Source organism: Alligator mississippiensis, chromosome 3, assembly GCF_030867095.1.
Source record: "Alligator mississippiensis isolate rAllMis1 chromosome 3, rAllMis1, whole genome shotgun sequence".
NCBI classification, from domain to species: domain Eukaryota; kingdom Metazoa; phylum Chordata; order Crocodylia; family Alligatoridae; genus Alligator; species Alligator mississippiensis.
This window is the reverse complement of record NC_081826.1, coordinates 189300680-189444794: the sequence shown is the minus strand read 5'-3', so window position 1 is coordinate 189444794 and position 144115 is coordinate 189300680. Positions and strand designations below refer to the sequence as shown.

General features: G+C 43.6%; 1 protein-coding gene across 3 annotated transcripts; it reads left to right on the top strand.

The window, feature by feature from the left end:
• The first annotated feature begins 45379 nt into the window (after nucleotides 1-45379).
• RIC1 (RIC1 homolog, RAB6A GEF complex partner 1) lies at nucleotides 45380-138638 on the top strand. Of its 3 annotated transcripts, none has more exons than XM_019478084.2 (26): nucleotides 45380-45933; nucleotides 66866-66973; nucleotides 75332-75408; nucleotides 87421-87528; nucleotides 88838-88980; nucleotides 89459-89592; nucleotides 91017-91108; nucleotides 94507-94595; nucleotides 96101-96245; nucleotides 97157-97205; nucleotides 104544-104696; nucleotides 105033-105236; nucleotides 107960-107998; nucleotides 108282-108392; nucleotides 109216-109305; nucleotides 109945-110105; nucleotides 112930-113068; nucleotides 120630-120746; nucleotides 123424-124152; nucleotides 124509-124667; nucleotides 124797-124933; nucleotides 130042-130328; nucleotides 131831-132025; nucleotides 134985-135162; nucleotides 135295-135483; nucleotides 136168-138638. In XM_019478084.2, the coding sequence occupies exons 1-26, from the start codon at nucleotides 45793-45795 to the stop codon at nucleotides 136451-136453; spliced, it is 4260 nt and encodes a 1419-aa protein (XP_019333629.1). In that variant the 5' UTR covers nucleotides 45380-45792; the 3' UTR covers nucleotides 136454-138638. The 3 variants fall into 3 exon arrangements, with proteins under 3 accessions (XP_019333629.1, XP_019333630.1, XP_006268957.1); XM_019478085.2 differs by having other exon boundaries at nucleotides 89456-89592; nucleotides 91020-91108; XM_006268895.4 differs by having other exon boundaries at nucleotides 89456-89592.
• The last annotated feature ends 5477 nt before the right edge of the window (nucleotides 138639-144115 follow it).

Sequence of the window (144115 nt, the reverse complement as noted above, 5' to 3'; positions counted from 1 at the left end):
AGTTAACTTCTGGGTGCTCACCTGAGATAAAACCACCAACTTGCAGTCCTCCAGTATCCCAGGAGGCATTGCTCCTAGGTGAACTATCTATCATTCAGGACTCTACAGCCCTGGACTGACATTTGGGAACAGCTGGGTAACAGGTATGTGGGGATAGGGTGAGCGGGAAGGGAGGGAAAAGTGGTGTAGAGGTAAGATTGAAGAGGGGAGTGGGTAGGTGGATGGGGAGTTTCTAGATTGCTGCCCCCCTTGCCCTCTCCACCTTCAGACCACTCTCCTGCCAGCTCAATTGCCCCCTCTGCCACCCACCCCCAGATCACTGCCCTGCCACTCTGATCAGCCCAAGAGTGGCAGCAGTGTTGGTGGCAGGTTTTCACCTTCCTGTCTGTTCCTGGGGCCCCTGCAGACCATGCTGCCTCTGCACACCCAGATCCAGAACCCATCAGGCCCTGAAACTGAAGGGGAGGGAAGCAGGAGGAAGGGCAAGGAGCTGCTGGGAAACTTTCAGGCCCAGGGAGGGCTGAATCCAGGTGTGTGGGGGTGGCACAGGCTGCAAGGAGCCTGGGTGCAGGCAGGGAGGGGAACCCCCCCACTACTGTCACTGCTACAGCTCTTGGTCTGATTGGGGGTGGCAGAGCAGTGATTCAGGGGTGGAGGTGCAAATCGCAGGATGGAGGGGGGCTCTGGGGGCCGATGGGGGGCAGTGAGGTAATTTGGGTGGCAAAGGGGACAATTTAAGGTAGCAGGGGCCCCTTCACTCACCTCCTCCCTATCCTGGCCTATACTGTAGCTAGAGAGCCATCAAGCAGAGTAGGCATGGAGCAGACTTGCATTCCCTAGCCATGCCCCTGCTCACCAGCCTTCTATCAGCAGGTCTGAGCAACACACACTACAGAAATTATTAACTCTGAACATGTGACTGATCACTAGCACTAGTTTCATAGATGTTTCACAGAGGTTTATGGGTGAAGGGACCTTGTGAGATCATCAGGTCCAGCACCCCTGTTCTGGGCAGGAAAGACTGCTGGGGTCAAATAACCCCAGCAAGGTGTGCGTCATCTCCTTTTGAAGATCTCCAGGGTAGTTACCTGCACCACCCCTGCTGGGAGTCTATAAATCCCCACTGGGAGTCTATAACCTTCACACAACCTAACATTCCTTAGAATTAGCACCTGCTAATTCAGGTGGAGGGCCGCTTACTGAGTTTTGGCAAGCTATTGAGGGCTGCATGACAGGCAGCCCAGGGCAGATAAATATTAATTTTGTACATTTTTTAGGGGCCCCACGGGCCAGATAGAATGGTCTGGTGGGCCACATCCAGCCTCTGGGCCGCATTTTTCCCACCCCTGCTCTAACATGTAATCTCACCCACCCACACTGTAGGTGCTAAAGAACAATTGGCATAACACCAGTCCCTACACCCACAAAGGGCCCTCTCAAATCAAGAGTACATTGTGCTTCCACAGAGACTTTACTTTTGTTTTTTCTTGTTCTTAAAATGATTTGTGTTGGAAGTTTGTGTGGGCTCTTTGTGTCAGGAAAGATCAAGCATACTGGCACTGAAATGTGATTTTGCTTATGATCTCTCCTTTTTCAAATAAAGAGAGAGATTCTGTTTAGCATTACTTTTCACTGAATCATCAGTGTTGACTTGTCCTGTACACAAATGTGGAGTCTGGCCCTGTGGAGAGCACAGGCAGCAGGCTCCACCATTATATTGTAAGAAGCATTATTTTGCAGGCCCCCCCCATACTTTGTGAATCAAGCTGATGGCAGCTGCCCTGCATAGGCATAACATTTTGGATGGTACCTACAGCTCTGCAACCCACTTCATATAATCAAAGGTACAAAACCACCAATTCCCTCAGTGCGTATCTATGAAAAACCATACTCTGGTTTGCATTTTTGCACTTTAGCCCACATTAAACAGAGCCTATCTGTGCTACAGTAAAGAGAAGAGAAACTGAAACAAATTTCAGCTTTCATCAAGTGAAAGTCAGCTGCTTAGCCAATCTGTATTTTCCTATGCACTCAAGCATGAGCTGGCTTTTACTGTAATCCCTTGACCATCTGATATGTGTGTGATGAGTCTTTACTTTCTGCTTCATCTACCGTTCTCACAGTTGTCTTCCTGGAACAGCTGAAGCAGGAGTTTTCTGGCTTAGGTAGAGAGGTTAAGTCCAAAGAACTGTTTATCAGTTTCCAAAGCATAATGAATTTAGAGCTGTTCTCATACTAGAATTCAGAGTCTAAAAAGATTTTAAATACCATACAGGCTGCCGTTTGCAAAGTATGCACAAACCTACAGGATATTACCCCAGATTGGGATTATAGCTTGTTACATTTGATACCTCTCACTGGAGCCCTATTAGTCTGTTATGAACTCATTCTGCATCCCCTCCTTCCCTTCCTCCTCCCTCCCCTTCCAAAGAGCCCATTATTCATGAAATGCTAAGAGCCTGGTTATTTTTCACAATTCAATATATAAAAACAAAACCAACCCCCTTCTCCCCAACATATTCCTCCTGACTAGCTGGGAGAACTCTTTGTTTTTGGTGCTTGTCAACAAGCAAAGCAGCCTTCCATTTGAAGCTGCAGAGACTGATGGGGTAGGTGGTTGATTGCTTTACTAAATCTTCCACCTGTATTTTCTACAGCTTTCACGTGCTGGCTCTAATGTAAAGCCTATCTACTGTTTTTGATGGGGTTGTCTGCCACAGAAGCATTGTGGGTGTGCTGCATTTTGCTTAGTGATATGGAACAAGGGAGAGAAACACCAGGTGGTGATTGGTGTCTTTATATAAGCAAACTAGCCCTAAATCCTATCCCATGCTGTTATAAATCTAGAATAGTCCCACTCCTGGGAGGTGATCTGGATTTGCACTGATGGCATTGGGGAGCAACTGCTGTTAATGACTTTAGAGGAAGTCATCTCTCATGCTGGGCACATCTACACAAGCAATTAATTTGCAGCAATAATTACTCCCAAGTGTGCCATTTGAACGTGCGCCTGAGACTGCAGCATGCTGAGCTAGGTTGGAGCAGCCCCAGCTGGCAGGGGCTGTTCCAACCCGGTTCAACATGCTGCAAAGGGGCAGAATGTGCTAGCCAGCAGGCAGTCCCTGCATAGAAGTGCCTTCATGCCTTAGCCAGCTTCGTCAGCACCTACACACACAGTGCGGCACACTAAAAAACTCCACTGCAAGATAGTACTTGTATTTACAAATATTACTCTGCTGTGGAGTTAATTAGTATCCTGTGGCCTAATAGGGCTGCATGTGTAGACATGAGACATTTACTGCAGAGCTAATTAGTCTACTCCACCATAAATGTCTTCTGTAGATGCACCCACTGAGAACAATACACTTTAATTGTTGGTGAGAAGAAAAGAAAGGTAGCTCAGAATGACAAGTAGCTAATGGACTGAAGGTAGGAGAGGGATTTCAAACAGCCACTCTGACCTAGAGAATCTTCACAATAAGGGAGAACAAGCTGTAACTATAAACTAAAAACTGGAATATCTAGTGTGAGAATGCTGGGTCCCAAATACAGAGCTCACCAGGCCGCTGTGTTTGGAGTACTACCACACTGGACCTGTATCCTTAGCACATGGACCATAGGAGCATTCTTAAACTGGAATTGATGATTATACACTAGCACCATGACCAAAAGAGACTTGGAGGTCTTAACTGACCACAAGATAAACATGAGCCACCAATGCGATGCCATGGCTGGCAAAGCTAACCAAACTCTGGCATGCATCCATTGATGCATCTCTAGCAAAACCAGGGACGTCATCCTTCCATTTTACTCGGCCTTGGTCAGGCTGCAACAGGAGTACTGTGTCCAGTTTTGGGTCTCCCAGTTCAGGAGGGATGTGGATAAGCTCGAAAGAGTCCAGAAGAGAGCCACCCATATGATCAAAGGTCAAGAGAGCAAACCTTATGAGGAGAGGCTGAGAGACATGGGACTCTTCAGCCTGGGGAAGAGAAGGCTCAGGGGAGACTTGATGGCAGCCTATAAGCAGAGGCAACACATAGAGGGTGTACGGGGGGTGCATGGGGAGTGCACACCCCCTGAGAGTTCTGGTGCCCCCCCCCCCCCCAAGAGCGAGTGCTCTTGGCTTAGGCAACAGGCGGGGGGGGGGGTGGCCAGGCGGAGCACTAGTGCCCCCCCGAGAAGTACCTCTGGGGGGGCCCGCCCTCGCCACCAATGCCCATGTCACTACCTGAGGGCGGTTGCTGTACTCCCCCCAGCCTCAAGAGGCACACATTGCCTATGCCTTTAAGTACATAAGGGAAGTGCATCAGGATCTGGGAGAACACTTGTTCACCAGAGCTTCCCAAGGAACAAAAAGGTCCAGCAACCACAAGCTCCTAGAAGGCTGATTTAGATTGAACATGAGGAAAAACTTCATCACAGTCCGAGTGTCCAAGGTCTGGAACAGACTCTTCCCAGAGGTGGTACAAGCACCTACTCTGGACTCATTTAAAAGGTGCTTGGATGTTTAACTTGCTGGGGTCATTTTATCCCCACAGACTTCCTGCCTATGGCAGGGGGCCTGGACTCAATGATCTCACGAGGTCCCTTCCAGCCCTTAATGTCTATGAAGTCTACATAGAAACATTCCATTTAGTATAATATACCCTAAAAACTAAATCTCCTTAGATCACCAAGGCATCAAACTCTAGTGAATTCTTGCACAATCATGCCAAATAAAGTCAATTGCTTTAAAAAGTGAAACTGTTCAACATAAAGAAAGAACCTTTATGGGCTATATCCTGCTCTCTATGAAACCAACAGTAAAACTCCCATTGACTTCAAAGGGGCTGTAATCTGGTCCAGAAGCTTGAAGTTTAGCATCCATGGAAACTAGCCTGACTGCTTCTCACCCTTCTGGAGATGATAAGCATGTGGACATAGCTTGAAGAGGTTTCCCTTGCTGGAAAACTCATGGCTCGATGTCTAGTTGGCAGCTGGTGTCAAGTGGAGTGCCCCAGGGGTCAGTCCTGGTGCAGTTTTGTTCAATGTCTTCATCAGTGACCTGGAAGATGGCATAGAGTGCTCCCTCAGGAAGTTTGCAGATGACTCCAAGCTGTGGGGAGTAGTAGATACAGTGGAAGGTAGGGCTAGGATTCAGAGTGACCTAGACAAACTGGAGGGTTGGGCCAAAAGTAATCTCATGAGGTTCAACAAGGACAAGTGCAAAGTCCTGCACTTAGGACAGAACAATCCCACACACCAGTACAGGCCGGGGGCTGACTCCAGAAAAGCAGCTCTGCAGAAAAGGACCCGGGGGTTACGGTGGACAATAAGCTGAATATGAGCCAGCAGTGTGCCCTTGTTGCCAAGGTGGCTAACGGCATACTGAGCTGCATTGGTAGGCGTGTTGCCAGTAGGTCCAGGGAACTGATTATTTCCCTCCATTCAGCACTGCTGAGGCTGCATCTGGAGCCCTATGTTCAGTTTTGAGCCCCCCACTCCAGAAAGGATGTGGACAAATTGGAGAGTGTACAGTGACAGGCAACAGAAATGGTGATGGGGCTGGGGAACATGACTTATGAGGAAAGACTGAGGGACCTGGGCTTATTAAGTCTAGAAAAGAGGGGACTTAATAGCAGCCTTCAACTACCTGAAGGGAACTTCAAAAGAGGACAGAGCTAGACTGTTTTCAGTGGTGGCAGATGACAGAAGAAGGAGCTACAGTCTGAAGTTGCAACAAAAGAATTTTAGGTTAGAATTAGGAAGAATTTTCTCACTAGGAATGTAGTAAAACACTGGAACGGGTTACCCAGAGTGATGGTGGAAGCTCTATCCTTGGAGGTTTTCAAAACCTGGCTAGATAAAGCTTTGGCTGGGATGATTTAGTTGAGGATGGTTCTGATTTGAGCAGGAAGTTGGACTAGAGGACCTCCTGAGGTCCCTTCCAACCCTAACTTTCTATGAGTCTATGAAAACAACAAAAGTAAAAGTCCTTTAGTTCCCGAGACCTTGTGCAAGTATTTAAGCTCCTTCCCCTCATACATTTCTTCCTTTCCAAGAAAAGACGATTAGTTTTTGGAATAGCAAAGCTTAACAAGCCATATTCCTAAGGTAAATAATTAAACTGACCTTTGATAAAGTTCATAAAGTAATACCATGTATTTGGAATTTGTTGTCCCTTTATACCTTGACAAAATAACTTTGTGTCAATAATATGTTTGGGGTTGATTTTGCTTTTGCTTTATGTGTTTACTGCTCTCTTCCTGGAATCTTAGGTTTTTTTTACTCAGAATCCACTATCCATATTGGGTTTTCCAGCTGAGAAGTGAAATACCTTTCATGTAAACAATGTCTTTGCACCATATTTTGGCTTATGTTTTTACCCTGTAATAACATAAGCCAAAATATGTTGCAAAATCTATTAAGTGAAGAGTTTTTGATTAAATGCATTTTTGAAAAACATTCGTGTTACTCCTGCAGAGAGGCAAGAAAATACTTTGAGTGTCAGCATGTGAAGGCAGGGCTTACTGTGGTGTACTGAGGAATCTATTTACAGTTTATGTATCCTGGTTGAAATTATGAAGTTGTTAGTATGAAAACTGCTGCATCACTGAATGCCTGATGTATATGTGAAATAAATACAGATAACATACAATATGGCAAGGAAGGAACCTTAAGGTTTACTCTGACAGGATGATACCTATTCTAAGGAAGTTGAGTGGAGCGAAAAGAAGCTATTTCTTCCACCTTCTTGGATGGGTGAATTGGAAGTTGGAAAAATTCCAACAGCAGAATGAAGAAACCAGATGCACTATAAAGGGACATATAAACTTGAGAGAGTCATTGGGAGAGGAAGGGGAAGATTTGGGAAGGAAAGAGACAGGGATAGACAGGGTTTTCTAGCAGAAAGGGCATGTGTGTTGTAGTTGCAAGGCCAAAGAAAATGACATGGGCTGGAAGGACTTCAGAGTTTAGAATATAAGCCACCAGCTGCTGCAGAAGAATCCTAGAATGGGCACTTACACACATGTGGGGAGCCTGCTCTGACATGCTGCAAATCTGATTAATAGAGTCTTCTGGAGCACGTAAATTGACGTGCTCTGGCAGTCGTGTGTGTATCAGCAGTGCAGCACGCCTCTGCACTGAGAAAATGGCAGCGGTGTACTTTGAACTAAAACACATTCAATATGCTTTAGTTCAAAGTGCACTGCTGCCACTTTCTCACTGTGGAGGTGCACTGAGCCACTGATACATGTGACACATGGGTGCTTTTAATTAGTGTGGCTCGCTAATTAAAAGTGCTTGGCGCTGTATTAGAAACATGTGTAAAAATGCTCAGTGTGACCACCCATCCCTAACTGGGCAGGACAATCCTGGAATGGGAACATCAAGTCCCAGTCCTGGGCTGCATGACTCCCGGACAGCATTTGTCCTGGATTTGCAGTATTGTGCAGGGATCCAAGTTTTCTGTTCATTGCAGAAAACCATGGGAAATGATGTGTTTCCCCTTGCAGGATGGCAGTATTCCAGCCTGGAAGGGGCTGCTTGGGGCTGCCGGGAGCAGGACACAGAAGGCACCACATGCATGTGCACATACTTGCACGTGGCTAGGAATACAGCCAGGTAGCATGGAGAGCAGCTCCTTGCAGGTAAGTCTATGGGGGGGAAGAGAGGATAGGGGGTGCAGATTGAGTCCCCCATGGTGAGGGAAGGAGTGGGGCAGGAGCTTGGGATGCTGCCCAGCCGGGGCAGTGCACAAGGCCAGAGCCCAAGGCATGGAGCAGGATGGAGCCAAGGGTGGCTCATCTAGGGGGCAACTCCTGCTCTGTGCATACCCCCCTGGGGAAGGAATGGTGGTGGGCATGTGCCCTCCCAGATTTCTGCATGGGGTAGGGGCAGATGTGGGCTGCCTGCTGTGGGCTTGGGGCTCCCTACCCTGCTTCCTCCCAGCCTTCCTCCCTGACATGGCAAGGCACCCCCTGCCCACCCGGCAGCAGCGGGGATTGTGGCAGTGTGGAGTTGTGCCCCCCACTGCTGCCAGGCAGGCAGGGGGCACATGGCCAGTGCAGGGCTCCTGAGTGAAAGGCAGCTGTGCCACTGGTGGGGGAGAGGCGGGCATGTGTCCTGCTTTTCCGTTTTGAAAAGGTGGCCTCACTACCTAGAACCACAGGCCAAAGAATACTTTTGAGTGATGATGAAACTGAAGCAGGGAAGTGCACAGTAGATTTATTACTTTATGTTTAGATCTGTATATTTCTTATGCAGTAAAGAACACCAGTGATTTAGAACCATGCACAAAGTCAGTGTGTTATATGTCAGACCTATCATATGTCCCTGGAGCATTGAAACCTCCTCTTTAGTCCAAGAGCCTAGTTTAGGGCTGTCTACTTGGCGGTGTGTAGGCTGCATCTGGCCTGCAGCAGGTTAAATGCAGCCCATGGGCTCCAGCCCAGTCACCACTCCCCCCACTGCAGCAGCAGTTGGCCTGGTAAGCTCATTGCCTTCAGGGGCAAGGGGGTGGCTCAGACTAGGGACTTGAGCAGGGAGTTCATGCTGGGAGTTGGACTCTCTTGCATTGTGTGGGGGATGGGGAGTGGGCTTGTCCTGTTCATGTGGCGGGAGGGAAGATCACCTGCCCACGGCAGCAGGGGAGCATTTACTTGGCATGAGGTGGGGGCTTATGCTGTTCCAGCAGGGAATGGTGCTGGCACTGCCCTGGCTGCCAGTGCAGGAGGGGTCTGTACATGGGGAGGGGGCAGCACATGGCCACTGCACATGGCCACTGCAATGCGTAGCACAGGCCCCGTGACCAGCGTGGCGTGGGGCCCTGGGAGTTGGACAGCCCTGGCCTAGTGTTTGGGCACTTATCTACAGAGCAGGAGGTCTGGATTACAAGGCCCCCTCATGCTGTAAATATAGCCTGCAGTCTCTTTTCTTCATTTAGGGCATCTAGGAGCAAAAGCAGGGAAAGGGAGGCATCCCACAGGAAAGTCCTCAAAAGAAATCGACAAAACAAAGCCCCTGTTACCCTCCCATACAGGATTACTGCACTGACATTCTGAAGATGCCAAGCAGATGGACTCAGCCCGTGAGAATTAAGATAGTTTACATGCAAAAGTGTTCCCCCTTTGGTTCTACTCAGCTGGTTCTCACATGTTTGGGGATTTCCCAAGAAGACATACACAAATAAAATGCTTGCTGGTGTAGTTGACACTGAAAACATACTCTTGAAAAACATTCTCTAATTGCAATGTCATATCAGTAAATGTTGCAGGAAATAGTTCTGTTGATGGTGCAGAAGAATCAGAAATCTCACCATAACAGGGAAGAGCATGTGAAAGTGTTGTCTGGCACTTGCATTTCCCAAGGTGGGGTGGGTATCTCAGCCCTGGTCTACACTAACCTTTTTCCCTCTATAATTTTCTGTCAGTGAGAGCACTGGTGTTGATAAGATGGTTATGGTTATTGTAACTATAACTCTTGCCCAGACTCCACAAACATTTATACTTTGGTTTATCTGAATTCAACAAGACTATTTACCAGCATACATTTGCAGAATTTGACCTTATGCTAGGTGTGAAAGAATCCCCTTCCAGCCTCCTCTTTCTCTTTGGAGGTTGTCTGTTTCCCTTCTCTCTCTCTCATGTGTCTATCAATCTGGTTGCTAGGCAGCCAACTTGCTGTCTACATGATGGATCTCAAGTAAGAGGGTGTGAATCTTGCCCCTCCTTTGTTTTGAGCTCTGATCTCATGACATGGGGGCAGGGACTTAAACCCATGTCACCGCATTAAGTAACTATGTTTTCCAAATTGATTGTCTGGCACCAAATAACACCTGTCCCTGACTGGGTCCAGGTGGTGGGGTCAGGAGGGCTATTTAAGAGGGTCCCTTCAGGAAGAAGGAGGGAAAACATTTTTAAAATACACACACAGAAGCATGGACCTCTGCAGCATTCTCTCATTCTCTGGATGTGGAAGTGAGTAATTTACCAGAAATCTAACTAGGAACTTAGCTGGCTAATCTAGTCACATAGCAAAATGCTGACAAACCACTCAGATTTGCTCAAAGTTTTCTTTCTATATTTTGCTGTTGGTATTCCCCTCCCCCCCATCCCTCTTTGATCAATAAATGTATCTGTTTTAGTACACCTCACTATGTGTGCTTAAGAGGGAAGGGACCCGCTAAGGTGGACTCGGTGACTTTACTTTCCTCCCGCACAGGAGGCTCCTGGTGGATGCTTCAGGCTAATACAAGCACCCCAAGGTGCAACAGGGCCTGTGTATCCCAGGCAGCACAGGGCCCAGACAAAGACTTGAGTCCGGGTGGTGGCAGTGGTACCCCAGGCTTGTGGGTGTGTTCTAGGAAGGGAGTCGGACAGATGCAGGCACCCCAAGGGAGGCACTCAAAGTTTGGTTTTTGGTTGAGCTCAGGAGCGCCCCCTACTGGCCTGCCATGTAGACCTACTCTACAAAGGGGTAGCTAAAAAGGAGGTTTAAACACCAGCAGCCAGTCTGAGACAATAATGGGGAAAAAACTAGTCCAGACAAATTTAATTTTCCCTTGAGCATGTGGTTATGCAGTAGCAAGTGCACTTCCACGAAATTCATTGGACAGGGCTCTAGAAAAGTGACTCAGAAAGTCCTAAAATCTATTCCTGGTTCTGATATCCATCTATTGTGTGACTCTAAGTACTGATCTTGCCCCACTCTGAGGCCATTTATCTTCCTCCCCACCATCCCCTCATTGTACAAGTTTTTCATAGCAAGGCTTGTTTCTCACCAGGCTCAGCGCCCAGCACAATTGGTACCTGAAGGTACTAGTAAAATGTAAAAAACCTAGCTTCATGCCTGGAATACCAGGAGTAATAACAGTGCAGGTCACAGCTGCTCTCAGGAGAGGCTAGAAAAGCAGCAGTTCTAGGAGCAAGATGTGAATGATTTGTTGCAAAAACATTTTCTTATCTAGGATCTATAGTCAGCTAAGAAGGTTGAGCTGGGGAGTAGCTTTGTGTCATATGTCCAGCTAAGTTTTTCTGTGACTGCAAGATAAAGGCCTCCCTATGAAAAGAGATCTGACAGATGGCTCTTGTGTTTCTTGTAAGCTGATGAATTGCCATCCCGATACCTTTCATCTAAGGCTCTCCAAATGCTTTTCAAAGGTGTCTAAATGTTATAATATCCAATTGAGCATGGGAGAGATGACATGCAAGCAATCATGCTTTAGTCAAGGTGACACCATGGGCTATGAAGCCAGGTGCTTAAGTTCTAGTCCTCTGCATAAATCACTAGCCATTCTAGCTCGCCTCAACCCTACTGGGGTTTGTAGGTACCTGTAGGAACTATGTGAAATCTACACTTAAGAATGTGTGCTTTTAAAAATCACAACTATATTTTAACATGAGCAGAAGCATACCTGTGACACCCATTTGTTGGCACCTGTCCCTGTGATATCTGAACCCTGTTTTGAAGTACCTGACTTATTTGGCTTCAGGCCAACCCATTGCTACTCTTAAATATTTTGGGCTTTTTTCTAAATGAAGAGCATGCTTGAGGATTGAAACTCTGGGGGTTTGTGTTCAGATATGATTGATATTAAAAATAAACATTCTTCCAGTGTCAGTGAACTATGGATCTGTTGATCTGCAGGACAGTTTTGGATGCTTCTACCATGTCAATTATAGCAATGGACACTGACTTGGGAAGGAATAATTTCAAGAAGATAGCATCTGTTGCTCTGTGTGAAGTTTCGTGGGGACTTTTAAAATGTTCATTTTGAGGTGGAAAGAGCAAATGGGAGACTAAGTTGCTACTCATAGGTGATGCGTAGGGAGGACCTTGGCGGGGGGCATGTGCCCCTCCCCCTGAGAGCGCTGGTGCCCTCCCTGACAGCGAGTGCTCTAGTTGGTACAGGGGCATGAGAGTGCTTGTGCCCCCCCTGAATTTGCCTCCTCTAGTGTCACAGGTACCCACCTTTCCTGGTCACCGGCTGACTACTGGAGAACCCTCCCCAAAGACTCGGGAGGCACCAGTCGCCCATGTTGCTACTTTTTCCTCTTGGAACATGGAGTTGCCAAAAGGTGCAGTCTTCCTACAGAGAAGGCCCACTTGTGGATTAGAAATTGGTTAAAGGATAGAAAACACAGTATAGTCAGTTTTGGGGATAGAAAGAAGTAAATTGCAGGATCCCCCAGAGATACATGTTGGGACCAGTACTGTTTAACATATTCATAAATGATCTGGCAAAGGGAGTGAGTAGCGAGGTGTCCAAATTTGCAGATGACACAAAATTATTCAGTGGTAAAGACCAAGGCGGACTACGACGACATACAGAAGGATCTTGCACTATTGAGCAAATGGGCAACTAAATGGCAGATGAAATTCAGTGTAGATAAGTGTAAAGTGATGCACCTGGGCAAAAATAACCCAAACTGTACCTACACAATCATGGGCTCTACATTGGCTGTTACCACACAGGAGAGAAATCTGGGAGTCGTTGTTGACAGTTCACTAAAAGCATCAGGTCAGTGCTCAGCAGCCATCAAAAAGGCAAACAATATGTTAGGAATTATTAAGATGGGAATTGTAAGCAAAACAGGATGCATCTACACATGCAAATAATTTGGAACAATTAACTCCGAGGCATATCTCATCGGAGTTTATTGCTCCTGGGCGCTGGGTCTTCATGTGTGCTTGGAACTGCAGCATGTCGAGCCAGGCTGAAACAGCCCTGGGGAGTCAGCCTGCCATCCTGGGGCTGCTCCAACCCAGCTCAATGTATTGCAGAGGAGCTGGCTGGGGCATAAGTGTGCTCTAGTGTGAGACTAGCTGTCAGGCAGCCTGTACATGGAAGCACCCTTGTGCCTCATCCAGCCCCATCAATGGCTGAATGTGCATTACTGCACACCAAAAAACTTTGCTGCAGGATAGTACTTGTATTTACAAGTACTATGCTGTGGTGGAGTTTATTAGTTTACTGTGGCCTAATAGGGCCGCACATGTAGATGCTGAAATGTTTACTGCAGAGCTAATTAGGCAGCCCTGCAATAGATGTCTCATGTAGATGTGCCCACAGAGATCATCATTATTACCCTTTATAAATCCATGGTGTGTCCACACCTTGAATACTTTGTCCAGTTTTGGTCCCCACACCTCAGAAAGGATATAGAAGAACTAGAGAGGGTACAGAGAAGGGTTACAAGAATAATTAGTGGTATGGAGTGGCTTCCTTATGAGGAGAGACTGAAGAGGCTAGGCCTATTCAGTTTAGAAAAGAGATGCTTGAAGGGGGACATGATAAAGGATTTGCAAAACACTAAATGGAGAAGAGAACGTAAATAGGGATTTATTATTTACAGTCTCACAATACACTGGGGGTCATAAAATTAAACTAATAGGTAGTATGCTTAGAACTAACAAAAGGGAGTTCTTTTTCATATGGCTCATAGTTAAAATGTGTAACTCATTGGCACAAAGTGTTGTGGAAGCTGACAGTTTAGCCAGCTTCAAAAAGGGACAAATTCTTGGAGGAAAGGGGCATCAGTAGGTATTAAGCATGGGAGTCAGGGGGACAGCCTCTGAATTAGAACTTCCTAGAACTTAAATGTTGGAGGTTGCAAGTGGGAGATGAACAGAGGGGAAACACCCCGTTCATACCCTGTACACTCTTCTTTTCAGCATCCACTCTTTGCCACTGTGTGACACAGGATACTGGGTAAAATAGACCTAAGCTGACCCAATAAATCAGTTTTTATGTTCCCTACAGTAATATCAGTGTGAAACCATGGGTTGTAGACACACTTTAGTTACCCTGATATCCCAACCTTATGCAGATTGGTTACATATTGTGGTGACCTTCACTATCTAGTTCTCTCTTTCTCAAAGAGAACCTCTAAAGCCTCTTTTCCCCTTTGCATCTTCTTGTGGCTGTATGGCATGATTTTGCAACCCCTGGTGATTCAGCAGAGAAATCAATCCCTTAATCAGATACATAATCACAATACACAATGCAGTTGCTTTCAGCACTAGTTCTCCCCCAACTAGGCAACCAAGATCCACACTTTGCATGAGTGGTAGGCATGGAAGTGTTACTTTAGCAGCTGAATTTCAGACAAGAAAGAGAATATAAACATGACCCTAGCAGTGAAGGATTAGGCCTAATGACCTCAGAAATTACAGAAAAAAATACAGCAGCTATCAGATAATGAATGAAGCAATATAAAAAAGACAAAATCTTGCAAATGAATGTCATTTTCCCTGCAAGAAAAGGACCTGAGTGAAGTACTATCCAATGCCGGGATGGAGGTCACTTTCTGCAGAAGGAACCATATATGACTTTCCCATACAGGCAAGGAGGCTGAGGAGCAGTGGGCTATTTTTGCCCTTAGGTCCCTCCTAGGACTCAAGTCTAATTCTTTTCTTTATGGCTGTCATGGAGGAGAGGATACTACTTCCTCTTCTCCTGACACATTTTCCAGAGTAGGAGGACACGAGGAGGGAATTCTGAGTGCCCAGGAGACAGTGCTCAGTGCAAACCTTGCATGCATCTGTTTTTACCTTCCTGCTTATGTGGCTCATGCCCAGAAGAGTGGAAAGCTGCAGAGTGGTTACATATGGGCACTCCTGCTAGGAATTACAGATGCCCATTTTGAAACTTGCTGATGCAGTTCCATCCTTGGACTGTCCTCTGCTGGGGACAGTCCTGGGCACATCTCTTATACTGTGTTATATGATACAGGATTGGGAAACAGAGCAAGTGTATACAGAGCCCTATTTCTCTGTGACTTAGGATCACAGGGCACCACAAGACATTGTTAAAAGCAACAGTCCTGAGCCTGTAACAGTGGATTTGTTTCACTGGGAAAATACATTGTTCTGTTATTCACTTCTGTAGCCTTTCCTTCTGCAGTAAACAGAACCCTGTGAAACAGGATCTCTCATGCATTAAGGGTGATGTTATTGAAAATTCCTTGAAAAAATATATTGTTAGGTCTGTCATGACCCAAAGGTCTGATTTTTTTTGTGTGTGCTTTGGCGCTAAGAATTATCCCCGTGGGTATACTGCTTCATTGCACGGAGGAGTTCTGCTGCGCAGAGAACCCGCGTGCAAGGGAGTGTTCCCGCCACTTTGCAGCGATCTTTGCAGGGTGCATTTCCTTTGCAACACAGAAATGCACGGTGCAAAGAGTTCCCGCTCGTCGTATGCAAATTTGTGCCCCGCAATTGGCTAGTTCTAAATTATTCACACGTGGCGGCTAGCAATTGGCCTGCTAGCCGTATAAGAGGCTTGAGCAGTTTCCGCCCAAGCCGAAGAGGACTCCGCATCCATCTCGTGGGGACTCTGGGTGTGCGCGGCAGGGTAATAGAAACCCTGTGTGTCACTCAGAGGGGTTTGGTGGCCTGATCCACCGCCCACCTCTTTCCGTCTTCGAACGGAGTCTACTATAAGATGTAACGACGAGTTTTATGCACGCTTGTCCTGGACATCCGGAGTTTGTCTGCGTGGAGCCTAGCAAGCTCCACGTGATTGTTCGTGTTCTGTCTGCGTGGAGCCTTGCAACCTCCACGTGTGTTCGTGTTTTCTGTTGTAACTGTAACTCAAGCAAGTTCTCAGCCTACACCGCGACCATCTCTGTGTAAGTAAAATAATCTTAAAATCAACCGTTACGTGTCTGTGCCTAATTCTAGCTCGGCGACCTCCCTCTCCGACCCGGCCTGCCCGGGCTGCCGGCCACAGCCCGCGTGCAGAGCGACGAAAGCGACCCGGGGTCAGACCCGGTGTGCACAAGGTCAGCACCACAAGTTTCTTCTCGGCTTCATTTACAATTCACTCTCAGTCTCTGTTCACTTCCCATTCCAGGACTGTGTTTCTCTTGACCACAGTCTGTCAGCTGTCCTAGAAGAAAATAGTATTATAAGACATTTTACAGTCTCCTCTTACTTTACCAACATTAACTAGATCTTATTACCAAGTGAGGTTGGCATGTCTGTTATCCTCACCTCCCAGATGAGTAAGCTTGAGGACATTAAACAATTTGTCTAAAGCTCACTGCTGTGAGGCTGTGTCAGAGTTGGAATTAGATTACGCAGTGCATGATTCTGGAATATGAGGCATTATATTGGAATATGTACTGAAAGGGGCCTTCCATCACATGATGGTTTGTGGACTTCTGCAGATCTCTCAGTGGAACAACTCAAGTTGCTTTCCTTGGGATGCATTATAGAAAATGCACAACCAAGTAAGAACTCTGTTTTTCTTCCTTTTGTGGTGTTTTATTACTTATTAAGGATTCACTGCATGCACAGTGCCAAACAGGAAGAAAGACATCAGCTGTAATCCCAAAGTCTTTACCAAACGGACCCAGATAACTATGCATAAAGTGAGATCCTTACTTTATCAGAATCAATCAGTTTTACTGGGCACGTCTACGCATCGCCATGCTTTAGTACTTCCTTTGTTTGGAAGCACAGTGCAGTATGGGCAGTTAGCATAGTGCACAGTTAGTTTGCTGCTATAACACCGTAGCAGTGCACTATACCAAGGGAGTGTACTGCTACAGAGATGTAGCTGGCGATCATGTATAGACCTGCACGATTGCTATGTCACCGTAGTGCGCCATACATCAAGTGTAGATGTGCCTACTATTGACTCTAAAAGGACCAGGATTTCATCCGTGACACATGGATTGAAATACCATATTTCTGGTTGTTCCAGTCAGGGTTTCTTTTGTAATTTTATCAGTTTTATATTCTTTGAGCCCAGTCCAGAATTCTTTGTGCCCTCCCGGTTATGAAGGCCAAATTTTCAAGAGAACATAGCTCATATTCAGAAATCATTTAACTGTTTCAGAATTTTCTGCCACATCTGACACTTATGGCCAAGTATTCCGGAAAACACAGTATTCCCTGTGCAAGTGTTTTTCAAAGAATTGGGCACTTAATTTGACTCCCACGAGGCACTAAAATGTCAGACTTCTTTAGAAAATCAGCCTTTACTGGGAATTTGGACAAAGGCAAAGATGTTGGGTCAGGAACATGGGCATTGACATCAGAAATGAGTTTCAAGGGAATCTGAACCAGGAGAAAGCAGTCTGGACTACACCGGAACCACCAAGCCTCCTGACCCCACTCTTTTTCAATTTGCAGCTGTTTCATGAAACACTTATTTTTCCCGTATGCCCAGAGAGGCAGTGAGTACCTGCAACTCTCAACTGTGAGGCAGAAACTGTAGGTCCTAGACCCATTCACCTAGTGGTTTTTTTTATTGGCCTTAACTAATTTTCCTAGACCTACAAGCCTGGAGCATTTTCCTATTAAGTTTACTAGCTGGGTCTTTTACTCGCCTACACCAGTTAAGAGACTGTGGCCAGGTACCATGAACAGTGAGTGCCCCTGGTGGCTGGAGGGGGCATGGTGGTAGCAGGAGCGTGGTGGTGGTGGTGGGAGTGTGGCAGTGGTAAGCTGGGGAGCTCCTGCAGATGCCGCCGGCACTGTCAAGTGGGGGGGGGGGAGGTGGCGAGCACCAACCAAGGGTCAGCGACCACCTGCAGCCATTGCCAGCAGCGGTGGCCAGCGGGAATCGCAGACTGCCTGCAGATGCCACCAGTGGTGTTGGTGGTGGGGTCGCGAGTGGTGACTGTCCACAGGCACACTGCGATATGCAGCTTTGGCCACAGCTGCACCCCACTGGGCATCCTGAGCACCTCCGCCTGCTGCTGTACCATGGAGGGAGTGCAGGGGATCCCCACACCAATAGGCAGATTAACAGGTGGGCCCAGGCCCAGGGGCCACTACCAATTTGGGGCCCCTGGGGTTCTCATCAGCAGGAAAGTGAAAGCCACTGTTTTAAGCTTGGCACCGTTTTTGTCTCCCAGCAGGGAGACAAAAATCGCGCCAAGTTTAAAACTGCAGCTTTTGCATTTGCTTTCCTGTGAGCTGGGAGTGGGGCCTGTCCACCAGTGGGGCTGGAGGGGGCACGGCTGGGGCCCTGCTGGGGCCCGGCCGGGAGCACCACACCACGTGTAGTGGTGGTAGTGGTGGAGGGGGTGGCCGGGGCCAGGCTGGGCTGAGCCAGGAGCCTGTGCCTCTGCAGGTGGGCAGGTGGGTGGTGGCACTGGAGGGCCCTTGGTGGGGCTATGGCCACCCCAAAATTCATCTTAGCCCCCCCATAGCCACCCTTTACAGCACTGCCACCCACCAGCAGAGGGACAGTGTAGTGTTTCCGGCCCGACCTGGCCTGGCCCTGTGCATCCGCATGACTGCATGGGACACAGCCGGGCAGCAGCTCCCTGCAGGTAAATCTAATAGGGGCCAGGGTGGGGAGCTGGACGGAGCCACAGGCAGCTCATAGGGGGGTGGGAAGGGCTGCCTCAGTGATTGACAGTGGGGGAGGGGGAAGATCCTGTGAGGGGAAAGCATCTGTCTGTGTGTGCATGTGTGTGTGTCTGTGTGTGTGGGTGGGCACCTCTCTCTGCCATGAACACAGACAGACAGAGTGTGTTTGTGTCTGTGTCCACATGCAGAGTGAGGGAGAGTAGGGTGCGTGCCTGTGTGTCTGTATGTTCACCTGTAGCGGGGGTGGGGGACAAGGAGAAGAAGCAAGCATATGCACCGCTAGCCCGGTGGGGTGCACCCAGCCTCTCTCCGCCAGTGGAGAAGGGGCCCCTCTCCCTCCCCTGCAGCCCAGCTCCCATGGGGGGAGGAGTCCTCCAATTTTGTATTTTCCCAGGATCCCACTATACCTTAATCTGCCTCTGCCCATACCCTGCCACCCTCCCTCACACCCCACAAACCCCAACACACCTACATCCTGCCCCCACAATCCCCCACATATACACAAACCCAATGCCCCCCACAACACACAGCCACACCCCCTCACAAACCACCCCCCATACACCCTACCATACACTGCCCCCCCCCGGGGGGTGCTTAAGATTGTATCATTTTAAATTGGTGTGCACAATCTGTCAGAGTTTGGAAACTGCTGATCTAATCCAACCTCACATACAACTCATCCGCAAAACTTCCAGGAGTGCCAGGAAATTTGTTAGGTTAAACTTTACTTAACGGATGATTTGATAGATACAGGGAAAAGAAAGCTGCAATGCTACCTATTACAATATAAATTTGTAATTCAGTGAGTCATTTAGGTTCCCTTAGGTTCCCTTTTCTTTTTCTAAGGAAATTAATTTTTGTTCTGCCTGTAAATGGGGCAGAGTAGAGTCTGCTGGGCCAAAAACATTTTTTTAAATCTCCTTTGAATTTTAGAATGTAAGCAAAGAACTGGAAGAGAATCACCGTATTGTGTTGTGTCAGTTAATATCAGGGTCTATTTATGTAGCATGCACCATGCATAACAAATGGAGGAGTTTCTGAAATTACTGTGCCTTTTACCCTGGAGGTTTCTACTTGTTTTGCAGTCTCCTCTTTGCCTCTTAGAGGAACCTTAGACACCGTTTACTCACCTTGATGCTGTGAGTGAAATAAGCTCCTCCAGAACAAGTGCCTGTATCATACACATCATCACCATGTTTGGCACTAACTGGCAGCTTGCTGGCCATCTCAGCAAAGAAGCCACAGTGTGAATGGGCATGAAAATTGAAATGCTCTCTGGCCTACATGAACTCTTGAGGTACATTAATGTGGATTAGTGAGCCAGTCTGATTAAAGCTTACAGGAATATTTCAAAGACTCTGACTTTTCTATGGATAAGTAGAGGGCTTAAATAGACTGTCAGGACAAAATACTACTTTGCTAATAAGACATTTGGATGACATTGATGAAGCTTTTGGGTGTCTAAGGCACAAAATGAGATTCAACTTTGCCCCTCTTGATGACTTGAATCCTATGAAGGCATTGAATTCTTTACAGGACTCCATTTCCATCCCATGCCTTGTGCTTAACCTTGTCTCACTCTGCATGCTTGGATACAATTGGGTATGTCCCCTGAGGCATCTGACTCCACTTATGCTCAGTTACAATTTAGGTTGGCCATCAAGGGACATAAATGATCCCTGAAATTAAAGTTAGTGAAAAATCACACCTAGTAGTTGTATGACCTTGTAGTGGAAGTGATGCCATCCACCTTTACCTGTTAAAATTGTTCCTGGTTTAACTTTTCTTTCTTAGTTTAAGACTGCTAAATAAGTAACATGGATGTGATTTACCATGTAAGGGCTTATTATGCTATGACTAGTAAAAAGCACTAGAGGGTGTGTCAGAACAATTTTACCTTCATGCCCTTTCAGTCCTACCTTACTGCCAGCCAGCACTTTAGGACAAGAAATACCTAGCCGCAGCACTTCTGCTTCTCTCTTCTTGGGTGCAAGTTGCATGGGGTGCTTGAGGGCCTGATGCATGAAATTTTTCCATGCAAAGCTAACCCCAAGATTACACAAGCATGGGGCGCTCGGGCACCATTTTTTGGTGCCAAACCTTTCTGTACAAAGGCCCGCAGGGCTCCCCAAGTGTACACAAGCATCTTCCAAGGCTGGGTGAAGGCAAGGGGGCACCCTTTAGGCAGCATGTTGTTTCCATGGGGCACTCAGTGCAGGGTACCCTTCAGGCTACCTCCAAGTGTGCTCAAAGCATTGCCTCTCCTCTGGCTCTGCTGTCCCAAATAGCATCACCCCCTGCCCTAGCGATGCCTCTTGCTTTCCTTGGTTGCAAGTTGCATGGGGTGCTCAGGCACTTTTTTTGGTGCCAAACCTTTCCATGCAAAGCCCTGCATGTTTTGGTGCAAAATTTTTGCATGCTTACCAGGTCGGGACTAGACTGTTTGGGCATTTTTTTTTACACCAGAAAGAGTCAGGTGTGGGGGTGAGGGGGTGGTGTCTGGCCCCTTGAGTGCCTATAAATTGGTGGAGCAGTGACTGACTGGGGTGCATACACTGTAGACTTTTGAGGTGGATGAGAGATGGAAACACACTAGAGGCACAAGGACTCTGCCCTGTGGGACATTTGCTCCTGGGTGACATAACACCTTTTCCATAAAAGTGCAGCCTGCTGCTTGCTGCTCATGTTGGGTGCAGTATTGCCTTCAGTGCAGGATAAGGCAGCTTTTTGTGACACTGGAAAAAGGACACCCTGACCTGTTCCACAATCAAATGGGACACTTACGCATAGGTAAGTGAGAGCAAACACTTGGCTGTGCCCTGAGAGAGGGTGGCTTGCACTGTTTACTTTATCTTTCATGTAAATGGGGTTTAATTGCCATGAAGGAAGTTGCTAGGTATCCAACAGCATCCTGTAGTAGCAGGACAAGTTTTGAAGTGGAGGGGGGGAAGCCTCCTCACTACCCTTCTTTGCCCCTCAATTGACTTTCTCCACCTCCCCCTGCTCCCCCACTTGCATACAAGAGGGCTACCCCCATTTCAGGGCTGGAATGACTGCATGGTGGTTTTACAATACAAATTCTTATGCTCTTAACTTCTCCCTCCCTCCTATTTCTAGTTCCCAAATGCTATGCTTTATATTACATACAAAAAAACTACAACTCTTGGTTCCAAAATGATACCTTTTATTAGACCAACTGGAAAATGGCAAGAAAATTGTCCTTTTCTGCAAGCTTTTGGGATCAAAGTCCCTTCGTCAGGCTCTGGGAAAAGTGTAGATGGTACAAGATGGTAAAAAGTCCCCGTAGGTAGGAAATAAACTTCATTTTTGGACAGAGGGAGCTGAAGATGGAAGTCTGTCCCTCTGGGTCTATGAGTGTCTTTGTGAGCTGTGTTGAGTAGCTCTTTGATGTGTTGATAAGGTAGAATTCCTTCCCTGGAGGTGTCAGATGGTAGACAGGGAGGCAAAAAAAACTTCCTTGTTCTACAATGATGCTTTATATTATGCTACTACCATCGGGCACAGCAGACGGAAGAGAAGAACACAAGCCTGGGAATGTTGCCTGATGCCACTTCCGTCTCCAGAAAAAATGATGGCTATGTCACTGCCAGGTGCCTATTCAGTACTCTTAATATCTTTTTAGACCCCAAAAAAAAGCCTATGGGAATTCACCATTAGCCTCTCTCTGCCTTGCTGTAGACAAATCCTCGTATTGTGTAAATACCTGAGCAACTAAGCTTGTATTTTAAATAATCCCTTCATAATTTAAAAAATAATATTTGTTTCATATCTGAATATGCCAGTATTTACCAATGAATATTGTTTTTGTTCTTTTTTTGCCCTGCTTCTAGCCTTTCCTCCTTCCTCCTGCTGATGCTACATGCCCTGGTCTGCAGTGTAGTGTGCAAAATGTAAAAATGCTAAAAACTTACAAATGGTCAAGCTATTCCAAGCAGCTACTTACTGAAATATACTTCATTAGCTCATTTCAAGGATCATGTATGTAATGTTCCTTTTTTCTCTGCTTGTCTTTTCATGTAGCCCAGGTAATTATCCCAAGTAATTATGCTTTCCTGATGGCTGGTGGCTCCCTCTCAGCATCGCTGGTTGGTGCTGGCCTGCATGTCTCTCCTCACTCTTGCTATAATGCAGCTTCTTTAAGAATACTCATTCTAGCCTGTTCCCCCAGGTGCTTTCCCCATGGCTGGGGGCTCTCTCTTAGCATTCCTGATTGGTGCTGACTGCTGTGCCCTTTCTTCCCGCTACTGCTACAGTGCAGTTTTTCCAACAACATGAAACACAACTTGCACAGTCCCTCCAAACCTCCTAACCACTTAACTACCAGGTATTTATTTATTCTAACACATACATACATACATGCTATTATCATTGTTTTAAAAAGGTCCCCTGCCCAGATTGTCACTCTAGGCCCATGCCTGAGTTGGCTCTATTCCACCAGGAAGGTCAACTTGTGGGCTACATGTGCTCCCTCCCTCCCTCTTGCCTGTGCTTTACCACTTGTAGACCCATGGTGTCTCAGCTTGTGCACACTTCTCTCTGTCTCCCCCCAATAGCAACAGTGCTGAACTGAAATGTCTAGCCTGTTCCCCCGGGTGCTTTCCCCATGGTAGAGGGTTCCCACTCAACACTCCTGGTTGGTGTTGTCCTATGTGCCCTCTCCTCTCACTACTGCTACAGTGCAGTTTTTCTAACAATTCCCTCCCTCTTGTCTATGCTTTACCACTTAGACCAATGGCATCCCAGCTTGCGTGTGTATGCGCGCATGCACGCACGCACAGCACCCTGCTTCATGTGGATCTCAGATTAGCCTCTTGAGTCATCTACAGACTCAGCCATGACTTCCTAATTTACTGGATGACTGTCATCATATCAAAGGACTGCTGCCATTGCCACCCACTTAAGGCCCAGTTAAGTCAATGAAACTTACAAAGGCACTTCAATTTAGAGTATACATCATTCTGATTTGGGGACTATATGAATGGAACCTTTGCAGCACATACATTAAACACCTAAATCTGGTATCACACTGAATCTTTTAATCTACTTATTTTTCTACACTCTAACTACTCTCTAATTACAGTATGAGATAACATGAGCAATACAGAGGAGTGATTTTAAAAGAGATGATTTTAATATTGTAAGCACGTTTTATTGTCCCTTTGCTGTATTTTCCAGAATCACATGAGGACAGCTGCATGTGTCTGCTGGAAAAGATCAGCAGTGGGAAGCACTTTTGTTGAATAAATTCTAATCTTATGTCTATCAATCCCTGATTTAGAAAATCCAGATCTTTTCCCAAAAACAGAATTCTGGGGACAGTGCTAGATTTGAAATGGGTTTCTTTCTTTTATTAAGATCATGTTCCAGAAAGCAAATCATTTTGATTGCATGCAGGAGAATATTTGTTCTACTCTGTCAAGGAACTGTCAAAAAATGGTGTGTTTTAATGATTTATAAAAAAATGTGTCTATTGAAGCATAGCATGCATCTAAAAACAGGAATTTAAGTAGCTCTTCCCCTTTTTGTGTTACAGCCTAGGCAACTTTTACTTTATTTTATCTCCATTAAGTCCAGATCTATGGCTCCCTCCAGTGTTTAGTTCTGACCTTCAAAGCTCTTTCCAAATAGACAAACCGGGCACATCCCCATGAGCCAACGCATGCAGTTTGTGATGCCTCAGAGCAGTCACAGGTGCTGCAAACTGCACACAGCACATGTGCAAGCATTTGCCATGCTGATCATTTGCAGTGCAGTGGGGTTTTTTTGACACCGGGATCTCAGTTGCAACCCCCCACCCCCGCCACTGCTAAAAAAATGCAGCACAGCTCACATAGCAGCAGCATGCACTGCCATAAACCAGAGCCTGGCTGGCTGAATCGCCACCACTGGTGCCCCAAGAGACCCCGAGGTCCCCAGGTAAGGCTGCTGGGGTCAGCACAAGTGCTGTCCCCAGCCTCCTCTACCTCACCCGGGACAATTTGCTACACACCAACCTGATGTGCAGGGGTGTACACAGCACCAAAAAGCAGTGGCACAAATTTGTACTGCTGCTATTTCTGCCACAGCAACCACAAGCCCCCGCATGTGGGGATGTGCCCACCAATGTTATATCTGATCTCTTTTTTGGGTACTTTGCACAGTCTAGATTTGCCCATTTCTCTTCTGTGTGTATTATACTGGAATTTTAATAGGTTAATTTCTCCTCTGATGAGCAAATAGAGACATCAACATTATAATTGGACTTAAGAACATGACTGATAGTATTTAACATTTTGCATAGATAGGACTCTTCAGTTTTTAACAGAAATTGGACTTGATTTTCTATCTGCAATCAAACTCAAAATTTTAGTTGAAGTAAACTGAAGTTTTGGCCTAGCAAAGGGTGTGTAAGGTCAGGCTTATAAACTAATTAATCTGCATAGCCCCTCAGGAAAGCGTTATTATTTTACCTAAGGAAATTTAGGTAACAAGTTAAGTGACAAAGGCCAGAGAGATCTCCTTATACCATTTAGAATCAAAACATAGGAGTTACTAGCCCCTAACCCTGTGCCCATGGGTAAATCCAGGCATTTGAAAAGCATGGTGCAGGAGATGCCACCAATTCCCCCTTCCTGTCCTTCCCTACCTGGGCAGAGCAGGCCATGGTAGCACCTGCCAGGGACTTTTTCGAGTCCCTGAAGCAGGTATGCTTCTCTCCTCAAAACCCAGAACTCATTCCTCTCCACTGCAGATACCTGCTCCTCTCCTATACCTTCCAGCAGGGGTTGCCCCTGGGTGGAGGAAGGGAGGCCTTGCCCCCTGCCCCACTGTCTGTGGATGACCCAGGGCAGGGGGACCCAAGGGCTGTTCCTGCCCTGCTTCAGGCATGGGCATGGAGAATAGTAGCTTGGGGTACCCATCATGGCTGGGGACAGTGGCAGTAGCAGGCACATCCACCTTCCAGTGCCTGCTCCCAGGCTTCAGGGATCTGTTTTGTGTCCATGTTGGTCTGAGACAGAGGAATACAAAACTCTAAAACTCTTGGTTCAGAGGTGATATCTTTTATTAGACCAACTAGAAAATAGCAAAAATAAAATCTCTCTCAGTAAGCTTTTGGGCACACACTCCCTTCTTCAGGCTGAGGGAAAATCAAAGATTGTAAAAGTCCCCTTAGGTAGAAAATAAACTTAATTTTGCACAAAGAAAGCTAACAGTGGATGTATGTTCCTCTGGGTTCATGAGAGTCCTTTTGTGTGAGTTGCTGTTTGATGTGCAGATAGGGCAGTTTCTCTTCCCAGGTGGTGTCAGATGTCAGAAAGGGAGGTGCAGAAATCTTCCTTTCTTGTTTGGCAATGAAGTTTATAATTCCAAAACCAGCTAAAATACGGTATCTTCCATGTTTCAGGGATCTGTTTTGTAGCTGTGTTGGTCTGAGACAAAGAGGAATACAAAACTCTAAAATTCTTGGTTCAGAGGTGATGCTCAGATGCTCCCAGGCTGTGAGAGACGCCCCACAGGGTAGGCAGGGAACAGGAGCACTTGAAAGGCTGCTATCACTGCTGTCTCCAACTAACCCAGGGCAAGGGGAAGCCCCCACTGCTTGTGCCATGGTCCAGCTGGGGGCTGCAGAAGCAGCTGCACAGGAGGCAGAGTGAAGGCACCTGGATGAGAGGCTGAGAAGTGAGCACCGGAAACTGGTGAGGGGTATGATTCTGCCCACATTTTTTTTGCTTATTGAAGATGGACTTTTAGGGATCCCAAGCAAAAAGACAAAGATTTATTCCTTAAGAAGGCACTCTGACCTGAGCCAACAGATTGAGTACATTTTGAAGTGCTCTTAGCCTGAACTGGGGCCCCAGTGACTGACTTAAAGACTCAAAGGTTTGTGGAGGGAGTGTATGGGCAGAGAAGCTCCCAAGAGTCCCCACTGGCCTCGCTCAGGACAATGTCTGTCTGCAGGGGAGACAGAGCCACCCTTTTGGCACACGAATGAATGATTGACTTGATGTTGTAAAGACAGTGTTGTCGTGCTAGAATGGTAGACATCATCACGCATGTTAAAGTGGACAAGGTTAGCCGGAACTACCAACCCAGCAGGACGGGAGGGCCCCCATTGAAAGAATTCTACTTTTTAACATCAAGTCATGGTGGACAAGTCTGGAGGGGGCCACACCTTCCTGCCTAAGGTCATTAACAGCCGAAAACCTGCTGGGTGCAGATGTGGCCTGTTACACTGATCACTAACAAATGGAAAACGTTGGCTTGGTAATGCATTAATTTTATTTTATAGTGAAGTTAGTCCTGGAAGGAGATGATGGCTTGACAGCCTTGTAGAATAATTGTCCTCTGTTATTCCCAGAACAACCAAAGCTTTCATACTTACCAGGCCACCAGCCCTCAATCTTTGGCCTGTATAGATGCCTTTTGGGTCAATGAGACAGTTCACCGCTTCAATGCCTTGCTTATGCTTGCCACAAAGTACCTGTAAAGTAATAGTTAACGTCTTTTTGCAAAGTGCCACCCTAACCCAGAAAACCTGAAAAGTGACAATCCACCTATTCCAAACATATATCAAGTCTCATTATTTTTGGTCATGGCCAGGGAACTAGGTTTTCCATTTGCTGTGGAAAAACACAGCTTTTCTCCTTTAAAAGAGAAAAATGCTGGAAACGGCAGGTTTCCTTTTGCAGGCTGGCTGAATTCCAGCCTGCAAGGGGCTTCTTGGGGCTGGGGGAGCAGGAGGAGGGTGATTAGGCAGGGGGGTGCCACATGCATGTACATGCATGCACATGCATGTGGCAGCCAGGCAGAGGTGGAAAGTAGCTCTTGCAGCTGCCTCCAGGTAAGTCTATCAGGGCAGGAGGGGGAAGGGACACAGGCCAAACATTGTGGGGGGCCGAGGGGCACAGGCAGGAGGCAGATGGGGGCATGTGCCCCCCGAGATCTGCTTCCAAAGTGGGGTGCAGGGCTGCAGCTGGGCCAGACTAGCTCTGGGCCATTGCAGCCAAGGTGAGGCACCCTCTGCAGCTGCTGCCACTTCTACATCTCACCGTGGCAGTGCAGCACTCTCTATAGCACCGGGTCACGCCCACTGGGCTGCAGAGGTAGCTGGTCCAGCCCAGCTACAGACACAGTGGGGGGTCCAGCTCAAATTTTGAGTTTGATTTGGTCAGCCCAGCTACACCCCACTGTGGGAGCAGAAAACTCAGGGGACATGTGCCCCACCCCCCCTTCCTACTACATTGCCTGTACCACCCCCTACCTTCCCCACAGACCCACTCCCTTCCACACACACTGCGGGGCAGGGGGCAGTGAGCCAGGATTGAGGGGCACCAAAGGGCCAGGGAGCTGCAGGTCAGGAGTGAGGGGCATCGGCAGGGCCAGGGGGCTGCAGGTCGGGAGCAAGGGGCAATGGCAAGGGCAGGGCTGCTCATGCCCCCAAAGCAGTGGGGGGTGGGGGACAGCCACAGCTGGACCCACATTCTGGTGAGTAAATGGGGCAGGAGAGCTCTTATTTTCCATGATGATAAACCCAAAATCAAACACCAAATATATAGGTATTTAGAATTTATTTTATTATAGTGTTTGAGGAAATGGTAGGCTTCCAAATTGCTTTAAAATTGTAAATATATCAATAAAACATTGTGTTCAACTGATACCTAGCTATATAATGGTGTTTCATTTTAATCACAGGAAAGCTGAGATTTTAGGTTTTTTTAATCAGAGAATTTGCGACTTTTAAACAGAAAAACCCAAGATCCCTGGTCATGACTAATCTGGATGGAACACTTGAGGTGAAATTCCAGCCCTGATGTAACCAATGGATATTTTACAATTGACTAAAAAAGGCCAAAGTTATGCCCCAGAGGTCAAAGACTCCAATTCTCTCTCTCGTCTAGTCCTTTGATGCTGTCTGTCTTAGTAGTTACTTCATTGCATTTCCTCTTATATGTTTAATGCCATTATAAGCCACCCTAAGTCACATTATGTTTCTAAACTTCATCTTAAAACACAGATTTTTTCCCCCTTTACTTTAGGCTATTTCTTTATACGTTTCATGTGACGGATTCTGTAAAGATGTACTCTATTTTCTTAGCGCTCTTTCTCTTGCTGGGTAAGAAGTGTTTTCTTTGAGCCTTTGAATAGTCAGACTTGAACTATATAAGCAGCTGAGAATTGTATATAATTGTTTGCAGTATCTGTCATTTTATATTTTTTTAATTTGTTTGTGTGGCTATTTGTAATAAGGTATATGTGCACATTCTGAGTGATGTCCCAGGGCAGCCTTGGAAACGAAATCTTGAAGCTCAGTTGAAGTTCCCTGATAAAATACTTGGAAAGAAATAATTGCAACAGAATAAACAGTTAATCAGAGAACAAATGGGTTGATGTAGCAGACTTGCTGATGAGAATGTGGGCTAGCAGAGGGCACTGTGAACATCACAGCTGTGTTACTGGCCTGAATGTATCAATGAGCTAGTCCATCTGCTGCTAATGAACCACTTCACGCTTTCCAGATGGAACAAAACATAGCATCAGGCCTTAATTGAAAATTCTCAGCAGATATTAAAGCTAAAAACTGCTATTCATATACGAATCATCCTCTTTCTTTTCGCTTCTGTTTTTCACTCTTTCTCTGACTTAGCTATGCTAGCAGTACCATACAAGGTGCAAATACTGCAAATGCACAGCATACTTCACCCCTTAAGGCAGGGGTGGCCAAAATAGGGCCTACAGGCTGGATACGGCCTGTGGCAGGTCTTTGTCCAGCCCGTGGTCAGTCCCTTGGTTCCCTGGCTCAGGCACAGTCCAGTCATGGCATGGGGGAGCAGTCACAGCGCAGAGCAGATGCAGGGCAGCCCCACACAGGCTCCAGGTGGCTGCAGCAGGGAACTGCCAGCAGCAGGAAGGGAGGGGCTGCTATCACCACACAGAGAAACAGTTTTTGTCCCAAGCTGTTGCCACTGAGCCTGGAAGAGCGAGCCCAGAGCAGGTGGGGAGCATACAGTGTTGGGACTGTGCACAGGTCCCCAGAAGTACTGCAAGGCTGAGGCTAGGTCTGGTGGCAGCAGCAGCTGGAAGGAGCCACTGCCACCTGGGCTGCCTAGAAAGGCAGTCCAACTGCAGAGCTGCACACTTTTGGCAGTTGCGGGGAGGTGCCATAGGGCATGTGGGCTCCAAGCTGTTGGAGAACAGGGGTAGGTGCTGACCAGCTTGGGGGCTATGCGCAGGGTGCACACCCCACCATACCCACAAACCCTCCCCTGCAAACCTCACAACCACACCCTCCCCCACACACAATCACACACCCCACAAACACCGCACCCACCAACACCCTCCCCCACACCCGCCATAAACCTCATACCCCACATGTACCCACCTGTGCACCTCTGGGGGGTGTCCCACTCACAGCTATATGCACTCATCCCACCACACATGCACCCAACCCCCCATGCACACCTGACTCTCAGCTCCCCACACACAGCCACCCTCCCCCTCCTCACACCCCACAATCCCCATACCCACCCACACATCTCCACAGACTCCCCATACCTGCCCACCCACCTCCACACACATTCCCACACCCTCCCCCACACCTCACATACACACACATAAACAGTCCCCACAAACCCCACACCCACCTCTCCATACCCTCCCCACCCTCCATACTCCCCTACAATATACAGGAGTAAGACCACATTTGAGCTATTATGCAGTCACCTCTATATATACCACACAGACAGACACAAATCAGGGGGAAAATATTTTTAAAAATAAAATTAAAATATGTTATGGTTAATGTTTGATTTTTAGTATATGATTTTTTCCCCAGTTCTAAGATGGTAAACCCCCTTCCCAAAGGGAGTACTTCTGGGGGAGGGACTTCCGGTGACACAGGTCAGGGATTAGAGGGCAGGACTTTCGGTCCCAAGACGGGGAGTGGGGCACCTGTCAAGCAGTGGGGTGGGGCTACCCTTGTGGCCCTTGACAGCTTGCCAAAACTTGTTAAGTGGCCCTCCACCCAAAACAATTGCCTGCCCCTGCCTTAAGGCCAATGCTCAGTTTCCTTTTCATTCTACTTTGTGGTAGGAGGGGATGCTTGCACTTCAGGATCTGCTGTGCTGAAAAGATATGTTGGACATCTATGTCACTTTAAATCAGGGGTGTCAACCTCTCCCTATGCCCTCTGGCTGGACTCAGGCTGCAGGGCTCCTCCTGGGCCAGACCCAGACCGTGTGGCAACAGGACAAGCAGCAGAGGTGTGGCAGTAGGGCCAGTGACAGAGGCAGTGGGGCAAGCAACGTTCAAGTGACACTGGCAGGGAGGTAGGTGGCAATGGGCCAAATGGGGCTGTTTCAGCCTGGATTCTGCAGCAGGCCCCATCCCCCACTATCCCTGCCCCCAAATTCCCTGACCCACCAGAAGCGCTGCAGGCCGAAGGGAATGGCTCCACAGGCCAGATCTGGCCAGTGGGACAGATGTTTGACACTCTTGCTTCTGGCCTCACAAGCCAAATGAGGGGCTTGGAGCCTGTCCACATGCTGGACTGGACTCCACATGCCAGGATCAGGCCTCGGGATTCTGCGCTGACTCCACCTAGTCCCACGTGCCAGGATCAGGTTCCAGGGCCCTACTGCCACCTCTGTCCAATCCTGCTTTTGGGATTGGGTGCTGAGGGACCCACACCACCTCCAACCAGTCTTACTGTCTAGGATCAGTCTCTGGGGGCTCTGTGTTGCTCCCACGTACTGGGATCAGGCCTTGAACCACCCTGCATACCTGACCTAGCACACAGGGACACAGCCCACAGGGCTCCACACAGACCCATGGGAAGCCCTGCAGGCCAGATAACAAGGTCCTGAAGCCTGAATCTGGCCCACAGGCTTTAAAGCACCCCTGCTTTAAATCATCAAACAAAAATTGTCTCAGCTGCCTGGGACATAAAACCAAGAGCATCTGTTGCCTTAAGCTACGCAAGTGCCCCCTATGGTTTCTTTGGTTTTTTGGGTGTTTTTTTGTTGTTGTTTTTTGTTTGGATACTGCAGCCTCTAGTTCACCCAGTAGCTCCCAGGATAAAGACTAGGGATACAGTACAGTGCCAGCCACCTGCCTCCTCCCTCCTGTTTCATAGACATTAGGGCTGGAAGGGACCTTGCAAGATCATCAGGTCCGGCCCCCTGCCCAAGGGGCAGGAAGTCAGCTGGGGTCAAATGATCCTAGTGAGATAATCATCCAAGTGTTTCTTAAAAGTGTCCAGAGTAGGTACTTGCATCACCTCTGCAGGGGAGTCTATTCCAGGCTCTGGGGACCCAGACAGTAAAAAAGTTTTTTCTTATGTCTAGCCTAAAACAATCTTCCAGGAGTTTGTGACCATTAGACCTGGTCTCCCTTGGGGTGCCCTGGTGAACAGATGTTATCCCAGTTCCTGCTGCACACCCCTTATATACTTACAGGCTGCCACCAAGTCCCCCCTGAGCCTTGGTTTCTCCAGGCCGAAGAGTCCCATGCCTCTCAGCCTCTTCTCACAAGGCCTGCCCTCTTGTCCTCAAATCATACGCGTGGCTCTTCTCTGGACTCTCTCAAGCTTCTCCTTTCTAAAGTGCAGAGCCCAGAACTGGATGCAGTATTCCAGCTGCAGCCTCACCAAGGCTGGACAGTACCAGAGCCATGCCAGTAATTGTGTGACTCTTGCAAGAGGTAATGCGGCTCCATGTTCACTTCTGTACTAATGCAAAGGCTAGTACATGTGCATAATGTGCATTCATTACTATTGCCCAACAACTCTATAACAGAAAGGAGGCAGCAAATGCAACAGCTACAACAAGAAGCAGATTAACTACATATAACAAGATACATACAATTATCCTTCTCATACATTTCATTCCATCTTACATACTCCAGCTGCTCTCTAAACATATGTGGCTGTGGTCTGCTTCATGTGTTATTAGTGTAGTTCTTTGTATATGTACTGGTGCTTATGTTGCTGCTGTGTGCATTATTTCTTTAAAAAGTGATGTAATAGTAAGAATAAGCACAGGCATAATTTTGTGGCAAAGGCTTGAGCAGGTTTATTACCTAAAAAGTGTCTACTCACTAACACATGTAGCCAACAGCATGCAAGGTGTTAACCCTGAATTCTGCTAGCAAAATTTTAGCATAACGTGCATATGACATCCCCTAAGCCAATACAAATTTTAAAGATTTCTTAGTTTTCCGTCACACATTAATTAAAACAAATTTAATTTACATAATATACCACCTATACCTTGTAGTTAACAAAATATTCTACAAAGTCATCCTACATCCTGTATAAATTATACTCCTTGTAAATTTCAGTATTTTGTGTGCTTTAAAATATTCAGTACTGGCCTTAGCAACTGACCTTGTGATAAATTTGCATAACCTAATTGTATATGCATATTCCCTCATAAGCTAGTGTAAGCAGTTTGTGTATTAGCTGTGGCTCTAGTAAGTCTGAAGTTATTAATTCAAAGCCTTCATGTGAGCAGTATATGTATTAATAACCACTCCAGTATGCTCTACTGTGGCCACACACTCTATTTCACAAGTGCTCTTGATATCATAGTTGATGGATCTAAACAGTACAACAAATGCACTCTATGGTGCCTGACATAACACAGAACAAGGCATAACTCATTATCCCACACACAGTGGGATATCACAGTGGCATCCACATTTATTGAAAACACTCTCAGCATCCAGTGGTGCTTCTGAGAAACTCCCCTACTGCAACATACCCAACCATGCCACATGCTACAAAATAACAATACAAGACAACACTTGGCAATAACACAAGGCAACAACACTTACATTTGCATCAGCTATACTCATACACAGTAGAAAGCAGGTAGAACTGATGTGTACATACTATTTATAACAGGATATTAATCTGAAAAGTCAAGCATAGGAAATTACTAAGATTTAGGGCCAGGTGACACTTGACCTGAAAGTATGTGTGTAAAGATGGGTGTTAATCTCATATCTGCCCCATTGCCTGTAGCTACTGACAACTTGTAAACTACACCCAGCAATGATGTGTCCTTTGAGATCGTGGAATCCCTCCCTGGGGAGGAGTCATTTAACTCTGATTCAGTACTGGATTTACCGTACATATGTGCATAAGGACAAAAAGAAAGCAGCTTCTTCCCTTTATTCACACCACTGCAATGCTTATATCTTCAGCACAATTTAGTGTTTGTACAATACACAGTACTAATCTAGTGTCTATGTGAGCACCTACATAGATCTACATCATCAGCATTAGTACTGTGTCATACATGCAACACCACACCCAGCATAAGTAGTTTCTGAGGAAAGCTTTGTCATTGCTACATAATTTCTTCAGTGAATGCAAGAATGTTTTCCAGACTATCCACTTTAGCCTCAAGTAGAGTTGTCTTCAGAAGGCCATACTGTGCAGAAAGTGAACTTCAGTGAGCTGATGTGCCTTTGTATGCTGTAACCACCAAAATGTATAGATGCCAAAATCTAATCAATAACAGATTATTGTTGCACAATCACAGAATCATAGAAAATTAGAGTTTGCAAGGGACCTCAGGAAGTCATCTAGTCCAACCCCCTGCCCAAAGCAGGACCATCCCCAACTAGATCATCCCAGCCAAGGCTTTGTCTTAAAAACCTCCAAGGATGGAGATTCCACAACCTTTCTGAGTGACCCATTCCAGTGTTTTACTACCCTACTAGTGAGAAAATTCTTCCTAATATCTAAACCTAATGAGACCATTGTTTCTTGTTCTGTCATCTGCTACTACTGAATAAAGTTTAGCTCCATCCTCTTTCAAATCCCCCTTCAGATAGTTGAAGGCTGCTAGTAAATCCCCTCTGTCTTCTCTTCTCTAGACTAAATAAACCCAGTTCCTTCAGCCTCTCCTCGTAAGTCATGTTCCCCAGTCTCCCTAACCATTTTTGTTGCTCTCCACTGGACTGTCTCCAATTTGTCCACATCCTTTCTGTAGTGGGGGGCCCAAAACTGAATTCAGTACTCCAGATGTGAGTAAGTAGCAGGCACATTGTATGTTTGTTTCCCTAGAGTCTACATATTGGCATAAAGGTATCACATGGTGATGGACAAAGAACACACCGACTGTCATCATCAACTATCTTTAGATAGGGCTTTCTAGTAATGAAAATTACATGGCAGATACACCAAGCATGCTTTTGTTGTCATTATATAACACAATATAGCTTCTGATATTTTGAGGAACTGGACAACATCTTAGATGTATAACCTACAGCAGTCCCAGCCAGTCATATTTATCTGTTTCACTTCCACGTACAACAGCTGACATCTTTGCAAGTATACACTCCATGGTTCCACAGCCACATGATACATTGCTATTGTAAGTCCACAATCACTATGTTGTCACAATGCAGGCAGCATTTTCCCTGGAAAATTTGCCCATTGGGTGTTACTCTGCTCAGAACACCAGTCGTGTCACCCCACATTTAATTTTGGGTGTCCACACACTGGTCACATACAGGCATTCAGTTTTTCCTGGGAGATTCACTGTTTCCCCAGGAGAAAAAGTAATAGACCACACTTATGCTTATTATTGTATCTTGTAAAAAAAATGTGGGTTTTTTTCCCCCTAGTATGTTCTGCTGAATTATCTACTAGGAATTATATACCTAGCTCATTCCACTCCTTTTCCAAACATTTTCCTTTTCTTTAAATGCCCTGAAAAGAGTTCACACCTATTATTTTCAGCAAGAGAAAATAGCCAGGAATTGAATTAAGATAACTTAAAACTCAGCAAGTTGCTACTTGTCTGGTAGGGACTCTCTTGTGCTTTGCAATATACATGAGTAAAATCATGTTCTTTAATCATGGCTTAATCTTCACACTTCAAGTACATTCCTTATTCATTGGGATCAGGATAATAAAATATGAAGGAAACAATCATTTTATTTCTGGGGATGTGTTCGCTGACCTTGTGGAGGGATTGAAAGCCAAAGGGAAGGGTTCAAGCTGTTTCTGTGTTTAGTCTATTCCAAAAGACCTACATCTTATGTAAATGTTATGATAGCCAACAATATTAAACTGTACCCACATCCTGTAGTTTTAAGATTTACTGATGAACACTTAGCTGTACTGGAGCTATTATTGTATCATATGATACATTTATTTAAAATCTTCTTCCCTCAATGTTTTTGTTCCTATATCATTTCTCAGTTAATGTATAGGTAATAGCTCAGCTTGAATTTTCCTTCCATTTTATTCAGAGCTGAACAAACAATGGAAAATATTTTCAGACAATATTTGTTTAAATCCTAAAGGGAATTTAGACAAAACCATGCTCACAACCTTCTTCCACTTTCCACAAATATTCATGCTCCCAAGACTAATTTGAAAATTCAAAAAAGCAAATGTCACGCTCTCTTGAATGTTTAGTGAAAATTAATTTTGAAATCATCAGGGGTTTGTTCCTTCTATGTTTGCTTGTAATATGTTTTCTGAGGCTTTCCTAGACCCTGTGGTGAAAGGTTCCTCACAAATTATGACAACCACATAATAATCTTAATTCACCCTTCTATGTTATACCACTGACCTGTGTGTAGCATGGAGAGCTGAGAGCACACTTGGCATTATTTGTCTTCTCTGAACAGATGTATTGTTTATGAGAACTACTACTTTTGGTTTACAAGTTGACTAATACAAGAGACTGTACCAAGATGATCAAGGCATTAAGCAGCAGAGATTACAAAGTGCATGGCTTCTGTTTCTGCAGGAAGAAGGGGGGCCATTCCCAAGCTAGGTCTTAGGAGGACCACATGGTTCACTATCCTGATGCATAGGGACAATGTATGTTCACACACTGATACATGCCTTCTGACATAGTATCATAGGAAAGTAGGGCTGGAAGGGACCTCATGATTTCCCTGATAAAGGCAGGATCATCCTTGATTAAACCATTCCAGCTAAGAGTCTGTCCAACCTGCTCTTGAAACTTTTGAAGGATGGAATGTACATAGATTCTTTAGGTAGCCTGTTCCAATGCTTGGCCACCCTCATAGTTGAAAGTTTCTTAAAAATCTCTAACTTAAATTTCCTCTGCTGTGGCTTGAGGCCATTGCTCCCAGTTTTGCTCCCAGTGGCCACAGGGGAAAACCTATCTCCATCCTCTGTGTAATGGGTCTTCAGGTATCAAATCCCCCCTCACTTTTCTCTTCTCCAGACTAAATAACCGTAGCTCTTCCAGCCTTTCCTGGTAAATCTGCCCTCTCAAGTCCCTAATCATTTGCTCGCTGCTAGACTTCTTAATCTGTCCCCATCTTGACATGTGGGGCCCAAAACTGCACACACTACTTCAGGGAAAGGCTTCTGAATAGAGTGGAAGAGTGATTTCCCTTGATTTGCAAGTGATACTCCTGTTGATACAACCCCGTATGCTGTTGGCTCTTTTTGCAACAAGAGCACACTGTTTGTTTATATTCAGCTTATGGTCTAGTGCAGGCTTGTCCAACATACGGCCGCGGGCTGCCATGCAGCCCGCCAAGGCATTTTCTGTGGCCCGCGGTGCTGCAATGGGAAACGAAAAAAGTAAACATGGTTTACTTTCGTTCCCACCCCTTGTCCCTCCCCCAGCCCCTCAGCAGCTTCCTAATGGCTGCTAAAGGGCTGGGAAAGGGACAAGGTTCCCACACGCACCATGTCAGTGCAGTCTGGCCCGGCTGGGTCCCTCGCAGGGCTGGACCCCTCCCCGGCCAGGGGCGGTGCTGGCTGTGGCTGCTGAACGGCCCTGCCCGCCCGCCTACCCCGAGGAGCTGGTGCCCGCCTGGGCGCCCACAGCCGGTGCCGCGGGCTCAGGGCAGGCACAGGACAGAGCCTTCATGGGAGAATTTTGCTGCCGGGTGACAGAGGAGTGGCTTTGCTCGCGGGCCCGGGACACGCCTGTCACTGGTGGGGAGGATGCGCGTCCAGGAGCACCCATGCTCCTGCCCCGCCTCCCCGCCCCGACACAAGCCTGTGCCCATGCCCTGCGCTGCCGGAGCGGCCCTGCGTGGGAGGCCAAGCAGCGGTTGCTGGTACCGCCGGCCTGCGCCTGCCTCCTCACCTGCCCGCTTCAAGCCAGCCCCGCGGCCCTGCCCTGCCCCACATCAAGGTGGAGCCTACTCCCCTGCCAGTCTCCCCCCATCCCCAGCAAGCCGGCTTAAGTTGCTTGCTGCTTTTCCTGGCCGGTGCCGACCCGGTTCTGCCCAGGTGGGTCCTGCAGAACCATGTCAACCCGAGCATGGCACTGGCAGGCCGGGCAGGCCCCAGGTCAACCCCGGCCTGGCCCTGCGGCTTCTCCAGCACCAGGTCAACCCCGGCCTGGCCCTGCGGCTCCTGCAGCACCATGTCAACCTGGGCATGGCACCAGGCCAGACGGGCACCAGGTCTGTAAAAATACTGTCCAGTGTTTGGATTGTGTTTGCTTCTGTTTCTCTTTGTGCTGGATTGGGAGTTCAACTTGTTACTACTTGTTAAAGATGTGTTACTAACAAGTTATTCATTCAATAAAAGTAAATCTTCTTGAAGATTATTCTCAAAAATGCCCATATTTTGTTGCTTTGATTAGTTTCCACTCTGGCTGATATCTTTTCCACATTTGATCTGTCAACTTGCATTATGCTTCTTTCATTCATTGAGAAGTCAGTAGAACTGAAAGTATTTATTTTTGTCAAGTGTTTGGTATTATTTCATTCTTGCTCTTATATTGTTTTTATTTTGGATTTTAAACCATATTTCCAGACCCATTTAATTGTCACTTCCTGCAACTTCATTGGTGTCAAAGGTCACATGCCATCACTTCCTGATGTGATACCACTTCCTGTGAGGTCTTTGAATATGGCTCGCGGGCCCACTGGGTGATAAAAAATTCATGATTCGGCCCCACATTCAAAAAGATTGGACACCCCTGATCTAGTGTAACCCTCAAGTCCTTTTCTGCAGTACTGCAATTTATCCAGCCATTTCCCAGTCTATATTTGTAAATACAGCTATTCTGTCCCAAGTGCAGGACTTTGAACTTGTCCTTGCTGAATTTCACCTAGTTGACTGTAGACCATTTCTCCAGTCTGTCCAGGTCATTCTGGGTCCTAACCCTGCCTTCCAGAGTGTCTGCAACTCCGCCCAACTTCATGTCATCTGCAAATTAGCTAAGTATGTACTTAATTCAATCATCCAAACCATTAATGAAGATAGTAAACAGGCCAGAACCCTGTGGAACCCTTCTTGATACTTCCTCCTAAATGGGCATGATATAGGTCTTACATCTTAGAACAGACTAATGTCTCATGGTATGACCTGTGCTGCTGCTTCAATAAGCAGTGTCCCATTGTTGTTTTTATAAATTCGTCTGGCTCTTCCCTGTGTTGCTCCTAGTAATAATCTTAAATTCATATCCTAGGACATGCCCCAGTTAATTTCACAGGCGGATACAGAGTAACAATAGTGTCAGATCTAACCTCAGATGAGAGCCAGCTACATCATTCAAGTGGCAGTTTGTAGCACTAGTTGTCAACTTGTTGTGCAGATAGATATTGCAGACTGTAACGTGTTAGATTCTAAATAATACTGGCTGCTGTTCACAATACTTACCCTGTCTTAGAGACTTTACCCTGGATGCATTGCTTTTGCAGCCACCACTTCGTTCTTCCTCCCCTTCACCAACTGTTTAGTTGGTAAACTTGGATTTAGAATATATGAGGCCCGGGATGTGTAAAAACTATCATTGTATGTTATCCAGGCAATACATGCATGGAACTGTGGTGTGCTGTTGCCATCATAACCTAGGTCATAAATACCTTAACTACCATCTCTCACCTTCCATTCCAGTCCGACTCTATGAGTGGCCAGAGAAGGGCAACTATCTGTCTCTGCCTTGGTGGTACAGACCAGTAGAGAACTGCTTCATGACTGCATTATTTTGCACTATAACACTGATATAGTTTGATACATGCATGTACTATAGATAATAAATATACTAACACATCAATACAAATGCCTTTGTCTACAGGTACTATTGTGAACATTACACGTGTACATGAGGTAGCATGGATATCTATGTCTCTGTTGGCTAAGGTGATCATAGATTCATAGATTCATAGATGTTAGGATCAGAAGGGACCTCAATAGATCATCGAGTCCGACCCCCTGCATAAGCAGGAAAGAGTGCTGGGTCTAGATGACCCCAGCCAGATACTCATCCAACCTCCTCTTGAAGACCCCCAGGGTAGGGGAGAGCACCATCTCCCTTGGGAGCCCATTCCAGACCCTGGCCACTCTAACTGTGAAGAAGTTCTTCCTAATGTCCAATCTAAATCTGCTCTCTGCTAGCTTGTGGCCATTATTTCTTGTAACCCCCAGGGGCGCCTTGGTGAATAAATACTCACCAATTCCCTTCTGTGCCCCCGTGATGAACTTAAAGATAGCCACAAGGTCGCCTCTCAACCTTCTCTTGCAGAGGCTGAAAAGGTCCAGTTTCTCTAGTCTCTCCTCGTAGGGCTTGGTCTGTAGGCCCTTAACCATACGAGTGGCCCTTCTCTGGACCCTCTCCAGGTTATCCGCATCCCTCTTGAAGTGCGGTGCCCAGAATTGCACTCAGTACTCCAATTGCGGTCTGACCAGCGCCCGATAGAGGGGAAGTATCACCTTCTTGGACCTATTCATCATGCATCTGCTGACGCACGATAAAGTGCCATTGGCTTTTTTGATGGCTTCGTCACACTGCTGACTCATGTTCATCTTGGAGCCCATTAGGACTCCAAGATCCCTTTCCACTTCCGTGCCACCCAGCAGGTTATTTCCTAGGCTGTAGGTGTGCTGGACATTTTTCCTCCCTAGGTGCAGCACTTTGCATTTCTCCTTGTTGAACTGCATTCTGTTGTTTTCTGCCCACTTGTCCAACCTGTCCAGGTCTGCTTGCAGCTGTTCCCTGCCCTCCGGCGTGTCCACATCTCCCCATAGCTTTGTGTCATCTGCAAACTTGGACAGAGTACATTTCACTCCCTCGTCCAAGTCACTGATGAAGACATTAAAGAGTATCGGTCCAAGGACCGAGCCCTGCGGGACCCCATTGCCCACACCCTTCCAGGTCGAAACCAACCCATCTACCATGACTCTCTGGGTGCCACCCTCTAGCCAACTCGCCACCCACCGGACTGTGTAGTCATCCAAGTCACAGCCTCTTAACTAGTTCACCAGTATGGGGTGGGATACCGTATCGAAGGCCTTTCTGAAGTCTAAGTATACGACATCCACCCCTCCTCCTTGTCACAACCCAAAGTTGTGAGTTTTTGTTTGTGTGTGCTTTGGCAACGCTAAATTATGTTCCCGCTAAAATTACAGCTTCCTTGCACGGCGGAGTTCTCTGCTGCGGGAGAGAACTCCGGTGCAACGGGGAATTTCCCGCCAAATTTGCAGCTTCTTTGCATGGTGCATTTCTTTTGCATCTCAGAGATGCACGTTGTAAAGGAGTTCCCGCCATTTGTATGGGAGTTCGTGCCACATTATTGGCCAATTCTGAATAAAGGCACACGTGGCGGCTAGCTATCGGCTTGCTAGACGTACAAAAGGCTTGGGTGGTTTCCACCCAAGCCGGAGAGAGAGGAAACCTGGAGAGAGAGAAAACTCACCAGGAGGAGGAGGAGACTTTGCGCTGTGTGAAGATCTCTAAGCGATGTGGACCCTTACAGACCCAACACGCCTCTCTTAAGCAGGCAACAGAGGTCTAAATAGCCTTTGGCCTCTCCCCGTCACCGAGCGCAATCCTAGACGTATCCCTATTCTATAAACCCAAGCCGGATCCTCGGAGCCTTAACAACTCCGTGGTAAAGGGAACCGAACCAAGCCCGCGGAGCTTTAATAACTCCGGGAAAGATTAGTGCTGTACGAACCCACAGAGATTCAGCCACTCCGGAGGGAACCGAGCCCACGGAGCCTTAACAACTCTGGGGGAACTGAATCCATGGAGCCTCGACAACTCTGGGGAAAAGAGTTGACTTGTTGTAATCCTCCAACGGGGATTCAAGCGGAGCTGTGCCTGGAAAGCTGTCCAGCCTACACCACTACCAGCTTTTGGTGTAAGTAAACAATCTTTTAATCAACCACTACGTGTCCGTAATCAATTCTAGCTCGCCGCGGTCTTCTCCGGCCCTGCGTGCCCAGGCTGCTGGCCACAGCCTGCGTGCGCAAAGACGGGCCCCGGCTCGCCCCCGGTCGGCCCGCACACTCCTGTGTCCAGGCATTTCGTAACCTGGTCATAAAAAGAGACTAGATTGGTCAGGCACGATCTGCCTGCCACGAACCCGTGCTGGTTTCCCCTCAGCATAATTTGTCCTGCCGGGCTCTCACAAATGTGAGCCTTGATAATTTTTTCAAAGACTTTGCCAAGGATGGAGGTGAGACTGACTGGCCTATAGTTGCCTGGGTCCTCCTTCCTCCCCTTTTTGAAAATGGGGACCACGTTGGCCCTTTTCCAGTCCTCCGGGACTTGGCCCATGTGCCACGAGCTTTCAAATATTCCTGCCAGTGGCTCTGCAATGACCTCAGCCAGTGCCTTCAGCACCCTCGGATGGAGCTCATCTGGGCCTGCTGACTTAAAGGCATCCAGTTCTTCCAAGTGACTCTGCACCATCTCAGGGTCCATGCATGGAAGTCTGGCGCCTTGCTGCTGCCTCTCTACAACCCCAGTGAGAGACTTGTCGTGCCCTTCGCTTAGGAACATTGAGGCAAAGAACTCGTTGAGGAGTTTAGCCTTGTCCCCTCTGTCCGTCACCAATTGTTTCTGCCCATTTAGCAGGGGTCCTATTCCTCCCTGGGCCTTCCTTTTACTCCCTATATATCTAAAAAACAATTTCTTGTTGTCTTTTACTTGGGTTGCCGTCCTCAGCTCCATGGTAGCTTTGGCCCGTCTAACTGCCTCCCTACAAGCACGAGCAGAGGAGGTATATTCGTCTTTGGTGATCTCTCCCTGTTTCCACTTTTTATGTGCTCCCCTTTTGTCCCTTAGGCTGTCCTGGATTTCTCTGGTCAGCCAGGGAAGCCTCCTGGCCCCTTTCCCTCTTTTGCCTCGCTCGGGGATCGTCTTGCTTTGTGCCCGAAGGATCGTTTCCTTAAGGCACAGCCACCCTTCTTGGGCTCCCATCACTTCAAAACTCCTACTCTGCAGTGCGTCCTTGACTAATCGCCTGAGTTCATTGAGATCAGCTTTCCTAAAGTCTAGCACTTTCACCCTACTAGTTACCTTACCCACTCAACGTCTTATGGTGAATTCTATTATTAGGTGATCACTGTCCCCTAGATGGCTACCGATCTGGAGGTCCCCTACCATGTCATCCCCTGTTGCCAATACCAGATCCAGTATGGTGCAAGCGGAGCATGTCACAAGCATGTGAGTTTTCAATATAGAATTATCCCCAAAATATACCCTTCCAAAACAGTATAACAGTAATCTCCATGAAAACTCACCTTGCCATCAGCTGAGTATGAGCCCAACTGGACTTCCGTTTGGTACATAAAGGACTCACAGAATCACAGCCAGGTACATAATTATAGTCTCTGTATCATTGTCCTTATGCCTCAACAGACACTACTAGATGTGTTAGGGGAAGCACTGTTTGCTAGTGTAGCACAGCATAGTGTGTTTACTACCTCTGGGCTCCCATGCACACTAGGTTACAATTGAGTACAGCCTTTTACCCAAACCCTGGCATATGCTTTGTTGCTTCCAGACTCTGCTGTGAAATATAGGTCATAAGTCAAAGGGATGCATCATAAATACCAACTTTTATGTCAGTGTTAAATTATCATTCCAAGCATCTAAATGTGTCTTTGAGAGGTAAGAATTCTTGTAGGTGATATCTTTTATTGGATAAATAGCACAGTTGGGATAGACATAGCTTTTGGGTATGACTGCACCCTTCTCAGGCCTCACGGGACACATTTTGGACCCATTCATGTTACTGACATTTAGGTTTTTTCACATTCACATTTTTTATGTACATTGCACTGCAAAACCACTGTAGCTAGTTAGTTATTCTAACAGGTTTATAATTTTTTTATGAATCATATGCTGGTGTAGGGCAAGCACAGATGTCAGGAAAGCACAAACACTTTAGTCTTTCTACTTCTATTCGGTGTGCAATAACAACAGTTGCCTACAACAAAGCTTCTATAACATCAGTACCATTTATTTTTAATCCTGTTCTCAGCACAGAACCTCTGTGTTCCTGTATGGTTGCTCAGCATAGACTGTCTGCTCTGGCAGCACACTTTCCCCTTGCATAGCATGTAAGTGTGTGCTGGGAATGGGAGCGGGGGATATCAGAGCAGCCAGGAAAGAATCAGAAGCCTGGAAATGTCTGGTTCCTTACTAGGATTTTTACAGGCTTTCTTTGTTAACTTGAGGAAATGTATCTATGCTTTGCTTTCCTCATCTGTAAAAGGAAGATGATAAAGCTCACTTACACCAGAGGTGGGAGGGCAGTCTGAAATTCATTTCTATTTTGTGAAGATGGGCCATCTGGGCACCATCACTTGCTAGATTTCTCAAGCAAGCACCTTTCTCACCAGCTGTCCCTCACAATTGGGGAGACTTCACTGTAAATTTGTGTTCACGGGGTGGATGGGGGGTGGGAGGGGGGGGAAGGGAGGGTGCACTGGTACAGTTGCCCCTCCCCCCCCTACCTTTGGTTCCTGCTCCACCCAAATTTTAAAACCAACTGCCTGGCATTGGCAGCAGCATTTCTAGTCAGGCAACAGTGAGGGAGTCAACTGACTTCATTGCTCATTATAAGCTACCTGATTCTTACTAAACTCTTCATTCCACAGGTGTTAACCACCCTCTCTCCTTTTTAATGGTCACGATGTTCTACTAATCAAGCTAGCCTTTGCTCTGCAATTCTGCTGCCTGTGCTCTGCCCCTGATAATGTAGCTCCTATTTCACAGTCTTTCAGACTGTTTTTAACTCATTCCAATAAAGTTACATTTATTTTTGCATGAATCTTAAACTGAATAACATAGCCCTAAGCCCTTGGCAAAATTAGTAAAGCTTCTAGTTTCTGGAGAAAGAAAGATATGTGTTGTGTACCTGGAGAAAGAAAGATTCATTGCAGGTTAGTCACTTTGCACGTGACCCCTCTTACTTTGCATGTGTGGCCAGCCTACCTTAACTGTGCAATTCACCATTCAACTGTGTGCATGTAACATGTTGCAGGGGCCTCAGAGAGCTGCCCTGAGCAGCCAACTGTGACTGCGGACAGCTCATGCACCCCTGCTTCAGTCAGTTTACAAGGTGCACTTCTGCTTTCACCTTCCACAATGTGGGGAGTCTTGCACAAAGCCCCCTACCAGCATTGCCAGATCTTAAATATGAAATTATTGTATTGGAGGCTCAAAATTATCATGCTTGCTGAATTATTATACACCAAAAGATACGCAAAGAAGTCTTATATACTTTATATAGCTCTCTTTAAGTCACCAATGAGTGAGTGAGAACTGGGTCATCAAAGTTGAAGCATTTCTTTATTTTGAAGCCAGCAGTCATAAGAAAGCGCTCATAGCAAACCCAAAAAACAGTTAAGACCCCCAAAAGACAGCTGAGAGTGACTTTGGTTTTGCTTATGCTGCATCAATTAGCTGAATCAAAAACTAGTGTACATTTTGAACAATTTTACTGTTATTAATAGTACGTTGTACAAGGGTTGAAGTTATACAAATATCCAGACAAGGTTCTTTGGTTATTTCTGTTATATTTTATTAGCCCAACTAAACCTATGATAATTATCATGAAAATATGAGAATTATCGTACACCTGGAATACCCCCGCTCCTCAGGTGCTTCACACCTCAGCGCACCAGACCTGGAGGGGTGGGGCTAAACTTGGACCAATAACGCGGCGCCTTCCCTCCCCTCGCTCCGCCCCTCCGCGCTCTGTTGGGACAGCCTCCTGCGCCTGCGCACATACCACCCCGGCGCCCCCCCATTACTGCCCCATCTCTCTCCACTGCCCAGAGAAGATCCTCTAGCGCGCATGCGCCCCAGCCTCGCGCATTCTCAGCACTTCCCTTCCCCCCAAGCTCACGCTTCGGGGATCGTTGACTTGCCGATCGGGGGGGAGAGACATCACTTCCGGATTGTTCTACCAGCGGAACCAATCAGCGCCTCCCCCCGGCACCCCCGGCGGAGGGAGGGAGGGAGGCGGGCGATGGCGGCGGCCTGCGCCAGGGCAGCCGCAGCGCGAGGCACCGGCGGCCGCGAGCAGCCGTTGGCGCGGCACTGAGCGGGCCCCTCCCCCCGCGCTTCCCGCGCCGCGCCGCAGCCCCCGCGCCGGGCCGTGCTGTGCCCTGTGGCGGCCGGCGGGATTATGCCCGCTCCTGCCGCCGCCGCGCGGAGCCGGCCCCGCTGAGGGGCGCCGAGGGGCCGAGGAAGGGCCGTGACTGGGGCCGCCGCGGCCATGTACTTCCTGAGCGGCTGGCCCAAGCGGCTGCGCTGCCCGCTCCCCGCCCCGCAGCCACCGCACCACGTCCGGGCCGACCCGCAGCGCGCCCTCTTCGCCCTGTTGGCGCCCGCGCAGCTCAGCCTCTGGTACTGCCGGGTGAGTGCCCGGCGCCCCTCGGCCGCGGACCTGCGAGGGGAGGGCGGGGGAGGGCCCGCAGGCGCCCGGGTTTCGTGGTTCCTGGGAGCTACTGTCATCTCGTTCCGTCCCGTCACGTTCCCCCCCCCCCCCCGGAGTGTTTGTGTCCAAAAGCTTTCAGAGAACAACTTCCCCCAACTTTTTAGTTGGTCTAATAAAGGATATTGCATCTACCCAAAGAGCTCTGTCTGCCTATGCCCCCCACCCTTAATGATTTGGTCCAACCCGCTTCAGGTCCTCCCTGGACTCCTCTGTGCCCCCTGGATGGGAGACTTCTTCACAGAGGTAGCAGAGAAGCAAGGCTGGAAGGGACCCCCGCAGTCATCTAGTGCAGCGGTTCTCAAGCTCTTCTGTACCATGACCCATTTGTAAGCATTGATGGTCATCCTTAATGCGGTGCCCCTTGCTTCTGACCTGCTGCTCCCAGGCCCCAACCCCCCAGTGTGTGGGGCGGGGGGTGGGTGCATGTGGGGCAGGGGGTCCCCAAGCAGCCCCTCGAAGGCTGCAGCTCTGCTAGCCTCCAAGGGAAAAGCCATGGTTTCAAGTTTATCTGTGACCCTTTCATATATTCTTGCAACCTACTTTTGGGTTGCAAGGTTGAGAAACACTGCTCTAGTCTAGCCCCCTGCCTGAGGCAGGATTATTCCACTGAACTGTCCTATACAACCATCATCTAAACTCTAAGTAAGACTCGGTCAGCCCTGAATATGCAGACCCAACCTCCTCACCTGCCGCAGGTAAGGCAGGGGAGCTGTGGCAGCTCTATCTGTGGCAGGTGAGGTGTTAAGTATATGTTGTGTTGGGGTTGAGGGTGGTCTTATGCAGAGTGTAAATGATGGTTGTATGGGATGGTTTGGATAGGGACAGTCCTGCCTCAGCTGGGAGCTGGACTAGATGCTCTCTGGGGGTCCTTTCCAGCCCTGCTTCTCTGCGACTCAAAACTCCTGAATCCCTGTGACCCTCTACTCAGGATCTCTTGAGTATGTATTGAAACATTACACAGAAGCAGGGCATTGGCTGCCGTGGTTTCCCTGCGTCACCTGTCGCAGGTGAGGATGTTAGGTCTGTGTCGTAGCAGGGTTGATTGCAGTCTTACGTAGAGTTTAGAGCAGGGGTAGGCAACCCCTGGCACAGGTGCCGGAGTGTTGCACGTGAAGGTGTTTTGCTTGGCATTCATGCCGTGGGATGGATGGTGGGGAAGGTCTCAGGGCTGCACTGTTAGAACAAGGATTGGGCCCCTCGCAGTTCTCCCACTGCCCACCCCTGGCACGCCAACAAGTTACTAGTCAAAGTTGGGGGTGTTTCTGGCACTCTGCCCAAAATAGTTGCCAACCCCTGGTTTGGATGATGGATTGTATGGAATGGTTTGCACAGGGATGATCCTGCCTCAGGCAGGGGGTTAGACTAGAGCAGCATTTCTTAACCTGTGGGTAGCGACCCAGAAGTGGGTCACAAGAATAAAGGAAAGGGGCGCAGACGAACTTTTTAAAAATGGATTCTCCTTTACAATAAAAAAACTTGGGAACCCAGGGCTTTTCCCTTGCAGGCTGTCAGAGTTCCAGCCTGCCAGGCGCTGCCTGGTGCCCCCCTGTCCCCTCCTGCCCCACAAACTGAGAGGCTGTGGATTGGGGGGGGGGCGCAGGGGGCTGGGCAGTGGGTCTGGAGCAAGGGGTGCTGGGGGGGGGACTGGCCATCAATATTTATAAGTGGGTCATGGTATAAAAAAGTTTGAGAACCACTGGGCTAGGGACCTCTGGAGGTCCCTTCCAACCCTGCTTCTCTCTGATTCTGGTATTCTGTAATAGCTTGTAGGGTGTTTTCATGAAGAGTCCTTGTTTCTGTGACGTGTCAAACCCCAAATGTATTAGTTTACGGGTGTCGGGAAAACTTGCTAACTTTACTGCAGACACTTTTGCAAGGGAGGTGGATGGGAGGTGGCAAATGATGAAGCTCCTGTAGGTGTATGACCTGACATGCATTTATTTTACATAGGTAATTCTGAACTTGCTTTGAAATATTAAGATGTTTTATAATTGCTGAGAGCCAGGTATCCAGTTGTTTTATGGCCTCAGAAACTGAAAGTTTAGCAGTTTCGGTGATGAGACAGTGAAGACTGTTAACTGTTTTTTGTTTAGACTTGTTTGACTCCAATGTTTAAATGATTTTGACAGAAGTAATTAGCAGCTATGTTACTCAAGTCAGGCAGAAGGCGCACAGCAGGGTGTCACCTTAGAGCAGGGGTTGGTAACTTGTGGCTTGTGGACTTCATCTGGCCTGCAGAGCTCTGACTTGGGTGGCCAGGATGTTATGAGCAGTGGGGGGCTTTGGTTGGGGAGGGGAGGGGGGAGTTTTGCCTGTGCTGAGTGGTGGGGAGAAGTGGCTGCGGTGACTGGATCTTAGTGCTAGCCTGCCTTAGACCTGAGATGGATCATTTGGGCCCATCACTGAAAAATGTTGCTGACCTCTGCCTTAGACACTGCCTTATGCAGAAATGCATAAGCTTTTGTAAGCGGCAGCCTACTTGTTCATATGCTATGATAATTTTATTAGGGTTGTTTGTTGTTGTCCCGAAGTCAAAAGTAGAGAGCTTGAAATACAACCTTTTAACAAAACTCTGATAGACAAGACCTTATGGACAAAACTACTAGAAATATTTCTGCGATCCCCTTTCAAGGAGTCTTCAGGCAGAAGGTGGCAAACAACATAATTTTGTCATCTTTGCAAGTGACATTTAAATCAACATCATATATTTGGTTCCTGTGGAGGAAATGACATCTTTTCTCTTGCCAGCAATACCTTTCTTAGAATAATGTGAAGTTTTAGTCATGTCAAACTCATTTTGTTATTTGGAGCTAAAATATTTTGGAGTCTAACAGGGTTTGGTGAAAGACTTGTGAATAGTTCACTGTGTATAGTAAGAGTGTAGTGTAATGATACAAGAGTATGGTAAGTGATGAATCTGTATAAGCTTTGGCCTGAATTACACTGTTTATTTCTAAGACACAAGCATCTTAAAATGACTGGTTTAGATTTCTAAATATGTGCTCAGTTGAGATTGTTTTTCAAATGAAGTGATATTGGTTTGTTATTACGTGTTTTTAAAGCTTTAAGGAAAATGAAGTTATTGTTAAAGTTGTGACCTTTATGCTTGGGACCAGTGTTCATATTTCTTCTCCTTTAAAAATGAGGAAATGAAATAATTGTATAACTGAAGCTCCCTGATGAGTTTTATAATGAGGCCGAAGTATTTGAATATTGGCAAATTCTATTTTGTTTGTTTTGGGGAGAAACTGTATTGGGGTAGGAGAGTTGGTAGTGTTCCTTCCTTAGTGCTGTGAAGATATGCAAAAACTGTTTAGGATGGCTAAATCAGGAAAATACTTTGTTTTCCTTTTGAGACTTGAGGGCACCGGGCTCTGTACATTCTACCTAATATGGTCCAACAATAATGCCTATCAGCTCTGGAAAACATTTCTTGTTGCTTTTCAGTGGTACAGATCTGGTCTGAAGTAGGAACTTGTTCTCCAACATTTCTGTCATTGAATTTACAAGGAAATCTATAGAAATGCACATGGGGGGCAACTGGATGGTTACCATCTCATCCCTGCCCCTTCCCACTTACCAGGTGAGCTTTCCAACAACTGAACTTATGTCTCGACTAGTCTGCACTTAATTTAGAAGCTTGGATGCTACTGAAAAACAGCTGACTATTGCTTTCCCATGGGAATTAGAAACATTACCAGAGTCTGTTTCATAGTATGGGGCCTGTGGATACCTATCTTTGTTTCAGATGTTGACCACAAATCTACTTCTGTGCAAGACTATTACTGAAAGAAACCTGTATGACAAATACTTGTTGATTCCACAAATTTAGTCATTATTAACACCAAGCCCTCTTTAATGTGTTTGTATTCACCTCACAAGATTAGATTTACTTGAGGAAAATGTATTTTAGCTTTTATTGGGGTTTTCTTGCACTCAGGGATGGACTTAACCATACTTTTACTCTCATCCAGTTTTTTCCCTCCCACCCTTTTGAAGCTAAAATTGGATGTAATAAGCCTGGATATTGTGTGGGTTTGTACTAACTTAAGGCAGAAACTCATAAACAACCTCAATATTTCTTACCAAGTCTGGAATATATCTTTCTCAGTGCATTGTGCAAGGAGGTTGGACAATAGCTTTGCACTTTCCTAATTCCAGACTTTTAGTTCTGTGGAGGTATTGTAGAAAGGGTTTCTTATCAGCATTCACTGCTGTCAGTCAGCAGACTATGTCCTGCTGGATGGATCTGACCTGGGAAGATCTGATTCGGGATAGGGAATTCAAATGCTCCCCTCCACTGTAGAGCCTGGAGTAAGAAGTTCATGAATCAGCGGTGTTAACAACAACCACTTATTTTAATCTGCTTCAGACCTGCTCACTTCCGAAGCCACAACTCCTGTAGTAGGATTTAATTCCTAACTTTTGAAAGTGCTCAAGTTAATCCTCTTTGTCTGTCTTCCTTTGCTTGCAGAACTGTGTCCTGTTATACCCATGACAGGTTGGGGAGCCGGAACTTGGACACCTTTCTTATAGCACCCCTTGTATACGTGCTTGCCCATCTCATGAAGGTGGCATTAGACAAGGCTGAATTAAGATAGTTTAATTTTCATTCTTGTTGTCCCAGACAAGACTTCTCTATCTAAATGGTGAAAACATCTTGCTACTAAGAACTTAAAATTGGTTTAAAGCAGCATTTAATAATCACAATTATAACTGAAATGTTTGCCTAGGCGCCTTACAATAACATACAAGTGTATCAAACAAAGGAATCTTCTTCTAGGCCCGCATTTAAGCACTTTATAAATAGGCAGTCTTAGTGTTTCCCTGATTGTCAGTTTCCTTGTTTGAAAGATCCACACAGACAGGGGAGAAACATCTAAAAATAGAAGGGAACTGGAGACCAGACAAATTGGTGCAGGAGCTTTGAAGCTATAGCAGCTCATATTGCATTTAAATTAGGTTTTGAAATCTAGATTTCAAGCTGATGATCTCTTAACTTGGCTTTACTCTAAGTCCCTGGAACAATGGCTTTAAATACTATAAAGAAATATTTGGAGTCATCTGTTCAAGATGTGCTGTTAATGGCTGGGTAGGGATATGCACTAGACTAAGCAAAGTAGATTTATGTAGAGAGAGAGGAAGCTCACGAAAGGCTCACTTCATCAGATGCTGTGATGAAGTGCGCTCATACACTGTGGAAAGCAGTGTATAAGGAGGGGGAAATTAGAATACAAAAGACAAAGGTTGTGGTGGGAGGGAGGGACAGGAGGAGGGTAGTGCTGGGAGAGACAAGAAAACAAACATGGATCTCAAACTTTTAATGGCTGCCATAATGTCAGAGGGAAAGACTGTGGTGCCTATGAGGACCAAATGTGAAATATGGAAGTTGATTTGCAAGAAAAGATTAAAATGAAGTTTTTCTTTGTGTTGCATGTAGACCTTTAAAGATGCTTTCAGCCTTTTATAACAAAAAAAAATCACAACTTGCCTACCTGAGAAGATAATTACAGCTAATTAACTTGACAGTCAGAAGATGAGCAACAGAACTTTTTGAATTTCATATTTTATTTTATTTGTAGGTTTGAGAGTTTAGATATATTAGGTTCTTAAATCCAGTCCATGATCAATACTTCCTTTGAAAAAGTTGGAAGGAAAATGACAACCTCTTGAAAAGCTTTTGTTACTAGGTCTAGTGGGAAGCTCTGAAAGTTACCAAAACAGAAGCCTAGAGAGGAAAGACTGGATGAAGTCCTTGGTAATTGGAGGAATAACTACAGCTTCTCTGGGAAATCCCTTCCTTGGATGTTGAAGTGTAAGTGGAGTTTAGGGCGAGAGTTTATAAAGTAGACAAGAGGTCCTGTTACATGGTGTGGGTAAAGCTAGTTCATCTTGTTTTTAAACTTTAATATAGAATTAATTAGGGACCTTTCTCATTCTAACTTTGGCAATTGTGAGTACTCCACTCCAAATGGGAGACAAGCCCATTGTGTGAATGTGACTTGAGCATATCTGGTGATTCAAGATGCTTGTTACTTCTGTGTTTATGCTAAACCAGGGGTGGCTAATTATTTTGGGTGGAGGGCCTCTTACTGAATTTTGGCAAGCCATCGAGGGTTTCATGACCGGCAGCTGGGGCCAGATGAATATTAATTTTCTACATTTTTTAGGGGCCTGGTAGGCTGCATTTTGCCCACCCCCATGCTAAGAGGTTCAATACCTTGCTAAAGCTGAATGCTCTGTGAATATGTGCATCTGCTATACAGAGCTCATGTTCTGAGGGTCAAAGAATTTCCATATAAAAATTTTTGCTTGTTGTATAACAATTGGTCGCCTTGACTGGCACCTGTTTCTAGATTTGTTTCGTCTGCTGTGCAGACTTACACAACTGGCCTTTCCAAGTATTGGAGCTGATGAAATTAGACTAGCTCACTTCCCTCTTTGGCCAGTTCTGCTGTAGTTGCTCATGCTATCTGCAACACTTTAACTTTTCGGAAGTCTCCTAGAAGTTTGGTAAGAGCTCATCATGGCAGCTTGCAGACGTTAAAAAAAAAAAAAAATCCCAAACCAAACAAAAAAACCCCCCCACGCTTTACTGGAAGCAGCAGCAATTTGCTTTGACCCAGCTCTGCAGCATCTGTATAGATCAGGAGCTTCATTGGGACTGTTTTGGGTCTTTTGGCCAAAAATGATTCAATCAGCTGTTAGATAAAAGTCCCCAAAAAGCCTCACTAAAGTGGTGAGACCTCTGGTGTGCCAGGTCCAACTGAAGTGCTGTTTCTTCTGGACACGTGCTTGGCTCAGCACAGGAGTGCGCCGAGTTTAAAGTGAAATAAAACTCGGTGGGTATTTTGTTTCTTTTAACATCTGCAAGCTGCCCATGCGACTAGGTTTTTATTTCCCCCTGACAAGTTTAATTTGCTGCATAATAGTAATAATTAAAAAAAAAAAAAAGTGGCAGCAGTCACCATACCTAACAAATCTGTCTAAAGACCTGTCTATGCTTTAGAAACATTGATAATTAAAATAATGAACCATTGTGCCTGTCAAACACAAGTATTTTTCAGTAATCATTAGATTTATGTTGCTGGACTAAAAGATTTATTACAAATAACTCTTCAAATGTGAATAGGAGTGCAAATTCAAGCAAATTCAAATGCTAATTCAAGTGAAGCTTGAATCTAGATGCTTCCATCCTTCCCAAATTTTAAGGCACAAGGTCTGGGCTCAGGAAGCAGGTTGTGTAATGGCTAAAACTATAGTCCCATGGTAGACACTAAAATTGCATTTTTAGTGCGTGGCATACACACTGTTCTGTATTCATTCAGCATGTTTTGCTAAAATATTGCTGTAAACTGCTTCAAGGATATTGCCTAGCATTTAGAGTGGCTGGGTGGAAGCTGTCTGAGCTCCAGTAACCTAGAACTACTCCTGGAGGATCTAGGAGAGGGGGTTATTTTGATATTGTGAAACATTTGGGGTAGTTTATTTTACAAGTTCCTTTAAATTCTCAAGACTTTAGAGCAGGGGTGGGTAAAATGGTGGATCTGGCTGTGGCCAGACTCCACTTTCCAGCAACCTCTGCCTGTGCTGCTTGGGTTGGTCTCCATGGAGACCCCAGGAGTGGTGGGACCGTGATGGCCCTGTGCTCCCAAAGCCTCCATGGAGCCAGTGCTGGCAGGGCGGTGGCTGGGCATGGAGCTGCGTCCTGGGCCAGGGCCAGAACCTTGTGGAGGTGATGGCGCAGGCCAGAGCCAGGGAAAGCTGCAATCTGCTGCTTGTATGCCTGACCCCACGGGCTGGACTTTTCCTACCTCTTTAAAAAGTTTTAAACCAGTTAGGTCTGCACAGTTGATTTCCAGTGGGCTTTCATGCCTAGTGCCCTTATGATCTGTTTGAAAACCCTAGCATTAATCAAGTGAAGACTAGATCAAGATACAAATTTAAAAAATAGATTTGAACAGTTGACAACCTTTTTTTTTTTTTTTTTTTTTTTTAAGTCTCCTGTTTTGGGGGAGGGGAGAGATCATTCTTTTAGCAAAGAACTTGTTTCCTACACTGTAACCATGATGGCAATTGAGGACATTTAGAACCTGCCCAATATATTTTTCTGGTCCTCAGGTTTTTTAGGTTGAACAAATGGAGAAATTAAATCCGTTTTGTTTATAAGTATTCTTATTTCCCTTTATGTCCTGTAAAGTAGCAATGAAAAAAAGTACAAAGTGGATAGACGCCTAACACCACTGCTAAAGAATTTACCTTCTCTACACCTTTTAATTTAATGAAAATACAAGTCAATTGCACTGAAGATTTTCGTAGTATGCATTTTGGTTCATTAAGCTGCTGTAAAAGTGACTTACACAAGGAAAAAAAGTGGCCTGACTTGTTTGTCAAAGCTTGAAACTAAAATATTACTTGGCAAAGTATGTGCTTTTTGTTGAAAAGTATTGAAGATTTCATAGATTTCATAGACATTAGGGCTGGAAGGGACCTCGGAAGATCATAGAGTCCAGCCCCCTCCCCGAGGGACAGGAAGTCAGCTGGGGTCATAGGATCCCAGCAAGACAAGTATCCAAATTTCTCTTGAAGGTGTTCAATGTAGGTGCTTAAACCACCTCCGATGGCAGGCTATTCCAGACCTTGGGGGCTTGGACAGTAAAGAAATTCTTCCTTATGTCCAGCCTGAAACGGTCTTGCAGTAGTTTATAACCATTCGACCTTGTCATCCCTTGGGGTGCTCTGGTGAACAAACGTTCCCCCAGATACTGGTGGTCACCCTTGATAAACTTATAGGTGGCCATCTGATCACCCCGAGCCTGTGCTTTTCCAGGCTAAAAAGCCCCATAGCTCTCAACCTGTCATCGTATGGTCTGTTTTTCTGACCTCTGATCATGCGCTAGGCTTTTCTCTGGATCTGAAGTTTCTTCCTTGTTTTACTAAGGGTTTGGCTGGTAGTCTCAAATGTGAACTTTATCAGTCAGTCCTTAACTGAGAGGACCTGGAATAAAAATCACTTCTCATGTTTGTGGTTTCACTTCCATTATATTCTTCTAGATCTCTAGAGCTTCACAGTTTTGTTTTTTTTTCCCCCCAAAGCATAAAGAAGACCTGACATGAGCAGTGTTTTTTAAAAGGGGGGAGGGGAGTGGAGGGAAGGATAGGACAGGAAAACTGTACATGGTAAAGACTTTCAGGCACTTACATTGTGAAGAAACAAAAGCTACAACCCATCCTTTTTTCCTTTGCAAAATGCCACTGATTTTTTGTAATGAACTTAGTGCTGCTGAAAAGTGTAATATTTATAGCTCTGGTGCCTAAGGTTCATAAAGTCAGTACCCACTCTGTAAATACATGCTTGCTTATATTGCCATACTAATACATTTCAGTCTTATCCCTGATTTTAATTGTTCATATCCGCTTAGCCAGGGAGAAAGCCAAGACTTAGTGTAGTAGTTTTAGGATGTATAAGTAGCTGGACTTGGACAACTAATTTCTTTAAGATAGGTGACCTTCCAGAATCAAAAAATCCAACAGCAACTTTGAATCAGTACTGCCTGCTGTATATGAACCAGCTCTACAGATGTGAAAAACCTGTAAGACTGCCAATTCATTGGTCCCTAGTTTTCAGACATACAAACTGTGCTTTTAAAACAGCCTATATGAATTACTCTTGGTAAAGTCTTACCATCAAATAAGGCTGAACTTCAGGTGCAGCAGTGGGTGCTATATACTTGCCCTGTTGCCTTCAGCTATTCCCCTCCCTCCCCCCCATGGAGAGAGTGTGTCCCTTTTAATTAACATTTGGGCATTCTCTTAACTACCTGCAAGTGTTTACCAAAGGGTGGCTTATGTTGAGCCGTTGTTTGATTTTGCCTGTTTTCTGTGATGTCCACTACTAAACTAAACTGATACATGTACAGTAAACATCCCAATAACATAAAGCATTCATAAAGTTTTTATTTTAAAGACCCATTCTAGTTCCTTCTGATGTTGCTTTTGCAGCACTGCATTACCTGCATAAAATATATCACCCATATTTTGAACGGTTCCAAGGATTTAAACAACTTCTTTGGGATGCTTTGAGTAATAATATGTAGGGCACTTGTGACTTATTTTCAGCTATGAGTAAATCAACAAGTAATTAGGACACACTGAAGTGTATGTGGACAGATTACACACACACACACACACACACACACACACACACACACACGATACTGAAGTAACCTAAAAAGGCTAGGGATCTTTAGTTTGGAAAGGAGAAGGCTGCCTCCCACCCTACAGGGCAGAGGCTGCCCCATGGTCCTGGCCTTGCCCTCCTGTCTTGCTCCTGAATACTGCTCCCTGCATACCGGTGGCCCCATCCAACATGGGAAGTTTTGGTGAGTTGTTTGCTGGTCTGCAACAAAACTCCCTATGTGGCCCCTGTGCCCAAATAATTGTCCATGCCTGCCTTAGACATAGTTTGTGGACCCCCAGGGGTCTGTGGACCACAGGTTGAAAACCACTTTTCTATAGCATCCACTTCTGCCACTGCTGAAGACAAGATAGTGGGCTAGGTGGATGATTGGCCTGATTCAGTGTGGTGCTGTTTATATTCTGCCCTGTGTGAAGAAATTGTTTTCTCAGCCTTGAAGATTATCTTCACTTGTACAACTACATCATCAGCCTAAAACTGTTGCAGTACTAAAAATGACCTGGGCAGTCCAAGTACTCCTTGAAATCTAAGGTTTGAGGGTAGGAGAACAAATGGAAATAGACAAAGAACTACCCTCTTCAACTGTAAGTGGTCTCTATAAGTTAGAATTCATAAACTGCACAGGACAAAATTTGTGCTGCCATTGGCTGTGCTCTAGATATTGGGCAGATAAGAATGGAAGTTTGTTTTCCAGGGCTGTTCTTCCTTTAGTGGTTGTAATGCTAAACTTGGGGGCAAATATGAAAAAATGCCAGTTTTGATTTCCACTGTATCAGTTGCTGACTTCAGAATTGTGAACAAAATGGATTGTTAAATGATTATATATGGGGTTGATTTCTCATTTTTTGTAAACATGTTGGAGCATGAGAGTTATAATCTCTCCAAAGGTGTTTGCCTTGGATGACATTTCAGATGCACTTCAGTAGGATTAAAATTACACCTGAAATATTAAGGAATCATATATGGCTTGGCATATTTGGAGAGGTGAAGTGGTGTGTAAAAAAAAGTGACACTGATAAAAGTACTGCAAACTACTTTGTTGTCCCCTTTTTTCCAAAGGGAGCAATTTGTCCTCCATTACTATTCTGACTTTGGCCTATACAAAGTGCTGATTTTTGCATTTCTTTTTCATCTTTGCTAGCATGAAATATAGATTACCAGTCTTTCTAGAAGGTAGCAGCTTGCATTCCTCTATATCTGGCCTGAACTTGCACCGGTGACTACAGGTCACTAATCTCTATTCCACACACTTGAGCCTTCATCACACACAGCCTGAGCTCTTTGTTGGCCTTCAGTTTTACATATTTGGTTGATGATGTTTCAAATATGGAAACATCTATGCTAGGGATGCGCAACCATACTTGTCTGATTTCATGGTCAGGGAACTATCCAGATTTAAATCTGTGTTAGATTAACAGTAATGAAATATTGTGATGTGAATGCCCAGTAGTTCAAATTTGTTTTGTCGAGTTTTTTGTTTTTGTTTTTTAAATCCTTTCCCACCTACTCTCCTGGACAGGTGTCAGAAAGCTAAGATTTTTGTACACAGTGGAAGACTTCTCCCATAATTCTGTGCATCTATAAACTAATAGATCTTCAGCTGTCAGAGAGACTGACTGCACTATCAAGGCACATGCACAGCACCTACTAAAATCTGTATCAGTTGTGTGTACAAATGATGGGCTAAATCAGAGCTTTTGTGACATCCCTTGCACAGAGCTCCTTTCACTAATTTCAAATTTAAGCAGAGTAGTTCAACTTCAGCTGCTGACAGTTTGTGGGGCTGAGATTAGGGGTGCACTGATACAGATTTTTGGGGTCGATACTGATAGCTGATTTTTAAGGAAGCATGTTGACTGATACCAATCCAATTTCCAATATGAAGCCTGGCAGCTTGAAGAGAAGTGTCCAGCTGGTAAGTCTGTTGTGCTGGAAGGGGCAGGGCAGATCGAGGCCCCTGTGGTGAGGGAGGAAGTGCGGCTGGGACAGGCGCTTCCCAGCCGGGGTGTGGGACAGAGCTGCAAGTGGCTTGTCCAGGGAAGGAGGGGGCAGCTCTCACAGCTGCGCACATCCTGGGGGGGGGCTTGTGCCCCCTGGACTGGGGTGGGTTGGCTGCTGTTGCAGGCTGGGCCTGGGGCTGCACTCAGGGTGGGTGGCAGTGGTGCTGGGAAGGGGCTAAGGGGGTGGGGGGGAGCAGTGGCCATAGCCCTCCAAAGTGCCACTGCTGCCATCCACCCTTAGTACAGCGTGGCCCAGCTCCTGCCAGAACTGTGCGCAGCCCTGGCCCCAGCCTGCCCTGCCCTATGCAGATCTGAGGGCACATGACTGCCCCCACACCTCCCCGCCCTCCCAGACGAGCAGTGGCAGCAGCAGCGGGAGCTACCAGACAAGCTGCCAGATGAGTGTCGGATGAACGGCTCCTGGATGAGCGGTGCAAAGTGGCTGGAGCCACCCCCTCCTCTCTCTCTCTCTCCCTCCCTCCCCACGCCCCCCAGATGAGCTATGGCTCCATCCTGCACCCACCCCACCCCACCTGGACAGCGCTTTCCCCAGCCCCACTCCCTCACTGTGGGGACCTTGATCTGCCCTCGGCCCCCCACGCCCCTTCCTTCCCTCCCTTCCTCTCCTTTCACCACGACAGACTTACAAGCTGCACGCAGCTCTCCAAGTTGCCAAGCTGTGCTCCTTGCTGCCTGTAGTCTACATTGAGTCTGGTGCACATCAGATTTTTAAGTGCAGGTGGAGTATTGTGTCAGACAACGGCCCTATTCCATCTCAGAGATGGATAAAAGAGTATCTGTTTGTATGACTTTGAGGTTTAAGAGTGCTGTATTTTTTTAAATTTAGCTCCAGAGTGTCTAGCTCATCCTTAGCTTAGTGACTTATAACCAGCTGGTACCTGTCTTAATGCCACCAATGGCTTTTTGTACCCTTCTTTGCATTCTGTGTGCCTGCTGCTTTTTAAATTCTCTCTTCTCTTTTCTCATTTCTCTCATGCTCCAAAACTTCTAGTTTATCATTTCCTTACCACCCTAAACATTCTAATCTGGAACAGCTGTGAACAGTCTATATAGTCATTTAAGAAATTAAGATATGCACAATGCCCCTATTCTCACTTATGTTTTTTTTTTTACCTTTTGACACCGGTGTCCAATCCTCATTTTGTTTTCTTTGTTAGTCTTGTCTGCTGTTGCTTATTACAGGTCTTTCACGGTCAGGGGCTGTGTACCTTGTAACATGCTGAGGGTACTCACTAGTGCTCATGAATAAACATTTCATTTTTAAAACTGAAATTGTTCATCCTGTAAAACTAAAGAGAAAATACTTTAGATCGGGGATGTCAAAGATAAATTCCAGGAGCTAGAAACGTCCTGTGGAGCCCTATCGTCCAACCTGCAGTGCTGCCTGTGGGTCTTGGGCTACCAGACTGCATGCAGCACGTGATGGCCCCATCCCCATCACTACATGTGGCCTATGGAGCCCAGTGCATGTTTCATGTGGCATGGTGGGCTAGTCTGGGGCACGTACTGCATGTGGCGCCTCTGTAAAGCCATTCCTGCATGCTGGATCCAAGATTGGTTTGGATTAGGCCCGAAGACTGGCCCCATGTGCTGGAGCTAGTGCACAGGGCCAGGCTGGCATGGGTGCTACATGCAGCATAAGCCCTGGATGACACCCATGTGCAGGGTTGGAGCTGCCTACATTGGACTGGGGCTGCTGGCTGATTCTGGCACATAGGGCTCATTTGTGCGACAGACAGACCCACAGACTGGCCCCATGTCCTGTGCGGTGGATGAGTTTGACACCTTTGCTTTAGATTATTCACTTTACTTCCATAATGGATCTTGCGTTCTAATTCTGAAAGAGATTTCAAGTGCCCCATATATAACATGCTGCATAGGTAGTGGGTGAAAATAGTAACTTTAATATCCCAGAACGTATCTTTCACCTTGCATTCTTATGTACTGTTGATACTATATGGTAAAACATCAGCTGCTAATGTTCCTGTATACATACCCCCAACACGTGCTTCTTCAATAGATAGAACTTTTTTTGGCAGTTGTTAGTAAGCCAGGGGCTCAGTGTTGGACAGGCTGAATTGAGTGCAAATATTTTTTTTGGAAAATAATCCAGCAATAGACAATCGCATGACTTTTCATATTAACGCTCATCTGAAGGGAATGGAATGGAACCAGAGAATATATGCCTTCAAAGATGGTGTCAAGGGCATGAACCTCATCCCCAGTAAGAACCCACCCCAACCCCTCCTCCCCATTGAGTAGAGGAACTTTAGATGTGTTACTTTCTAAATGTAAGAAAATGATTAGTTTTTTGGCTTTTAAGACTGACAGATCTTGTCAAACAATTTTTTTCTGTTCAAAGCTGAGGATGGCTGTGATTGTAGTTCAGCCAAAATTTTGAGAATCTCAGAAAATATATTTAGGTATGAATAAGATCTTGCAAATGGTAAAAAAAAAAACAACCAAAAACAAGCCCCCCCCCCCCAAAACTTAAAGCTGACTATAAATATGAAAATGGAAGGAAAAAGCATAATACTTTGCCTGAACATGGTATTCCCAAATTTCCAGTCTTTCCAATTTATGCAGTGTCCCCTCAGAACAGCATTCATGTTTTGACTTCAAATGCTTTGAGTAGGCATTTACATAAAAATGGAAATTCTTTTGGGGATTTGAAACAGAAATATTCCATATGTAGTTGACTGCCATCTTCAGAATTCAATTCTGTATCACTCTCAATGAACTGAGCACTTTTAAAAATTGTGCTGCTTGATCTATTAGAACTAAATGTTTACAAACCCTTCATAATAGAATTACTGTTCATTTGTTTACATGAGGAAAGTGTGAGAAATGAGTGTGTTCAGATAGATAAGTATTTCATTTTGTTCTGGTGTTAAGCCTTGGAAGCATAATTGCCATCAAGGAATTTGAAACCACTTCAGTTAAGGATACCTTTTGTGTAGAAGTAGATTGAAAGCCAGGATCAGCATTACAGTTGATTAAATCAATACTATATTCACTCATAGGTTAGCTGTACTGCTGCTGTTGGGTAATGTAACTCTTACATTTTGAGTTGGTCATGAAATAGTCTTCATTAGTCTTGAAGCCAGAGCTGATGGAATGGCTGGGAACAGTCTGTCTTGGCACCCTCTCAGCTCCTGGGATCTTATCTAGCCCTTTCTGGCACCAGCACAAAAATCCAACCATCCAACAACAACAAAGCTCACCCCCCAAACCATCTCTCACCCTTTTCTACTAAGACAAGAGTTGCAGGGGAGGAGCTTACCAGACTATGAAACAGAGTTTGGAGTTGAGCAGTGCCTCTGAAGAGAGTGGCAGATAGTTGATTCAGTAGAGAGAGGACAAAGGAAGAAAATCTAGCAAATTAAACAGTGAAAAAGAAATAATGTCCTTTTTGACTTTTTCAAAGTTAAAAATATATCTAAGTAGAATAAGTGTTTGATTGATAGGGGAAATGCCAGTAGGGGCTAGTGGGCTGGTGGGATGAAAATGGCAAGGAAAGAAGCAAAAAAGAATAAACTTGCCTTTATGGCCTTTACCCTAACGTAGTATTTTGAAGTTCTCTTAGATTGGATTGATAGAGTTTCTATACAAATGCTGCATGGGTGGCCAGTTCCAAGGCTGGAATGAGTTTAATTCTTTTAAGTAAGTCGGTAAGCTTTAAAATCAAGGAGGATAAATTGTACCTTTACCCTTGGCAGGGTTTAGTAGAAGTTCCCTGCTGTTGTGCCATGAGTGTCTCTTCTCTCCTTAGCTATCAACACCTTTTATATCCCTGCTGAGTAAAACACAATGGGGGCAGCCTACCCTACATTGTTGGCTTTCATATGGAAAAAGTATGTTCACAATATTTTTTTTTCCATGTTACGGAGTCTTTATCAAGGGAAATAAATGTCATTGAATGTCCAGTGTATGGCAAAAGCTTGCTTTGGTTGGCTCTGCCTGGGAATGCTATGTGGAGTCCTTTTTTAGAAAATGCCAGTTTGTTTTCTCACCACATCTTATGTGGGGGGTTGTTATGCTCTTGTCAGCCTTAAGCTGTAGACTGCATCTGTTGTCAGCTAGTAGTTCAGTCAGTGCTATATGTTAAATCTCCTTGGCAATCTCTCTCTGCTTAGAGCTGAGGTCATTAAATGACATCTTTAGACCGCACAACTGAATGTTCAGGTAGCTTATTCCTTTCCCCTGTTTGTTGGGCTTCTCTTTCTTAGACACTAGTAAGAAAACACAGTCAAGTATTATCTTTTCTCCTCTTTGCTTCTTACTATAGGATGAGGAAAAAAATCTAAGAATAAAGGAACAGATTCCTGTTGCACTTCAGGCATCTCATTTCAGTCAGAAGTTCACATGGCCCTGAGGATTAAGATGCATCAGGATTTGAACTGGTCAGAGTTTTTAATAGAAGTATGTTTTGTGCACTTACCCAAGATAAGATGCTTTATCAGTAAAAGCCATATCCTCCTGGATCATATTTGCTCTATCAGTCTTTCTTATTTCACCAGCCAACTTGATTTTGTTTGTTCAGCTGGTGACACCATTAGACTTTTAACTCCCCACCCTATCTCTGTTCTACATCTGTCATTCTGTGACAGGTCTGGCTTTTGTATTCTCTTCCTAGCGTCTTGCCTAGCTATGCATTCCTCCCTTGTAGCTAATATGTTGTTAGATGTAAATGCTAAGTTGTTTCTAGGGCAAACATTGGGTCACTGTTGTGGTATGGTAACAACTCTATTTAATATGCATGAATAACCATACATGTTGGGGAATACAATTGTCTGCCAGTTTTAGTGAGAATCTTGAATTTTTGCTTGCTTTTGAATTTTAAACATACAACTTTTTTTTCTGTTATCTAGTCATGGTTCACATTAACATGATTTGGAATGTACTCTAGGATAAATGAGTTTTACAAAAAAAATATAGACTTAATAGGCTTTCAGAGGTAGATTCTCAACTTGAATAACATGTTAAAGGCTAGCAGACTTTCAGCATGATAGAATTAAGAGTGAGGAGGATTAACATATCTGTTGGGAACTGCAGTCCATTTGTATCATATTACAAATGCCTATAACTAGATTTGTTCACATTGTCTGTCTTTGTTTCCAAGCACATTATTCTGAAGACTTCCCAGTATTTTTATCCCAGGTTAGGGCATGTGCATAACATAGTTCAGGGAAAGCTGTTGGAGCTCTCAAAATTTCTTTTGTAGGTTTCTTCATTTTGGGAGCTAGAAAGTTTATCAAGCCCAGGTCTGAAAAATTACCCATGTGGCTTTCTTCACAAGCAGACTTGCAGGTTTGCTTGCAAAGTTTTGTGAACTTCAGCATTGAAAACAATTGTGAGAGCCACACCAGATTTCTGGGCTCTTTCTGTACAGGATTTAGTTTTGAGTGGGCATGAATACCATCTCCTAACTGGAAAAATAAAAGGTACAACATGCATTTCTTGTTTAAACCCATTATGATTTAACGCAACCTTTTTGTTGAAATAATGCACAGGCACATATGAGTATATATAATGTGAGTATTTTTTTAACAGTATGTCCCAGATGATGCAGTCCAATACCAATACTGAATTTAAAATCATGTAGATATATCCCAATTTTACATTAGTAAGATATTGAAAGGGTAACTCGGCAGTGCATCTGTAGGAGATCCTAAATATAACATTGCTTTGGAAGCCAAATGGGTTTCCTGTTTTATTCTGTGAATGCAGTAGGGAGGCTACCTATCTGTCCAGTAGAGCTGTGCAGAGCTCTGATAGCCGATTCAATTCAGAGGAGACTCGGCCCAATTCGGCGGCTGAATCTCCAAATCTGTATTGGGAAATCCATTAATCTCTCTGAATAGAATTGGAAGCCTTCAAATTGATTCTGAGAGATTCGGCCATAGACTGTACAGGCAGGCACTAGGCAGTGCCGGGGGAGCAGCCGGACCAACCCTGGCTTGAGCCGGCAGCACTGGGAGAAGCCGCAGCTCCCCTGGCTGCTCCCCGGCTGGGACAAGGCAGGCAGTGCTGGCAGCCCCGGGAGAAGCCGCGGGAGCTGGGGGGATTGTACTGGGAGCTGGGGAGAAGCCCCTGTTTGTTTCCCCAGCTCCCTGATCATTTGCCCCAGCCCCCGTGGCTTCTCCTGGGGCTGCCAGTTCAAGCTGCAGCTCATCTGGCGGCTCCCCCAGCTGCCCCCCTGCCAGGGTGAGGCAGGCTGTACTGGCAGGGGCTGGGGGATTGAACTGGGAGCTAGGGGGAATGATCTGGGACTGAGGGAGCGAACAGGGGCTTCCCCTCAGTTCCCAGTTCAATTTCCCCCAGCCCCTGTGGCTTCTTCTGGGGCTGCCAGCACTGCCTGCCTTGCCCCAGCAGAGGGCGCAGCCGGGGGAGCAGCCAGATGAGCCACGGCTTCTCCTGGGGCTGCTGGCTTAAGCCGGGGCTCATCTGGCTGCTCTACTAGCTGCTTCTGCCAGCACTGCCTGCCTGTATAGTCTATGGCCGAATAAGATTCAGTGCCAAATATCTTCAGATTCGGCTGAATAGAAGCGGGACAGTGATTCAAATCAAATCGCTGTCCCTCCAAATCGCTGAATCCAAATCCAGAGTGAATGCTTTCTGCTTCACACAGGTCTACTGTCCAGCTGTAGTGTGTTTTGAAGATGTTGTTGCTTTGAGCTACTTGTAAAGACTGATCAGCACAAACAGTCCTACTTCTGGGTTTGTATTGCATTTCTGAGTATCTACTCGGGTTTCTGTTGTGCTAGTCCTGCCAGCTATTTCATCTTGATTTCACATGTTGATATACAGGAACATAGCTTTCCCTAGAATGTATTCAGTTTCTTCTTTGCCAGGTCTGTCAGAATGCATCCTTCCTTATAACTAACACCTTTTACTATCTGTGGAGGCATGCTATTGAATTTCAGTCTGTGGAACTAAGTGATAATGGTGAAATGGCTACTTCAAATTTGTTTTAGTAGATGATGAAGGCTGCCTGTCTAACATAAATTTGACTCCTTCATGCTTATGCATTATGAGGCAGTATTTGTGTATGTGATCAACAAGCTTCTTTTTTCTTTATTGTGATTTGTGCATTTAATTCCTGTGTTTAAAAAAAGAAATTGAGGAAGTATTCATTTATCTGGTGGTATAGTGACACATTCTCAGAAAATTTGGGACAGTTAGTTTTGCAATGTCAGCTTTTGCTACTTCCATAGATTTCATAGACACTAGGGCTGGAAGGGACCTTGGAGGATCATCAAGTCCAGCCCCCTGCCCCAGGGGCAGGAAGTCAGCTGAGGTCAAAGGATCCTAGCAAGGTAGACATACAACTGTTTCTTAAGAGTCCAGAGTAGATGCTTGCACCACCTCTGGAGGGAGTTTATTCCAGGCCTTGGGGGCTCAGATGGTAAAGGTGTTTTTCCTTATGTCCAGCCTGAAATGGTCTTGGAGGAGTTTGTGACCGTTGGACCTTGTCATCCTGTGGGGCGCTCTGGTGAACAGGCATTCTGCCAGATCCTGACGTACACCCCTTACATAGTTACAAGCAGCCACCACGTCCCGCCTGAGCCTGCGCTTTTCCAGGCTGAAGAGTCCTGTGGCTCTGAGCCTGTCATCATAGGACCTGTTCTCCTGTCCTCTGATCATATGCGTGGGTCTCCTCTGGACTCTCTCAAGTTTTTCCACATCCTTTTTAAATTGTGGAGCCCAGAATTGGATGCAGTACTCTAGATGTGGCTTCACCAAGGCTGAGTACAGTGGGAGGATGACATCCTGGGATTTTCTTGAGAAGCATCTATGGATGCAAGCCAGAGTTTTGCTTGCTTTACCAGCTGATGACATCAAATTGGTGGCTCATATTCATCTTGTGGTCAATGATGACCCCCAAGTCCTTTTCGGCCGTGGTGCTAGCAAGCATAGCAGTGCTGAGCCTATAAGTGTGCTGCAGGGTTTTTTTTCCTCCCAAGGTAAAGCACCTTGCATTTTTCAGTGTGGAATGCCATCAGGTTTTCGTCCACCCATTTTCTGAGCCTGTTGAGGTTGGCCTGGATCACTAGCCTGTCCTCAGGTGTGGACGCTGTACCCCGAAGTTTGGTGTCATCAGTGAGCTTGGCCATTCTGCTTCTGACACCTATGTCTAAATTGTTAATAAAGATGTTAAAGCGTATGGACCCAAGGACAGAGCCTTGGAGCACCCCACTGGTCACAGTGCACCACAGTAACTTACAGGAAACCCTTGCCTTTTTATGGGTTTGGCATTTGCGGTTTCAAATATTCACGAATGCCGAACTCGCATCGTAAATACACTTACAGGAGCTCCTTGGGAGCTCTGCATTTGCCGCCGCCTGCGCAGCCATGCTGTGGGCCCTGCAGAAGGAGCCGCAACCTCTCTGTCCAGCTCTGGTGGACTGTGGCTTGCTGGTATGTGGCCACTTCCAGTCCGACAGCTGACCATGCTGCAGACCAGCAGCCAACCCGCCACAGCCCAACACTGGGCTGTGGCCCAGGGATTGAGAACCCCTGCTTTATGTAGTATATAACTTGATGCTTTATTTTGTGATACAGAAGTAAAACCAACAGTCCATTGTTCTTCAAACATGAAATGTAACCACTGTTCTTCTTTTTTCTCCAGCCCAGTGTACTAATTGTAAGCTACAAGGAATTGACAAAATCGGCTTCTCAGTTTGGATCCTATAAACAAGCAGAATGGAGGTCTGACAGCACTATGATAGCTGTTTCAGTAAGTAGAGACTTTTTTTTACTGCTGTAGTGTTAAACTAGTAGAGAAAATGTAACAGAGATTTAGCATTCATTAACACAACCAGTATCCTATCCAACAGCATAAATCATAACCAGTATTTATCTGGTATATAGCAAGCAAGTTTTTAGCATGATGTGCATATGGGTATGGGTGGGAATGGGGCTGCACAGGCCACAGACCCCTTGTCTGCACACCCCCGGAGTGCTCCCTCCAGGTCATGTGGGCAGCCAAGCCTCTCTCCGTTGCTACATGGGCTGCCTGGATCTCCCCCTGCCATGTACGCAGTACCTCCAGGAGCAGGATGCAGAACCCAAAGCAGGAGAACCTGGAGATCTTGGCTGCCACAGCATCAGGAACAATGGGTGGGAACTATGGCCAGGCAGAAGCCTGCAGACTTCCAGTTGGACAACCCTGATATGTATAATGAAAATAAGAAAGGAAGGCTAATTTTTAACTTTAACTTGGAGAATATCATTGTTAATTAGCATTACAATAACTCTTAGGAGTCCCATTCATGGTTCATCACTTTGTTGTACCAGGCATTGTTTTGACAGAAATTCAAAGAGAATCCCTACCTCTGAGGAGTTTCTAGGCAAAACTCAGCTAATGGATGAAGGAACCAGGTGGAAATGGATAAAGGAAGAATTAGGTAGTAATAATGTGTGTGTGTTTTGCTTGATGAGTAACGTAGCTTGTCAGGTATTAGGATGTATAGGCATTCCAGCAGAAGTGAGTTGTAGAGAAACCATGTTCTTGTCTTGCTACACCACTTTTGACCATTTTGTTGCAAAAGTTTGTGCTTGTTTATTGTACTTTGCGAGATCTTTCCTTGTTTCCTTGTACATGTGCCTTCAAGCAGTGGGCATTGCAGCAGGTGCAAAGTCTGAGGCTCTGTGTTAGAGTTACAGGTGGTTAAGCCAATGGTATAACCCCACTTCTTCATTAGTTCCTTGGAGTGTCTGATTCCAATACATAGGTAGTTGAGACATTGCCACCTGAGCCATGGTTTGTCAGTCCCTGGCTGGAATGTCCTTTTTTTTTTTTTTTTTTTTGCTGTTGGGTATTTTCTTCAGCTTCTCATTCTACAAGTGTGGTTGTGTCTCCTTGGGTGTGGTATCAAGAAGTTGGGTGCTCGTGAGGAAGCTCTTGTATGACTTCAGATATTTGTGTGCTGCAGAATGGTAATGCAGTCAGAGTCTTGTATCTTCAGTTTCTCTCAATCATTCTATGCTGCTGGCCACTGGTCTTCTGTTGTCAGGTGAAGCTATGCTAGCCAGCTGGTACATGCTGTTTAGGCTGGTAGGCTTCAGACATCCTGTGATGCATTAGCAGCTATCATTCAGAATGGGGTTGGGGTGCTTAGCATGTGTGGATCTCTCCCATACAGGGCATGCATACTCAGCAGAGGAAAAGCTGAGAGCCAGAGTAGTAGTTCAGATGGGGAGGTAGCGACCCAACCATTTCAAGTTGGTGAACTTATATAGTACGTTGTTACGGGTATTCAACTTTGCCTTTGTCTTCATGGTGTGTTCTTTGTGCGAGAGGGTTTGATTGAGGATGACTCCATGATTTACTAGGTTTGGATGGTGGGATAGTGAAATCCTGGACCAAGTAATGTTTAGCTGACAGTTGGCCTCATGGTTTTTCAGATGGAAGGCATGTGCTTGTGCTTTCACTGAGTTGGCGCATAATTGGTTTTCAATGTAGTTTGAGGTTAGGCCAAGTAGTGCCTTGCTTAGGAATTTTTTAACATGGTTGAAGGCAGCGTTTTGGCCTGTTTTATGCACTGGTCATCTGCATAGATGAAACGTTCTGTTTCCAAATCGGTTGGTTAGTCATTTATGTAGATGTTATATAACAACAGTGCACATACGTTTCCTTGGGGGATGCCATTAATCTGTTGCCTTCATCTGCTTTGCTTCCCATCCAGGTTGACAAAAAAGTCTGTTTCTGAACAGGGTTGGTATAAGCCCTGTCAGGTGTAGATCTTTTGTCATTTCCAGGGTCTCATGGAGGAATAGGCAGTGAGTAACTGTACCATAGGCAGCTGTTGTGTTAACTAACAAGGCTCCTGTGATTTGGTTTCTTTCAAACCCATTCTTAATATGCTGAGTTAGATTGAGCAGCTGGCTCATTACTGATTTTCTCCCCTTTCCCCTCCATGGGAAAAGCTGCTCTGTTCGGAGATTAGGTGTTTATCCACGTATGGGGCAGGCTGGTTCAGTATCAGTCATACGTACAATTTGTATGTGGCATAGAGGAGGAAGAGGTCTAAAGCTCTTTGGGATGGATGAATCTTTCCCTGGCTTTAAAGAAGTTATACTAGTGGCGTTATTAATATTTTCCCAATAGTAAATGAGCAACAGAATAATTTACTATACTATACTAATCTAGCATGATTTTACAAGGTTAAATTCAAAATGGAATAACACAATTATCAAATAAAGGTTCTAAGATTTAAGAATGATTTAAGAAGTAATCCAGTCAATAGGCTAAAATGATCAAATCATCAAATTGATGTAAAAGATTAATTATGTTGATCCTAGAAACAATATTTTGCATTTTCTCAATAGAAAGTTAATATAAGAAGTAGCTTTTTTCACTTTAAAGCTCCAGATAGTCTTACAAACAGTAGAGTGGTGACCTAATTGGAGAATATAACGGCTTCTACAGACCTTTACATACTAAGAATATGTGCGTTTCTTTTCTGGTCTTAAACCATTGCTGCTTCTTCCTCTGTCCTGCCATTATAACTTCTGCACTGCCTTTGTCTTATAAGGTTTACTTCCGGTTTACTCTGTCCTTGTTTTTTTGTGGATTTAGGGACCATACAGGTTGATTTAGAGCTGTCTTGGATTCTGAACATGGTCCAGTACTTTCCAAGTAGGCAGCCTTTAGATCTTATGTTGTGATGTAAAGTTGCATCATTTGTTGAATTTTGATTTTGTTTGTTTGATTTTGGTTTGTGGTTTTTTGTTTTTGTTTTTGTTTTGGGTTTTTTTGGTAGGTCAGCCTAGATTGAATGAAGATCAGATATTCTTCCAGTAATGTGAAACAGGGCATGTATAGAGGGTCTTTCTTAGGAAGATTGTGATGCCTCATTTAGCAGTATTTTTTTTTAAGAGTTCTCTTTATTTCTGTCTTAGACTTGGCTTTGTTTTCATCAGGTTTTTTTAAATGATATTTTTTACCTTTTTGCTGACAAAGAATAGAGCAAGTAAAGAGCTTTGAGTTCTCCAATGAATATTGACCTAGAAACACAAGCTGCTTTTATATTTTGCCAGAATATATTCCATTTTAAATAAAACACCTCAAATCTGGCGTTCAGGTTGACTGTTCTTTTCACCCAAGGGAGTGAATAATGTTAACTAACATGATAGAAATCATACAATTTTTCTGTGTCTTGCAGCAAATGAAAAATTTAATTAAAAAAAATCCAGCTAGTTCAGGGAATCAACAGCTTTGGTCAAATAGTAACATGCACTTCTGCCTGAGAATCCTAATGGGCAGTGTAACACTTTTTTTTTTTTTTTTTATTTTATAAAATAATTATTTGCTACTATTTTGCTGATGGAATATGATGGAGGAAGTGAATTTGCAAAAGTATATGGATAAAGCACTTTAATCTTTAAATCTTTAAACTTTGGGTTAGGAGTCTGTTTATTGGTGCTGCTGCTGACTTGCTTCTTTACTTGGCCACATTGTGCTGGTCTGTGCCATTTACTTATCTTACTGGGTTAAATTATGTTTCCGGAGTTAGAATTGACAGTTGCTGTATTTATACTGGGCCTGGTACAACGAGGCCTCAGTTGTAAACGGGGGACTTGGAAGAGCTATAATTAGTTGGGAAAATCTTGCTAGTTGGCAGTACAAAGACTCACTTCAGCTGAGCATCAAGTGAAATTAATTGTGTAACAAGGGGAGGATGCTTTTAAGGGCTTACAGAACATTCCCATGTATAGACGACCCTCTAGGGCAGTTTTTCTTAACAGGGTGCTGTAGGGTACGAGGAAACAAGCACTCATTCTTCCCTGCCTGTCTTCTATGCAAGACGTAGGTGCAGGCTTGTCTCCTAGATAAGCTCACTGTTGTCCCTGCTAGTCTCTATGTTAAGGCCTAAGTGCTTGCTTCCTGCCTCCCTTTGCGTGAAGAGCTAAGCATGTGCTCATCCCTGCTTGGTCCAGTTCAGGGAGGTAACCTCATGATTGTCTCCACCTTGCTACCATGCAGGGAGCTAAGAGCAGAACAAAAATCAGTATCTTGTTCAAATTGTAAACATACCAGACGGTAAAGAGCGGTGAAATCTCTTCTAACGCTCTTCTAGGCGTTCTAACAGGAATGATATTGTTCAAGGACGTTAACTGATAGGAAACTCTTAGAAATTCTCATGTCTTTATTTAATCACATAAGGTTGAGTATCAAATTGTTTGAGGCAACATCTAATTAGCACTTAACTTCTCTACCAAAATATATCAATAAGGTACATCTTTTGCATCATATGATCTCTGAGTAAGAATCTCATATTGTTTTTCAAGTGGGCCAGGGCTGGGCAACCTGTGGCCTGGGCAGCAGCTTTGTGGGGCATGTGGCAGATTGGGGAGGGGATAGGCAGTGCAGTGCCAGATAGGGCAGGGAACAGAAAACAAAGCATCAGATCAGTCATGGAACACAGGGCAAGGAGCAGAAAGTACAGCATCAAATTGGGTAAGGAAAAGGGATTGGAGTGGTCCTCAGGGAGGCTTGCCTGCTGACAGTTGTTGGCCCTCACTTAAGTAAGTCTTTGGTGCTCCTTGAAAACTTCTAGGTATTGTTAATGGAGACCTTGTTAAGTAAGCTTTAATACTAAATACACTCACCCCAAGCAGCAGTAGTTTCTTGAAATAATAAAAGGGGCTATTACTAAAATTGGAATGATTCCAAAGTTGTCTGCCTTGCTGCATTTTTTCATCTCGACTTTTCTTTGTGTTGACAGCAGCAGACCCAGATCTCAGTCCGGATCTCCAAGACATTCTACTCTGTTTCCTTTTTTTTCTTTAGTTTTCTTGGGCTGCTGCTTTTCTCTTGGTTCCTTTCTTCCTCTTTTCTGACATTACCTCTGGCTGAGTCCTAGCATGAATCATGTTAGGGCCCGAATGTTCATATGGAGTATAGATCAATGCGACAGAACCAAGAAGCTCTAGTCTGTCCAAACCCAGGGCATACATTGTATTCGGAATCCTTCCCGTCCTGGTGCCTGTCCTCTGTGAGTCTTCTACTGCCTTCTGCTCTTCAGGACCCAACTACTCACAAGTGTAATGGGGACCAGCTCTTAACAGAAAGCTGTAGGAGCAGAGTTAACTGTTTCATGCTGTGAAAATATTAATGGGAATCCTATAGATAAATCCCTTGCAAAATAATGAATATTTACACTTTTGGAGCAAATAGGGCGTGCCATTACAATAGTCTATTGAAATACAAGGATGGGGGGGATAGGAAGGGAGTGGTATTGGCAGTGTAAAATGATAATTTGTCTTGTAATATGCTCCCTTTTATATAGCTGAAAGACATTAGTTTCTTAAAAATATGGTGAAATTTGATCCCATAGTTATTGCGAAGGAAGAAATTTTACTCAAGGCCTCTGTCTGCAGTTCCAGTAAGATAATATTTACCACAGAATCAGTCTCACATAATATACATATTGAGTTGAAGCAGTACAGTGGCCTGTTTGCAGCAAGTTTACAGTAAAGATGTTCAGTTACCTTAGTTTGAGCAGCTATATGGTGGCATTTGATGCCCTGTTCATAAGCAAGCAAATCTTCTGACGTTAGCAGCTTGTACTGAGGATGGAATTCAGGAAGGCCTTTTGTATCTGAATGTCAATATGAAGATACTTTACAGTATTGTTTTACTTTTCCTACCTGTATAAGATAACCTCAGAAATAAATATTTAAACAGTCACCCAGTAATGGAAAGAACTCGTGTAGATGTTAGAAGTAGATGCACATTAAGTTTCTTTACAATATATTGTGTTTTTGCTTCATGAAGACTAAAAATAGAGAAGCTTAAATTGCTGTCACTAATATAGTACATACTTAGTTTTCTTGAAGGAAAAAGAGCTGCTTTGAAGAATGAAAACCATCACATTTATTTATTTGTCTTTGTTTCTGTGTTTAGTTTGAAGCTGAAACAAATAGAATGTATTGCAAACTATAAGTTTATAGGTGGAAAAAAGTCTAAACTAATGAGCTAAACTACTTAACTGAAAAACAGGAAACCAGCCCTGGAAAGAAATTTGAAACCTTTCATTTCACTGCTTCTTGCCTTCAGTCCTGTTGTTTGGAGTTAATACCCATCCAGTATTAAAATAACTGGAATAAAACATAGCTTAGTTGAAATACATTTGACTGTTTATCTAAATGATCTAAATTTCTGATAAGAAACTGCTGGCTGGCTGATTTGGGACCATTCCTGGTTATCTGGTCAGTGCTGAACGGAGCTCTAATTTTTCATGTAAATTGTAATGACTAAACAGTTCATATCTACTATATCAAACTAGATTAAAGCTACTTTCATGTAATTTTGCAAAGGTTGAGCTCTGCTTGAATTATGGTGCTCTAGTATACAAGCAGGTCTTTTTCTGTCTCTTCCAGTCAGGTGCTGAGTCTGCCGATATTTCTGTATTATAAGATGCACCTTTCAAAAAGGGTAAAATTGTGGGAGAAAAAGATTTTAACATAAATTTAATTATACAGTGAATTCAATTATTTTTGTTACCTAGCTTTGCCTAGGTAACAAATTAGGCATACCTTAATTTTAGACCTCATTTTTTGAGGGGGAGGAAAATGTCTTATATACCAGGAAATATGATACACTAGAGTTTATTGTAGGTGTTGTTCTTTGTATGCAGTCTTGAAGTTGCTTTGTGACAGTTTTTTAAAAGAACGTAGGTACCCAATTCCAATGGAATGCAAAGGAAGGGAAGTGATTTTGAAAATCTCACTGAACATTGTCCTGTATCTTGGATACCTAAATACCTATCAGTTCCTGCAAAATTGTATTGTAAAGCCAAACCATTGAAAAAGTTATTTGGGTAGATGTGCTATCTTTTATTAGACCAACTGAGTATGAAGTAGTGTCTAATAAAAGATATCACATCTACCCAAAGAACCTTGCCTACCTATGTCCTTAGACCAAAACGGCTACAACCAGCACCCACCCACCCTTTCCCCCAAACCATTGAAAAGACAGGAACTGGGTACCTTAATCACTGTTGATTCCTTTTTGCACCAGCGGTCCTTGGTTGGGAGTTGGGTGTCCTTGAAAATCCTTCCTAGTTTCCTTACAGCATCTTGACATGTCTAAATACCACTTAAAAATCAGGGCCTTAGTCCCCTAGTATCAACAGATCACAATATTTGAACAGATTTACTATTTTTGCCTTGCTCTTTTAGATTCATGTGGTGACAGTAAATTTTATCAGAAAGGAACGTGAATTTCTATGATGGGCATTTCCAGGGGTGGGCAAAATGTGGCCTGGGAGCCAGATGCGGCCTGCCAGGCCATTCTATCCAGCCTGCGGGGCCCCTAAAAAATTTAGAAAATTAATATTAATCTGCCCTTGGCTACCTATCATGCGGCCCTCGTTGGCTTGCCAAAATTTAGTAAGCGGCCCTCAGCCCAAAATAATTGCCTGCCCCGGCCTATTCAGAACAGAAAATAACAACATAAATCAGTGCCTGGGACAACTACCACACGTACAGGGCAGTTTGCTGTTGCTTCCATACCATGCAGTAGTGATTGTATTGCTTTTTCCTGAGTGCAGAGCTGTCACTAGGGGTGTGCGGGGCCTGAGGCATATCAGCCCATGCAGGGCTGGGGGGGTGGCGAGCCACCAGGAGCGGGGGAGAAGGCAAGCGGCTGGAGCATGGAGTCGGTGGCCGTGGCAGTGTCCCCCAAAGTGCAGGGCCCAGGGTGGTTACCTGATTTGCCCCCACCCTAGAGACAGCTCTGCCTATATGTGCCTACCACAAGTTGGTGCTGAGGGCAGGTGCCTCATCTTGGTTACCCCACGGATTTAGAAACAGTTTACTGATCAAAGACTAAGGTTAACTGAAGCCTCCCTTTCAGAATTGGCATGTTATATTAAGTATCTTTAGTAGGATCATAGTGTTGCATCTGTTTTGGTGGGATTGTTACGTGAAAGTAGCTAAGGATTGTTTCTTGCCGGCTGTTTTGTTTAGTATGTAAAATGTTTTGAGGTTTCTCTGATGGTTCTGGCTACAGTTCCTTTAAGTTTACATGGAATGTCCTAAATACAATGCTAATAAGATGCAGCTAATCTCTCTCTCTTTCTTTCAGACTGCAAATGGATACATCTTATTTTTTGATATCCCATCAGCAAGAGACAAGTACCTTTATGAGCCCATGTACCCCAAGTAAGTTTCTTCAATTTGTTTTCTCTGCATAACAAACTGCAAAAAAGTACTTCTGCATAAACCTTAAAACATGTTTTATTGTAAGCAATTAGTATTTGAAATAAACCAAATTGTTACAGTTTAAATGTGGTCTAATGCTATTTGTGTCTGATAATATGCTCTCTTTTACATAGCTGAGAAACCTTATTTTCTTAAAACAACGATGAACTTTGATTCCATAGTTATGATGAAGGAAGAAATTTTACTGTGAGCCTCTTGTTCTACAATTCCAGCACCATGATGTTTGCCACAGACTCTACCATTTGCTGTAGTCATAGAATTTTCATTTTCACAGGCTTAGCCTCCAGGATTGCCCTTAGATCTTAGTTGAACTGGGTTCTGTATTGTGTTTGTAGTTTCTTACAGTTCAGCACTACTGGACTTTTAATTCCACGTCTGGGAAACATGCAAAGTTGCTTTCAGCATCTTCATGGCACAAACAAGTTTGCTTCTATCAAACAAAATATGCAATAGGAGCAAGGTGTGGATGGAAAAGTGACATTGATTAGGCAGAAGCAGTAATCTCAGGTTCACTTGTAAAGAGATCAAGAGTCCTATTATAGTGATATATGGGTTGCCTAATTCTGTATCTTAATTTCATCAGGTGTTACATGCATTTAATACCAGAAAAAGTAAGCACTATCACCCTTTTTTATTCAGACTTCTTTATTTTAAACAGTTATTTAAAATAAACTGCAGAGATCTAAATTATGGATCATTTTCTAAAGCTAACATGGCAAATATTAGAAGATATAATATCCAATCTGAAACTTAATTGTAACTCTCCTGCTTCCTGGTTAAGTGTGAATTGGCAGGAAAAAATGTTAAATCAGGTTGCAACTCCACCAGCCAGATCTTGAAATAATTGCTTAGTCTTCAAACAAAATAGTTTTGGTACTTGCTGCTTGTGTGTTATCAGCATAAAACCTTCACTTTCCTAATAGATTTCAGTCATTGATGGATAGGATGTATCCTTTGCCTCCTTTTCTATTATGGCTCAATTGTTGGTGGTCGAGAAAGCATTGTTATAAAGGTGGGGAATAATGCTATCTATACTTGCTAGTTGCTAGAAAATGCTGATGCCAATAGTTGAGTTTCCATTTTTCCATGGCATGCTGTTGCTGCAGTTTCCACTAAAGGAGTGAAGATATCTGTTGTTTGCTTAGATAGAAGCAGTGGGAAGTTGTTCTGTCCCCATTCTGTTTAGCCACTGGAAGTAATATACTGAAGCCTCACTCAACGGGAGAGGCAACTTTCAACTATAGTAAGCAACTTACTCTAGTAATAACTTAAGGGTTTATTATGCTCCCCTTGTAAGATTTGCAACATGTGGTGGAAAGCAAATAAAATCTACCCTAAAGTGGTGCTTCTATAAGAGAACACTGATTTTTATAAGCTATACCAGAAGTATTTTTAACTTTCATAGCTATTTGTGCTTTGAATGCAAGATAGAGGGCAGATGTTTACTTTTTGGTGATGTATAAGGAATTGATCCAGTATACAGTACTGTTGTTGCCAATAGGGGGTGGGAAACAGCTGCAGGCATATTAACTGATTTTCAAATGAATTTCTGCTCAGTTGAGCAGAAGGTTGTTTTAGATGTTTTTGCTTGTTTGTTTGTATACTCTGCAGTGCATATTTCACCTATTCACTTAGGTCTTTATCACTCTTTATCGGGTGTCTAGAAAGAAAGCTGAATTTACTTTGTATTTCATAACTAATTGTACACTTTCTACAACTTGTCTGATCTATTTAATATACTGTAGACAAATGCCAGGATTATGTAGTTAGTTCACAGAACTTTAAAAGTCCTAATTTATTGTGTGAAAAATAGAATGAAACAGCTCAAATGCTGAGCATCAAAATATGTGCACATAACTGAAGGGGATTGAATCTCTTGTATGTAAAACATAAGATTAGTCGGAGACCGACTGTACTATATTTATTTTCTTGGGAATTCATTTTAACAATGCTGGCAACGCTAAAGCCTAAAGACATTTGTTTACAATAAGAGTGAATGCTAGAGAGGCCATTTTGTGAAGAAATTAATTTCATTTAAAGATTGTGTGTGATGGTGACTATATAGTCACTACATAATAAGCACAGCAGACTTTATACAAACACGATGATTGTGACATTCCTCAAAAATAAGAATTAATTTAATGAAAGACCTTTTTTCTTTGATCATTAGCAGACCATTACACTGAGAGATGAAGACTTTAAGATACAGTAGTCCAGCCCAAAGGGCATACATGGTATTTTTATAGGAAATTAGAGAAAGTATTTGTGGCCTACTTTTCTAACCTGTAAAAATTTCTGGCATGCCTGTACCACCCCAGGACATGCTAGAGAGTACTGTATTGAAAGGCAGCTCAGTGCAGTGCTGAGTATTTGCCAGTAAGCTCTGCATCTTCTGAAAGTTTTTATTGGCTGCCACCCAGCACCAATCTGGCTTTTACAGTCATTTCGTGTGGGAGGTACTGCACATGGAGTGTCTTAGTATAGCACTCCCTAACTTCCTGGGTTAAGGAAAATGTTTTTTTTTTTTCAAAACATAACCTTTTAAATGCTGCAGCATGGATACCTGCTATTGCTGGGTGGGTTGGCTTCTATTACTATTTTGCATGATTGAACTTTTATTTTAATCTTCAGTCATTTCCCAAATGAGTTGTAATTTTCATATTGAGACTTAATATATTCATGTCCATTTACATATGACTTTACCAGATTACTCGGTCTACTCCAAGTAAAACTGAAGTAATGTCAGATGAACCCCTTCTAAACCTTGAAGCTACCTGGATTTAGGGAATCAGATCAACTTCTGCCCAGTCTTGAAAGTTTCCCAGGAGACTTGCTTCCTTTACTACATAGCAGATTTCTTGAAATAATATGGCTGTCTGACCAACTTGCATCTTTAAGAGATTGCCTTCATCAAAGTGAAAGCACAGTAACAAGTTCAATTTTTTTTTTTTTTAATCCTTCATATGAGTTCCTGTCCACTCAGGAGTCGACACAAAACATGAAGTATGAATTGCCAGTAGCTACAAAGTATTTAGATAAGACAGTGTTTCAACCTGTATTTCAAGATCTGCGGTCAGCTTTGAAAACAAATAGCAATCAATGTTTCTCTAAATTCTAGGGTACCATATCAATTTGGTAGTATTGCCACTGAAGAAAACAAACAGCAGAAGATGAAAGCAACTTTCTTGCAGCTATTTTCTGTTGTCCTGCCAAGGACACTAGCACATGAGACTTGATCCAGGAGGAGGATTTGTGAATTTTTTTCTTCAGCCTTGGCTGCAGGATAAGCTAAGCAAGAGGTGCCAGTCTGGCCTGCTCTTAATGTGGAGGTTTCAGACAATGCACAAACTGAATTCATAGATGTTAGGGGCTGGAAAGGACCTTACAAGATCATTAGGTCCAGTTAAAAAAGGCCAGAACACAACTTTAAAGATGTTTGAATTCTGGATTTGTAATTCAGCATTTAAAGTAGTCCTACCGAATTCAATTTCTTACATATATTTTAAAAGTAGAATTTCAGAAGTCTCAACAGAGACTTTAAATTATAAGCCTTCACACATAAATACTTATGCAGGTGGCTTAGGAGTATTGATTTTGGGCTCCAAAACAGGCAATTTATGTGAAAATGCTTTGATAGAAAAGAGGACTGTCTTTAGCTCATTTAAAGCCCTCTGTTAAAACCAACTGATTTACATCAGAGAAACATGCTCTCGGAGAAGTACAACTATTCCAAAACTTAGAAAACAAGATAATTTAAAGCACTGTATAGCTAATACAAAAGTAGAATTCTGGATAGTCTAATACTTAGATTATTGTGCAACTTTTAGTATATTCCACAAAATCTACTGTTTTCAAGTGTATGAGTAGATAAGGCTTTTATAAATGAAATGGGGGTGGGTGGGTGGGGTGTTAGAGAGTGAGTGTGTCCAGCTTTCAGAAAACTGGATCCAGACAGTAGCATACTTTGTTGAAGTCTGTGTTTGGTATCTGGATAGGTTGTTTAGGAAAACTAGATGTTTAAAATCTGTCAAATCAATCTTTGTCTTATAATTCACTGGTGCTTTGCCAGTGGCATGAAAGGAAGGCATTGTTATGCTGAGAACAGATACAAGTTCTTGAACTGGGAGGAGGGGAGAGGTTGCTGAATCTTGTGCTGATGTAATCAAGGCAGTTTGTTTTGTTATGACAGAAAATGTATCTTGTGGATTGAGACTTTGTACTAGTTTGTGGCAGTGTGCGAGGGAATGATCCTCTGGCCCTTTCTGGGAGGGAGAGAGTGGGTGGATGGACTCCCTTTTTTAGCAGCCAGCTATAAAGTTAATACTCATTTTTGTGGTCATCTTACTTGACAGTTGGTTGGAGCTTTTTAATGTGGGATAACTACTTTGCATATGTACCTGGTATCAAGGTAATTGTGCAGTGAACCAGTTAATTGCATGATACTTGTAACATATAAAGGGGGCCTTAGATCGAGACTCTCGGTACCCAGAAAGTATGACTGCTGAATCAGTTCCTGGAAGTAGAGGAGACATTCTGATCTCTTGACATGTGGATTGGGAGGATTGGAGTGGTAGAAGGGTGAAAGGATTTTGGAGCCATCCATTGTTATATGTTGGTACCACTTAAGAGGTCAATGGTCTTATCATGATTCGAGTGAACTTCCTTGTTCCTTTTTCTAAGCCATTCAGAAGAGTGTTCTTTAGAATTTTATCTTGCCTTCATCTTGTTCAAAATTCTCTTTAGCTTTCCTAAAGCTACAATTAAAAAGTGGTATTGAAGCAGTGAGTTTTTCACTTGCTCAGAAGTCATTGACAACAGTGGTCATTCTAAGTTGAATCATGTGCAAAGCTGAATTTGTATTGTTGGCTGGAGACTATGGGTTCCTGTACTTTAATCCAGGACAGGAAAGAGAATGGGGTGATGACCCCCAACTTAATTAATATCTAGAACATAAAGGTATATGAACCCATCTTCATAGATTCATAGATGTAGGGTCGGAAGGGACCTTGCAGATCTTCTAGTCCGACCCCCTGTCCTGGGCAGGAGAGAAAACTGGGCTCAAATGACCCCAGCTAGGTAATCGTCAAGCCTCCTCTTAAAGACCCCCAAGGTTGGAGCCAGCACCACTTCCCTTGGAAGTTGGTTCCAGATCCTAGCCGTCGTGACTGTGAAGTAGTGCCTTCTAATGTCTGGTCTGGACCTACTCTCAAACAACTTATGGCCGTTATTCCTTGTTACTCCAGGAGGCGCTTGGGTGAACAGGGTCTCTCCCATTCCCTGCTGGTCCCCCCCCAGTAAGTTTATAGACGGCCACCAGGTCCCCTCTCAGCCTTCTCTTGTGAAATCTGAACAGGTTAAGGTCCCGTAGCCTCTCCTCATAGGGTCTGCCCTGCTGTCCCCATGCGAGTGGCCCTCCCTTGGACCCTCTCAGTGCTGTCCACATCCCTCCTGAAGTGCGGTGCCCAGAACTGGACGAAGTACTCCAACTGTAGCCTGACCAGTGTCGCATAGAGAGGGAGGATCACCTTGTTGGCCCTGCTTGTGATGCATCTGTGGATGTACGATAAGGTGCGGTTAGCCCTACTGACCGTGTCCTTGCATTGGAGGGCCATGTTCATTATGGAATCGATAATGACTCCAAGATCTCTTTCTGCCACTGTGCTTTTGAGAAGAGAGTTCCCCAGCCTATAGGTATGCTGCTGGTTCTTACTGCCCAAGTGCAGCACCCTGTACTTGTCAGTATTGAATCCCATCCTGTTGTCATTTGCCCACCCCTGTAACTTATCCAGGTCCAGCTGTAACCTGTCCCTCCCTTCTAGCATGCCCACCTCACCCCAAATCTAAAAAGAAAAAAAAAGCCATTTTAGAGCATTTTTTAAATTTTCCATCTGTGTCATTCGTATTGGTAGCATAAGTACTAACTTTCCCATTTCTGTGTGTTCTGACTACAGAGTTAATGTGGAATTCCAGTTTAAAATTTTAAAGAACCCCAACATAAATTTTTCCAGATCTACTAAATTTCATTAGCAGAACTGGAGGAAAAGGTCTCCCATAGCCTTTTTTTTTATGAATTGTAGCAAGTAGCTTTGTAACTTAGTTGTAAAATGTAAATACTATCAGTTCAAAGAGATACCATGTTAATACAATTTTGAAGAGCTGTTTACTATAGCAAACTAATCAAATTCCTGAATGCCATACAAGAACTCAGTAATACAGTGGCAATGCAAAGATCAAATGAAGGTGAAGAAAAGTAAATACGCACCTACTCCCAACATCCTGCTCCCCAGGGATTTTCCAGTTCAGTCAGCATTTTGAAACTTAAATTGTACGTGCTTGGGCCCCTTGCACATGAAAATAAAGATGACTGCACTTGAGCTTTCAGATTAGCTTGGCCAGCAGTGGTCCCTACCTGTTAGTTCAACAGGCTGTCTACCAAATGGGGCTTATATTCTGGAAAAAAGTTCTGCTTTCACATTCTGTTCAAAATTGCATTCCTGTTGCTTATGGGTCAAATTATTTTTTTAAATTGCCATGTAGCATGCTTGCATAAAGCCAAATCCTTTTTTATTTGTTCTGGGAACTTAATTATTGATAAAGTCAGTGTGCATTAATATAGCTCAGCTAGAGAGAAAAAATAGGTTAGGCATGTTAACAAATGGGGTACTGTTTAGTGTGTGTGTGTGGACTGAAATATATAGATTGCTGACCATTCAGTGCATCTCTGGAGAGTTGGTTTTTTTAAGAAATGTACTTTAAGATAAGTGGGTTTTTTTGTGCTTCCCTCTTACTACTTACTATAAAGTCATTTTTGATTCAATAACTAAGTGGATATTGTTAATATATTGTAGCATGACTTCCAACCTTTTCTTTTCACTGAAATTAATTCCACACACATTGCTAGCAGTACAGAAGCTATAGTATTTTTTTACTACAGAAGATTCAAGATGCCAAATTACTGTATGTATTTTGGAGAGCTTAGGTATGGACCAAATACAAGAGATGGTACATCTTTATGCAAAGACCTCCTGACTTGAAAACTGAAACTAAATTTATTACAGCTTTTCTCTCGTATTAAGTTTCAAAATGAATCAGTTCTGAAAAATAAGTTGGATAAAAAGAGCACATAGATAGGGGCGGGCTGTGTCCTGCTGATTTAAAGTGGGCAGCATTTGACGCTGGCAAAATATATTTCCTTTTTTGAAAATCCTTCATTTGGTGTCATTTTTCTCTTTTTGTATCCGATCTGTTGTAGTGCCCTTTGTAGTCTGAAATGCATCTGTATTATGGGCATCCTTAGTTTCAGGATTAACAGAACCCTTCCGATAGAGGCTCACATTATCCCTCGTTCCTTTTTTGCCCAATATTTCCATTAGTCACAACTCCTTTTGAGCGTGTGTGAAATGTTTTGAGAATCTTGAATGGGAAACGCTATTAAAGGCTAAGTATTATATCCCATAATGACGTGAGCCAAATTCCTTATGTTCACAAAACATGTTGAAGTGGCCAGGATAAGCGTTCAAAGTTTCAGGATAAGGACAAACAAAGTTACATAAAGTTAAAAGGAGGGAGGAGGGCTGGGTTGCTTGTCAGCTGTGAGGCTGTAACTGTCCATGTGCCTGCTATTTCCCTGCCATTATCCCTTTTCATTCAGGGTTAAGTTACACATTTCAGTTTTCACTTACCCTGAGATATGAGCAGTCACAATATCGGTTACGGACATAACGTGTCCATACCTTAATGCCTTGCTCACCATCATGTGTTTATCAATTGAGGATTAAAATTCAAGTCCTTTTACTTCCAGCTCCATAGTGCCACCAGTCCCCAGGTATTTTCTTTCTTCAGAGGAAAGTTAATTCCATGCATTGTCCTGCGGTCGGCTTTCTATAAAGCTCCATTTGTTAGAGAAATGTTGCATGAATTTGAGCATGCTCTATGGAGTAGAAATATTTGGCCTTGTACGGTTCTTGTTGACTCAAACAACTTCCACTGTGGCGATAGGTAGAGTTTTTGGAGTAAACGCCTGAATCAAAAACTGTTTTGCTCAATTTGTTAGAATAAAACTAGCTAATAAAGAGTAATTTGCATTTAAGTTGATCCAGAAGAAAATCTGCAACACTGTTCCAGCTCCTAAAAAAAATTCTTTGTTTCAGTTCAGAACAGAGTTGGAAGACATTCGGTGCTGGCCACAAGCCTGCATTCTGAGATCCTGTCCTCAGATGCCCACAAACTCACTGTCACTTCTCAAAAATAAGTTTAGCCTAATGGCAATGCCATGCTTGAGAAGGTGAATATTAGTAAACAGAATATTAGTAAAACACTGTGAGAAATTCAGTACACTATAAAATGATCTTTCAGGGCCTATTCATTCCATCTGGTGTGTGTGGCACAGGCCTGGCAAAAATGCTTTAAAACTTGTATCTAACCTGAAAGTTGTAACTTTATAACCTGTGAATGGGTGTAGTGAATAATTTCTAAGGAATGGTTGTTCAGACACTTCACTGACATATGCTGCAAATTTAAAGTGCTGAGCATAATGAGAAGGGCTTTTTAACTCAATGGCATTGTAAACTCTGTCTGTTTTTGTGGGGTCCTGTTCTGAAACAACTGTTTCTGAATCTGAGAGTTGTTTCAAATTATTAATACAGTTTGAAATTGCTGACAGGGGAACTGTGTATAGTGGCTTTATGCTTTGGGCACCTTTTCCTCTGAGATAATGAGCTCACTTTGAACAGTGCAAAAGACACTCCCTGATGCCTTTTGGCAATGTTTTTTTTGTGGGGTCCCCCCCACAGTTTCCCTACATCCACAGTGAACCATACATTTGACTCTTGTCACCCTGAAAGTATTAGAGATGATTTTTAACTCCTGCAAGATTCTTCCTGTATGGCTATCCTGGAGTACAGTACTTAATGTTGCTGAATGTCACTTTTTTACTATGCGTCTTGGGTTCCTAAATCACTGGCACTTCTGAAAACTATTAGCCAGATTATTTATAGAAATAATGAATTGCTTCTATCAAATAGAGCTTTGTCTCTGATTCAATAGAATAATCTTAATATGGTCAAAGGTTTTGACCTTTAAACTCTAGAATATCACCAACTCTATCAGTAGCAATTAAACTATTGTATAGTTGCTATGAATATTAGGTAACAAGTTAAAGAAGTTCTAGAAGGAAATAAGTTTGTAATAGACTTCAGCTTGGCTGGTGTGGTTTGGGAAAGAAATATTCTCCCATTTGCTAGATAGTAGTTTTTTATTATATAGGAAAAATTAAAACTCAGCTTGTTCAGTTAAAATTGTCTATGCCAATCCAGATGACAGTAAATGAAACTACATTAGGGCACTATAATTGTATTTATTTTTTTATTTTAAGGAATGAATTCCATTTTATACCCCAACCCCCAAATTCTTATATCAAGGTCCAGCCCTTCTGACTTCAACCTCTTGCCTTGCGCCTCCTTCCCCAAAGATAATCTTTGCATCACACAGATATAATCAGAGTATTCTTGGATGTAAATTTAGGATAATTTTTCTAAGTTATATTTAAGTTAAAGAATCAAAATATGTTTTAAACAAGGAATAAAAACCCAGGTGAGTTTGACTTTGATGGTCTGTCACAAGGATGTCAAATACCATGAGTTAAACAAATTAGTTAAGCCTTGAAAAACAAGAAAAGACATTTTGATTCGTTTTGCATTATTTAAAAGAAAAAGAAAAGCAAAAAGCAGGGATCCATTTTTAACTCATCAGAGCATTTTTACCTATACAGTTTAAGGCAAGTAAAATTTAGCTGAAAATATTTTTCAGTCTGGTGCATAATTCTTTGGCCTTTGGGGAACATTTTAATTCCTTTAAATTTTTGTGCAAAATATAATTGCAGTTTACTTGAAATTGAGGGAGAAGTGCAGCAGCTGCTGATGTGGCAACAGAAACCAAACATTCTTTCCTTCATCTGTCAGCAACACACATTCATGGTTTAAAGGTCAGAGTGATTTAAATAGTAAAATTAACTTGTGGAAACGTGTGCTATTTCTGAACATAGTACAGTTTTGACTGCCTTTTTTTAAATATTGTGTAATAAGAAAAATATCTTTCTGGTTAGGGAGTTTTGCATACAATAATTAGAACTATTTTCAGTGAGAATACATTATAAAATGCATTAAAATATTTTAAAATACTCTAAATTTATTTTTTGCTCTTATGCTTTGGAAAAAGCAGTAGTTATTCCCAATAGAGTTCATAAGTTCTTCTAACTGGTATATATATTTCAGAACTATCACTTGCCAATGGTCCTCTTGAAATAATACTTTCTGTTATACAGAGATTTCCTATTAGTTTTTTAAAAAAGCTATGTCTGTACATAGCAGCTAAAATTTAACTTTTTCAGTAGTGATGTCTTTGGTAGTCCCCCCCCCCACCCCGCTTCCAAATTTCTGTCTTTCATATTTTTTCTCAACAGTTGTGCTTTTCTGCATAAACAATGATTTTATATTAACTGAGTCCAGATAAGTTTTTATTCTATATTTCTGTGGGAGCTACAAAAGACTTCACCTTGAAGTCGTGTTGTGTGTGTGCAAAGTGTAGTACCTACACCAGCCATTTCCAAAAAATTTCCTTAGCTATAGTTGATATGCTAATATCAGTGGGAAACAAGTGCATGCTGATCATTGTCATTTAAACATTACTGGCATCCATACCTCTTCAGTTTGTTGTATGGTAGCATATTTGTATAGTAAAGGCCATGCAAGTGTTAAACATGAATTTGAATGTTTAAGTCAAATGTATAATCTGCTTGTTCCAGTAGCGAGACTGGATAGAAGAAACTACAAAATTACCAGATGATGGGTAGTGCTGTGCAAAATGAGTCATCTCTTCACCTCCTGGGGAAAAAATTGTCCTCAACACAAATACTGTCCTCAGCACAAAGGTGCTCTTAGTCAGTGGTCTCAAATTGAATTAATAATTGGAAAGAAATGGTCAATATCAGTCTATTGGGATACTTGCCTGTCACTTCTGCAACACCTGGTTTCCATCAGAATCTGCAACTCTTCTCAACCATTTGTTCTGAGTACCCTGTAATTCATTTTCCCTTGATGGCTTATATTCATATTAACTTTTCAACAGTAATGTCTGGGTCAGGTGCACCATCTATGGGCAAGAAAATAGTTTTGTTTACAATGATAAGTGTTGCCTATTTCTGTTAACCTCCTATATTATTTAGTTGTTGCCCTTTAGTTTGGTTCTGGACGGATCTTGCTACTTTCTTGTGCCAAATATAGCATATCTAAGGTCAGTTTGAACTTCCCTTAAACAATGGAGGGCTTTGTCCTTACTGCTTAAGACAAGGAGTGGTTTCTATTGCAGGGTAACTAATATGCATTGGCCTACTCTGCTGTAAAATAAAATTATGATTCTTGGTAGTGTACCAAGGGGCTCTTTAATTAGCGAGCACTTGCCCGAGTGTCACGTGTATTAGCATCCCTCGTGCTGCAAAATGGTGGCAGGGCACTTTGAACTAAAGCTCATTGAACAAGCTTTACTTCAAAGTGCACCGCTGCCATGTTTCGGTGTGGGGGTGCTAATACATGTGACACCAGAGTCTGCTGGAGCGTGTTTATTTCCGTGCTCCAGCAGACTCTATTAATCGATGGATTTTCAGCATGTTGGGGCCAGCTCCCTGAACATATATAGGAGCCCATTCTGGCTAATAAGCAAGGTTCAGTCACTTGCTGTGGACAGTCCTATTAACTGTTGTCAAAGCTCTGATATATTCAGACTAAATTGGGATTATGAGACTAAAACTGGGAATCTGAATTCAAAACATTTAATTTTACTAGTGGGCCTTTTTAGGTACGCATCTGTTATATTTCAAGAAAAAAAAACCGAGAAATAGGAGTCTGTAACTGTTACCATTTCAAATGTGGTTTATTACAATGTTTGATTTTTTTGTAGGGGAAGCCCACATATGAAAGGAACTCCGCATTATAAGGAAGAACAATGTGCTCCTTCGTTAAATCTAGAGATGAAGAAAGTGTTGGATTTGCAAGCATCTATCACAAGGTGTGGTAAATAATCACTTGGTCTACTGGGTTTCTCACTACTAGTACTTGTCTAAAAACATAAAAACAGGAATTAAAGAAGAAAGGTGACAGTAGGTCTAATAAGGTGAAAATAAGTTGCTTATTAAGAGTTAGTGTATGTGAAGTGGAGTCTTATTTCTCCGAAGGCTTTGTTTTGGACTCATTTGTACTGGGTTTTATTGTTTGATAAAGCAGCATCATTAAACATTGGACATACAACTCTGATGTAGGTAGGTCTATCTCTGCTCTAGGGGTTTGCAGAAATGTAGTTAGAATAGAACAAAAAACTCCCATTGTAGAAATGCTTCTGATTCTTCTGTGGAGAAGGTTAGTGTGTTTTTTGTTTAAATTGAGGCTTTGCCGGCAACTTAAAAGATGCCAGCATTAAATAGGCATTTGTCATGTGGAGGTCAGTATCTGCCGCCTTCCATAATTTTTGTCTTATGGGACAGGTATTTTTTCATCCTGTTGTTATAATTTATCTTGGTTTTTATTCCAAGCTGCCCTGAGCCTTCCTTGAGGAGGACAGCATGTAAATCAAATGAATAAATTTGGGGTCAGAGAAATATGTAAATGACTTTAAACATTTGCTGAAATAACCTTTTAGTTTGTACCTCCAAAATATCCTTGAAGGGAGGGAAGGCTACCTGCTTAAAATGCACTGCCCTACTTTAAGATTGCAGTCAGTAACTTTAACTGGGAGAGAGTCTATGATTTACCTAGAACAGGGGCGGGCAATTTTTTTGGGTGGAGAGCCGCTTACTGAGTTTTGGCAAGCCATCGAGGGCTGCATGACAGGCAGCCTGCGGCAGATTAATATTAATTTTCTAAATGTTTTAGGGGCCCCGCGAGCCAGATAGAATGGCCTGGCGAGCCACATCTGGCCTGCAGGCCACATTTTGCCCACCATGACCTAGAAGATGTTTCTCTTTGCACAGCTTACCATGCTTCTGCCTATCCCACTGGTTCTCAACCTTTTTAGACTTGAGGCACCCCTTTATAACTTTTTTTAAATTGGGTGCTGTTCAACTCACAAAACAAATGAATATATTATAGTGCTTACTACCTTGCAGAGGGGCTGGGCAGTGGGGTGGGGGATCAGCTAAGCAGGGACAAATCTGAGCCTGTGCTTATCCCCTCACACCTCAAGGACACTTCGAATAATTTCTTCAGGACACATGCACTCAGCTGCTATAGGGAGAGTGGTGTTCTGGTAAAATAGTTGACCTTTTTGAGAGACTGATCTAGGCTGCCAATTTCTGAAGAGAAACAAATGCCTTTTTTTCCAGTTTACAGTCTATGCAGGAAGATCTACTTGTTGCTACTGCTGATGGACTGCTCCATCTTATTCATTGGAATGGTATGACAAATGGAAGGAAGGCCATCAACTTAAGTACAGTACCATTTTCTGTGGACCTGCAGTCTTCACGAGGTACTTCTTTCTTTATGCTGGTTAAACACTAGAGCAAATATCCCTAAACTAAATTTAAAGTGAAGTTTTCTTTGCTGTCACAAGTGAGGAAAGAGTTCCATTTCTTTTCTATATCCAGTATATAGGCAGTCTGGCCTTGGTACATTACCCAAAGATGATACAGTAGTCTTGATTACCTGGAAGGTTTTGTATTAATAAAACAATCAGAGCCTCAATTGGGTTTGCTTGTTGGTGAGACAACTCTGTGCTGTTTATTTACTAGTGCTTTGCAATTTTAAAACATTACACAGTACCATACATTTCTCTTGTTACTTTTAATATTTACATTAATTCATACTGCAGTGTTTAATTAGCCAGAATGATGGCAACATTAATTATTTCACATAAACCATGTTCTTCTTCACTTGAAAGTTTAAGTACTGGCCAACAGTATGACCATGCTGACACCTTTTAATCATTGCTCATGTTTCCTCAGCAGGTTCATTTTTGGGCTTTGAAAATGTGCATATCAGAGATATGGAATACTGTGAAACACTTGATGGGTTTGCTGTTGTTTTTAATGATGGAAGAGTTGGCTTCATTACCCCAATGTCAAGTAGATTCACTGCTGAGGTATGTTTATTGTTCCTACTGCACCTTATGTTTTTTACTATGTATTAATTTCACACTTTACAACTGAGCATCTTTTCTTTCTTATATTTTCCAGTCAACTCTTTTCATTTTTAGATTAGCTCTTTACTTCTCTGACTTAAATCCTGTAGAACTGCTTCTGATGAGATAATTAGTGAAACGGATCAAACTTCTTCCTAAAAATCAGTTGAACTATGTCATTTTCTTAAGGCAGGCAGAAGCATAATGGTGGCCACTGGATAGGATATTAAGGGAACTTGTAGGAATGATCACTTTTGTAGTACATTATTCTGATGGTTTGCAGCAGCTCAGGATCTAACACTCAGGATCTTTCATGCCCTTTATTCCTGCCTTTGACTGACTTCTTGGACGTCTATACACATACTATTTGTCCCATGACGTGCCATAGATCTGCAGCTTCAGGAGCAGACTCGATTAATCAAGGCTCCTCTGTGGATGAGCTGAAGCGAACTGTGCTGCGTGCAGTTGTATAAGTGGTGAAATATGTGTCAGTGCGCAGAAAACGGTGGCGATGTGCTTTTGAACTAAAGCACCTCTAATATGTTTTAGTTCAAAAGCACACTGCTGCCATTTTGTCAATGCTGATGCGCATTTTGCTGCTTATACAGTTGTAAGTGTTGCAGCGCCAGGTGCTTATATGGATAAAAATGCCCCTTGTTACCAACTAGAATCTTGGGATAATAGGATAGGTGGTTTCTCCTATTATAAAAATTTTAGTGCTTTTAGAAGTGCCTATCACTTTACTGTATATTTGAATATTTCTGTTAGAATTACCTGTTCTGCAGCATCGTTTTTTTCACTTGTCACTTATCCTATATTAGCAGGCTAGTGATATGATCTTCCCTAGCGTTCAGTTGTTTATAGACTTGCCCGTAATTAATGCATTGATATTTCTTGTGTTAGATTTTATTGTTTTAATTAGTAAGGGTAAAACTTTTTTACAGTTTTTTCCTGGGTTTTATAATGAATAAAGATCTGCCTTCAGATCTGTCTCAATATGACCCTTTGCTTCGAAACTCTGTTTCCACTAGAGGAGGGCAACATATTTTGATATTACTCAGCTGTAAGATTTCTGCATTTATAAGTAGCAATTAGCAGGAAAAATAAAAGTATTGTGACACCTCTATGCATAGTGTTCTTTTTTTTCTGTATTTGAAAGAGACTTCAGCACTTTAAATATATTGCAGGTTAAATTCTTTTGTGCCCATGACTGCAGACACCCATTTATAGAAAGTTCACTGATTTAAGTGATTGCTGGTCATTTCATTGAGCTTGGTGGAAGGTGCATGTATGTAAAGATTCAGATTGGGCTCCCATTGGCAAATGAACATACTGTTTTAAATAAAATCATTTTTTTTTCCTTTTTCGCAACTCTTTCCTTGCAGCAGCTCCATGGTGTATGGGCACAAGATGTAGCTGATGGAACTTGTGTGGCGGTAAATAACAAATACAGATTAATGGCGTTTGGATGTACCAAGTAAGTTCTATGTTGCTATTCTAACGGTGTGCTAGGAAAGCTTTGGGGTTTTTTAATAGAAATTAAGGTCCTTTATTTAGTGCTGCTTGGGTCAGACCATAGGTCCATCTAGCCCAGCATTCTGTGTCACACAGTGGCAGAGAGTAGGTGCTGAAAGGGAGAGTGAATTGGGTATGACTAGAGTTTTTTACACTGTTCCACTCATTTGTAGCCTCAAACATTTAAGGTCTAGGAAGTTCTAATTCAGAGGCTGTATCCCTAAATCCCATGCTCAATAGCTACTGATACCCTTTCCTCCAAGAATTTGTGCAGTCCCTTTCTGAATCTGGCTAAACTGTCAACTTCCACAACATCTTCTGGCAGTGAGTTGCATACTTTAATTATATGCCATGTGAAAAATAACTTCCTTTTTTCAGTTTTTAACTTACTGCCTACCAGTTTCATATTGTAACCCCCTAGATCTTGAACTGAGAGAGACGATAATAAATCCCTATTTACTTTCTTCTCTATTTAGTATTTTGCAAACCCTTTATCATGTCCCTCCTCAAGTGTCTATTTTTCAAAACTGAATAGGCCTAGCCTCTTTAGTCTCTCCTCGCACGGAAACCCCTCCATACCACTAATCATTCTTGTTGCCTTTCTCCGCACCTTCTCTAGTTCTTCTAGATCCTTTTTGAAGTGTGGGTACCAGAACTGGGCATAGTATTGAAATAAATGTTTTAAAAAAACAAAGAAACAAATTTGTAGGCTTCCGGGATATGCCATGGACACCATTACAAATTAAATTCAACCTCAGCATGTTCATTGTAATGGACCATGTGGGAAGTATTATTGGTACAGCATGTTTTTCTTGAACATTAATATAGCAAATGACATAAATTAAAGTTAGGCTGTTTTGGTCACCAGGATGTTCTCTTTGTTCCCTCTCAGCTCAGAAATTGGTACGTTAAATCCTTTACAATGTTCATTACACTCTAGGGTTTACCCATTTCATCAGAGCTGTCCTGGCATTTCTTGAGTGATGTGGCATGTGTACGTTAATGGGGGACAGCAGCTATTGCTTTCTCTGCTTATCTTAAGAGTAAACACACTTAGAAGTAAAGATTTTTCGTGTAAAATAGCGCCCCTTCTCTGGGATAAGTAGCATTTTTTCCTTCTTTGAATTTCCTGTCTTGCTGCTTGCCCTTTGCTGTTATAATTAAATAACAATTTTATATAGAGAGAAATTGTTAAACATTTTTTTTAAATCAAGGTAGTAGCATTGCATTTTTATTAGTGCAAATTAAACCACACAAATCAAGGTTATACAGAAGTTCTTAGATTCAACCTTGAGGATCTTGCTGCTAAGGCTCTAAACAGTATTTCCAGTTTTCTGTATTGGATAGAAGACAGTCTTTGGAGTAAATGATAGGGACTTTTAACCACGCTAGTGGAAAATAATTAATTCCTGTAACTTTTCCCCCCACAGAGTTTTTCCAGGTAGGGGAAAAAGTACAAGGTTCCTAATTACTAAAATATCAGTTCTTGCTAAATCTTGATAACTCTTATTCCTCCTGAAGGGCATGTTCTGCTTCATGCTGTATATTGTATATCACGCTCTGCTTTAAATATTTGCACTTTAAACAAATTTATTTTCTGTTGTGTTATTTTAAAAAGCTTTCTTCTATATGCATGTGTATTATATATTATGCATTATTATAATGTGTATATATTCTCCCAGTAAATACAGAAGTATTTGAGAAGCATACTGCTGTCATGGGGAAGAGGGAGACTAATTCCCAGTTGGTAACTCCTTCCATTTCATTTCCAGTCTGAAATCCATAAATAAGACTGGAGCAAACTTCCCAATGTCCAAATAGGATTGGTTTGGGAAAAATATGCCTCATTAAAATGAATAATGTTGATACATGACTAAAGATGGAAATACTAAGAGCCACTGACAGATTTCTCTGTTTTGTAGAGCATAGGTTCAGAAGAAAGATGTTGGCAGTTTCCTAGGTGATTGGATACCTTTTATTGTTGAAATGCTGAAGATAAACATGCTTTTTTGCTCTGCTAATTTCTTGTCTCTCCCCATTTTCCTCTTTCTCCTTTTCCAAGTCAGTCTTCTTATGTGGTTATTGTGTCACACCTTTACCATTGCTGTTTTTAGAACAGATTACAGAAATTGGGCTGTCTGAATATGTGTTCTATTATAATATTTTGGGCATTCATTTTAAATAACTGCTGTAATTTTTTTCTATTCATTTTTCTGGGATTTTGAGTGAGCCCTTCTTTAAAGTGCTTTTTTGTTTAATAAAGCAATCTTCATATTAATTGGGGTGGTTCAAAATGAACATCATCACTGTGGTAAATAGTGCATCAAATGAAAATGGCGCTCTGGTGATTTTTCTGAATTTGGAATCTGTGTAAACATTTGGATCATACCTTTGTTGTTAGTGAGGTAAACAGTATTTATTTCATTAGTGCTTTCATAAGCTGGTTTTGTTTGGTTCTATACCACATTTCTTGGAAAATTCTTTTTTATAAACAGATTTCACAACCTTGTTTTAGAAGTTAGTTGACAACATGTTGGTCTCCAGGGTGCTCTAGAATTACTGCCTGAACCGTCTACTAGTTTGTTTTCCATGCCTTTTAAGAAGTTAGGTTTTAAAATAGGTAAGTTTTCTGTATGGTTTAATATCCTAACTACTTTCTCTTTTGTAGCATAGTTTCTCAACCTGTGGTACACTTACCCCTGGAAGTACACGAGACACAGGCAGGGGGTATGCTGGTACCCCAACACTCTCTCTCTTGTCTTCTTTTCCCCCCTCTCTCTCTCTCTGTTTCTCTCTCTCTCCCCCTCCCCCCTTCCTTCTCTCAAAACTATGGCAAAATTTGGTACGCCACGCACTGCGTGGCACTTTAAATTCCCCAGTAATAATTTGGCATGCCACGCTTTGCGTGGCACTGGGTTCAGCCCTCTTAGCTTTGGCCAACATCACCTCTAGCCCAGGTATGTACTCAAGTTGTGCACCCCTGTTGTAAAAGGTGGCAACCCTACCCACAGTAGACCAGACATCTGTCATATCACGGCCTTATATACACAGCCCTTCTTCCAACATATGGCACACGTTAGTCTGTAAATATAAATTCCCCTGGAAAATTGAGTATTGGGGTACTTCTGAAAATGATAATAAGTTAGGGGGTACTTGCTACTTAAAAGGTTGAGAAACACTGTTTTGTAGGAATTAACCTATCAACACACAATAGGCTATCTATCTTTAAATGTACTTTTAAATAAATAGTTTCATACAAACTATGAATTAGACACTCTTGTGAATGGAAGACCATTATTAAACAATTGGGTAGATTGTATGAGTTGATTAGATGTCTAAAAGGACTGTCATCTCTTCCAGTGGCTCTGTGCAGGTTTATACAATAGACAACACCACAGGAGCCATGCAGTTTTCTCATAAGTTGGAGTTGACACCAAAACAATATCCTGGTGAGTTTTTTGTTGTGCTAATTTTGATTTCAGTTCTGTTATGAAGTTCAAACAGATTTTATTGAAAATTAAATTGTTGCAAGAAAAATTAAAGCATTGATGTACTGCTTTAATAATTTTATGCAAAGTGATTTCCTAACAGCATTTAAAAATGGAACTGTTGTTATTGGTGATGACTTAAATTATTCTGCTCATAGATTTTTTTAATACATTTTGTAGTTTCAGGTGTAAAAGAATATTTCCTGTACTATCCAATGCTAATAAATATTCATTTTTGGTGATAGTAAGTGGTGTTCTTAATACAGGGTTTTACTTCAACCTTTTTGAATTGATCAACTGTTTACTTTTAAATTGCCAGTTCGAGAATATACTTGAAGTTTCATTTTGCAAATGAGTTTTTCATTCATTATATAGGACTTTAAAGGGAGTGCTAGTTTGGTATTTTTCCTTTTTTTAAATAGCATTTTGCACATAAAACCTCTTAATACTTAAATTCTTCTATTGGCCAACTAAGAAATAACATTAGAATTGTAGAGGAGAACTGTGTTCTGTTGTTAGAGCTGCCTTAACTCCTCCCTTTCGATTTTCTTTACAACAATAAAGCGCATTAATTATGGTGTACAATTTTTAAAGAATACCAAACTCTAGATATAGTTTGATTATTGTATTTGGATGCAGTTTTGGAATATAGGAGTTAAATATCCTCGTTGTATTCTTATCTTTCCTCTCTCTTGTTATGCATGCAGAACCAAATACTTTTTCTGTATTGCTTTCTGAGAAAATGTATATGTTCAAATGATAGGAATTTGTGCAGTGAGCCCAAAACAGCTAGCACAGTTTCTGTATTTTTATAGAAAAATCTTATAAGGTCCCACAGATCCCAGCAAAAATGAGCCAGGAGTCTAACATATCTCAGCTGACTCCTTTGCAATGTTACTTACTTAAGCATCAATAGACAATGGAATTTGCCTTGCAGTAGTTACAAGTATTATAGTGACCTGGGGGTGAGAGAGATGAAGTAAAATGTGCCCTTCAGCATCAGACATGCATATTTGTACCTAGTACAAATGTTTCAAGAGCAAGTCATTCATGTGAAAAAATGAATTTTGTAATGCTGCCGAGGTCAGGGAAAACCAGAGAGGGTTTGCTGAGTAAGCATGGATTGCATAAAATGGAGGCCTCAAGGCATCTGTAAACTACTTTTTCAAAGATCATCTTAGGAGAATTGTAGAGAATCCTAGGCTTTATTCTTAGACAGTCCTGTTCCCTTACTTTTTAATTTTTTTTTCCATAATGCTAGGAGGATTTCCTATAATGAGCACACCTTCTCAAGAACCTGTGAATCTTTCATATCTGATATTTCTTGAGATTTATAAAGCAGCAAAGAATGTAACTTGACAAATAAAACTAACAAACTTTAAGACAAACATGGCATTTTTTGTATACCCTGGTAAAACCAGTAGAAAAGTTTTGTTTATATGATATTTTTATCTGTTTCTTAACAGATATTTGGAACAAAACAGGACCTGTTAAATTGATCAGGTGGTCTCCTGACAGCTGTGTTGTTATGGTTACCTGGGAATGTGGAGGCCTGTCCTTATGGAGTGTTTTTGGTGCCCAACTTATCTGTACTCTGGGGGGAGATTTTGCGTGAGTATGCTTCATTAATGTGAGAATGCACATAAGTCCTTTTTTGTTCCCACTGCGTCATTTTGTATTTGATTTCTTAGCCCTTAGGCAATACTTTGTTATGTACAGCCATTCCTTTTCTTCTGTGAAAGTTGCTGCTCTCCTAGGAGAAACAATGAGTATACAGATGTTTAAAACTTTTCTCCCAGAGCAAAAATGGCAGGGAGACAGGGCCTGTGATGCAGTTTGACTGAGACAGATGGCATCAGAGCACAGAACAGCCTTGACTGTCGCCAGGCAGACTGAAGGAGGCTGCAGAGCATTCTGAGATGTGTGCACAAGGGCTCCCGGGCTGTGCAGAATTGGCACTGCAAGCTCTTGGCTCTCCAGGGGGCCAGCATTTGAATGTCTGTCCAGGCATCTCCAGATAGGTTTATTCTCCTGATAGAAAAACTTGGCAGAATTCTCCCAGATTATTTGCACAGGTGTACATAGGCTAAAATGGCCAAATCATGCCTCCAGATATTTGTTTTCTAGCTTGTGTTTCTGTCGACAACAGAAAACAAACACAGTTGAAAAGTGAGGAATGCTTTGAAACTAGTAATATACTGCCCTCTTGATTTCCTTTGCGGGCTACAAAGACACGATAAAGGACAATAAAGACACTTAAAAGGAAAAGAGTATTAAAAATTCTTCATGCTGTTTGGAAGAAGAATGCTGACATTTTAATAGCCTTCGTTGCGCTGAAAAACATGAGCTAAAGTGATATACTACATATAATTTACTGTGTTTTAAACAGTAATGTGAACCAGATGGACCTTATAGTCTGAGCCATGGATGAAAAAGTAAATCATAAGACAATGCTGAAATAGGAAGAGCACCCCCCACCCCCCTAGAACTGTTTTCAAACTGAGCCTGTTGTTCCATTTTAGATATCGGTCTGATGGTACCAAAAAAGATCCTCTAAAGATCAGCTCTATGGTAAGTTTGATTGTAAACAATAACGCAGTAGGAAGTCTGGATAACTGTACTTGTGTTAGAATAGATTGAGGAGGAAAGAAATAGCTGCTTCACATGTTTGAGTTCAGTAAATATGCCTTGGTTACATTTTAAAACCAAATTAGTTGTTCAGAAGAAACTCAAACTTCCAGCTTTTCTTAAACCCATTGTTGAGTTTTTGTTTTTGGTAGGCATACGTAACTGCGGATGAGTTCCTTCTCTTGGTATTGTTTTTAATATTAAGGAGTCAGACCACAATGTTCATCCTTATTTCTTGTAGTTCGGCTTAATAAAGGAGGCAGAATACTTTGAGACAGAAACTACAGAACCATAAGTCTGATTTTTTTTTTTCTCCCCTCCTTAAAGCTCTTTTCAAAACTCTTCAGCTGGTTTTATAGTCTTAGTTTCTGCTCAGCTTAAAACTGGGCAACTAAAACAGATTCTGCTGAGACTGAATTTTGAATTGTTGTGGAATCCTATTGCAGTATTCTTAATCAAATCCGTACATATTTATAAAATGAAGAGCAGAATTCTCCACTGTATGTGGAATGTCTTATACTGCTTAACTGAAGAGTTGAGGTTTTATTTGAAAAAAAAAAAAATTAAGATTCATCTTCTCTTAATTACAATATAGTAAAATATCTATCTCTATGTTGTTAGAAAAATGATATGCCCAATAAGTTTTCTGACTTTAAGTTAATTCCTCATTCTCGGAAACTCTGACTTTTTTTCTATTCCTGTTTATGAAATAGGGTTATAGAATTGAGAGAGAGAATATTTGTGTATCTGAGCTTATTTCCTACCAATGTAGATAATGCACTGACAGGAGTTTTATTTTAGGTTTTGTAATGATCAGTGTTGGTAGTGCACTTCTTCAAAGGGGGCAAATATAACTGGAGTCTAACAGAATGTCTATTTCAAGGAATGCCATGTCAAAAGTGCTGTGAGATGTTTTTGCAGGTTAACTAAAGTGATAGAGGTGTTTATGCAACCAATATGTTTTATTTTAATATTTTTTTACTGCTTTTAGTAAATTGTCCTCTTCTGCAAAATGCATCTTAGATTTTGAGAAGCGCAAAAGTGAGAAAAAATCTTTCTTCAAGAGTACTACTTTAGCATATTCGCAGTCTTGCAGTTGTGATTTCTGGCACAAATACAGGAGAGGAAATGCCTATTGCATAGTTTTCAAAACTACTGCCTATACCATAGGTATTTGTGCACCATCCCTACAGTGAAACACCAGACATTTTTGTTGTGTTCAGTTGTTTCTTACTAGTGTTTGTGAGGAATCATCTAATCCAATCACATGCTTACTAATTGCTCTGGGGAGTGAACCTCCAGAGTATAACTAATGCAGTGAGAAGGCAGAAATACCAGAAATCTCAAATATAGTGTGTGTCCAAGTGTTGACATGGACAATAAGATTTTAGGGAACAACTCCTGAAGCTCTAGTGTGCTGATTCTCAGCCAGGGTGCTGGAGTACTCAGGGGTACAACAAGATTCTCTAAAGGGCACTGCAAGGTATGAGGAGATAAGCAGATAAGTTCAGGCTTAGCCCCTGCTTCTCCATTCCCTTGCCACTGCCACCCTGCCCTTTGGCAAGGAGGTAAGGACTGTAATAAATTTAGTTAGTTTTTTAAATGGGGTGCCGCTCAATTCAGAAAAGTTCTGAAGGGACACCTTAAATCTAAAAAGGTTGAGAACTGCTGTTCTAGTGTCTTCTGTACACTTGGCATAAATCTAATCAGAAATTGAGCTAAGAAGCTACAGAGGCAGAGCTTGTGAGCAAACCAGGATTAAGTATCCCAACTTTGTGAGGAGGCACTGTATCAGGGATGTCAAAGATATGAATTGAAGCCAGATTTGCCCCATGGATCTGCATTATGCATCCCCTGGTGCTGGCTGCATGGGGGCGGGGCAGTCTGGGACCACCTCTCTCCCCACATGCTACATCCAGACCTTGCTGGGGCACAAGCTGTACGCGATACTTTATCGAGCCAGTCTGGGCAGGGACATGGCAGAGGAAATGCAGGCAGGCTGCCCTTCTGGACAGGATCAACAGCCAAACATTGCACCAGGGTACTTGGCTAAATGGACTGTTAATCTAACCCAGGGCGGGTAGAATCTGGCCCACGAGCCGGATCCGGCCAGCAGTGACTCCATTTCCCAGCAGCCCTTGCCCATGTGACTGGGGCCAGTTTCCATGCAGACCCCAGCAGCAGCCATGCTGTGATAATGTGGGGCCATGGTTTTTGTGGAGACGAGCCCCAGCAGCACTGGAAGGCAGCAGCAGCGTCAGCCTCTTTCTGGTGGCGGTGCTGAGCGGGGACTGTGCTGCGGGCGGGAGTGGGGTGGGCTCAGCTTCCTCTGCCTGTGTGGGGCAGGCAGTGGCAGCAGTGCTACTGAGAGGGGTGGCTACAGGTAGCTACAGGCAATTTTGGGGTGGCTATAACCCCCCATAGTGCTGCCCCTGCTGGCAGGGCACGTGGTAAAGTGCAGAGCTGCTCTGGAGCCTAGCTGGGATCTTGCAGCAGTGACAGTGCAGTCTGTAGCTGGGGCAGAGCCACGATCTGCAGCCTAACTCTGCCCCTGCTCTGGACCGTACTGGCACGGCTGCAGGATCCCAGCCAGGCTCTGGAGCAGCTCTGTGGCCTGACCTGGGCCCTTCCAGCACAGCTGGGGCTGGTCTCTATGGAAACCCCAGCCTCATGCTATTACAGCATAGCTGCTGTAGGGGTCTCCATGGAACCTAGTCCCAGCCATGCGGGCAGGGGCTGCTGGGAAATGGAGTCTGGCCACCAGCCAGATCTGCCATTTTGCCAACCCCTGGTCTAACCCATTATGACAGTTATTACACTCGGCACCAGGTTGTCACCGTCTTGAATTACAGGGCAGTACTTTATCAGTGGTATGCTGAGCTCTTTACAAGACTTGAAGGAGACTGTCCTGACCAAAGGAAAGGATTATACACTATAAGTCAAGGGCGTCCAACCTTTTTGAATGTGGGGCCGGATCATGAATTTTTTATCACCCAGTGGGCCGGCGAGCCATATTCATATTTTATCACCCCGCGGGCCGTATGTCAGACAAGCCTGAAATAAGGCAAAACTGGCATAAACCCCCACCTGTGCTCAGCTAGTTACAGCAAATGATGTCCTTGACCAGCCATCCCAACAGCTGGGGCCCCCCTTCTGCCTACTACGACCACCATTTGAAGGCAGCCCCAGAAGATATTTGACTGCTGTGTTAAAATATGTGACCAAACTGATGTAGCCGGTGCTCTCACGCAGGCCAAGGGGCTGCCTATGCCACTGCTTTCCCAGGCCTTGCCTACACCAGCAACACTGCTGCCCAAAGTCTTGGCAGCACTTGGGCAGATGCGGCTGGGGTCCAGCCAACGCGTGAGAGGGGGATGGTGGAAGTGCGGGAGCGAAGCCGGTTCCCAGCCTGGCAGGGTCTCGGGCCTGGTCTGCCCAGGGCAGCTCCTGGCAGGGTAAGGCCTCGGGGGAACATGGGCCACTCCGGTCCTCTGCGGTTCCCTGTGGCAAAGGCAAATGGCCCCCGGGAGGGCGCAGGCAGCTGCTGCAGCAGGAGAGCAGAGCCTGGCCCAGCCTCAGGGAGTGACAGTCCCCCCCTCCCCACCCAGGCCGCCCCTGAGCAGCGCAGGCCCACGAGCCAGCACTGCCCGAGGGGGGCTGGAGTGAGGCAGCCACTGCACCGCAGCCCCTTGCCTGCTCACCCGCACAGCCCCGTTCACCATGGTGCCTGGCTGCCCGCGCATGCAGCCCCGGTGGCTTCAGCACTGCGAGCCCGGAGCCTGGTGGATACCGGCTCCCACCACCTCGCCCCGCAGAGGTCATGCCAGGACCCTGCCTGCCGAGGCCCCCCCGGGGCTGCCCTGCTGACTGCCTGTGCCGGGCACTGTGTCCCGTTCCTGCCCCGTGGCCGCCGAGCCCAGCGGGTCCTGGGAGGCGGGAGGGATGCCTGGGGCAAGGGGCCGAGCCAGAGACAAGTAAAAGTGGGTGCTGTCCCCAGCTTGTCCCGTCAGGTGTAGTTAGGGCAGCCCCATGCCTTGCAGCCCTCAGGGCGGTGGCGGGACCCAGCTTACATGATGTGGGAGGTCCCGCGAGCCTGGCCCTGCGGGGGTGAGTAGCTCTCCTCCCCTCTCCCACCCGCCTGTTCTGAGTGAGGGACCTTGGGCCTGAGAAAATGACTTGGCGGGCTGCATGTTGGACAAGCCTGCTATAAGTACTCTCTGATCCAGGGGTGGGCAATTATTTTGAGCGGAGGGCTGCTTAACAAGTTTGAGCTGTCTTGGGCTGCGTAGGTAGCCCCACCCCTTGACAGTTACCCTGGCCACTACATTGGAACCAGAAGTCCTGCCTCCTAACCCCTGACCTTTGCTACCAGAAGTCCCTCTCCTTGCTGCCCCCCCTCCTTCTGGGAGGGGGCATTGCCATCTTAGAACCAGAAAAAAACCAAATCATACACTAGAAGTCAAACACCTACTATAAAATATTTTCATTTTATTACAAAAAATGTTTGTCATGACTTGTGATTGTGTGCTGTATATAGAAGGGACTGCATAATAACTCAAAAATAAAGTGTCACTCTTTTAGAGAGAGAGAGTGTGTGTGTGGTGGGGTGTGGGAGTGTGTGGTGGAGTTGTGAGAGTGTGGCTGTGTAGGGGGTCATAGGGTATGTTGGGGTGTATGTACAGTAAAAGCTTATCTGGCATCCCCTGGGAATGGGGGATGCCGGATAACAAAATATGCTGGTTAATTGAGCAGCCCCAGCTGCCGACTGAGGGCCCCGCTGGACAGGGAGACGGGCCACTCACAGTCCCACGCAGCCTGTTATGCCCGCAGGCCGTGGGGGCTCAGCAGCACAGGCTGCTTTGCCCCGGGCTGTTGGGGCTCGGAGAAACGGGAAGTGCCACGGTGGGCACTTCCGGTTTCACTTTTCCTTACAAGCCGGCTTTACGGTTAACAGAGCGTGCCGGCTTGTAAGGTGCTGGTTACCAGAGAGTTTACTGTAATGTTGATGGGGTTGTGGGGGCAGGGTGTGGGTGTGAGGAAGGGTGGGTGGTGTAGGGACCCCCCACAGACTTCCCCCGTGGCGTGCAGCCCCTGTTGCCTGGCAGCAGCAGCAGGCAGAGAGGTCAGGGTGCTCATGCCCAGTGCAGATGCAGCTCTGGCCAGTGGTGCACAGAGGGAGGGAGTGGAGCTTGCCCCTTCGCTGGGGCCCTGCTGTGCGCCTGCAGCTCCAGCACTTGCAGCAGGGGAAGCTCTGCACTGGAGCCTGCTGCTTCCCCCACTCCCTGCTACATGGTTCCCCGGACTATGCCAAGAGTGGAGGGAGCCCTGCCCTCTGCTTATCCGTGGAATCCAGTATGGGGCTTTCCTGCTGCGAGTGCGCATCTGCAGGTGTGTGGCATGCGCAGCATGGAGCCCCTGTGATGGAAGTGCCCTGACCTCCCTGTGTGCTGCTGCTGCCAGCAGCTGAGCTGCATGCCATGGGAAGAGTGTGTGGGGGATTCCCCCCCAACACACACACACACACACACCCCGCCCAGCTAAGCTCTGCACTCCCGCTGCCCCTCTGGGCACAGGCTCCATGCTGTGCTTCTACTTCCACCCAGCTGCAGCTTCCCCCCCAAGCCATACTGCTGCCCCCAGCAAGCAGGTTCTGGCTGCAGCAGGAGCCCTGCCTGGAAGCTGCTGGCTGGGCAGAGGGTGGGAGCGAGGCCCAATAGGTATGTTGGGAGGTTGTACATGTGGGTACCTCACTCCCACCCACATGGGTGAAAGGGCTCAGCGGGGTGCAATTTGTTGGGGGGTGCCACAAGCCGCATGAAAGTGCCTGGCAGGCCAAATGCATCCTGTGGGCCATATTTTGCCCACCCCTGCTCTAATCTATTTTTTCTCATCCAAACACATGATGCACAGATTGCATTAGACCTAGGGCTCTGAAGTCTGATGAGCTAGCTGAATAAATTGGAATTTATATGCATTTCCTTGTTTTTTCCAACTGTTTGTCACATGAACACCTAAATTGACACCTGTTCAAAAAGTAACAGCAGCACTAGGCATCTCTGCCTTTGAAGGGAAAAATGGACAAGGATCTGTACGCTTACCTAAGACAAGCAAGCTGAAGGCGTCTTAAAGAAGGAAATAATCAGTGGCAGGAGGAAGGATGTCTGAGGCAGTGGGGAGCCTCTTTCCCAGCATATTGCAGGCTGAAACACTGTGTAGACTTACTGAAAACATGTCTGATGTAAACAGCATTTGTCATGCACCACACTCCTGTTTGTACCTGTTTGTACTCCAGTGAGCTCTTTGCAGTCTCCTAGAAATCAGCTGGGAGCTGTTTTACAAACTGAAGTACCTATGCATTATTTTGGCTACATTGAGCTGCATCATATTGTTAATGTCATGCAATGCTGCAAATGATTTTTTTTAATATAAATTAGCTTTGGCTGGCTGTATCCCATTGATTCAGCAGTGGTTTGGGTCTGTAATGCACCTGTAGACTGAATGGCTGGTTGACTTCATCTCTCACTATTGGTGTGTACCACCTTTTAGCCTCCTAAGATACATTTGGCAAGGGATATGTCTGTTTCTATAGAAGTGTCCAGTAAGCTCTTTTCCTCCAGTCAGTGCTGCCAATGTGTAGTCTCTTTAAATATATTCACAAAGTGATATTGCTTAGACTGCCTCGCAGTGACAAACACATTAGTTGTTAAGGAATCTATTTTCAAGTACAAGATGGTCAAAACAGCACCACATTCAGAAGTTGGTATTAGTGATGCTTCTTTGACTTTCTTTCATAGTTTGTTTCTTAGTTGCTTGCACTTCTATTGAGTGATGCAGTATCTATGTAAATCTGTACTCTTAAAGAAAGTATTTTTCAGCTTTTGATGATACTTGATCTGTTGAAAATGGCTTCCAAAAAAAAAAAAAGTATATGCCAAAATGGTTAATTAATATTTTAGGAGATTTAAGTTTAGCAAATGACTCTTTTATTCACTTCCTTTTAAAGGTATAGGTTATGGATTCTGTAGCCTCTTTCTCTAAATACTGTTTTCTAGCTTTTGTGTAAAAGAGAACTTCAGTAGCCAGTTTGTTCCTTGTGTCTTCACTGCCAACTATATGGCTTCTGCTGGAGTTGCTGATTTCAGAAGAGCAAAATATAGCATTTCTCTGTTAGTCTTGTGACCAGATCAGAGCAGTGATCTTTTGCAAAATGTTCTTACATCACTTGTTCTCTGAAGGTCTAAATTGATGGGGATTATTTTTCCTTGTTTTGCATGTGTTCAGACCTGGGGTTCAGAAGGATATCACCTGTGGGTGATCGATGGCAGTTGTTCTCAGAATGTGGGATGCGAGACTGATGCAAAGAGTAAAGCTTGTCAGTCTGGTATTCTGCAATTTCAGTTCATCAAGAGTGCACTTACTGTTAACCCTTGCATGGTAAGTGTTCATAGATAATTTCTGTTTTAGAGACTGTCTCCAGATTTCATCTATTTTTTCTGTTAGACTTTCAGGTTTTAAATCTGTTTCCCAACAGCTAAATTGGCCTTTTTACTACTTTTGTCTTAAACATGCTTCTCTAATAACACAAATGAAAGGAAGTGTGTGCATTTACAGGTCAGATGTTTTGAAAACAAGATCACCTTCTATTTGCATCATGTTTGTATTGCTGATGTCAAAGATGGAAAAATATTCTTAATTATATAAGGTAGGACTGTGTTAAATGAAGCATGGTATTTATTTTCTGCATAGTAACTGGGAGTCTTTTTTATGTAGAGTAACCAGGAGCAGGTCCTTCTTCAAGGAGAAGATCGTTTGTATTTGAACTGTGGGGATGCAACGCAGGCCCAGAATCCCAGAAATACTTCAGCACACTCAGACCACAAATCCATCAGGGAAAGGGCCACATTTGCAGATGGAATTTTAGATTCTCAGGGTTTAAGCACTTTATTAGGACACAGACATTGGCATGTTGTACAGGTAATTCTCTCTTCATTACTCACATGGCATGTTCATAATTATTTAACATTAAGTGAACCTCGTGGCATCTTTTTTTTCTTTTTCTTACCCATCTGCAAATACTGTATTTGTTCCATATAGTGTGATGTTTTCCCTCCTTCATCTCTTTTTCTTGTGTGTTCCCACACAATATCTTTTCTTAACCAAGGCAAAAAAAAATTGGCCATCCTTGTCTTCCAGCTGTGTATTTACATCCTAGCCAATAAAGGGATTAAAAAACCAAAATTCTGACCTCATAAGGAAAAAAAGCTATTTCCCCTCTCCCTTCCCTCCCCAATGTATAATTTCTCACCCAGTTTGAAGGGTGGGGAACTGTTAAGATACAAGAAATACTTCTTTATAGAACAGGTACTAGATTCTTGTCCAGGGGTGATGCATAGGGGTGCACGTGCACCCCCTGAGAGCGCTGGTGCACCCCCTGATCGGCTGTGCTAGCCGCTTGGGTAATGGGGGGGGGCGGGGCAGGTGGGAGAGCCAGTGCCCCTCCTGCAAGCGCCAGCCAATCACTGCGATCACTGCAGCCACTTCTGGGAGACAATCGCCTGTGGGGGACCCCTCCCCCTGGTTTTCAGGATTGCCCACGGGGTACCCCCCCTCTAGTTGGCGGGACTGGTCAAAGGGTGGGCATATGCCCCCACTAAGGCAGCACCAGTCACCCATGTTCTTGTCTATACAAACTTTTTTTTAAACACTTTTAGCTCTTTCATGTTGCTTCAGACTTCTGGTAATATATACTTAAAGTAGATAAAGAATTCAAACAGACCACTTCCCTTTAAAGTACTGCAGCTTGCAAGAAGAGCATTTTTTCTAAAGGATTAAAGTCCAGAGTGCTCAGTCCACCTTCCCGTCAGTTCAAGGAACAGTTTAGGTAACATTGAATCCATAATTTTTCATAGTCTCATGCTTCTGTCTATAGAGTACAGTTTTCATTAGAAGTGGGAATGACACTTCAGTAGAATTGTTTTCAGGGTTTAAATCCTTGAATGAGTGTTGTTGTCTGCATTGAGCACTGGCATCTGTATCAGGGTTCAACGCTTTCAAACTTTGATCCATACTGCTAACAGTTTTTCCATCCTTTGAAACTTTGAGCATTTTTTTTTCAATTTCTCTCCCCTACAGTTTCTTCTTAATGGCTATACTGCTTGTAAGAAATAGGCTTTCATTCATGAAAAGGATTTAAATGTTCTTGTGTGTACCTAAACCAAAGAGATTCTTCTGTTACCTAAACTTTTCCAGAGTTTGAAAATTACAGGACAGGACTGAGTTCTGCAAAATAGTTCTTGTTAGCTTTTTTCCTTCTCATAAAGAGCTATTAGATCATCTTATGGACAGTTAGTGTAAAGTTTTAATGAGTAAAGTTTATCTAAACAGCAGCTAAGTGTCTAACATTTTGATCTTGATAGAAGAGTTTGTGTTCCTTAGTTGCATTGAGCATTTTAGCTTTAGCTACTGTTACCTGTGTCTTCCCACCTATTTAGGTGTGGGGAGGGGTTGGTTCTGTGGCGCAGCCCCTTGCAAAAACAGGTTGTTTTCATATGAAAAGAGTTTAGAAGTTAAAGACCAACTCTCCAGTTCCTAAGTCACCTATCTGCTGTGTTATAAGTATCGTTCTGATTTGGCCTGAAATTATGGGTAGTGTCCTTATGAATAAAAAATGGGAATGAAGAATCTTGTACTTATCATCCCTCTTCCTTTGCCAAATTGCTGACTTTTTAATAAAAAAGAAACCTACTAATTATTCCTTTCTGAATATTAATTTGTCTGGAGTATAAGTTGACAGTGGATTGAAAGAGCTAGATAATTAACCAAGAGATGCATTTGGCCATTAAAGCCATAGATCAGACTAGGACAACAAGATGCTAACTTTCCCTTTAGCTATACTTCTAGATGAGCTTCCTGGCACTAGGCTGCTGCAATTTGTATTCCTGCTAGTAGAATTTTACCATGTTCATTTTAAGTTAGCTCAGACATAATACTGCAAAATAAGAGTCACTGAATATAGTGAAAAACAGCTGTTTTGACACGTGTCAAAATGCAGCCTACAGTTGCTACTCTCCCCACTGCTTCTGTGGCAGCAGCCGGAGTCTTCAAGGCAGGGCAGCATGGCTGGAGGAGGCCTGGTAAGCTTTTTGTCCCAACAGCAGGGGAGAATGTTTGTACTGGTAGTGCTTTCATGCTGTGAGGGTCCCAGGAGCCCAAAAGGTGCAAGGCCCCTGTAGCATATGGTCCCTATGGTGTGCAGCCCAGGGCCCTTGTGAAGCCCCAGCTACTTTGAAGTTGGACAGCCCTGGTTTTAAAAAAGGGAAATCAGAAAACAAAAAATATTTTTGAAGAAAAAAGGAGAGCTTTCTGTTTATTTTTTTTATCCCAGACTTGGAATGTTAAAGCTTGAATATTATGAATAAAATGCTATTTCCAGCAAGTTGTCCTGCTTTAATTTGCTGTAATTTACTTCAAATTATAGTAAAATGTGTTTAGTCAAAGGAAACCATAATAGTTATGTGATCCTAAAGTGAATTGATAAAAGAGGAATGAGGTAGTGAAAAGCACGAACGACTGAGTGTAAGTCAGAATATTATAGAAGAAATTTGGAAGAAAAAATAGATGTTGACATTTGTGTAAGACACTGTACTGCTGTCACTTCAACCTACTTTTGATATAATTTTCTATAACATTTTTTTTAGATTCACAGTACATACCTAGAGAGTAACTGGCCTATAAGGGTGAGTTATTTTAAAAATATATTGTTTGATGAAAAATATAAGCATTTTGTTTTTAATAATTGCCCAACCATGTAATAAGGTACCCTCTATCAGAAGTGCCATTGTACCGGTCACTGATATTTATTTCTAAAAGAAAAATACATTTAAAAAGATGGTAGAGAATATTACTCGGACACTTTGTAAATTTGAACTTGAATACTGTGATTTTGCTTATAATCTGCTTGGACAGAAGTTCACTTTTTTAGTATTTGAGCAAGTCTTCTAATTTCTTTTCTCTGCAAAGTTTTCAGCCATTGACAAGCTGGGACAGAATGTAGCTGTTGTTGGCAAATTTGGTTTTGCACATTATTCTTTACTCACCAAAAAATGGAAATTGTTTGGAAACATTACCCAGGTGAGTGCTATGTAAATGTGTGCAGGCTTATGAAAAAAATACTTTGAACATTTATGGACTGGTTTTGTTTATTTGTGTGGTTAAGCAAGTTGTATTTTCAAAGGAACCTCTGTACTAAGGAAGCTGGTCTTCTATATATAAAATGCATGAATAATACTATAAGTTGAAATATCTTTGACAATATGATAATGAATTGTGGCTACAAGTCCCAAATCCTAGTGTCTCAAGGCAGACTCCTACATGCATATGGAAGTTACATATGCTTAACCGCGTCTGAATAAGGTGCCCTCTATCAGAATAAGGAAGTTACATATGTTTAACATATGGAAGTTACATATGCTTAACAACGTCTGAACATCTTAAATAACAGGTCTTCTGTAAGAGTGTGTGACCTAACTTTAGGTGACCTAACTCAAAATAGCTAATTCTGGCTTAATGTGGGAACATAAGTGCTTAAAAAGACTTGAAGGGTACCAGTAAACTGATGAACTGGAAGAAGTTTGCTTTGTTGCATAGTTTTTATTGATTGTGTATATGCTTCTGAAAACTCTGCAGGCCATATTCGTAAGAAGTGAATTACTGCTAGATATTTCATAGACCTACATAAGATTGATAGACCATCATAAACAGCAAAGCTTTATATGCAGCTTACAGAAATTTTTGAGAATGTACCTATTATCTATTTCTATATCTCTATATATTTATATATATTGTGTGTGCATGTGTTTATTCTTGTATTTTTCTATGTATATTTTAAGTGATTTTTGAAAACTTTGTAAGAAACATATGCTGGCTGACTTGTTCTTTTTCACTTTATTCTAAGGAGCAAAATATGGTTGTGACAGGTGGCTTAGCCTGGTGGAATGATTTCATTGTTCTTGCGTGCTATAATTTAAATGACCGTCAAGAAGAGGTAAGACAGTGGTTTCTTGAAAGTTAATATCTTGTTTTAAACAGCAGGCATGTTCAACACTAATACAAAGAAAGAGACAACACACTTGGATCTGCAGGAACCAACCAATGTGGGTTCCTTTTGTTCAGTGCTTTTTTGGAAGCATTTTGACACAGCTAGTTTTGGTCCTTTTGGAAAAGTTCTTCATTTACAGTAGAACTCTTGTCTTGTTAAGACAGGTTAACATGTTTATCATCCTTGGGAAAATGACAGTTTTAAATGCTAACAAAGGTGTGTGTGTGTCTGTTGCTATATAGGTATTGTCATGGCTCCTACCTATCAAATGCATTTAGGAATGTAGATGAATAACTTGCACATTTTTGTTTGAAGACTAGGAGCTCTTTCCTGTTTTCAGTGTCTCAAGTTTAAAATGAAATTAACATTTTTAAAACTTTGTTTTTAATTGGCAAAATTACCATAGCATTAAAAGTAAGGAATTTTTTGATCAATTCACTGTATAAATTAAGTGATCTAGGAGCCCTAGACAGCTGTCCCACAAAAATGTACCTCATGAATGGGTCTGTGTTTCAAGTATTTACATTAGGTTAATTGTGTTTGCAATATAGAACCCTTTGTTTAAATCATTAATTCTCCTTGCAGCTACGAATCTACCTGCGAACATCCAATCTGGATAATGCATTTGCCCAGGTCATCAAAGTGCAATCAGAAACATTATTACTCAGTGTCTTCCGAGACATAGTAATATTGTTCAGAGCAGATTGTTCTATTTGCCTTTACAGTATTGAGAGACGACCTGATGGGTAAGTACAAATTGAACCAGGTTTATTAAATTATTCTACCACAACTTTGTAGTGTTTTACATAAACTTGAAAATCTCTCCTGTAACGGAATAATTTATTTTGATAAACTGATAACCCCTGATTTGATCTTAAGCCTATTGTTACCTATTGAGACACATTCCAAATGTTTTGTTTGTGGCAGTTGTCATCTATTTTGTGCTGCTGACTTGCACAAATTTCTGCTCAGGTGCTGAATGGCTAAAAACTGCACATACAGAGTTCATCAGAATTGTAGGATCTTGAAAACTTGGCTCACTCTTAATGGTAGGGAAAGGAACCTGAGAATTCTGAAAATTTTTATCTGGGGGCTTGTATCGTTTATTAAAGAGGTGGTAGGTAGACTGACTAAACATCTAATGTCCATTACTAGTTGATTTTCCTTTTTAGTATCTCTAGACAGGTTGGATTCTGGTCTGCTGCTTAATATTTGAAACTGATTTGTTTCCTTATGTTCCCTTAAATCTACACACACAATCTTTGTCCAGTTTTCTTAATTTATAAAACCTGCTCGAAAACTTACTGTTAACTCGGTAAATGGATGACAAAATTGAGGGCATTTAAACATTTTTAAGAGTTTAAAAAATCTAAGTTTTACTTCATTCATATTTAAAAATTTGAGGAAATGTCCCCTTCCCCTGCAGGTCTTTAAAACTACAAAGGTTTTTATATATTGTTAGCACATTGCTGCAAAGGGTACGGATCTGTCACTGATTATAGTTCTGTTTGAGGAATTTCCTTTTCTTTTTTCGTTATTTTAGAAAAGTATATGAAGGCGAGATTATAAAGATCCAATGTTCATAAAGCTCATCATTTGAAAGACGCACAGCTTTGGCAGCTTCGTATATCAAAGAAAATCTGTATTCACTGCTTACCTTTACTTAACAGTGATCCAAACATTTAGAGGACTAGAGTTAGAAGAAGAAGATTAACTTTCTTATTTCAGAGTTGTAAATCTTTTTCAAGGAAGAATATAAAATCTTGTGAACAGATATATCCAATCGCTAATAGTGGGCTCTAGTCAGATTAACTAGGTTGTTGCATTGAAGTCAGAATTGTACAGTTTCTATCTCAGGGTACTTTCAGCATTGTAATACAGAAATCCAGGTTATTCAAAATGTATTCAGCTGATGCTCTTCTAGCTTACATAGTAGGTTTATAGACACCTTTAATATGACATCCCTTTCTTTTTTTGTGCAGGTATGTCTATTGTTAGTCAGTAAATCTAAAGGGCGAACTTCTGTTCAAGTGCATTCAACCAAAACTGTAATTTTTGCTGCAGAAATAGGAGACAACTTAGAAGTGTGTTTGGAAAATACTAACTTGGATTATTTAAGAAGCTCTTCGGGTTTAGTTCATTATTGGCCTTTTCCCTTTAGCTGTTCACCCTTCCTTATGCAGCCCAACATTTGAAATAGCCCTGATTACTTGTATACAAAGAGCTGAAATAATGACAACAAGGTACTGTTCATTGTCCAGCCCCACCAAAGACTTCCTGTGAGAACTTGTTGTGGCTGAGGGATTTGAGATTTTTTAGATGGTATACAAGGCATCTCCACTGTTGGCAGGAGTTGCAAAAATGAGTTTATGCAGAAGGACAGAAGAGGCAGAGGACAGCAGGAGCATGCAGTGCTGATGATTTAAGGGAGTCCATATGACAAGCTAGTGTTAAGTCTTTCAAGATGTTGATTAAAAAAATGGGAACCAGTGGATTTGGAATAGTTCTCAAACCTATTCTCTACCAGCAGTCCAATCTGATACCTGGAGAATACATAAAAAGGTATCTGTCAATACAAGAAGAGAATAAGAACTTGCATTTCATAACAGTCAAAATGAGAATGTTAAGTAAGCAGTTTTAGGGAGACTGTCATACTGTAGGGAGACTTATATAGAAACCATGATCAGTGATTTCTGAATCAAGAATAAAAATTCAAATGGTGAGTAGCGGTAAAAGATTTTAAGTCAGATGGGGAAAATGTCTAAGACTGCCAGTTCTGAGAAGATCCTTTGTCTAAGACATTTGACTGTGGGAACTTGAAATAGTCTCTGTCTTATTTGGTGCAGGTAGGTGACAATGGCACTGAATTATCTGTGCTTCAGTATCATCAATATAAAAGGAGAGACGAGAATAAAGGAGTGAATATATTACTATAAAGGAGAAAGTAGGTAGAAAAAAGCAAGAGCAAAACAGAGTAGAAAAAGAAGTAGATAGAGTAGTACCTACTTTTCTACCTTTTAGGCTTCATGGAGGAGTTTGCTGAAGACCATGCAGCTGCTGGGGAAGGTTTAGTGCCAGAGTGGAAAGGAGTAAAGATACCTACCTACTTGCAGCCACACTTAATGGACAGTATTGTAGCTTGGACTAAAGTCAAGAAGCAGGAACTTTCATTATTAGAAAGAGCATTAACTTGGAGGAAAATACTCCTGCAGAGACCCAAACTGTCATTTTCTTTACAGAGAGGACTAAGAGTTGAGAGCTATTTTCTCAAATGCTTTGCTTTCTGCTCAAGCCACTCTAGTAACGTCCAATAAACGATGAAGGTTCAGGCAATAAGGCTAATGGGTTTATTCAGTTACTCTTTTTAGCTATGAAGTGCGGGACTGAATACAGTTTCAAGGTTAAAGGGGCTTCATACTGATTTATGCTTACTTAAGGTTAAATTGGTATTTTATTTATATAATCATTATTTTCAATTTTAGCAAGTTTGATTTTTAATTAAGTACCACTACAGTAGCAAGGTTTAGCAACTGTTTTTTTTTTTTGTGGTTTTTTGTTTTTTCCTTACAGTCCTAACCCTACTGCCAGTGTTCAGGTTCTTCAAGAGGTGTCCATGTCTCGTTACATTCCTCATCCTTTCCTTGTGGTGTCTGTTACTTTGACATCCGTGAGAACAGAGACGGGCATCAGCTTGAAAATGCCACAGCAGGTACGAGTCTATACAATGCTGAGAATGTAATAAGAATCTCTTTTGTTTTGGATTTGGTAGTTTAGTCTAGTGATTCTCAACCAGGCAGCCTTAGATGCCTTGAAATCTTTTCAAGGTGCCACACAATGTTACCACTGTCAAGTTTGCAAACATGATTCACAAAATAAATCCAGAGATTTCAAATAGAAATCCATAATTTTGTGGTCTTTCTGAGCTCTTTGCAGTGAAAGAATGCCTCCTTATTTTTCTGTAGTTAAAAAAAAAAATAAAAAAAAAATGGCATTTTTCAAGTTTGTCTTGAGTTTAAAAAGGTTGAGATTCACTGGTTTAGTCTTTACAGGTCAGTTTGTGACTGGCATATACTACAACTGTAATAAAAAGCTCTTTGAAGATACTTTTTAAGTTATTTCAAAAAGTGCTTTTATATAATATAAACTCTAAAGCAAAAATGTTGGAGCAAAACCCTCTACCTGGATAAGTAACTGTTTGAATAGTTGTGGGTATGAAACATTTTCTGGATCAGCATCTACATGGCTCCTTGGCTATCTGTTTCATATCCTGGAAATACTTGGAAATCATGATTTTTTTTTTCTAATGTCTAATCCTGGACACAGTATATATTCTTTTGCATTTACATGCCAAAGCTGCTCCTTTAGACTGATTGTCACTTTCAAGTATGTGTCAGTGGATCCAACTGTTAGTTTGCATGTAGCTCACTTACCAAAAAATACAGTCTTTTAGCTAACAATGTCTGTTATCTAATTTTCCTGCAAGTGCAGGTCCTTCTTAAAGACAAGCAGAGCAGGGGCAGGGGTCTATTTGGCATTGGTGGTGTACACAGCCTAAGAAGGTACTCAGTTTGCCTCTCCCTCTCTTCTTGGGTCAGAATGTCAGTATCTTCACCAGTGGCCTAGAAAATGGGATGGAGTTGCACCCTCAGTAAGTTTGCAGATGACATCAGGTTGTGGGGAATAGTAGATATGCTGTAGGGTAGGGCTAGGGCTCAGAGATGCCTAGACAAGTTGGAGGATTGAGCCAAAATAAATCTCATGAGGTTCAATAAGGACAAGTGCAAAGTCCTGCACTTAGGGTGGAACAAACCCACACTGCTACAGGCTGGAGACTGACTTGCTAAACAGCAGCACTTCAGAACAGGATCTGGGGGTTACAGTGGACAATAAGTTGAATATGAGCCAGCAGTGTATCCTTGTTGCCAGGAAGGCTAACGGCATACTGAGCTGCGTTAGTAGAAGCATTGCCAACAGATCAAGGCAAGTGATTATTTCTCTCTCTTCTGCACGTGAGGCCGCATCTGGAGTCCTGTGTCGAGTTTTGGGTCCCCCACTACAGAAAGGACAAATTGGAGAGAGTTCAGCAGAAGGTAGTGAAAATAGCTAGGGGGCTGGGGAACAGGACTTATGAGGAGAAGCTGAGAGAACAAGGAGTAAGATCCTAGCTGCCCTGGCTGTGAACTAGTGCTTCCTGATGTCTAGCCTGAACCTACTCTCAATCAACTTGTGGCCATTATTCCTAGTTACTCTGGGTAGTGCACAGGGGAACAGGGCCTCTTCCATTCTCTGCTGGTCCCCCCTGGTAAGTTTATAGATGGCCACCAGATCCCCTCTCAGCCTTCTCTTGTGAAGGCTTTAGGGGAGAGGTGAAGCCCATCCTATCCGAGCATGCCCCTTGCATGAAAATGCGATCGTTGTCAAGGAACACAAGGCTTGCCTGGTAGCACCAACTCCGAAGCCGCTGGTTGACCTCTCCGATACAGGCCTCGTGGCGCCGTCCGCGTCTACTTACTGGGAGAATAAAGGAGAATACCACCTGCACCCCTGTCTCCTTGAGCTTGGCCCCCAGGGCCTTATAATCCTTCATGATACGGTCTGGACTGCTTCCAGCTACGACATTCATTCCAACGTGGATTAGGACCAATGGAGTACTCGTCCGAGGGTCAAATGAGGTCCAGGATCATGTCTGTAACATCCTGAATCCGAGCCCCAGGCAGGCAGTAGAACTCATGTGCCATGGGGTTGGATTGGCAGATGGGACCCTCCGTTCCCCTCAGGATGGAGTCTCCAATGACCCAGAATCATCCCAGTGCTCCACTGTCAGCACTGGGATCATATATGGTACTGAATTCATTAAAATTTTAGGTGGCTTAAGTGATAACTCAGAATGCCAAAAAGGAAGAAACTCAAGGAAGAGCTTAGCATCTTCTGTTACAAATAAGCAGGGAAGGCATTAGCAGATAAAATTCTTATTGTCTGGCACTGAAGCTGAGTGAAGAACAGTGTAAGCACACTCCCTCTGAACTGGACCTAGGCCTGAAGGTGCCTTCATTAGTATTGACACTGGAACTGGAGAGAACCACCAAATTGAGAACCACTATCATTGCATGGACAATAGCATTGTCACCAGATCCTCTGAGGCCTTGGTTGGTAACTAGTTCCTTTGAATGTGATGCAGTAGGTGTCCTTTGCCTCTACAGCAGTTCTTATTGCTGCACTTGAAGTGGCTTGGTTTGCTCATGAAAGCAAGGCCTGTTGCTTCCAGGTGATATGCAATTATTTGTATTGGTCTGCATGTCATTTCCATCCATGCTACAGATCTTGGAAGTGAAAATCCTGATGCACAATATGTAAGTGGTGCACTATATGAACATATAAGCAGACATCTGTTATCCATATCTTACTTAGAGGTCACTGAATGAGATATGATCAGCATGGTGCAGTGTTCTTGGAAGAGTCGGCAGCAGCCTTGTGGACTGAGCAGAAGTTAATCCATGAGTGATTTTGGCTGCATCCATCCTAGACCCATTATTCAGACAGTGCAAGAACCCAGCCCTAGATTTTCTCATCATGGTGGATAGCAGCTTTACCAGTTCCTAGTATCCCCAAGGTGAGATGGGACACAGTTCAGGTCAGATGGGACGCAGCAAAGATCAGACGGGACACAGTTCCCAAACTGGTTGAGACTACTTGTCAAACCTACTTCAAATGTCCAGCTAATTTCCAACGTGTTTTTATCTTATGTGGAAATCGTGCCTCAAAAGCAGGGTCAGATATTCCATTCAGGTCCACAGTTGTTGCATCAAATGACCTTGATGTTGGTTGGATGAGCCCCACTGATTAGGGCTGTTCAAGAAATTCTCACTCAAGGTAAGAATGGCTATTATGGGGAAATTTCTACCTGGGCATCTAACTTGGGAGGCCTTAATTCTGAAGATTCTGGACTACCTAGTGCTAAGACTGGTGGGGCTGGCATTTAGTTCTGTTAAAGTTCATCTGGCTTCAATATCAGCTCATTATGCTACTGCTGAATGCACTCAATTAAGACTCAGTGCAGTTCAGACAATTAAGGGTTTGCTCCTTGCCTGGGTCAGCTTCTGCTTCTCTTCCTGCAGTTGAGGGAGCCCCCTTTCAAATCTCTCTTAGAATATTTCTAATACTATCTTAACATCAAGGCTGTCTTTCTAGCTGCCATAGAATTGGCAAAGAGCTAGCAAGACCCTACTAGTATGCATATTTTCCAGGGACAAGATGATGATTTAAGTTGCATCCTAAGATTATCTCAGAATTCCATCTCAGCTAATCACTTCACTGTGTCTTGCTCTGCTTCATTACCGAGATAGGGCTATACCCTTCGGGCCTTTTTTACACTCTTTGTGGCCGTATCTGGTGTGTTAGAAGACCAACTGGCCTCATTCCAGAGACTCTCAACGGGGATAATTTCTGTATTTTACAAACTGGTGAGCCTTCCCTCTTAAATATCAAGGTGCATTTCCATCAGAGCACAAGCAAGTTTGTCAGCTTATTTCAGAAACCTGCTGAACACTGAGATTTGTAAGACAGCTGTGTGGAGTAACCCCAATGTTTGTTAAATGTGCTTGACATGGATGCCAAGTTTGTAAGGTCAATACTGAAATCTTTTTGGTTGATCAGCTCCTTATTACCACTGTGTAAGGAATGGAGAGCTCACAAATCACTTCCTGGGGGATCCATACTAAAGACCTGTCTCTCTAGTATGGTGCATTTGATATTTTTACAGGAATATCCTCCTTGCATAGGCACAGTGCATGCTGATGTGGAAGTATTTGTCCTGGCATATCTATGCTCTCCTCCCCTAAAATAATGTAAACTAATTTGATGAAAAGTGTTCCTGGGTGCATCCACACCTGGGGCATATCAGCTAGGAGATGGGACTTTTTTCTGTCTTAGGCCACCAAAATCTTAATGCAGATCTGGTCTGACATGCTCAAGAAAATTAGTTACTTCTGCTACAAATATGTGTGGCCAATGGAGACTACATCCCAGTTCCTGCATTTTGGGGTTGTCCTCAATCATGAACTTCAAATTGAGCAATGGAAAGAAGATTGCATTCAGTGTACCAACCCATTCTGATAAAACTATGGACCATTAAGTCCATGTGTACCCCACCAGAATACTGAAATAATCTAGACTTGCATGCAAGAAGTGAAATCCCCACTCAGGGTGACAACATGAGTCTTGTTTCACTATAGCCCTTCTTTCTGGGGAAAGAGATGACACTTTTTTGAAGCATTGGGAACTAGAACTAGGCAGACAAGGTTCCTTGGGTGAATCTGATATCTTTTATTAGACCAACCGAAATGGTTGGAGAATAGTTGTTAAGCAAGCTTTCGGGTTCAAAAACCCTTCGTCAGGCTAAGGAAGTTTCTGCAGTTGGTGTGTGCTCTTCCTGGATGGAATGAAAAGTAAAGAAGCCAGAGGCTAGGCTGGGGAGTCAGTTGTCAGGCAGATTATAATGTGTCATAAATCCAGTGTCTATATTTAGTCCATGATTTTTAGTATCCAGGAGGTTGATGAAGTGGAGCTCATAGGCAAGTCTCTGGGAAGTGCTGTGTAAGTTTCCCTTGAGGATCAGGACTGATCACAAGAAAACCACTCTCTCTCCAATCTCTCAGTCCTGATCCTCAAGGGAAACTTACACAGCACTTCCCAGAGACGAGCCTATGAGCTCCATTTCATCAAGCTGCTGGATACTAGAGATCGTGGACTAAACATAGACATTGGATTTTTGATACATTATAATCTTCCTGGCAACTGACTCCCCAGCCCAGCCCCTGGCTTCTTTACTTTTCATTCCATCCAGGAAGAGCACACACCAACTGCAGAAACTTCCTTAGCCTGACGAAGGGTTTTTGAACCCGAAAGCTTGCTTAACAACTATTCTCCAACCATTTCAGTTGGTCTAATAAAAGATATCAGATTCACCCAAGGAACCTTGTCTGCCTATGTCCTTAGACCAACACAGCTACAAGCTACACCCCTGTACATATTAATGTGTTTAACCTCACAGTACCCCTATTTGTGGGAGGTGCCATCCACATTGTGCAGAGGGAAGCTAAGACACTTGCTCAAGCTTTTGCAGGAGTTCTGTAGCAGAGTTCAATTTAAACCCAAGTCTCAAGTCCAAGACTCTTGCCTCTAACAACTAGTCCATCCTTCCTCTGAGAGTCTTTTTAGACTTTCTTGTTACATAAGAGAATTCTGTATTTCCTGAGAGAGCTTCAGAAATGTCACATGTTTAGTGGAGCTTTCATTGATTTACTTGTTGGATCATTCTGAGATGCCTTTCATGCTGTGTCCTTCCTGTGCACATCCTGCATTTTTGAGTGGGAAGCTGCTATGAAAATAATTTTTTCAATTTTAACTAGCTGTAAGTTGGGCCTTGTAAGGAAAGGAGCAAATGCTGTCTTCTATTCTAGATGCTGAGAACATACCTAATCTAGGCACCAGCTTTTTGGTAGTCTGGCAAGCTGTCATCCAATTTTGTTTTTAAATTTAAAACAAAAATGGGTAAACCTGACGCTTCTCAGAGAGGGACAAACCCCAATAAAGTACTGGATACTTAACTCTGTTCATGTTCTGAAAAATATCTTTGCAAATAAATATACCTTAGGGTTTTTGCTTGATTCTTTTTTTTCTTTTTTCAGCTCACAGTTTTCGTGGTGCTTACAAGTAAAAGGATGTTGTCTTTAATTGCCACCTCTGCAAGCTGAGGCTGGAATGTGGAAGTTAGATGGGTTCTTTCTGGCTTCTACCTGTCAACTTTGAACATGGGGCAGTTGGGTATCATGCCTGAGAGAATAAAGGAGAATACCACCTGCATCTCTGTGATCTTATAATCTGTTCTGTAATCTTCATGGCAATGCTAGCAGGAGGGAAAGAACACAGCTTGCTTTTTAGTGCCAAATAAACAATTTGGTTACAACTATAAACAAACATCGAAAACAAGTCTAGTACACAAAAAAGTGCTATTTTAGTCACTTCTCCATTAGAACCACTTGTGTCCTTTCTTATAGGTATCTGACACATTTCTTTTGGGTCCTTCTTGTACTGAATTGTCTCCTAAGAGGTTTGTTTGTAGTCCTGACTGACATAAATACAACATAGTATGGTACTAGCACAGGCAAGCAGCAAGACTACCTGAAATAACTGTGTTTTAAAAGTAAGGAATACTTGAGATTTGGTTTAAAAAAAAGAATGAACACCTACTTGTAATTGTAAGGTCTGTTTCCCCCCCTTGAAATGGAAAATATTTTATGGCTAACACATTTGATTCTCTTCTTCAAAGGATTAGTGTTGGAAATTACTATGTGCACTGTTGTTCCCTAGCTGAAGTGGCCTGGAGCTACTAGGAGCCTATTTAATCAGACACAATGACCAAAATAAAGTTAGCCATGTAATCATTTTAGCTGGTGCTTATGTTAAAAGAGCTGTTCCCTGTTTCTATTAAAAAAAACAACAACAAAACAAAAACAAAAAAACCCACTTTTAAAGCTGTGGCATCATGCAAGGCAGTTGTACAGTTTTGTTTAGGAAAGCATTGCTGTACAAATTGAAACCTCTGCTTTCTATTTAAACCAACTAAAGCAAAGGAAAATAAGACAACATTGGACCTCGCTGAGATGTCTCATTCATACATTTCTCCCAGGCAAGCAAAGCTTTTTAGGTAGCGTATGTGGCACAGGTTCTTGTCTAAGAAGCAAGTGCTGTGGACTTTAATTTGTATTTGTCCCAAGCTGTCTTGGAAGTTAGGTGTTTAAAAAACAAACAAACCCAGAATTCATAATGGTTTACTTGCCTGCTTTCTGCCCAGAGCTGCTGTGGTGAGAAACACTATTCTTGTTGGGCTTTGCAGTGGCTTTCTTGGGACAGTGCTGGTTTGTGTCTTCTGAGGTGGCAGGTTCAAGCCCAGCTCTATTTAAACAGCGATTGGAGATGTTTCCTCTAGCATCTCTAAACCAATAACCATGGATGCCAGAGAAGGTATGATGGGGGATGGATCACTGTAGATATACTCTCTTCACATTCTATTTCTCTAAGGCATCTGCATCTCCCATTGTCTGAGACTAGGATACTGGGCTTAGATGAACCATTGGTCTGACCTACTACTTATGTTCTTCTGAATTTTTTAATTTGACCCTGAGTTTATGCTGAAAGTAGATTTGAGTAAAGCCAAGACAATGGATTCAGAAAAGCTTAAAATTGTAACTCTACATTCTTTTTCTCCTCAGGCCTGTGAGGCAGAAAGCATTATGTTAAACTTAGCAGGACAACTCATCATGGTGCAAAGGGATCGGTCTGGCCCCCAGATACGGGAGAAAGAGAGTAGCTCTAACCAAAGGAAGCTTGTGAGTAAACAAACGTGCATGGGATTTCACAGTCCTTTTCTTTCAAAGGTGTAAGAGGACTGGGCAAGTTGTGAAGGTGGCTGATCCAGGCTTAAAACTAGCTGCAGTTCTGTGTCTGACCAAGCTCATAGAATCATGCCAATGAATTCTGACCAGCATAACAGTCTTTCTGGTCAAAAATTCACAAGCCAAGCTTGCTGCTTCAAATATTTGCATCTACACCACTACATATATTGTAGTAGCATGTGGAGTCCTCAACTCAGGATCAGGGCCCATTATCCTAGTGCTGTGCATGCTTCAGGTAATAAATAAATAAATAAATCCACTCTGGGGCCTGTTTGTAAACTGTTCATGTATTTGTGATGTGCTGTCACCTTGAGGCATCTGTGCTAACAAAAATGAATAACGAAGCTCTTCCATGTATGACTAGACACTGTTTGCAAGAGGTAATTCATATTAGTGTCATTTTAAAGATCACCAGTTCCACAAACATCTACAATGATGAATTGTTTGAGCAGGTCTTTAGTAATACCAGGGATCCTGGGTTTGGGGGGGTTTTTTTTGTTTAAAAATCACAATTTCTCTGATTTATAACCTCCCAAAATCCACCTTTATCCCTAATTAAAATGAAATGCCACTATATATGTAGGTATCTGTTGAACACTATTTTATTGATATCTTTACAATTTTAAAGCAATTTGGAAGCTTACTAGTGCCCTAATCTATAATAAAATAAATTCTAAATACCTATACATTTCAGTGTTTGATTTTGTATTTCTTATCATGGGAAATCGGAGCTCCCCCTGCCCCCTTCACTCACTAGGACGCAGGTCCAGCTGTGGCTGGTGGATCCCCCCCACTTTGTGGTGCCGAGCAGCCCTGATCTGCCCATGCCCTGCTCATGCCATTGCCCCTCACTCCCCAACCACAACCTTCCACTCTCCCCAGCCCTGCTGGGGCTCCCAGCTGCCAAGGCTACGGGCGCAAGAACCCAGGTCTGCTGCCTCCTGCAGCAGTACCTGAGCCCTGGCTGCTGCGGCAGAGCTGTGCCTGGCTCCCCCTCCCACTTTGGCAGCACAACTAGAGTGGACTCTGTCGGGGGAGCTCCCTGTGCTACTGCCCTCCCTCCTCTGCAGCCTCTGTGGTGTGGCAGAGCAGGGCTCAGTGGGGAAGCTCGTTATCACCACCATGAGCCCCATGCTGCCATGGCAAGGCACCCCCTGCCCACCTGGCAGCAGGGAGGAGCACAATTCTGCACTGCCACCCCTGCTACTGTTGGGCGAGCAGGGGGCACCTTACCATTCATAGATGTTAGGGTCGGAAGGGACCTTAATAGATCATCGAGTCCGACCCCCTGCATAGGAAGGAAAGAGTGCTGGGTCTAGATGACCCCAGCCAGATGCATATCCAACCTCCTCTTGAAGACCCCCAGGGTAGGGGAGAGCACCACCTCCCTTGGGAGCCCATTCCAGACCTTGGCCACTCTAACTGTGAAGAAGTTCTTCCTAATGTCCAGTCTAAATCTGCTCTCTGCTAGCTTATGGCCATTATTTCTTGTAACCCCCGGGGGCGCCTTGGTGAATAAAACCTCACCAATTCCCTTCTGTGCCCCCGTGATGAACTTATAGACAGCCACAAGGTTGCCTCTCAACCTTCTCTTACCATGATGAGACGGCACTGAGCTTTCCCACTCTGCTCTGCCCTACCATGCCAGGTCCTGCCCATAGCCCAGGGGGGAGGACAGCAGGGCGGGGAGCCCAGGCTTGCAGCAGGCACCCCACAGCTGCCCGCATGTGGCAGGGTACGTGCCCTCCATGTCCCCCTGAGAGTGCGTGCAGTGGCAGAGAGCCGTGGCCTGTCGTCCCCACCCCTCTCCCGACAAGCCTCCCGTGGCCCTGTCCTACTGCCTGCCTGGGCCCTGCAGCCGCACCGTCTATGCCTGGGCTCCCAAGCCCCATGCATCACCTCAACTGGGCAACAGCCCCAGCCCTTCCCAACTTCTTCCCTCACTATAGGGGCCTCAATTCCTCCTCCCCCCCGATTTATCTGTGGGGAGCTGCCTGGCAGCCATATGCATGTGTATGTGCATGCATGCACATGGCACCCCCTGCAGTTGCGCTTCTGTTCCACCAGCTGTTTGCAGGCTGGAAGTCTGCCAGCCTGCAAAGGGAAACCCACTGTTTCCTGTGGGGTTTTTCCCTCCTTTAAAGGAGAAAATCTGGGTTTTACTGTGTTTTTCTGTGTCAAACAGAAAATCCAAATCCCTGGTAATAACAGAGGCGTGGTCATAGTTATACTGAAGAACTGCGAGGGATTGAAGCAAATATTTGCCGTTTTTGTGGTATACCATTAGCTTTAGACTAAAGGGGAAAGAAAGCAATTTGTCCAGCTTTCTGACTGTTATTGGCCTTAGCTCCTAGGTGAGAAATGAAGAACATCCCTTTTGATAGGTTTATATTAATTACTGGACTTTTCCCTTAGTGTTCAAAATGCAGCATAGGAATGACCAGTCTTGCTTCTAAAAAAATAAAAAAGCAACCCAGTGATTGATGTGAGTGTGTTCTGCAGAAGATTGTCATTCCTCTGTTGAGGAAAGAATGATAGTGCAGGTTGGCAACAAAATGAGAAATACTTGCATTTTTATAAAATGATCCTTTCTTTTTTCTTTCCCTCCCAGCTGCCTTTTTGTGCTCCAGTTGTACTGGCCCAGTCTGTTGAAAATGTCTGGACTACTTGCAGGGTCAACAAACAGAAGCGCCATTTACTGGAGGCACTGTGGCTCAGCTGTGGTGGATCAGGTATGAAAGTCTGGCTTCCTTTGTTTCCCAGAGATCACCGAAAACCACATTCCTTTCTATCAAGACGGATCATGCTGCCCTTCCACATCAATATATACCCTTTGGCTGTTCTATTTGAAGATGCCTTGGTTCTTGGTGCTGTTAATGACACTGTGCTCTATGACTGTTTATACAATCAAAGCAGTGCACAAGAACATTTGGAGGTCCTCTTTCCTTTCTGCATTGTTGAGAGAACCTCTCAGATCTACCTCCATCACATCTTACGCCAGCTTTTGGTTAGGAACCTAGGTGAGCAAGCCTTGCTTTTGGCCCACTCCTGTGCCACGTTACCTTACTTTCCTCATGTACTAGAACTGATGCTTCATGAAGTGCTGGAAGAAGAAGCTACCTCGCGGGAGCCCATTCCCGACCCTCTCCTTCCTACTGTGGCTAAGTTCATTACAGAGTTCCCCCTCTTCCTGCAGACAGTTGTTCATTGTGCTAGGAAGACTGAATATGCTCTGTGGAATTACCTTTTTGCTGCTGTTGGAAACCCGAAGGACTTATTTGAGGAGTGCCTAATGGCCCAAGACTTGGACACAGCTGCCTCCTACCTTATTATTCTACAGGTAATAGTATCCTGTCTCTCATTACAAAAGGAAAGTGGCATTTTACCATCTAGCATGCATCTTGCTTTTGTTTAAAAACAATCGTTGCCCAACAAAAATGGGTTTGGCAAAGTTTTTTAACTAACTTATGTAACAAACTTCTTTGGCTGGGGAAATATCCTTAGCTGTATCTGTTCTGTTTTGGGGGTGGTTAAAAGAAAACCACCTTTGATTTAGTATGTAACAGAAAAATGAAAAACCACAGTACAAAACATGGTATATCTGTATCTAACATTCTTGAGCCTACTTTTGTGTGTGGAGCTGGACTCCAAAAGTGATTTGCAAAGTAGATGACTTTAATGTGTTTTGTGTTATAGAACATGGAAGTTCCAGCAGTTAGCAGACAGCATGCCACTCTTCTGTTTAACACTGCTCTGGAGCAAGGGAAGTGGGACCTTTGTCGTCACATGATTAGATTTCTTAAAGCCATTGGCTCTGGAGAATCAGAGACACCCCCAGCAACACCTACACCTCAGGTTTGGAAGGCAAATCATCAGTATTGCATGTCAGCCACTAAATGTTATGATCCTCACCTATAACCATCATACCTAATAAGCATGTTTACTTCATTTGGTCATGCTTTATTTTTGCTGTTTTTGTTATAGGAACCCAGCCCAAGTGGTGGCTTTGAGTTTTTCAGACATCGTAGCATTAGTTTATCCCAGTCAGGAGAAAATGTTCCGTCTAGCAAATTTAACCTACAAAAAACACTAAGTATGCCCTCCGGCCCATCTGGAAAAAGGTAATGTTTGTGTTGCAGTACAATTAGAATGGTCTGCCTGCTGTCTTGGCCACTATGCAGTCCTTGCCCTGTATGCACACTGTTTATACTGTACCAAAACTTACAGTTTTAAGACAAAGGTTTGTTTTCTTGTTTGTTCTCCTGCATTTTAGGTTATTCTGTTCTTTCATTTTAAGCTGCCCTGAGCCTTTGTTAAGACGGGCAACATTTAAATTGACTTAAACACACTAATAACAACAGTTGAATGAGGCTTAAGCTTTATAAGGCTCCCAGTTAAGTCCCAGGCACTGAAATTGCAAAATCATCATCCATTTAAAGAGACCTATTTCTAGCACTTAGAAAGTGTGAACAAAATATCACTGGTGTCCAGGCATAGTGGTAGCCCAAGCATGCACAAAATGACATGTTCGTTTTAACTGTGGAACCTGTTGCTTCGGTCAAAGGTGACCTCAGCCAGTCCTTATAGTAGGTGTATAGAAACCTGGATTGTCTGAATTGGCCCTGGCACCAGTGGTTGAGAGATCTTGAACATTCAGAGATTTCAGATTTCTAGAGGTTCTTATGTAGCACTTGCATACCTGATTATCATAGATCATATTATCTTATGTTGAGGGATAATTTTTTCCTCCTTTTGCTTTTGCTGTGACCAGTCTGTCTTACAGAAGAGTTTTAGACCGTGTTTGAGCTTTGAGCTCTTCCAGTCCTACCTCAGAACTGTAAGACTTAGCCTGATGACATAGGCTGAGTCACAATTACAAGACTTTACTGGAGCTAGTTGCATAGCTGGATGAAGTCAATGTCAGCCAGGCAGAAACTGCTGGGAAATGTTGGTATGTCATGCCAGCAATGATTCCGTACTCACCAAAATATGTGAATCCAGCAAAGGGGACCCCCCCCCCCTTCCATCTTTCTTGAGTTGGGAAGCCCATATAAATACAAAGACCCAAGGACAATCTTCATGCATGCATTGTGCAATTGAGCTAGTCAGAACTTGCCAAATATTTCTGGAAGAGATCTGTAGTCAGTGCTGACAGACAAAGCAACTGCCCTGTTATAGCTAAACTAGGGGCATCCAAGATACTTCCCCCTGACACTGCTGCCACTTGTCTTGCTGCCAAATTTCTGTCCCTATGAGCAATCCTGCAAGACATAGCCAGATCACAGAGCTATGTCAGTGAGCCTTGGGGGCTGCCCATGGGCTGGAAGTTTGTTGGTGGGAGGAGTGGCAGTTTCTATGGTTCTGGACACTGTGGCAATTAATGCTGTTCCTTGCCTCGCCACCAGACTTCCAGCCTTGCTGATCAGATGACCTGGCTCCTCACTACTCATCTGGCCCATGGGGCTGGGTGAGTTTGACACAGTGCGCCAAAATCCTCCCCATTATCTCAGGAGACAGTACAGTTATTTGATCTTTGCAAACTTTGTGACAGTCCCTTCACAGTCCATCTTGTGGTGATTTGCAGCTCGCTTCTAGGCATTTTTAACCAATTGTAAGTAGTTTATCAAGGAGAAGGAAAACGAATGTCAACGAAACTACTTCAGTGTAGAAACGGAGTCTAGTGTCCACATCAAGAAACATTGCCTACAAGGATTGTCTTTTTTGGGTTGTTTTTTTCTTCTCCTTTCCTAACTGTTTGTTGCAGAACTTCTAGGGCAGTGGTTTTCAAACTTCTTGAAGTCAGAGAACCCTTTCATATAATTTCTTCCACCACAGAACCCCTGCATCTGACTCCACAGGCTGTGAGAGCTCATGCAGAACCAGGTGGCCCAGAAATGGTGCACTGCCTCCAGGCCTGATCCATCATTACACCCCATCTCTTTTGTAGACCCTCTGATGACCTGTCACAGAAATCCAGGGTTCCCCAGAACATGGTTTGAAAACCATTGCTCTAAAAGGCTTTTCCTCTACTAAAGGAAAGCTGTACATGGGTCTTTAAATTTACTTCTATTAGACCTCATAGGTTCACCTTTTATGTCTTTACCACATGTGGTTTGTTCCATGTCTCCATCAAGATATCAGTGTTAGGGGCCATAAGCTCTAATTGCAGGCCCCTCAGGTAAAGCTTTCCATAGGGGATAAAGTATCCCTGAAACTACATCCCAGTTCTTTACCAAAGGTGGTTTTTGAATTTCATTTATAACATACCTTCCTACCATAATTTTTCTTGGAGCAGCAGTTAAATAGAAAGGAAGAAATTATTTGTTGGACATGTATAGGTACTTTTAATTTTATATGGACGGCTTGATCATTTTGGAAAGTCTCCCAGATTTTGTAGTATATGGAGATGGGGTTAAAAGCAAAGTTATTCTTAAAACAATTCTTAAAACCTCTTCTGGGACAGACTTTAAGGGCTAGACAGTAGATGCCAGCCTTGAAAAGTAACTTTGACAAGTTCAGTTTACTTTAGCAGAAGAAATGCAGGGACAGGATGATTTTCATATGTATATCACCCCTGAAGGCTAGTTAAATAAAATAAAATGAATAAAATGCCTGGTACCACAGCACTGTGATATTATATTGCGTGAGATTTTTACATTCTGGCCCAGGAAAATCAGGCACATATTGTAGCTATGGCCATTTAGAGAGGGATCCGTATCAGAGACAAATTTGCCTGATATTGAGTCGCTGATGCTGGTTAAAAGTAGACAATGAACGTGGTGTTTGAGAGCAGCCAAGTTCTATCATTTTGCCCTGAATACTTCTCACAAAGTAATCACAGCATAAAGGCCTCTAGTGAATGACAATGTGGTTCTAATAGGCTCCGTCTCTGGCAGTGTCCAAGTCATGGCTCTACACATCCTAGTTTATACTGTTTTCTGTTCCTAGTTATGTTAGCAGTACACCAAGTGTCTTGAAGGAAACCCTTCTCAGACTGTAGCTGGAGTCCCTATGCCTGAAACATCACTATTCTCCAGTACTTGTATCTGAACTCTGATAGGCCCATCTGTAAAGAGCTGCTCCTTCTCCTTACTTCTGAGGACTAGCTCTCATGAAGCTTTCAGCCCCTACAGCTGAAGCTACCCATCCATGTGTGTTTACAGCACTTCCCTTGTTGCACATAGCAGTGAAGACCACTAGAGAAAAGTGAGTCCATGGTACTGTGGAGTTGGCTCTTATCAGTGAGCCATGTGGCCTTTACTTATTTGTCAGGTTACCCTGAAATGATTCATAGATGTAGGGTTGGAAGGGACCTAAGTAGATCTACAAGTCCGACCCCCTGCCCTGGGCAGGAGAGAATCCTGGGCTCATATGACCCCAGCTAGGTAATTATCAAGCTTCCTCTTAAAGGCCCTCGAGGTAGAAGCCAGCACCACTTCCCTTGGAAGTTGGTTCCAGATCCTAGTCGCCCTGACTGTGATGAAATATAGTGTCTTCTAATGTCCAGCCTGAACCTACTCTCAAACAACTTATGGCTGTTATTCCTTGTTACTCCGGGAGGTGCTCTGCTGAACAGGGTCTCTCCCATTCCCTGCTGGTCCCCTTGGTAAGTTTATAGATGGCCACTAGGTCCCCTCTCAGCCTTCTCTTGTGAAAGCTGAACAGGTTCAGGTCCCATAGCCTCTCCTCCTAGGGTCTGCCCTGCTGTCCCCAGATTATGCAAATGGCCCTCCTCTGGACCCTCTCAGTGCTGGCCACATCTCTTCTAAAGTGCGGTGCCCAGTACTGAACGCAGTACTCCCAACTGTGGCCTGACCAGTGTCGCATAGAGGGGGAGGATCACCTCCTTGGACCTACTCGTGATGCATCTGTGGATGCATGACAAGGTGTGGTTAGCCTTACTGACCGCATCCTCACATTGCGGCCCATGTTCATTTTGGAATCAATAATGACTCCAAGATCTCTTTCTGCCACTGTGCTTTTGAGAAGAGTTCCCCAGCCTATAGGTCTGCTGCTGGTTCTTACTGCCCAAGTGCAGTACCCTGCACTTGTCAGTATTGAATCCCATTCTATTCTCATTCGCCCACCCCTGAAACCTGTCCAGGTCCAGCTGTATCCTGTCCCTCCCTTCTAGCATGCCCACCTCAGCCCAAATCTTGGTGTCGTCAGTGAATTTGAATGAGTGCTTTTCACCCCCTCATTCAAGTCGCTAATAAAGAGACTGAACAGTGCTGGCCCAAGGACTGAGCCCTGGGGGGACCCCACTGCCCACATCCCTCCAGGTCGAATATGACCCGTCCACCACCACTCTCTGGGTGCAGCCCCTCAGCAATCTGCGACCCATCTGACTGTGTAGGCATTAATGCCACAGTCGCCTACCTTTTTAATGAGAATGGGGTGGGAGATGGTGTCAAAGGCCTTCCTAAAGTTCAGAAAGACTACATCCACTGTGACAGCTGCATCCAGTGATTTTGTGACCTGATGATACAAGGCAATCAGGTTGGTCTGACTGGACCTGCCTCTAATGAACCCATGCTGATTGCACCATCCCCCCCCTGCTGGTCCTTCCCAGATGTGCTCCTGGATAATCTTCTCAAAGAGCTTCCCCAGAATCGAAGTAAGACTAACGGGCCTATAGTTGCCCGGGTCTGTCTTCCTCCCTCTTTTGAAAATGGGGACCACATTGGCCTTCTTCCAGTAGTCTGGCACCTGGCCAGAGCACCACGAGTGCTTATAAAGCCATGCCAGGGGCCTCTCGGTAATCCCTGCCAATTCCCTCAGCACCCTGGGGTAGAGAGCATCTGGACCTGCTCATTTGAACACGTCCAGCCCCTCCAGAAGTTCCCAAACTCAGTCCTCCCTGATTCTAGGGCTGGCGGAGTCTCTCCTGAGTCCGTCCTGAATCACAGTGGGGGAGTCCTGGTCTCTGCACAAAAAAATGGAGGCAAAGAAATTGTTAAAAAGGTCTGCCTTTTCCATTGGTGCAACCACCAGATTGCCAAGCGTATCCCGCAGGGGCCCCATGTTACCTAGTGCTTCCTTCATACTCCCTATGTATTTAAAAAAGAACTTTTTGTTGTCCTTGATGCTGGCCCTAGTTCCATATCTGCCTTAGCTTTCCTGACAGCCCCCCTACAAACCTGAGCCTATCTCTGGGTGAAGGTTAATGTAATTGAGTGGTAACAAGATTAGACTACAAACTGGATGTTATCTTCTTTGTGTTTGGCAGGTGGAGTAAAGACAGTGACTGCGCTGAGAACATGTACATTGATATGATGCTTTGGCGACATGCTCGGCGCCTGCTGGAGGAAATAAGGCTTAAAGACCTAGGCTGCTTTGCTGCACAGCTGGGCTTTGAGCTTATTGGCTGGCTGTGTAAGGAGCGAACCAGAGCTGCCCACGTGGAGGACTTTGTGATCGCTTTGAAGAAGCTCCACAAGGATTTCCTCTGGCCATTCCCTGTCATCCCAGCTTCATCCATTAATTCACCCTTCAAGAATGGAAAGTACAAGACAGGTGCTGTACCATTTGAGTTAACTTAGACCAGTGGTCTCCAACCTTTTTAAGTAGGAGATCACCTCTGGCATTTAAAAGCAGCCCAAGATCTACTGTGCACTACCACTCCCCTCTCCCTGCCCAGCAGGTAAGTCTGTGGGGAGGGAAGGGGGTGGGCAGATCGAGGCAGAGGGAGAAAAAATTACTTGAGGGCGCATCTCCCCAGCAGGTAAGTCCCACCCGGCTGGGGCCCCACTCAATTTACCCCTGCTTCTGCCTCTGCAGCACTGCCCCTCACTGTGGGGGCCTCGATCTAGCCCCTGCCCCTTCCTTCCCCCATGGACTGACCTGCTGAGCTGGGGTGTGCACATGCATGCACACGGGCACTCAGCCCCCACCCCAGCCTCGGATCGACTCTGAGGCTCCAAGATCTACCGGTGGATCAAGATCCACTGGTTGGTGATCCCTGACTTAGACTATTTGTCTCTTCTGTAATCCTTTACCCATAGGTGTCTGGTGCCTCTTGAGTCAGCATGGGCATGTGCCCCTCCTACACCAGTCAGCAATGGGGGGTGGGGCAGCCAGTCCCACTGATGTGTCCCTGGCAGCCAGTCCCACTGATGCTGTGGGGGTTGTCTGTCCCGATTCCCGCCCCCTCCCCCCTTACTTGCCATAAAAGTGGCCCTGCCACTTCCGGAAGTCCTGTTGCCACTTTTGCTGGCAGCCCTGCTCCCTGGCCGGTGATTGCAGGAGGGCACTGGCGTGCCCCCCTGCCCACTGGCGAAACAGGGAGCGATACACACCCCTGACAGGGTGTGCATGTGCACCCCCATGTACCCCCTACATGTCGCCCCTGCCTATACCTATCAGTCCTGCCTTGATTCAGCTGAGCAAGGAACAGGCTGAAACAGAATAGAAGGGGTTTGTTTAAGAAGGGCTACTGTTAAACATAGTTCTGAAGTCTTCATAGTAATCCAATTATGCTCTAGTTTCTGTTTACACTTTCAGGTGCAGTAAATCAATTGGTACACAGATTTAGTTCAACTTTTTGTTATAAGCCACAGAAAATGACTAAAATCAGTGCATTTATGTAGCTTATCACAGACTTGGCCAGCTATTCTGTTTAAAGATGCATTGTGTGGTGATGAGGTTGGTAGAAATTGGGAATTTGCTGTAGTTCTTAACCATTTATTACAGTGCTGCTGTTCCATTCCCTGGAATGTTACTGTATGAGATTCCTAAATGGACCTAGGTCTTATTTGTTTAGCTGAGCTCTGGTAGTGGTTTATTAACTGATGGGTTATTCTATGCTAAGTGTGTAAATACAGTGAGGATCGTGGAAGGTTTTGTAACAACCCCAACCTGGCCATTGTCTTGCTATTGTGATTTGACAGAAACTTGATCTTTAAAATGTAAAGTTATGGGTTGTTTTGGCTCCTGGAGATCTTTTTTAAATAGCTTTGGAACGCTAGGTGATAGATTTTTTTTCTTGAGGGCTACCTGAACCTTCTCCTTATTTCTAGCTGTTGGGGAGCAGCTGCTGAAGTCCCAGTCCACAGACAGCTTTTTAAACATGGAAGTGGACACTGGGGTTCCAAGCGCAGCACGAAGCCACAGCTGGCTCGGCACGATCAGCTCATCCCAGAGAGAGATGGACACAGCTTCGTCCCATGGACCTCACATGCAGGATGCATTCCTCTTGCCTTTGTTAAATAAAGGTAGGTGGTATTTCATTCTTTTCTGGCCTCTTTGCCCTTGGAAAACAGCATCTGAGAATGAATGCAACATTTTCCTTTCTGATGTCTCTGCATCACAGCTGTTCTGTGGTTCAGGAGCCTCATGGAGAAGGACTAACTTAAAGTGTGTTAAAGGCTAATGAAAGTAAAATTCATACAGCTGTTAGAATGCCTTTCCTTACCTACATGGGTAACACTGGCAACTCAACCTGAAGATATCAATATCCACATTAGGCTTAAGTTCAATTTCCTTGTGGTAGCTTGCATAGCTTGCAAAATGAGAATGGAGTAGCCATTTCCAGTTCTCAGTCCATTTCACTGTCTTCAATTCCTGCTGAACAAATACTGCCAAGGTAGTGCTCTTAATTTGTTTTTATTGTGTGCGCATGCATGCATGTGTGCCCACACCACTGGCAAGAACCAACAACCTTTTCATTGACCTGTGTAGACAGCCTGTCATGTTTCCCACCCTCAACCAACCAGTCTGTGCTATAATTGCCTAGTCCAATTTTACCATAACGTTATAAGGAAACTGTTTTTAGGATATTTGTCACTTTTCAAGTGCCCAAGTTGTTTTTTTTTTTCAGTAAAAGTTTTCTAAGCAAGTACCTGTACCTAGACCTCAAGAAACCTTTTTTTTTTTTTTTCTATTTAAAGGAAACATTAATAAAGTGTTTGAAAGGTATTGAGAGAATTTGGGATGGTCTTCTCACTAGTGTTCTGGTGCTTCAGGTCTCATGTCATGACTCTCCTCTCCCCTCAGTGGGGGGGCTTCTGTCTGCAGCTCCTTGTGAAGTCTTCCATGTGGTTTTTCGTTTCTCTGTCACATCTAGCTCATCCTCCCCAAGGGTGGCGAGAATCCTGTCCTTATGGTACTTTCTGCTTTTAATGGCTGGATCAAAATATTGGTACCACTGTATGTGACAGTGGACTGTTCTCTTCCACCATGAACTTGCTGAGTCTCTTTACCTCTTTCTGTTTCAGTCTATTCACATATAAAACAGATTACCCAATACTTCTACTTGATAAGAATGCAGTGAAGTTTAAGCAATGCACTGGTAAGGAATTGTGAGATCCTCTGAAAACTAATTCAGCCATGCAAAGCAACAGTTCCACCTTCACACAGAGCAGCAGTGCCCAACCTCCAGCCCTCAGAGCAGGGGTAGACAATATTTTTTGGCCAGAGTGCCGAAAAACACCATACTGCCTACCTTGGAAGGTGCCAGAGTGCTGGCATGCCAGAAAAACAAAACGAGGGCAGGGGGTACATGGCAAGATGCCCTGCTTGTGCCCCTGCCTCCCAGCCCTGCGGCCCCCTGCCCCCCCACCCAAAGCACTTTGCTCTGAGCAGGGCTTGCAGTGTCCCAGCTGCCTGCTGGGAGCAGCCCGGGCTCCCAGCTGGCAGCGGCTACCCAAAGCTGGGGTCGGCTGCAAACAGCTGTGCCAGGCTCCAGAGCCCCAGCATCAGCTTCGTTCCAGTGAGTGCATGCACGCCTCGGAGCCGGCAGTGGGGGAGGGGCCTGAGGCAGCACAACCCCTGTCTCTCCCCCTCTCCCAGCGCACCTTGGGCTGGGCTGGGCTGGGCTGTGCTGCCCTGCTGTCTGCCCCGAGGTGTGCACACAGTCACCGCCAGCATGGAGCTGATGCCAGAGCTGTGGAGACCGACGCAGCTGTTTGCAATCTGCCCACTGCTTGCTGCAGCTGCCCAGAGCCTGGGCTGGCTACAAACAGCTACGCCAGGCTCCAGGGCCCAGTCACCAGCTCTGTGCTGGGAGCAGGGGAGAAACCAGAGTTGCGCTGCCTCAGGCCCCTCCTTCACTGCCGGCTCCGAGGCGCGTGTGCACGCACCAGAACAGAGCTGATGCTGGGGCTCCAGAGCCTGGCACAGCTGTTTGCAGCCAGCCCCAGCTCTGGGTAGCTGCTGCTGGTGACGGAGCCTGGGCTGCTGCTCCCAGCAGGCAACCGGGACACTGAAAGCGCTGCTCAGAGCAGCTCGGGCTCTGTCATTAGCAGCAGCTACCCAGAGCCAGGGCTGGCCGTGCTGTGCTGAGCAAAATGGCCTCACGTGCCATGCTTGGCACACGTGCCGGGGGTTGCTGACCCCTGCCTCGGAGCCATGACATCTGGCTCATGCAGTTCCCTGTGGCCTGGAAATGTGGCAGGAGAGTGGTGGCAGCAGTAATGCTGCAGCTGTGGTAGCTCTTCCACTAAACTTTCACACACTCTTGCCCTATGCAGGAGCTCTGACTCCCTTTCAGCCTTAGTGCAGACTACATGGTAGCTCTGGCCCCAGCCAGGTAGCAGTGGTGGCAGCTCCAGCCCTGGAGCCACAGCAGCTCCTGTAGCTATGTGATTTTGTCTGTTCCCCTTAGGCCACATGCCACTACATAGTCTTCCCTGGGTTAGGGCTGGAGCTAAAGCCATAGCAGCCACTTGCTCCAGGCTGTACTCAAATCCAAGGTGTTTTCCTTATGTTGAATTGGGAGGAGGAGTGGGTGTAGAAAACCTTATCTTGGATTTGAGTCAGATAGGTGAACTGGTTTAGTACAGTGTTTGATAATTTGCATCTCCTTTCCAAGTAGTCTGCATTGGTTCCTGCAGGACCAGTCATGTACAGATTGCCCAGTTCATCCTGCAGAATCACTTTTACTTGACAAACCGGAATTGTTGATGTACCAGGCAATAGCAAGAATAATTGCTTTGCTTTGCTTCATGCAAGCAATTAAGTGGATACTGACTGCCCACCAAGAGCCTTATCCATCCATATCTCAAGTTAGGAATGTTTGTCTGACTCCTGGATAATGAGGAACTGTTGCCGTGTCACAAATAGTTAATATATTTTCCTGGGCAGTTGTTAAAGGAAGCAATGGAAAAAATTGAATGCTCTTAAATAGGTTCTTGGCTTTTTATGTTTTTTAATCTCTCTCTCTCTTTTTGGAAGGTGACGAGTGTAGCATTGGTTCAGCAACAGACTTGACAGAAACGAGTTCTATGGTGGATGGTGACTGGACCATGGTGGACGAAAATTTCTCTGGCTTAAGTCTGACGCAGTCAGAGCTGGAACACATCTCTCTGGAACTGGCCAGCAAAGGGCCGCACAAGTCACAAGTTCAGCTACGGTAAGTTACCTTGTTATGGTATTTCAGACTAAAATGAATGATTTAGTCCTGGCATCTGTAATGCTGTTCAGATGAAGAGTGACTCGTAGACTGCATTTGTTCTCATATTGACTGCATTTTCTTCTCGTCTAGGTATTTACTGCATATCTTCACAGAAGCAGGGTGTTTGGACTGGTGTATTGTGATAGGACTTATTCTCAGAGAGTCTTCAGTCATCAACCAGGTTTTTAGTATAATGCAAACCTCTGAGATTGATGGAGAGATTTGGCAAAATATCAAGACTGGCCTGCATGCTGTAGACAGATGGGCTTCCACAGACTGGTAAGTGTTACATTTCACATTCTTGTCTCAGCCAGATGGCTGAGCTGAGGGCTGGCTGGGATTTTATCATTTAATCTCTACAGGATTTTTTTTTAAGATTCCAGCTTTTTCAGGGTGGACTACTTGCGTATTTGGGGGGAAAAACGAGAAATGGGGCTTCATTGTCTGTTGTGCCCTAACATACAGTTTCTAGTCTAAGTGGAAATTATAACTTGTTTCAATTTACAAAACACTTTTTTTTAACCCTTTGAAAACTTGCAAAGCTGCATGGAAGATTTGTTCTTAAGTAAATGCTGAGAGCATCCCACTGGGTGCACTTCCAGTGCTTGAACCCTGTTTACATTGGCTTCAGTAAGTGTCTAAGGTCAGGGACTTCTGTCCTGCCTTCCTGAATCAGAACATTTTCTTTAGCAGTTTCCCCTACTGAAACAAGACCATCCTGATGGAATATCTCAGCCTGTCTCCTGTACGAATGGCTGTGTATTTCAGTCGCTTTCCCTATATAGGAAAGCAACTTGACCCAACAACTTTTATTACACATTACAGATGAATGGTGAGAGAATTACTGTAGTACCATGACCATGGTGTAGTAGAGAGAAGGCTACATTTAATGCCAAAGCCTGGAGAACAGAACATGAATGAAATGCAATTTTTAGTTCACTAAAATTTTAATTTTTCTTTTAGCCCCGGTTACAAGCCATTTCTAAATGTCCTTAAGCCACAGCTACAGAAGTTAAGTGAGATAACAGAAGAGCAAGTGCAGCCTGAAGCTTTTCAGCCAGCAAATCCTTCTAAGACTGCAGAACAGAGCAGCCCAAGGGCAGAAGAAAGCAGGAGTTCAGCTAGCCACAGTGCTAGCCTGCAGAGTGATGGCAGCAGCTGCAGTGTAAGCAGACATGAAGAGGACATGTCTAGGACAGAGGAGAACGATCCTTTTCAGGAGGGCAGTTACGACTGCACTGTGTCCTAGCAAGATTTTTGTTGGATGATGACAAAGATGAATATCCAAATATCAAGATTGGGAAGAAGCAGACCAGCTTTCAGGCCTACTTCTACATTCACTGAATAAAGAATTTAACTCACATCCATGGATGACAGTAATGCAGCTAATAAGCAGTTACATTTCAAACAGCTGCAAAGGGAAACATGAAAATACTTGGTTTCATTGTAGAGGTGTGGATTGGACTGGTTCGTTCTTTCCCTGGATAGTAAACTTGCTATTTCTGGACTGTAGTACTGGCTGTTGCAAAAGGACAGTAATTTGCATCAATACATAGGTTCATTTATTACAGTTTTGGTTGTTGGTCCCTTTGCCACATGAGAACATCACTTACCTTGAAGATTCTTTTAGATGAGTGTCTGCATAACAGGGCATGGCTGGAGAAGACTATTTTGTAATTCTTCTCGGCCTGCCTGTGTTTTCTTATGACTTTAAATATGAATTCTCCAGTGAAGCTAGTTAGACACTGACTGTGTACACTCTAATTGGCTTGATCAAAATGTTTCCTAGATTATGATGTTTGATATCACCAAAATATTTTGTATTAAAGACCTGTAAAATAGTGTATGTTTTTGTGAATACTCTTGTATAAAATATTCAAGGCTTATGCTTTGGGGAACTGTACCATATTTAAAGGTACCTATGTGTATTCTGCATGTTTAGAGGCAACTAGTACAATTTTAAGCAAAGTTAGTTGCACTTCCTTCTGGATGAGGCACACTTTCACTGACCTGTCAGAGTGATGACATTTTATTAGTGGCCTAACTTGTACCATTGGCCACTCAAAACAGATCCTACAATTACGTAGATTACTGAAGGTTATTTATTTCACTTGTAAATTCCTTTCTGGAAAATGGATTTTTAATGTAAATAGAATCACTTATCATGTACTCTTGCTACTAAATTTTAGTAATGTAAACAGTGCATACTGAAACATTTTCCAAACATTTTATAATGTGCATACCTGTAACTAAGACTATTTTAAACTTTCATACAATGCTATGAAAAGCTGGCTGCAAAAGTCTGTTGCTTTGAGGTACTTATTTTTTCTAGCCACTGTCCCAATGTAATATTAAATACCTGTAACAGTATTAATTTAGATATTCAGCTTGTTTGTACTGTGCAATCTGAACAAAAGAATGCAAAACATTACTTTTTATACAGAATTAACTAGTTTATTTTTTATAACATCACTGTTGATTACTGACATGGACCAAATTAGTTATCTTACATAATTACATCTCCTGCCAGTCTCCCCAAGCAGCTACTAAAGTACAAATCCATTCAAAGTCTAACCTAAATGTGAAGACCATTCACAATAAGTTGAAATAAATGGCTGGTTACACATTTGCTTACCTGTATTTGTGTTAAGGACCAAGGTAATACAGAAAATGACTGTATTTGCTTTACTGTGGTCTTAGCTCTAAGACCACATAACCAGTACAAGTGCAATAAGTTCTGGTATTTCCTAGAGGTCTGGAACCTATTGGTAATTCTATGCAGAGCTTCCATTTGATTTAAGTTCCAACTTTTTAAATTCACAGCAGATGCAAAGAGGTCCCGTCTTGCCGAATGGTACCATTTTTTAATTTAATTTTCATTGTAGCTACTGAATACGTGTTCCATACTGCTATCAGTTTGCTGAAATGCATTGGATCTTCAAATTAGGACTTGTAAAAATAAACAGTTTACTGTGAAAAGACCTCCAACCCACTCCTGTGGTAATTAACAATATCCCTTTTATCTTGCAAAAAGTCAAATGAGGTTTTGAAACTAAGTTCCCCTGCAGTGTTTAAAAACTGAAATGACATAGCACTAAGAATCTTGATTTCTTATTTATATCTTGTTCATTAGCTAAGGAAGAGGGACCCTTACTACTATAATCAGAGCCACCATTTTAAAACATTTCTACAGCAGAAGCAGCCTTGCAAAGGGATGGATTAACTTGTTCCTCTCAAGCCATAGTGTAAGACCTTAGAGTTGAGTCCTTCCACAGTTTAGCATTTTGGTAATTTCAGTTGAATTCCTCTGCTGTGCTTTCCGTAGTGTGAACACCTAATACGTGAGGCAGATACCTCACAACCATTCTGTGTAATGACGTTGGTAATGCAGGCCAATTTGAAGTGAATTAAACAATTATGCTTTTTGGGTAAAATTTGACCACTGCTGACTTTTCTGTTTACATATGTACACTTGAACTGAATGCGACTATCAAATGTGAGAAGTTAGAGGGTTGGTACTTGAGGTCTTAAATTAAGAAGTAGTGCTGCTGAAGCAAGCTGTGTTTATCATCTGCCAGTTAAGTGACCATAATCCTGGTCCTTTTAGAGTACAACTGGGAAGGTAGATTAAAAAACCTGGATGTGTTCCTATAATGAGTAGACTTTTACTATTGCTGTAGCCTTACTGTGTGTGCCCAGGGCATCAACACTTCATATCCTTCATTTTAATGTGACACAGTAAAGTATCCCTAATAACAATGAAATAACCTTACTGAAAAAAAGGAAATTAAAATTTGTTAATGTCAGATAGTGCTAACATTTCCTTCCAGTGACCAGCTGTTCTGAAGAGATCAGCTGTACAGGATTCTCTCTCTTATACCTTTACTTGATGAGAGATTAACCAGAATGACCCTCTACTGCTTAAAAGCAGGAGCAGCTGAGGCTAAATAAACTGGAATACACCTTCATCTAGCTGGATGAGTAATAAATGAATGGGGACAGTGACGTTTAAGCATTTAAATACAGCCAAAGGTGAAGAGCCCCTAGGAACAAAATAAAAAAACACATTTAAATGAGAGAGACCTGTTCTGAGACAGTTGTACACTTTTTTGTCTTGCGACATGCCAGAGATCCTCTACTTCAGAGGCAAGTTGAGGTGAACTGCATTGTGTGCAGCTGTATAAGTGGCAAAATGCGTGATGGTGCACTTTTACACTAAAGCACCTCCAATGTGTTTTAGTTCAAAAGCATGCCACTGCCATTTTCTCAGCACTGATGTGCATTTTCCCACTTATACAAGTGCAAGCATTGCAGTGCTGGATGCTTTTCAAAGTGCCTGGTGCTGTGGCACTTGCACGTGTAAAAATGCCCAGTGAGTCTGAGGAGAGCTGGCAGGTCATGGCAGATGTACAGCAAGAAGTAGAGAGGGTGCATAAATGCAATCTTTAGTGAAGTCAGTGCCTGTTAGGCATTGACAACTGCTGTTCAGATTTCAAGATTTGGAGCATTTTAAAGGACTAAAAGTGACAACAGGGATGGAAAATGTGCTTTATACTGAGACAGGAGGAGCTGTGTTGAACTTGTACTGTAGCATCCATGATAGAAAAAGGCTGAGAATTAAGAAATAACAATATTCTGTAATGATTATGTATGCCTCAGCTGTGATGTTGGATCAAAGTAAACTGCTAAAGAAAGGCCAGAAGGATAACAAGTCTCACTAAGCAGGCACTCCCCCCCGCCCCCCCCCCAGTTAATAGCTGTTTCCTTACATGATTGCATAGTAGCTCTACCTTGTTCTATTATTGCTTCCTCGGCTTTAGTGGGGTACGTGTGTCCTGTGTCCCTGCCCCCCACATACTTACCTTCTATTTAAGTATGATCTGAATAGTTTTGTGAAGGGGTTGTTCCTAGTTTCTTAACACCCATTTTGGTGCTTCACATCCAACTTGGCAATCAGGTACCACTACCCTTGTCTTGGGGATGTTGAAAGCTTTCTAGGCCAACTGGAATCCTGCTAGGGAATAAGGAGCTCAGTAGCACAGCAGCACTCTTACCAGCAAGTTGAATCCAGCCCATGTGACACACCCTTCCCTGTTTCTGCTGAGACTTGAACAAATTTTCCCAGGGACTAAGGCTCAAACCACAAGGCACACTTTATAGCCCTGTCTTTGCTAAGCCCCAGCAACAATTGACAGTGGAGAATCCTTCCATTCATAAAGTCCAAACAAATTTGTGCAAGCCATGATGGAGAAATAACGGCTGAGCATCCCTGGAGTCATTTTGTTGGACAGGCCTTGCACATGTTCTGGAATCACTGCTCTTAAAGGGTTTTCCTAAAGGTGGCTTAAATGCATACATTTCCTGAAGCTGGTGCTCTGGGAACTTGAACAAAAATTAAAAATAGTACCAAGGAAAGGGCAGCTGCCCAGGACCAGAATCCTGCGATTCAACACTGCCATAGCCACTTTTGCAAAGAGGCCTGGGAGAAGGCTCATCTTTATCCTTGGTGGTTTTTTTGAGCGGAGAAGAAAATACATAGGAAACACTGGTCATGTTTCCTTGCTTCTAGCTGCCAGCTTCCACTTCCTGACTGCAGCAAGACATTATTGAACAAAGGCATCTTAGTAAATGAAGCTACTTATTTCCCCCTTTTAACACTAGCCTCCAAACCAGAACTAGAACAGGAGGAATAACAACCTGCGAGAACCCTCAGGTTTCACATTTAATGTAGTAGCACAAACATCTAAAAAGAAAAATGGAAGCAAAGAGCCATTGGGCACCACAAAAATGAAAAACAACCCCCCACCTAGATATTTGCCTAGAAATTACCTAGATATTTATACAATCTTCAGTTTTTATTCAGCCAACACATAAAGTTCCTTCACTATCATCTGTGAACTATAGTTGATTTGTACCTATTATGGGGGTTCAAAAAGCTTAAATCTGTGGCTAAATATTTCTCCAGACCTGCTCTCTTCCCCCTCCACTGAACACACTCACCTAACAACACTACAAAACAGCCAGTCTTCATTTCAAGCCCACATTTTGCAAAGATTATTTTAATCTTCTTTCATCATGCCCAGGTTTGGCAGAACCTCTAGTTCCAGAAGAAGTTAAACAGCAGTTCTATCTCAAAGCTTAAATAAAACACCTGGTCTCAAATGCAATGCCAGAAACAAGAACCACAAGCCCAGATCTGCCTGCAACAGAACCAGCATGCTCAACACTTCAATTTTTTTATTTATTTATTTATTTTTTATTAATACAGTAGGAATTCACAGGGATCAAAACATCCTAAACAACTGAACTTCATTATTTACTAAAAGGCAAATCTCAAATTTGCAAACTTGTTTCAACTGCCCACCCCCCCCCTTACATGAAAAGTTATTGTTTTGCTGAAGTTTGGACATTTCTAACATTTAGATCTTTTGGCTGCCAATACAGACGTTTTATGCATTTTAAAGTTCTTATGCTACAGGCACTCAAAAATAGGGGAAGGCATTGTGAGTAACTCTTCTACAATCTTATTTCTTCACCACGCAGACCTGTGTCAACTCTAGTGTAAGTGCAGCATGAATTACTGCATTTGCTGAGTTTTAATGCACATAAAGGAATTGTGTCAATGTTCAGGCTCATGTTTCTGCAAAACCATTTGGATAACCATTATCCTCTCTTTATTATTAAATATATATTCTAGATGAGTACAATCACAGCATTGTGCAGTTCAGACCAGGTACTACCAAGCCAGCATTGGATCGTTAATGTAACATTTTTGTCGGTTTTAAATCTTTTCTGTGCAATACACAAGTGAAGGCAACTGGATCTTCAAACTGGTCTGAGAGGACCTTGATCATGTAATATCCCACACTGGACTGTTTCCCATTTGTGTTATTAAACAATTTAAGAGAGAAGTAAAAAAATACTTGATCACAGGAAAAACTGTCCATTGCAAATCATTAAGGAAGTCCTTACATTTCAGCCCATGTACCACATAAGTGTCCATAGTACTGGTGCTTATGTGCTTTGCTTCAAAGTGTGCGCAAGGAGAATTCTTTTACACACAATTTGGAAGTATTCACCTATGGAGTAAAGTGTTTAACTTGGACCATTTCTGCTGAAGCAAGGCCAGCACCAAGCAATTATGAAGTCCAAATAAAATAGTCTTACAAGAAAGAAACTCACCTCCCTTCTTTCCCACTAACCCCCAAGCATAATGCACAACACCAAAAAAAAAAAAAATAGTTGTTGGCAACTAGTTTCCTAGAGGCACCTTCTATGCAGAAACATAATTTTTTCCTCAAAAGGCTCAGGAAGAACAGAGCAGTACCTGACCACATGTGTTTCACTACAGCAATAAAACAATTAATTTTTAATTTAAACTTGGGGGCAGAAAGGGAGTGCCTGTTCCTAGATCAATCTAGGTCATTTTTTCTTGGTATCAGTTCTGTTTCTATGAAAGTCCTGTTCTCTCTGTCATTTGCTCTTCTTTTATTTAATCTATTTTTCCTTTTACCTTTTTTCCTGCTCTAGTTAATGACAGCTCTGAATTATTGTCAAAAAGAAATGTGATGTTCCTCCCTCACCCTGCCAGCAAATGCAGAGTTCTTTGGGCTTAGGAAACACATAATTGTGCTCAATAAGTCTGAAGAAGCTAAGAGGTGGGATTTTCAAAAGCACCCATGTGGATACAGAGCATAACATCCTGCTGACTTTGAATGGGAGCTCTTTTACTAAGTCAAAAGCTTTTTTGAAAAACCTGTAGGAACAATAACTTTTTCCTACAGGGAGGGACAGGGATATCAGCTATTCCTTCAGAAAGATCTCTTCATGATAGTTACTCTTCCTCGGCTTTAAGGAAAATACTTTTTAAAAGCAACTAAACATGGAAACAAAGTCTAGCACAGTGCAATGTTCTCATTTAACAAAGAGAACCTCCAAAAGTAGTTATCAAAAATATAATCCAGTCTAATAAATAAACAGGTTTAACCAATAATTTGAAACCAATGATTAAATCGATATCCACACAAACAAAGTGAGTGGTGGTGACTCAATGTTCTTCCACAAAAAGAACATGCCATGTGTTTGTATCATGTATGAGCCTGCTCTGCATGATGAGATGTGAAACATGTTTCAAGACCCCACTGGGGATGCAAGTAGAAGACTGCATGGTTTGGGGTCAAACTTCTACTCAAGACTTACTGTGATAAGGCACAAAGATATAGAAGTCTTTAAAGGAAACAATAATGGCTGTGGAAAATGAAATAAGTAGTCTGATCACAGATCAATTGTCCTGTCTCATGGCATGCAATTCCCAGTTTTCAAATTTTTCCCCCAGGACTACCAGTAAAGCACAATTTAAATCAGCAAGTCTATTTCTGATCTGGTTTTATCCAGTACCCATGGTAATATTTTATCATTTACACATTCTCAAGTCTTCTAGCTAATACTTTATATTAACAGGACAGGTAAGACAAAAGGTTTGCAGGCAATAGCGTCCACAGGTACACCCTGGGGAATTATGCAATTATGCACCCATGCAATTTTGCACATAAAAAGCATGCATAATTGCATAATTTAACTGCTGCAGGCTCTGTGCCTCCACCTCCATGATGTGGAGGCACAGAGCCACACAACTGGACACCTGGGTAAGTGGGGAGGGGAACTCCTGCCTGCAGGGAGGCGTGGGGTGGGCGTGGAATTTATGGGTGGATGTGGGCCACACACCATTGAGCCCAGTTGGCCAGCTCAGTGCCTCTGCATGGGGCTTCCAGCACTACAGTGAGAAGCCATCCATGGAGGCAGAGCCTGCCTGGCCCAATGGCACATGACTCCGTGCATCCATATGTGGCTTCCCGCTAGTGTGTTGGAAACCCTACATGGGCAGCTGGCGCAGCCTGGCCCGATGGCACGT

What these genes read in the sequence shown, in the direction of transcription:
- RIC1 (XM_006268895.4), top strand. Translation starts at nt 45,793, where the DNA reads ATGTACTTCCTGAGCGGCTGGCCCAAGCGGCTGCGCTGCCCGCTCCCC. An exon ending in TCCGGCCCATCTGGAAAAAG is followed by an intron (nt 124,934 to 130,041) that starts GTAATGTTTGTG and finishes TGTGTTTGGCAG; the next exon opens with GTGGAGTAAAGACAGTGACT. An exon ending in GAATGGAAAGTACAAGACAG is followed by an intron (nt 130,329 to 131,830) that starts GTGCTGTACCAT and finishes CCTTATTTCTAG; the next exon opens with CTGTTGGGGAGCAGCTGCTG.